General features: G+C 44.1%; 1 protein-coding gene across 1 annotated transcript; it reads left to right on the top strand.

Annotated features, from left to right (window-relative positions):
- Positions 1-10,206: 10,206 nt before the first annotated feature.
- LOC311240717 (uncharacterized protein) lies at positions 10,207-73,776 on the top strand (the record flags this gene model as incomplete). The annotated part of the gene is made up of 15 exons (XM_084329291.1): positions 10,207-10,322; positions 15,930-16,556; positions 52,022-52,175; positions 56,603-56,726; positions 61,535-61,639; positions 68,964-69,047; positions 69,587-69,662; positions 69,749-69,964; positions 70,072-70,187; positions 70,283-70,549; positions 70,668-70,857; positions 72,285-72,760; positions 72,966-73,293; positions 73,391-73,610; positions 73,718-73,776. Exons 2-15 carry the CDS (start codon positions 15,969-15,971, stop codon positions 73,774-73,776), a joined length of 3,003 nt encoding a protein of 1,000 aa, XP_084185417.1. The 5' UTR covers positions 10,207-10,322; positions 15,930-15,968.
- Between the last annotated feature and the right edge of the window lie 57,547 nt (positions 73,777-131,323).

Here is a 131,323-nt window from a genome sequence, read left to right on the forward strand (position 1 = left end):
AGCATCTCGTTTTCACTCTCCAGCACCCACACATAATGATGCTTCATGCCCCGCCATCAGCTCTCCAGCACCCACACATAATGATGCTTCATGCCCCGCCATCAGCTCTCCAGCACCCACACATAATGATGCTTCATGCCCCGCCATCAGCTCTCCAGCACCCACACATAATGATGCTTCATGCCCCGCCATCAGCTCTCCAGCACCCACACATAATGATGCTTCATGCCCCATCATCAGCTCTCCAGCACCCACACATAATGATGCTTCATGCCCCGCCATCAGCTCTCCAGCACCCACACATAATGATGCTTCATGCCCCGCCATCAGCTCTCCAGCACCCACACATAATGATGCTTCATGCCCCGCCATCAGCTCTCCAGCACCCACACATAATGATGCTTCATGCCCCATCATCAGCTCTCCAGCACCCACACATAATGATGCTTCATGCCCCGCCATCAGCTCTCCAGCACCCACACATAATGATGCTTCATGCCCCCATCATCAGCTCTCCAGCACCCACACATAATGATGCTTCATGCCCCGCCATCAGCTCTCCAGCACCCACACATAATGATGCTTCATGCCCCGCCATCAGCTCTCCAGCACCCACACATAATGATGCTTCATGCCCCGCCATCAGCTCTCCAGCACCCACACATAATGATGCTTCATGCCCCGCCATCAGCTCTCCAGCACCCACACATAATGATGCTTCATGCCCCATCATCAGCTCTCCAGCACCCACACATAATGATGCTTCATGCCCCGCCATCAGCTCTCCAGCACCCACACATAATGATGCTTCATGCCCCGCCATCAGCTCTCCAGCACCCACACATAATGATGCTTCATGCCCCGCCATCAGCTCTCCAGCACCCACACATAATGATGCTTCATGCCCCGCCATCAGCTCTCCAGCACCCACACATAATGATGCTTCATGCCCCGCCATCAGCTCTCCAGCACCCACACATAATGATGCTTCATGCCCCGCCATCAGCTCTCCAGCACCCACACATAATGATGCTTCATGCCCCCATCATCAGCTCTCCAGCACCCACACATAATGATGCTTCATGCCCCATCATCAGCTCTCCAGCACCCACACATAATGATGCTTCATGCCCCCATCATCAGCTCTCCAGCACCCACACATAATGATGCTTCATGCCCCATCATCAGCTCTCCAGCACCCACACATAATGATGCTTCATGCCCCGCCATCAGCTCTCCAGCACCCACACATAATGATGCTTCATGCCCCCATCATCAGCTCTCCAGCACCCACACATAATGATGCTTCATGCCCCCATCATCAGCTCTCCAGCACCCACACATAATGATGCTTCATGCCCCATCATCAGCTCTCCAGCACCCACACATAATGATGCTTCATGCCCCGCCATCAGCTCTCCAGCACCCACACATAATGATGCTTCATGCCCCATCATCAGCTCTCCAGCACCCACACATAATGATGCTTCATGCCCCATCATCAGCTCTCCAGCACCCACACATAATGATGCTTCATGCCCCGCCATCAGCTCTCCAGCACCCACACATAATGATGCTTCATGCCCCATCATCAGCTCTCCAGCACCCACACATAATGATGCTTCATGCCCCATCATCAGCTCTCCAGCACCCACACATAATGAATTATAATAATAAATAAACATTAGACATCGAAACAGAATCTACAACAAAATCAACTAAGAAATAAAATAAGTAAACCAAAATACGAGATCACAAAATAAACAAAATATATGAAAATGTTTAAGAGTATTACTTTAGAAACAACAATTTAAAAATTGTAATTCAGGGGTTAGATTTCTCATATTGTGAGTGTAAGATCAAGCTCATTTAACCCCTTAATCGTACCGCACATTTTGCATAAACACTGATTGACGATTGCATACCCAAAGTAATTAGCTATTTATTATTATTATTATTATTATTATTATTATTATTATTATTATTATTATTATTATTATTAATATTAATATTAATATTAATATTAATATTATTATTATTATTATTATTATTATTATTATTATTATTATTATTATTATTATTATTATTATTATTATTATTATTATTATTATTATTATTATTATTATTATTATTATTATTATTATTATTATTATTAGTGTGGGTGACCTGGCGAAGCCAGGTTGCCACCCACACTATAGTTCTTGTCACTCTTCTTATTCTTTATTCCACCGATTTTGCAAACACCGCTCGTGCCAGAGCGTTCGCGCCCCATACACGTGAAAGGTATCAAAACGAGCGGCTTGCCTATGGCAACAGCGGTCTCCGAACTCGTAAAGTTTCACCGCACCGTCTGGCTACGAATCGACTTTAAAGGCCAACCTCTAGGTTAAACCCTACTGATCAATTATGGGTAGTTTACATCATTGGTATATAATTTCATTATTTATTTATTTCCATTTGACACCGGAAATGCCACTCTGAAAGAGTTAAAAAGGTCCACGCACGAATAACATGCACGCGCGAATCAAAAAAGCTTATCAAAACGCCGACGTCACAACAGGTGTGGCTTGCATATTAATGAGCCGAATCTAATGTTGCTTTTCCACTAAAATAAAGTACTCAGTTTGTCTCCATGTGGGGAGGCGGGGCTGCTGGTGATCAGCATGAGAGCTCCAGAAATGACACGTGAAAAACTGCAGACCACTGATTGGTCAGAAGAGAGACGCGTGACGTCACTGTTTGGGGAGTCTGAACGAAAACAGAATGTCCGCGCCGCCATCTTTAATGTCTCGCGTAGGATATCTTTTGTATGTTTGCAGCAAGAAACGAGTGCAATAAAAAAGGATACAGTCACTGTGTATTCTGCCTCATTTATTGATGAAACAAAACCGACATCAACACAATTTGCCACCGAGCGGAGAGTTTAGTCTGACAAAAAGATTGCTGATTAGTTACGCTTGTTGTTGGGGGTTAGGGACGTAACGTTAGTTAGCCTAATGCTAACGTTAGCAGATAGACACGAGAGGCTATCTGTGTAGAATAGACACAATGAGGTAACGTTAGCGTTAGCATAATAGACACAACGAGAGTCTGGTTAATGTTGTTATTGATTGATTGAATGAAAACTGTGTTTTACTCTGGCTTGCCAAGCTCATCATAGCCCCTTTCGTGACTGATGCACCGAGTGAAGCTTGTGGACTCGACAACAGCGGCGGCCGCAGGGCGCCGGAGCCCGCAGCGCTAGTTAGCTCATAGCTATCGTGTAACACTAGCCTTTGCGGGCTCGGGCGCCCTGCGGCTGCCGCCGCCGTCGCGTCCATGGGCCCCCCGGCAGGGCACCCGTGGGGTCGGGTCGGGGTGTACAGAGAGGAGAGAACCATTTTGGGTCGGCCGTTCATGCCGACCAGCGAGCCGGATGTCGGGATATGTTGTTAGCACAATAGCTACCAAGCTAAGCTATGTTATCTACTAACGTTATAAACACAATGTGTACAACGACACAATGATTTACATTATTACAAATATGGTAACGTGGTTAGCTTTAGAGATGGATGGATGGCTATAATCACGGAGCAATAGTGAGGTGAAACAGATACATTTCCATTCGGCTAGTAGTAGCAAGCATATATCTATGGTAGCAAGGCTCTCTGCCTGCCACTAGCTGTGTGACTCTCAGCGCCCCCTGGTGATACCCCTGGTGACCAATACCTGTTGTGACGACATTACACGTGCACGTTATAAACCATTGATTAAAATATGCAAGTGCATGTTGATTGTGTTGGGCAGACAAAATGTTTTGATAAAAACGCTAAAACTGGGTCAATTTCAATACTTTTTTTTACAATTCTTCATGAAAGTCACTGTTGGCCTAGTCCACATTGTTTATTGAACAAAAATACAACGTGGAGGTTGACCTTTAAACGGTAACATTTCAGAAATGCATTGCAATTTAGAGTGCGAGATCCACCGATTTTGCAAACACCGCTCGTGCCAGAGCGTTCGCGCCCCATACACGTGAAAGGTATCAAAACGAGCGGCTTGCCTATGGCAACAGCGGTCTCCGAACTCGTAAGGTTTCACCGCACCGTCTGGCTACGAATCGACTTTAAACAGTAAAATTTCGGAAATGCATTGCAATTTAGAGTGCGAGATCCACCGAATTTTTCAAACACCGCTCGTGCCAGAGCGTTTGCGCACCATACACGTGAAAGGTATCAAAACGAGCGGCTTGCCTATGGCAACAGCGGTCTCCGAACTCGTAAAGTTTCACCGCACCGTCTGGCTACGAATCGACTTTAAACGGTAAAATTTCGGTCCCATTGGAAATGCATTGCAATTTAGAGTGTAGCAGCTGAAATAATCTTTTTTCCCCTACCTTGGGTGAATTGCGAGTGTGATCTCAATTTTGGACGTAGAAATAAAAGAAACACATCAAAACGATGACACAAAAGAAAAATAAATGGAATTGGACATTTCTATCTCAACTGACGACCATTTGTTTGAAGGTTCTCCTCCCCATTGACCGCCATGCAATCGCACTCTAGAAATCACGTTTTTCACACTATTTTTTAGCCTTCTGTTCCGATCGCCGAAGGAGTGCCACAATATCGCACGAATGCCACAATACCGCACACAACCCTTCGCCTACTCATTGTAGTGCTTCTGTGCGCGTCACAACGCTTCATCTCTTATAGTTTTCTTTTAATCAACGTGACAATGCAGTCATGTAAAGAAAATTCAGAATATGCAAGTCATTGTGCTCATGGCTGATTGGTTCAGGCTTAACAGCTGTGAGGCTCAGGGCTCATGGCTCAGCTGACCTGCCAATGACATCATCCACTTAACCCATCATTGCCCATCACTGCGTTGCAGTACTGAATTGCTGGACAGCGCCCTCTGTCTTGCGGGTTGTGTCTTGCGGGTTGTGTCATTGTACTCAGTAGGGATATCCTCTTTCATTTTTCATTGGTTGATGTTGACCACCTTTCATTGGTCGATGTTGACCACTCCCCCGATCCTTAGACCACGCCCCCTTAGGCCACACCCCCTCAGTGTATCTCTTGAACCGTTTGTCGTAGAGACTTGCGGATTGTGCCATTGGTCGATGTTGACCACCTTTCATTGGTCGATGTTGACCACTCCCCCGATCCTTAGACCACGCCCCCTTAGGCCACACCCCCTCAGTGTATCTCTTGAACCGTTTGTCGTAGAGACTTGCGGATTGTGCCATTGTACTCGGTGTAATAGTGTAATAGTGTGTAATAGTGTAATAGTGTAATAGTGTGTAATAGTGTAATAGTGTAATAGTGTAATAGTGTGTAATAGTGTAATAGTGTAATATTGTGTAATAGTGTAATAGTGTGTAATAGTGTAATAGTGTGTAATAGTGTAATAGTGTAATCGTGTAATAGTGTAATAGTGTAATAGTGTGTAATAGTGTAATAGTGTGTAATAGTGTAATAGTGTAATAGTGTGTAATAGTGTAATATTGTGTAATAGTGTGTAATAGTGTGTAATAGTGTAATAGTGTGTAATAGTGTGTAATAGTGTAATATTGTGTAATAGTGTAATATTGTAATAGTGTAATAGTGTAATAGTGTGTAATAGTGTAATAGTGTGTAATAGTGTAATAGTGTAATATTGTGTAATAGTGTGTAATAGTGTAATAGTGTGTAATAGTGTAATAGTGTGTAATAGTGTAATAGTGTAATAGTGTGTAATAGTGTAATAGTGTAATAGTGTGTAATAGTGTAATAGTGTGTAATAGTGTGTAATAGTGTAATAGTGTGTAATAGTGTAATAGTGTAATAGTGTGTAATAGTGTAATAGTGTAATAGTGTGTAATAGTGTGTAATAGTGTAATAGTGTAATAGTGTGTAATAGTGTAATAGTGTGTAATAGTGTAATAGTGTGTAATAGTGTGTAATAATGTAATAGTGTGTAATAGTGTAATAGTGTGTAATAGTGTAATAGTGTGTAATTGTGTAATAGTGTGTAATAGTGTAATAGTGTAATAGTGTGTAATAGTGTATTAGTGTGTAATAGTGTGTAATAGTGTAATAGTGTGTAATAGTGTAATAGAGTGTAATAGTGTAATAGTGTGTAATAGTGTAATAGTGTAATAGTGTGTAATAGTGTAATAGTGTGTAATAGTGTAATAGTGTAATAGTGTGTAATAGTGTGCAATAGTGTAATAGTGTGTAATAGTGTAATAGTGTGTAATAGTGTATAATAGTGTAATAGTGTAATAGTGTGTAATAGTGTGTAATAGTGTGTAATAGTGTAATAGTGTGTAATAGTGTAATAGTGTGTAATAGTGTAATAGTGTAATAGTGTGTAATAGTGTAATAGTGTGTAATAGTGTGTAATAGTGTAATAGTGTGTAATAGTGTGTAATAGTGTAATAGTGTGTAATAGTGTAATAGTGTAATAGTGTTATAGTGTGTAATAGTGTAATAGTGTAATAGTGTAATAGTGTGTAATAGTATGTAATAGTGTAATAGTGTGTAATAGTGTAATAGTGTGTAATAGTGTAATAGTGTGTAATAGTGTAATAGTGTGTAATAGTGTGTAATAGTGTGTACTAGTGTAATAGTGTGTAATAGTGTAATAGTGTAATAGTGTAATAGTGTGTAATAGTGTATTAGTGTGTAATAGTGTGTAATAGTGTAATAGTGTGTAATAGTGTAATAGTGTGTAATAGTGTAATAGTGTAATAGTGTGTAATAGTGTAATAGTGTGTAATAGTGTAATAGTGCTATGCGACTTGCGGGTTGTGTCATTGCACTCAGTAGGGATATCCTCTTTCATTGGTCTATGTTGACCACTCCCCCGATCCTTAGGCCGCGCCCCCTTTTTGTATCCTTTGAACCGTTTGTCATAGAGACTCGCGAGAGACCCTCTCCCCCATTGGCCGGCGGTGCACAGGCGTCACCCACACTTTCACAATTTCCCCCGTGCGGAATTGTCTAGTTATTATTATTATTATTATACTTTATACTTATAGCACATGCATGAGTATGGTCTCTTTTGAAAGGTAACATTCTGACGTTTCTTACACAATAAAATAAAAAAATCACTTGAATGCTAATGTATTAGAGAAACAGAGGTTTGAACTAGGGCTGACCTCGACCTAAGGATTTGTCTAGTCGACTTTGATTGGCCGAAATTTGCAGATAGTCGACTAAATGCCAAAAAAGACATTACAAAAATATCATTCCATTTGGGCTGTGGGACGAGGTGTTTAATGTCTGAAGGAGTCGACTGAAGGCTTCTTGTCCTCTGCGAAAGCAAGCAATTGGTCCACTGATGGATACATCTTGATATTTGTCTAGGGCGTTCATTAGATGGGTGAAATCCTCTTTCAGTGCCTCTGTGCCCATTTCTTAGGCAGTTAGCCTCTCTGGTATGGGCACCATTAGTGTTAGCCACGCATATAGACCTCTTTGCTTTTGGAAAAAAATAAAGTAAAGAAATAAAGAAAATAAATATATATAAATATTTTAATTTTAATTTTAATTTTTGCATTCGACTAAGAGGTTGGCAGTCGACTACGGCTCCTTTCGATCGATTAGTAGACTATTAGACTAATCGGGGTCAGCCCTAGTTTGAACACACTGAAATAAATATTTGCTCCTTACTTTTGTGTTGATTTGTTGCCAGATGCCTGTTTTTGGGTTCCAGCTGAGAGGTAGAAGCTGGAAAACATAACGGTTCAATAGCCTAAAGTCTTGTGTAGTAGAGGTCCAAAGTTTATAAAAATCCTGTGGAAAGTTTTGTGTTTAACAAAGGTCTGTAATGTGTGTACCGCAATAATTCAGCGTGATTATCCAAAATGGCCATCCACTTCCATTCATTCAGACGCACGAGTCAAAACAAAGAACTTGTTCGTCTTCTTCTGCCCCTTTCTCGTTGCAATCAGCGCTCGTCTGGGATCGCTTTCAGAGCAGATGCTCCTTGGCTACAACGGTGGTCAATCATTTTCGCCATCAGCGGTGACTGGTCAGTTCAGGACCGTTTACAACCGGACGTGGTCACTCGTCGGAACGGCTTGTCAAATGGCACTCATTGGATATTTCGTCTTGTAACTCGAGACCCGAAGCACGCAATAGGTTGAGTGTGGTGACGATCGAAAGGCGGCAAATTCAACTTTCCAACAATGTATTGGTTGATCTGCAAAAAATGCAGCCCGGAGCCAACAGACGAGGGCAGAGTACGCCGAACGTAAAAAGACTGTTTTTACACATTTCCATAGGGTGCCAAACATTCTTGAGGGCTCTATATATTCTGGTTCTCCATCTTGAATAATGGTGAATAGTCTAAACAGTGGGTTTTGCTATAAAAAAGAGGACTAGTGACTGAAATCTGTTGTGAACAGAGGATGGTTCCATGACATACAGTATAGCTCCATTTTCATCATATTTGTCAACACAAATTTTATGAATTGATGATTAAATGTTACATTTTCTGTTGAGTAGTTGTTGATTTGAATGTCGTAGGGTTTGGATATTTATACTTTCCACAACTTTTCATGGCCTGGGACACAACTTTATATGGTTTTTCGAGGTTTTCCATGACCCTAATAATCACAATTCATATTACAGGGATAATACAAAAGAAGATTTGGACTAGAATGTTTGGGCCAGAGGAATTCTTCGGTTGGTAATTTCCATGAATTTTTTTATTTGATAAAAATTTGCATAATGTTAAATGGGATTTCACTCCACACATCAACCATTGCTGCTGTTCTCTAATCAATGCAGCCATCAGGTTTAAATACTGTATAGAGGTTTGATGCAACTCAGGGATTGTATCTGGTTTTCTGTGTGAGAATTGAGTCGACACAAGCTGAATGTTTTGTGGAACTTGGCGACATCAGAGAGAAAGACATGTGAAGACAGACAGGCAGGCAGACAGACAGGGAGAGAGACAGACAGAGAGAGAGACAGGCAGACAGACAGACAAAGACAGACAGACAGAAAGAGAGATGGGCAGGCAGACAGACAGAGAGAGAGATGGGCAGGCAGACAGACGCTACTCACCAGAGACAGGTGGACAAAAGTGATGGAGAGGGAGTGGAGACAGACAGACAGTTAGGCAGACAGACAGAAATCATGTAGATTAAAAATAAAATGCTATCCGTATTGCGATCCATATCTCTATTTTATTCATCTACATAATTTCATTAAGCTGTATTTACCACAACACAAGGACTCATTGTCCTCTGATGGCATCACTGTTAGCCATATTCAAACTCATTAACTCTCATTATTACATGGCGTTTTCACATTCGCCGAAATGCTTGCTTGTGATTGGTCAATAGCGCTCGTCAGAGGTCCGATATTACTCGATAACGGACCTCTGTGGAACAATAATGACCGCTGTGCGCAGCTGTTCGCAATCAAGCCCCACTGACACACACTGTTTCAGTGCAATTAGACACACCTGCCGGGCTGCCGGCGATAATAATATTCACTTTATTTGGGCTGACAGAGCCACAGAACAACTGCTGTCTGCAATTGATCTCGTCTTGTCGATTTTGTAAAATGAATTAGGTATATTGTTAGTAAGTTAGCCATGTAATAAGCGGGATAATGTATAGCTATACTCGGTCATCATCGCAAAATAATTGACCTTCACTGACGTTTAAAACACCTCGCCGAGGCGGCTCGGTATTTTAAACTCTGTGTCGGTCAATTATTTTGCGACAATGACCTCGTAGCTATACATTATCCCTTACATAACTGTCTAACCAAATGAATATGTGCAACAAAACAGTTTAGATCCTTGTGAGATTATGTGCAAAATAAATCGGGTTGTTTTTCAGTCATGTGTCCCTTTAATTAATGGAGAAATATTATGCTTTGAACTTAATCGTGGAATTTAAACTTGCAGGGCGTTTGTTGTTGTTTTTGTTTTGTTTTTTAATTAGGGAGTATTTTGCGAATTAAGGCAACTGAGACTTCTATGTTATGTGTATCTGTATGTCATGTATGTCATATATGTTATGATGAATTGAATTCAATCAATCAATCAATCAATACTTTCATTGAGCGTTACAAGGGTGTTTATCAACCGGTGGGTGGCAGCAATGAGCACTCAGCCGTGCTGGTCTGCCGGATATTAAACAAAGAAGAATACCGGACGTGACGTAGCCTTTAGCCGCGAGAGGCGTCTATTCTTATCGCAGAACGCGAACGCGGAAGCATTGAAGCAAACATGCGTTAGATGAATAGAGGCCCCCGGCAGCGCGCTGAAGGTCCGCTTTTGAAACAACGTCAGTTCCGAAGAGATTCTGTCGACAACGCTGCGGTTTTCTCCTGGTAACTATGTCTTTTATATTATATCTACGGTATTCTCCTGATATGAATTGAAATGGGGGACCCTGATGTAAACAAGACAAACGTCTTTCTCAGGTCTGCATTCCCTTAACAATTGTGTGTATTTAGCCGTACTGTGTTGTACCCATTCTGCAATCTGTTAAATAAAGTTTTTCATTCATTCATTCAACATGTCTTTTATATTATCCAAATGGTTCTTCTTTGCGTAGATGTCGTAGTAGCCACCGTGTATAATCGAACAATTAGTGTCACGTTGCTGCGACGTCAAGCAGTGGTTTTGGTTCAACTTGTTTTGGTTAAGCTGGGCAAGCTACACTTCTTCTTCTTCTTCTTCGTGTGCTTTCCGGCAGACTGGACACCTTTCGGCGTATTGCTGCCTAACAGATTTATCTGCTCACAAGGTCTCTTCTCCTTCTACTCTACCGCCATCTACTGGAATCCTTCCTCCCCCACATTGTCCAATGACGTGCAGCTAACACTGCTTCCTCCTGACTGATTCCCCCTCTGTGATACATGCTTCGCCCCCCGTGGCCTGACTCTGACCTACTCGCTCACTCACACCCCCCTTCTCTAACGCTACCTGATCAGCCACCCTGTTTAACTCCGTCAAAACATCCTCCACTGTCAACCCCTCCATACCCAAGTGTCCCACTGCTGCTAAAACTATCAACCTAGTCCTCTCTGTCCTACTACTAACCGTCGCTGTCGTATTCACTACTCCTGCCACAAAGGCCACCATACCTAACTTCTCCCTAAACACCCTCTCTTTCTTCGCCTGAACTTCCTCTACCACCCGATGCCCTATCCTAAAACCCTGCCCCCTAACTTGCTTTCCCTGATCCTCCTGCACTATCCTTACTGCCAACTGCCCTTCCCTAAACCCCTGTCCCTTGTCTTGCTGTCCCTGTCCTACCTTCCTAGCTGCCTCCGCATATGAAATTCTACCTTCCCTTCGCACCTGCTGGACCATTACCTCTAGCTTCATCGCCTCACAACCCCAATACGCTACACTATGCTTCCCACCACAACTACAACACTTCGGCTCCACTCCCAGTTCACACTCCCCATACTTATGCTCCCCACTACACCTACCACATCTCTGTCCCTTCCTACACCACTTAACTACATGTCCAAACTCCTGGCACCTATAACACCTCAACGGATTTGGCACAAACTCCCTAACCCTATATGCCAAATACCCTAAAAATACCACTCTCGGACTAACCTCACCCTCAAACTGAACAACTATGGTCCCTGTCTCCTCCTTCTCTGCCCCTCTCTTCATCCTCTCTACACTCTTAACTTTCCCATTGCGTTCGTCACTCCTCAAATCCCCTAACAGCTGATCCATACTAACCTTAATTGGAATTCCCCCAATCACCCCCTTACACCCACTATCCCTTTTCTCCCCTACTATCCCTACTTCACAGACCTTCACTTTCCCAATGCTCTTCATTTCCCTTGCCCTCTCTACCTGCACTACACTTACACACGCTATAAACAAGTTCCCATCCCCCAACACCTTCCCGTACCTTACCTCACCTAACTGCGCTTTAATGAGCTTCGACAGCTGATTCGGCTCTATATCCCCAACTCCATTTCCTCCCTCAAAACGCACCACTACATTCAACCCTCCAAAACCCTTTCCTCTACCCTCATCCTCTGACCCACTCAAGCTATCTCCCCTCTCTTTCTTCCTCTTACTCCCCTTCCCCTCCCTTTCCCTACTCTTCTTCCCCACCTCTTTCCACTCTTCTCCCCCACTCTCTTCCCCACTACACTCCATACTGGCCCCACCCGTCCCCTTCCCGTCGTCATGGCCATTCTCATCCCTACCGCTATCTCCCTCGCCCTTCTCACACCACTTACTACCATCACTATCCTCCCAATACCCTGGATAGCCGATCACAGGCCGGGGCCACCAATCGATTTTCTGATTCCTCACAGCCTCATCCTGCGCCCCCCACCACCGCATACTACTACTCTCACACAAGTCTTCGCTGCACAGCTCCGACGGACGCAGACGCCGCCACTCGGCGCACCTCTCAACATCCACCCTCCCACATGAACAAACTTCACTACTGTCTCCCTCTCCAAACATCCGCCGTCCCTCATGAACACGCGGCATGGCCTGCCACTCTCTCTCGCACACTCCAGCGAAAAAAAAGGAGATTGTTTAGCGCGCAGGTGCAATTGATCAGGGGGCAAGCTACACTACAAGTTACTCTCGATTAAATATAGCTCAACTACAATGGAAGCTATCCCCAGAGAAATGTAGCAAGCTACACTACAAGAACATGGCAAAAATAGCTAACTACATCGGCACTACTTTTTTTTTTATATACTTCATGATCAAGTTTCCAAACAAATAGGCAGGCAAAAAAAAGGTTCAGTTTGATTGTTTATTATAAAACTGAAACAAGCCCTCGTCTGGCTTTTTGTTCTCAAGTTAGTGCTGGGCGTGTGGGAAGTTGAGAGCAGCTTCTTTTTTGGCTGACACAATAAACACCTAAACACATATGTTTTAGGTGTTTTTTCAGTCAAACTCATACATTTTTCCAGATAGGGCCATGGAGAGGCATTGTTGTTATTGACATCATCTTCATCAATGCCATCAGCCCTGGAAACATCGAATCCCTCTGCCATTTCGCGCGGACTGGTTCATGTAATCTGTTAAATAAATGTTTCATTCATCAGTGGTCTGTGTTTTGATTTTCACTTCCTGATTTGCGGAGCTGGATCGGCATGTCCCGCCCTATCCTGCCTCTGATTGGTCTACCCGTAAGGTTTTGGCCTAACCTTACCCAATCGTGAGTTGTCATACTCATATCTAAACCAACCAACCAATCATAGTGGGTTTTCTCCTGGAGTCCCCCCCCCCCCCCCCCCCCACAAATATTTATTTAGTCTGTTTCTCCATTCAGTAAGGGAGGTGGTAGCTGGTAGCCTAATGGTGGTAGCTGAGCAGGTGAAGCCTGGGCCTGGCCTGATGGTGGTAGCTGAGCAGGTGAAGCCTGGCCTGATGGTGGTAGCTGAGCAGGTGAAGCCTGGGCCTGGCCTGGTGGTGGTAGCTGAGCAGGTGAAGCCTGGGCCTGGCCTGATGGTGGTAGCTGAGCAGGTGAAGCCTGGGCCTGGCCTGGTGGTGGTAGCTGAGCAGGTGAAGCCTGGGCCTGGCCTGATGGTGGTAGCTGAGCAGGTGAAGCCTGGGCCTGGCCGCCTCTATACTTTAGGCAAGTCGCTTGTCCTTCCGCGTTCCCGTTTTGCGCTCTGATTGGCCACGCACGTTTCTGGTCATGTGATATGTGCGCCAATTGTGGGACGGCAAGTTTTTGGACTGTTAAGCTTAGGCGTTCTTTCGAAGTTGGTTAAGGTTATAGTTTGTCTTAGAGCAGGGCGATAGAATGCCTGGCCTGATTCCAAACTCTAACCTTAACCAACTGTGAAAGAGTTGCCTAAGCTTAACCAGTGATAAACTAGGCGTTAGGTAGTTTGCAGGCTGTTAGACCCGGGTATATGGTAGCTGAGCAGGTGACGCCTGGGCCTGGCCTGGTGGTGGTAGCTGAGCAGGTGAAGCCTGGGCCTGGCCTGGTGGTGGTAGCTGAGCAGGTGAAGCCTGGGCCTGGCCTGATGGTGGTAGCTGAGCAGGTGAAGCCTGGGCCTGGCCTGGTGGTGGTAGCTGAGCAGGTGAAGCCTGGGCCTGGCCTGATGGTGGTAGCTGAGCAGGTGAAGCCTGGGCCTGGCCTGATGGTGGTAGCTGAGGCTGCTGGAGCCAAGTAGTTTTCACATACAATGAATTTGCTTTGGTCATTTTTGGTGCCACATTAGATAATAAAATAAGAAGGTGAGTAAAATAAAATGAAATATGAACTAAGATAATTATGATAGAAGCACAATATAATATCATTCTGAAATAAAATAAAAAAAAATAGGCCAGGGCTGTTCAACTGTAAAATAAAGAGGTGGAATACTCTTGTCAGGACCGCTCCATTATCATTCAAAGCGGCAGTAGAACTCATTCAGGTCGTTGGCTAGACTTGATTGATTGATTTGAAAAATGTACTTCCTCGTGTGATGTCACTTCAAATACGGCTACCAAGACGCTCAAAAAGCAAAAGAGTCGAGTCGAGTAGGTAGTGGTACCATGCAGACTTGCAGTGGAAAAGCAGCATAAGAGAATACTTCATAATGTTTCATGCAATTAAAAATGTTATATTATAGGGCTGGACGGTATGGTCTAAAATTTATATCATGGTATAATTTGAAGCATAGACGGTAACGGTATATATCACGGTATATTAACTTATCTTAGCTTGCTGAGGCTAATACATCGACAGGCTGTTACAGTAGGAGTGGAGCGAGCTAACGTTAGCTTGCTGAGGCTAATACATCGACAGGCTGCTACAGTAGGAGTGGAGCGAGCTAACGTTACCTTGCTGAGGCTAATATCAACAGGCTGCTCCAGTAGGAGTGGAGCGAGCTAACGTTAGCTTGCTGAGGCTAATACATCAACAGGCTGCTCCAGTAGGAGTGGAGCGAGCTAACGTTAGCTTGCTGAGGCTAATACATCGACAGGCTGCTCCAGTAGGAGTGGAGCGAGCTAACGTTAGCTTGCTGAGGCTAATACACCGACAGGCTGCTCCAGTAGGAGTGGAGCGAGCTAACGTTAGCTTGCTGAGGCTAATACATCAACAGGCTGCTACAGTAGGAGTGGAGCGAGCTAACGTTAGCTTTCTGAGGCTAATACATCAACAGGCTGCTACAGTAGGAGTGGACTAACGTGGAGCGAGCTAACGTTAGCTTGCTGAGACTACATCGACAGTTAACATTACATAAGGTTTTAGCGCGATGTGGGAATTACAGAATGGCGAGGATGCAAAGCATGTTAGACCATTGGACTCGTCGCAGAGTTTACATTACACATAGAAACTGCGCGACTCGCGAGAAAAGTTGTCACACAGCCTTCAAACGCAGCGCGGAAGAGCTTGTTTGCTTCTGTGTTTATTATGAAATGACAATTGCATGTTGACACGCCCACTGCGCGAAGCCTCTGTGCTCCTAAATAACTTTTTACAGTTCGCATATATCTATCTATGACTAATTCTATCTATTCTTAGGGGCAAATACTAGTGAAATAGTCGCGCTGTGGTTACATGACGTCATTGCTATTTTAGAGCTGCTCTACCGGTTACAAGGTATAGTCAAAATCCATACCGTAGAGCAAATTCATACTTTATACCGTTCACCCCTAATATATATATATTTAGTACACATGATTTATTTATTTTAAATAACACAGTGACACTTTTCTTTTTTGATAAGAAATCCAGCCATATTCCTTTCATTGTATTTCAAATACTGCACTTTAATTTCAAGTGGAGAACTAATCTTTCCATTAAGAACTGACAATCAGGGAATTTAAACATTGTTGACATTGTTTTTTTGTTTATTTTATTCCTGATCTTTGAGATCTTTAAATGTTCCCCAATAAATATGACGTAGTTATCTTTTTAGGTGTCTTGCGTTGAAGTAAGATCTTGAAGAAACCTCAGTGTGTGATTCCTTTTATATCTCTGCTTCGTCATCTTCCAGGCCCCACATCTGCTCGTCGCAAGGCCACCTCAGGTCACGATGAGCTCCCAGCGAAGACCCGTCCTGCACCCCAAGCCTCCCACCCTCGCCGCGGCCAGCGCCATCCCCGTGCTCCTCGTGGTCAGCCCCACCACGTCTAACGTTGGACACCCGCCTGACACACTCCTGGTGAAACCGCCCGTCCGCGGTCCTCCCCACACGACCCCTCAGCGGAGGAAGATGCACCGGCCGGCGTCTCACAGCCTCGCCGGAGGGAAGGGCGCCGCGGCCTCGCCGGGTAAGAACGGGCCCGACGGTCGACTGCTGCTGGTGGAGAACCAACAGGCGCCCGGCTCCAGGGTTCGAAAGTGGACGGTGCGGATGCAGGAGAGCAGGATGCAGGAGAGCCTGGACTTGGACGCGTCGTCGACATCGCTCCCGACTCTCACCCCTCCGGCCAACCTGCTGTCCAACATCAAGCTGCTGCCTGTGAAGCTGCGGCCCGTGAAGCTGGTCCCCATCAGGGTGGTCCCCTGGAGGGTGAAGAAGACTATGAAGGTCAAGGAGCTGACCCAGAGGAGATCCTCAAACAACTGGAGGCCCATTCGACCCGCCGTCCAGGACCAGCTCCAGGGCATGGAGACACAGGTACAGGGGACTGGGACTGGTCTAGGACCAGCTCCAGGGCATGGAGACACAGGTACAGGGACTGGGACTGGTCTAGGACCAGCTCCAGGGCATGGAGACACAGGTACAGGGGACTGGGACTGGTCTAGGACCAGCTCCAGGGCATGGAGACACAGGTACAGGGGACTGGGACTGGTCTAGGACCAGCTCCAGGGCATGGAGACACAGGTACAGGGGACTGGGACTGGTCTAGGACCAGCTCCAGGGCATGGATTGAATTACTGAAATAAAATAACTTTTCCACGATATTCTAATTTATCGAGCTGCACCTGTAGACGATGGACGTTGGCGCTAGCTGTCTTAACTTACCTAATTAATACTCCAGTCTGCAAAAATACGACACTTGGTGCTAATTCACGGAGCTGTGTAAACACGGGTAGCCTAGCCAAGCTCTAGTGTGCTCTAGTAGCCTGTAAGCTTGCCGCTGTTTAACGTTAGCGAACGTTACATACAGCTTGTTGGTGGACACGCAGCCTCAACAACATATTAACTGAAATAGCGTTCGCTTAGCAAGCATTATCCATGAGTTTTCCAACATGTAAGCTAAAACTTACCCATGATCCGAGTAGCTGTCATCACGGTTCTTCCAGGGTGCTTGCTCGTGCATCACTGCTTTCTTCTTCTTTGTCGTTAGTACACAGAATGCAGTCATGGCAGACAAGGGAAATGATACTGCCCCAGCACTTCCTGTAGTGCATTTGCAAATTTTTTAATGAATGTTACCGGCTCTCTGTTTTTTTTTATACAACGCATCAACACTAAAATTCCGCACAGATGAATTTTTATGATTGACATCGTCGATTATGTCGACTAATCGTTGCAGCCCTACCTGACACCAGGCCACAAGTGTCATATCTCAGCTCCTGTTAGTACTAGATCCTTGTATAATATAACTTCTATTTTATTTGCAACAGTGTATTTATTCAAACATTTCAAATTAATTATTTCACAATAACATATTTCTCTCTCTCTCTGTCTACACAGACACCCGTTATGAAGTGATGCAAAGTACACATAGATTACTACAAAGTGTCCAGAGAGATAGAAAGAGATGAAGAGGGAGGAGGTAACGGGATCACAAGTCAGGCAGGACTTACGACCTTCACCTACAGACCAGGCTCACAAGACTCCAGCTAGCAGCAGCTACTGGGTAAAAAAAAAAAAGGAAACAGTACTGACTGAGGCCCCTCCAGCACCAGTCTCTCAGTTAGTTACAGACTGAGGCCCCTCCAGCACCAGTCTCTCAGTTAGTTACAGACTGAGGCCCCTCCAGCACCAGTCTCTCAGTTAGTTGGTACAGACTGAGGCCCCTCCAGCACCAGTCTCTCAGTTAGTTACAGACTGAGGCCCCTCCAGCACCAGTCTCTCAGTTAGTTACAGACTGAGGCCCCTCCAGCACCAGTCTCTCAGTTAGTTACAGACTGAGGCCCCTCCAGCACCAGTCTCTCAGTTAGTTGGTACAGACTGAGGCCCCTCCAGCACCAGTCTCTCAGTTAGTTGGTACAGACTGAGGCCCCTCCAGCACCAGTCTCTCAGTTAGTTGTTACAGACTGAGGCCCCTCCAGCACCAGTCTCTCAGTTAGTTACAGACTGAGGCCCCTCCAGCACCAGTCTCTCAGTTAGTTACAGACTGAGGCCCCTCCAGCACCAGTCTCTCAGTTAGTTGGTACAGACTGAGGCCCCTCCAGCACCAGTCTCTCAGTTAGTTGGTACAGACTGAGGCCCCTCCAGCACCAGTCTCTCAGTTAGTTGTTACAGACTGAGGCCCCTCCAGCACCAGTCTCTCAGTTAGTTACAGACTGAGGCCCCTCCAGCACCAGTCTCTCAGTTAGTTGCTGTGCCACAAGCAACAAGCCACCACTACCAAGCCAGCAACCATCAGAATCAGAAAGGTGTTTATTGCCAAGTTTATGTTTATTAGGATCCTCATTAGTCATCACCAATGTGTTGACTATTCTTCCTGGGGTCCACACAGATATACACATACAAATATGAAACGTTCAGTATAAATCAGTCATATATCACATACATAATCAATAAAACAAAAGAAGGTCATAGGTGAATCCATTTCACCATACCTTTAAAACAAAAACAAAGTATACAGAAGTTTGGATAACATGGCTGCAGCTACACTCATGCATGACATATATTGATTTCCTTCTGGATTATGGCTCCTTTAAGTTAATTTTGGAAACTGTCCTTGTTTTCCGTCCATATGATATGTAACCGGATCCTATTTCAAATTTTCAATATGTTATGGCTCTATACAGTACATTGCAGTTTACTGAGCTTGTCATGCCTCAGAAAGGCAATCTCACCCCTCTCCCGGGCTTCCCTCAATTTAGGGAGTAGCTCTTTCCTTTTCATTCTGACTGCGTCAGTGTAATCTTCATGTAGATGTTCGTCCCTCTTAGATTTTTGGCTCTCTCCAAAACCGCTGATCTGTCCTTGAACCTCAAGAACTTCACCACTATGGGTCTGGGTCTGGTGTTGTGAGCGGCTGGCTTCCCAGTGAGCTTGCTCAATCTCAATGCCTCATTGAAGCTGGTAGCCTGGGGCTGGCCTGATTTTGGTGGCTGGTAGGTGCCGGTGGTGGCCTGGTGGCGTGTTGCTTTTTAACATGTCATGAGTGCAAGAATGTGACAATTTGACCATGTGACCGCGGCAACGCGGGAGAGCGGCAGTGCGGAAATAGGCTGTCTCTAAGACAAACTCTAACCTTAACCAGCTCCTTAACAGCGCCTAAACTTAACCGTTCTAACCTTAACCAACTCCGAAACAATGCCTAACCTTAACATTAACCTTAACCATGCCTAACCTTAACCATAGAAAGAATATTGCCATTCTCTAAGACAAACTCTAACCTTAACCAGCTCCTTAACAGCGCCTAAACTTAACCGTTCTAACCTTAACCAACTCCGAAACAATGCCTAACCTTAACCTTAACCATGCCTAACCTAAACCGGCGAAAGAATACATGTTAAAAAAAAATCACGTTAAAAAAAAAAATTCATGGGATTCGAACTCGTCAACAACGAACCACAGGACCGCTGCTCTGCCAGGTGAGCTGAAGCGCCGAATGAAAATCATGGCGGATTACTAGGGCGGTTACATAATTCCTCTCGCGCTCTGCCGCTCCGCTCGCTCTGCCGCTCTGCTCTGCGGTTGCCGCGCCTGCCGCGGGGCATGGCACAGCCAATCAGGGAAAACGCGGAAGCAAAAGCAGCACTCATGACATGTTATTAAGCAATAGGCGGCCTGGTGGTGGTAATAATAATAATAATAATAATAATAATAATAATAATAATAATAATAATAATAATAATAATGCAAGTAGGGGTGGACGGTATGGTCTAAAATTTATATCACGGTATAATTTGAAGCATAGGCGGTAACGGTATATATCACGGTATCAGTGTTTCCGTTAGAATAATTTTTTTTGCCTGATAGGCAGGCTATATAAAGAATGACATCCTCAAGGCATGTAGATTTATAATATTTTAACTTAAAACTAGGCTACTTTTGCGTATACAGTCATTATATTCCAAATAAAATAAGTCCCGAGTCGAGACTCCGTGCTGCTCCCAACGAATCCCAATAGTATGCAACTGCAGAGCCGCAGAGTAGGGGCGCTTTCAGGTCCGGTCACAGGCCCGCTCAACAGCGCCCCCCACCCAACGGCTGAATTGCCAATGGCTGAATTGGAGTATTGCACTGTGCAAGCACAGCGGCCCCGCTCTGCGGCTCTGCAGCTGCATATGCTTCTCGCAAAATCCAGCATCCAGCTTGCGCTGCCCAGCCGTCAGAACACTACACACATATCATAATGTTCACAGCAAACTGTAGTTGATCACCAGGTATGTTTTATTAACGTAGAATAATTCATATAAGAAAAACGATAGGGAAATCTCTTACCTTTCTCCACTGGTTAAAAATGCCAGGAACTGAAATTGAAACTTGCTCTGCGCCGCGGTGATATGTGTTAATTATGAAATGACAATTGCGTGTTGACACGCCGTCGCCCACTGCGCGAAGCCTTCTAAATAACTTTTTCCAGTTTGCACATATCTATTATCTATGACCAGGGAGCGAAATTAACTTTTTTACTCACCGGCCAGTGGCGGGTAGATGGGAAGAATCTACCCACCAAGCATATTTCTTACCTGCCAATTTTTTTTTGATTAAATTTTTTTTTATATATATTTTATATAAAAAATATTTTTTTAAATAAAATATATATTATATAATCATATATATAATCATAAATGCTCGCTATCTGCAAACGGCTCCACTGTCTGTGTGTATACTTGAGTAGCCTCCAGCTCCAGCAAGGATTCTCCGGCGATGCAGCTAGACCCTATACTAATACTCTACATTCAGCATGCAAGGATTCTCCGGTGCTGCAGCTGGACCCTATTGGTATAATGTTACGGTTCTTTGGTCAAATCACATTCATCAAGCCCTCAGCTAGAATATGCATTGAATCAATGTTATAAGACATTGATATCAGGAGCTATCTGTAGCTACTGCTAGCCCGCTAGATAACGTTAAGACAATTTAGTTTACTGGGACATAGGGCTGGGCGATATGACCAAAAACGTTATCGCGATAAAATTATAAAATTATTCTCATATAACTCGATATCGATAATTATCGTCGATATAATGTCTGTCAAGTTTAATTAACTTATTATGCCCGGCGCCGATACGCGGGCTGACTTGTTTTGCTGCTGTGAATGTCTCGAGAGTCGAGTTGATGTCGTCATCAGTCCGCGCACGTTAGGAGTTAGCCAAAGCAAGCGGAGTATTTCATGACAATGTACTAAAAAATGACCCTAAAATACTCTGTTCCGCCCAATTCATTGCAACGACGTCCACCGTATACCCCACACTACTATAACAGTTACCCTCAGAATTCAAAACACACACCAACTCGGCAGGTAACCTGTGAAATAGCGCAGTGCAAGCTAATTAGCCATAGCCAGCCTCGTTTCCGAGCGGAGTATTTCATGACAATGTACTAAAAAATGACCCTAAAATACTCTGTTCCGCCCAATTCATTGCAACGGCGTCCACCGTATACCCCACACTACTATAACAGTTACCCTCAGAATTCAAAACACACACCAACTCGGCAGGTAACCTGTGAAATAGCGGCGTGCAAGCTAATTAGCCATAGCCAGCCTTGTTTACTGCGTCCTACCTCCGTGCCTCCTTCCGGGTCTCCTTCCGCTATCGGCCATCTCCTTCACTGATTGGTTGTTAGTGCGTGTGTTCATATCCAAGCTTGGAAAATCGATATATCGAAACTTTGCGACCACGTTTCATGTTTATTTCGAGGAAATAATTTATCGCGATAGTTATCGTTATCGTTTTATCGCCCAGCCCTACTGGGACATATAGATCTAACGTGAGATAGCTAACGTGAGATAGCTAACGTGAGCTAGCTAACGAGGGAACGGAGGTATTATGCACTCGAGTCGACTATTGCTGGAGCATTTGTTGATATCAGCAGCTATCAGTAGCTAGCCAGCTAGATACCGTTAGACAATGCCTCGTCATGTATTAAACTAAAAGTGAATAGTTGACTGGGTCATTGTTTAAACAGTAACGGTAGCTGATGGAGGTCCGATCTAGACTAGAGCAGACTGCCTCCGTGTTGATACGAGCAGAAGCCAATAGTATCCCGCTGCAGGGCTGGGCGGATATGACTCGTTGCCACGTTTTTTTTCAAAATAAGAGTATCATACGAACCGAATGTTGCCAACTGCCGGAGCCAGCGAAATGTATGACTGGAGCTGCGCTTGGGGCGGAAATGAGACCCGCACAGATTTTCAAAATAAGAGTATCGTTATGAACTACACGTCTACACGCCACACGGCGGGCAGACCTCTCAGTGGCAAGCGCCAAATGTAAAAACTGAGCGCCCCTGGCGGGTGGCGGGCTTAAATTTCGCCCCCTGTCTATGACTAATTCTATCTATTTTTAGGGGCAAATGCGAGTGAAATAGTCGCGCTGTGGTTACATGACGTCATTGCTATTTTAGAGCTGCTCTACCGGTTACAAGGTATAGTCAAAATCCATACCGTAGAGCAAATTCATACCGTTTATACCGTATACCGTTTATACCGTCCACCCCTACACCCAAAAACAAACATACAATTACACACCAGTAAAAACATAATATTACAGAGTTACACATAGGGGAGCAGTTATAATAAACTTAAAATGAAAGTGAATATGCCAGGATGAACAGATGATTCCCGTTTTGAGGCGGGAAAAAAGGTGGGGAGGTTGTCTATTGCACGGATGTCTTGTGGTAGGGAATTCCAGAGGCGGGGGGCACAGCGGGAGAAGGCTCTGGATCCCATGGTAGTAGTCAGACGGGAAGGGGGAGTGATACGTTGGAAGGAAGAGGAGGATCCGAGTGACCGAGAGGGAGTGTAGGACTGGAGAAGTTCTGTGAGATAAGGAGGGGCTAGGTTATGGAGGGCCTTGAAGGTGAGTAGTAATACTTTGTAGTCAGTGCGTGACTTAACAGGCAGCCAGTGGAGTTGGTGGAGAACAGGAGTGATGTGGTTGGTGGAGGGAGTTCTAGTGATGATGCAGGCGGCTGAGTTTTGGACTAGTTGGAGTTTATAGGGGTACTTGTGTGGGAGACCAATAAGGAGGAGTTACAGTAATCCAGGCGGGATGTGACCAAGGCGTGAACAAGAGTAGCGGTGCTGGTAGGTGTAAAGTGGTCTGCACACGGCGGGCGACAGACGTCGCCTGGCGATGCGATCGCCTGTTGCTCAACGACAATCGCTTGTCCCCCCACACCAGAGGCGACCGTCGCTCTGTCTAGCTGGGGGTGTGGTTACTTGTTTCCCCCCGGGAGATATAGGAGGACGGACCGCCGGGACCGGACGTCATGTTGTTGTGAAGTGAGCATATTAGCAGCTCTTCACTAGCACTAGCAGGTAGCTGTGTTGCGCGTTACGAGGGAATATTAACCTGTAAAACCCATATTGAGCTGGAATTAAACCACCATATACGAATACAACCTCTCATTCTTCCTGACATTACTGCATGACTGATCGCTACAATACGTTCACTAGGCACCGATTGGACAAGTATTATTATGCAGCTGAGAGAGAATGTTTTTTCACTGAAGACGCTGTTCTGTTCTCAACCATCATTTCTTTGGACAATAAACCGTATAAACCACATCAGCTGCAGCCTGGACATTAAACTCTGTCAACATCCACAACTTATTTTGTTACCCGAGTACAAAAACATCTAGTAGGTGCATCGTGGCGCATTGTCAGTTAGCTAATGACAAGCGGCCACTAAACCTTAAGTTCTCCAACTAACGTTATTTATTTTTATTGTTCCTGTTAATAATAATTAACATAAGTAGCATGGTAATAATATGTAGGTTATTGGTCAATGAATGTATTGATACATTAATGGTGTACAAATGATACACCAATAGAAGTCATGTTATTTCCTCATTGTCCTTTCAGTGTCGCCTCAAAAAATAGGATCAAGGCGATTTTTAGCCAGGTGACAGAAATAGCTGCGCGACCGTCGCTTCAAAATCTCCTGCCGTGTGGGTTCTCCCATTCATAACAATGAAGGCGATACAATTCTGTCGGTCGCCTCGCTAAAAAAATCGGTCGCCTGGCTAAAATCGGTCGCCGTGTGGGGACCCCTTAAGTGAGGGGTGGAGACGATTGATGTTGCATAGGTGGAAGTAAGCAGACTGTGATGTTATTTATGTGAGATTTGAATGACTGTGTGCTATCGAGGATGACACCCAGACTCTTAACCTGAGGGGAAGGGAAGACTGTAGAGTTGTCAATAGTGTAAGATTCTGATCAAACTGGCCAGTATCACGTCTTCGTCTGTTTGGCCCTCCATCCAATTCCTCTGCGTTGTGTACTTTTAATGGTCCTGACGTCTCCGATACTGGTAGATAAGATCCTTATCTCCCCCCCGTTAGTGCAATCCATAAACCATAATACTTCTCCACCTCCGTAAGAATTCGACACTTCGACACCGTGAGATACCTTATGAGGAAAAGCGTTGTTTATTGCTATAAACAGAACCTCATAATCAGATGTTATCAGATGTTATCAAATTGTATCGTCCTTGAAGAGTCTATTCTAATGATCTCTCGGTGTGTTCAGATTGTCCTTTTGTTATTCAGTCCAATAGTGGTCAGGCCTAGTCGTTAGCCTGAACCCTCCTCGTGTTAGCCGAAGCTAATGATGTCGTGGCATTCTTCCCCCCCCCCCCCCCCCCCCCCCTCTCTCGTGATAAGAGGAGAGAGAGTCCTCTGTGTGATCTCAGTCCTACTCGCTCTCGGTCAGATTCTAGTCTGCTCAACACCCGGAAACACCGTTCGACTTATAGATGTTCGTCGTCGCAACGACGGCCCCGCCTTCTGGTTGTCATGCGACGTGTTGTCATGACAACTGCGTTTAACCTTTACACACACTTCAAAACGTTTCTCTACTGTTGCATTAAAGAGGTCACCCCTCTCCCTCTCTGGGCCTCCAGTACACTTGCTCTTATCTGTGTTCTTCCAAGGAATGCAAAACAAAACACCCTCGCTGGCAGTGTATTCAATCCACTGGTCACCGTTCTATCACCGTCTCCTGCTTCCATGCACATTTCGATCTACCATTTTAGCTGTGGTCCCCCCAATCTATACATCACATACATTGAATAAACCCCGTTTTCTCTCATTCCCCCCTTTGATTCTCAATCAACTTTCAGAATCAACAGACTACTTGGTTTTTCAATTAATTATACCCAAAAATGGACTCATAACAATGAGGGCCCCGCCGTCTGCTGTTTGCCTTGTTGTTTTCCATTACCCGCATCACACCCAAACCAGAAAGGATAAACAACGGTCAGGGAGGAGAGAGAGAGAGAGAGAGAGAGACAGAGAAAAACACAGATTGCAACTTTTCAGACGACACACCTAAAACCCTTCGGCCCCCCCTATCAGGTACCCCACGTCCAAATCAGAGCGCTCCCTTCCCTCTTACAGTACACCTCCCATCTTGGGCCGGTCCCGTCTTCTAGGGCAAGGGCCCCTTTCAGTGACGGCTCCTTTCCTGAGCTGGTCCCCCCTCCAGGGCGCGGTCCCCTAGGCAAAAATGTCTCCCCTGGTCTGCTACTGCTCAGTGTCTCTGGCTGTCCTCTCCACATCTGCTCCTCCACCGCCGCCGTCTCCTCTCTCTCGTCGCGGATGATCTGTGTACCAGGCTGCGGTGCCTGGCCCCTGCGGCTTCCTCCTCCTCCAGTCTGTCCTCCTGGTCATCTCCATCGCTGTCGGTGTCATTCCCCCCTTGAAAGCAGAAACACAACACCGGCAGGCGTCTGTCCATTCGACTTCCCTTGTTTTGCTATTAGTCTACCACCTTCTCCACACCCATATCTAATCCTACAGGGCTGTTCCCTGTTTTGTTGTCTTCCGGCGTGACACCAGCAGCTAAACGATACCCACTCGGCGCTCTACGTTTGTCCCACGGGTGACCCCCAGCGCGCGCCAGTTCTTTCTGGTGACGTGTCCCCTCAAGACTCTGCCTATTTATTAGGTGTGAGAAGGCCCCACTGGAATTCAAACTCCCTCTTTAATTCCATAATTAACCCATTCAAATAACTGCACCATCTTTCTGTGCAATTCTCATTTAATCCATTGTATAATTAAACTCTATATCTAATATTATTATTATAATAGATCCACTCTCTGTGCTCATTAGATTCACTATTGAATCACTCCCCCACTCCGCAAATTGTAGTACAGGCCTATATCTAAATATTCCCCTATGGGTAATGAAAACTCCCCAGCACTACCCCCCCCCCCCCCCTCCGCCACTAGGTGGCAACCTACTCCTCCTCCATGGTGTTTTAGTTGACGTGTCACTTCCTGGTTCTTTATCTGTTATCTCCTCGTGGTCCCTTTTGCGGCCATCTTTTCTCGCTCATAATGGCTACTCTCTCACAAACAAACGAACGCTGCCCTTCCTTCCAAGGCCTAAAAAACACTGCTGTTTTCCTCCATATCAGGGGACGCTTCTCCCGGACTAAACTCTTGCTTATCGGACATAATACACAGTTTAAGGTAAACACCCAATCGACTTTCCTCCCGCTACGACAAATTCCGGCCGTCTTGAGACCACAGCGACCAGTTTAAGGTGGGCCGTCTCAGGCGACAGTCTCGTCATAACAATCCCGCCATAACAGATTTCAGTCTGGTTCAGCACCCCCCCCCCCTTTCTCCTCCTGCATTTACACTCCCAACACCAGAAACCGTGCAGCCTGCCCCGTTTGTTTTTCATTCTATCCTGTTGATAACACCCTCGATTTCCAAAACACCATGGCTCTCTGTTCATATTATTACAGCTGGCTTCTCTGTCGCTCCTTATTGAGACCACAGCGACCAGTTTAAGGTGGGCCGTCTCAGGCGACAGTCTCGTCATAACAATCCCGCCATAACAGATTTCAGTCTGGTTCAGCACCCCCCCCCCTTTCTCCTCCTGCATTTACACTCCCAACACCAGAAACCGTGCAGCCTGCCCCGTTTGTTTTTCATTCTATCCTGTTGATAACACCCTCGATTTCCAAAACACCATGGCTCTCTGTTCATATTATTACAGCTGGCTTCTCTGTCGCTCCTTATTTACGGATGCACTATCTGTTCGTTTTTATTTGGCTTAAAAGATCAAAACAACCGTGTGCACAGTGAACTCACATTTTTGATCGGAGCGCTGTTTCCCCTACAGCGCTGGTTTGCCTCCTGACCGCTCGACTCGCCGCTCTCTCCCAGGGCTGGCCGGCCTTGCTTCGATCATGATTCTCCCACACATTGATGACTGTTGTCCACTGTCGCCCCATTATTGAAAAAGTCTTTATCCGTTGTTCTTATCTCTTGCAAATCCGGCTGTCATCAACAACCAACTGTTCCCGTTTTTTTTTTTTTTTTTTTGTCTTTTTTCCCCCTCCATTTTCCTCCGATTTTCTCCCATCCCAATGTTAGTCGTATGCCAATTCCCAGTCCCTTCCTGATCGCTGCGCACTTACCCCCCACAGTCAGATCATCTGGGAGAGTGGAGGCTACCACGTGCTTCCTCCGACACACGTCCAGCCAATCACCGCTTCTTTTCACCTGGCAGCGCGGATTCTCATTGAGAGGGCGTAGCGTGTGGGAGGACCACACTATCCCCCTCACATCCAATCCGCGCTTAGCAGGCGCCCCGACCGAACTGTAGGAGTCGCTGTTTACAACGACCCGGACCCACCCCGCCAGCTTCTCCCACCCTCTGATACAGCCAATTGTATCAGTGCAGACGGCCAGCCAAGCTGGTGACAACCCCGGAGCTGTGAGCTGGATTCGAACAGGCGAATCGAGCTCACAGCTCCGGGGCTGGTGACGAACGCAATCTCCGCTCGGCCACCTAACCGCCTCTGTTCCCGTTGTTTTAATCTCTTGCAAATCCGGGTCACGGCACCAACTGTAAGATTCTGATCAAACTGGCCAGTATCACGTCTTCGTCTGTTTGGCCCTCCATCCAATTCCTCTGCGTTGTGTACTTTTAATGGTCCTGACGTCTCCGATACTGGTAGATAAGATCCTTATCTCCCCCCGTTAGTGCAATCCATAAACCATAATACTTCTCCACCTCCGTAAGAATTCGACACTTCGACACCGTGAGATACCTTATGAGGAAAAGCGTTGTTTATTGCTATAAACAGAACCTCATAATCAGATGTTATCAGATGTTATCAAATTGTATCGTCCTTGAAGAGTCTATTCTAATGATCTCTCGGTGTGTTCAGATTGTCCTTTTGTTATTCAGTCCAATAGTGGTCAGGCCTAGTCGTTAGCCTGAAGTGTTAGCCGAAGCTAATGATGTTGTGGCATTCTTCCCCCCCCCCTCCCCCCTCTCTCGTGATAAGAGGAGAGAGAGTCCTCTGTGTGATCTCAGTCCTACTCGCTCTCGGTCAGATTCTAGTCTGCTCAACACCCGGAAACACCGTTCGACTTATAGATGTTCGTCGTCGCAACGACGGCCCCGCCTTCTGGTTGTCATGCGACGTGTTGTCATGACAACTGCGTTTAACCTTTACACACACTTCAAAACGTTTCTCTACTGTTGCATTAAAGAGGTCACCCCTCTCCCTCTCTGGGCCTCCAGTACACTTGCTCTTATCTGTGTTCTTCCAAGGAATGCAAAACAAAACACCCTCGCTGGCAGTGTATTCAATCCACTGGTCACCGTTCTATCACCGTCTCCTGCTTCCATGCACATTTCGATCTACCATTTTAGCTGTGGTCCCCCCAATCTATACATCACATACATTGAATAAACCCCGTTTTCTCTCAATAGGGATGGGTACCGAATTTGGTACTTTTGAGGTACCGAACCGAAACACGTCGGTACTACCGAGTATCAAATCAAGTGAGATACAGAGGATTTTTTTTTTTTTTTTTTACTTTTTTTTTTTCATGTCAACGTTCACACGCACAATATATGCTTACCTAGGATTTGACTTGATTCAACAACAAAGCAGTCGGAGCAATGGCAAGCCGAAAACTGTCGAAATTGTAGTTATTTGAAGTTTGGATTATTTTTTTTCACGACTCAGGTAGGTAAATTAAATTTCTTGAGACTAAAGTACCGAAAAAAGGTACCGTTGGGTACCGGTATCGATTCACAGGTACCGGTATCGGTTCAAATGTGAAAGGTACCCATCCCTAGTTGTCAATGGTGAGGGGAAAACTGTGGGATGGTAGATTTTGAACCAATGAGTTTATCACTGTTTAGTTTTAGGTAGTTGACTGTGAACCATACATTTATTTCTTGTAAACATTCAGTAAGGGAAGTGGTAGCTGGTAGCCTGATGGTGGTAACTGAGCAGGTGAAGCCTGGGCCTGGCCTGATGGTGGTAGCTGAGCAGATGAAGCCTGGGCCTGGCCTGATGGTGGTAGCTGAGCAGGTGAAGCCTGGGCCTGGCCTGATGGTGGTAGCTGAGCAGGTGAAGCCTGGGCCTGGCCTGATGGTGGTAGCTGAGCAGGTGAAGCCTGGGCCTGGCCTGATCGTGGTAGCTGAGCAGGTGAAGCCTGGACTGGTAGCTGAGGCTGCTGGAGCCAAGTCGTTTTCACATACAAGGAATTTGCTTTGGTCATTTTTGGTGCCACATTAGATAATAAAATAAACTTCCGGTTTAGCATCAGCATGTAACGGTCGCATTGGTTACAGCTCCTCACCAGTTTTTTTTTTAAATTTTGCTTAAAAAACCACTTTCTACAACACCATTGTGTCTAAACCTCGACGTATATATTAACTGAGATCTTCAACTAACTATCGACTGAAAGAATCAAGATGACAACAAGGAGAGAAACAGAAAAGAAACGTGCAACCAAACTAACTCCAGAGGATCCGCCGGTGGATAAGAGCTCCGTGCGGGAATTGGCAGGAGAGATTGAGAGAAAAACAGCTGATATTGCCACTTCTTCCATCGTCCCAGCCACCTCATCCGATATAGAGTCTCTTGCTAAGCTAATAAAGATCTTAACCGATAAGGTTGATATGATCGGCGCTAAGGTTGAGAAGGTTGATGCTAAGGTTGACGCCATCAAAGAATCTATCGAATCCAAAATCGAAGATTTAAAAGCAGCAGCTGCAGTACAAACCGAACGCACTACTGTAGTTGAAGCCACCTTGGTTGAACATACACTGAGATTCATTAGGGGCGATGAGGCTTTACATGACGGCATCGGGGAACTAACGGAGAAGATGGATGAGGTCAACGGGAAGCTAACGGATACGATAGTTGACAACAACGAGAAGCTAACAGCTAAGATATTCGAAATGGAACGTCATTCCCGTAGATTTAATATCCATATAGTAGGACTGGATGAATCAGTTGACTGCACAAACGACTCGTTTGCGACAGTGTTAGCTCAAATTCTAGGACCAGATATCCTCTCTACAACACCTATAGTGTAGGGGTTCCCAAACTTTTCAGGCCGGGGCCCAGAAAATAAGGCGTCAGAGAGCCGCGGCCCAATGCACATCGTCTGGCTTTTTTTTTTTTTTTTTTGCCAAATATCACTTCAATCCTATTAAGTTAGTTCAAGTTAGTTATTCATTTATATGTGCTATTTATGAGAGGGCTAACTTGTTGCAAAATAATAATGATAATAATAATAGCCTCATTAAAATACTATTGTTGCTTCGGTTGTTTTCAGCGTTTTATGTGCATAATCTGTTATTTAGTTTGAAATGTTCGTTGAAATAAGTAGATTTTTCGTTTTTGTTTATTTATTAAGTTAATATAAAACCATATAGTCACATTTTAGAATACAATAGAATAGAATTTTAGAATACAACTAGAAACACTGTCCTGGCCTGCTTCTAAGTTCAGTGACCTGACAAAAAAAAATTAAATAAAAAAAGAAAAAAGAAAAAAAATGTTTTTTTTTATTTTTATTTTTTTTTAATTATTTTTTTTAAATCATCTCGCGGCCCATCCGTGGCTGCTCGCGGCCCACCTTTGGGTCGCGACCCCGACTTTGGGAACCACTGCTATAGTGGATCAGCGCTACAGAATTGGCATCCGAGACAACACCAACAATAAAGCGAGAGTGATTATTGCTAGCCTACGTCAAACTGGAATAAGAGATACGATTATCCGGGCGGCACGAAAGAAGAGGGGAAATCTGCAATACAACGAGAAACCAGTGTATTTCTATGAGGATTTCTGCCGCGATGTAGTATTCCTACAAGCCTGTTACAAGACCGTGATGTCTCGTCTTTTTGAGAAGAGGTTCCCACCTACACTCTACGCTACCCTGCGAGTCTTTCCATCATGGATAAAAATGGAATAAGGGTAAAGCTTTCCTCGCCTGAAGACGCCGAGGAGTACATGAGGGACCCACTACGCGGAGGAGGCTAAGTCTTATTATTCTTTTTTATTTTCTTGATTACTTCGTTATAACTTGGACACCAAAAGCGGCATCAAACAAGCTTTGATGTCATTGATGTAGAGATAGGTTAATATGTGACGCTAGATTCTATATTATTGTAAAGGTTCGCTGTTTGGGCCCGCTAGATTTATGGGTTTTATGCAAGTCATGCTATGTTGTTGACATTTTGGAATACTCTGGACTTTTTCAACGCTCGGTGTCATATCGGAATATTCTGGAATAATATCACCCGATGGCATGCAGAAAGCCCTGGAACATAAACAACAATTTGTGACCATACACAAGAATCATATCTGGAAGAACAACAACCTTTACAACGGAATACTGCCCACCCCTGTTTGGGGGACGAACTGCATACACGTATTTAAAACCTTCATTTTCATCTAGGTGTTTAAGTTTGGCAAAGTTAGATTAAGATTTAAACAAATGTTCTCTATTTTTTGAGGTTTCTATAATTTAGTTCTATACATCTTTCTTATTCTTCGGTGTGTTTTAACTTATACATGTTAGTATAAGGTTTAAGTGAATATACTATGATATTTGAGGCATATTTTTTATTTTTATTTTATTATTTTAACGGGAGAGTGGCTAAGCCACGGGTGGCATTCTATTAAGGTAGAATTAAGAGTTTTAGATCCTATGGCAATTTGCATAGGAAAGTTAAGGATAAATGGCTCATTCTGGGCTGACCGGTCGTGTAAGGGAGGGAGGGGGGGGGGGGGGGGGCGGATAGGGGATTATATGTATATATTAGTGCTGTCAAACGATTAAGTGATGCACAAAATAACTTAAAAGAAAATAATAATTTAAAACAATGAATAAAGTGTGCATGAAATAATAGGGGAAAGAAAACGATAGGAACTTGTTACATTCACACACACAAGGGCTGATTAATCACACACACCCCTCTCTCCCTCACACACACTCTCCCAGCTCTCTTTCTCTCTTGCCCCTTCCTCATCTCTCTCACCCCCCTCTCTCTCTATATCTCTCACACACACACAATCGGGAGTTAACACGTTAATATCGCGTTAACTTTGACAGCCTTAGTATGTGTGTTTTCAGGCTCGGCTCTCAACAGGATCTCAATAATTGGATATATATCTATTGTGAATTGGTACTCTATATGAATTATACACAAGAATACAACAACATGTTTAGATTATGGCTAGTTTGAATATAATTATTTGGAATACTGGGGGACTAAACAAACAACATAAACGCAAAAGCGTGCTTACACTGATGAAAAACAAACTGGTTGATATGGCTTTTTTTAAACACACTTATTAGTGGATGACAATGTAATGCTAGCAGACAAAATATATCATAACATTAGCTACTCCTCTTTTGGAACGAGATCCTGTGGGGTTGCTATAGTCGCGAAACGGAAGTTGAATATTGAATTGTTGGACGTATGGTCTGATGTGGATGGTCGAGTAACCATAGCTAAAATAAAATACAGTAACAGGAAAATCGCGTTGGTAGCGGCATATGCCCCAAATCTTTATGACGCCAACTTCTACGCTACACTAACTAGAGCAATGTTGAACCTTCCCGAGTATTCATTTATGATTGGCGCGGATTTTAATGCTATTTGGGATCCCGTGATGGATAAATCTAATCCCACCATTTCTAATGATCAGAAACATGCATCTAATGCACTAAAGGATTGTGCCAAGAATACAGGTGTAAATGACCTATGGCGATTACTCAACCCAACGGCCCGAGAGTACTCTTTTCGCTCTGCAAGACACAAGACATTTTCCAGAATAGATTATGTTTTTGCATCCCCAAGACTATTTGATAATTATGATGTGGAAATGGTGCCCAATGCACTATCAGATCACAGCTATTTACTCCTGAAAGGTTCATTTGGTAGACTGTCATCCCGAGCCCCTAGATGGCGATTTAACTCGACACTGCTGAAAAACAATGAATACATTATACAATTCAAAGTTGAACTTATTAAATTCCTGCAGAGTAATGCGGATTCGGTACAGGACCCCAGAACGTTATGGATGACGGTAAAGGGTTTTATCAAGGATTACACAACGGGCTTTGCCTCCAACCTACGCAAGAATCGTTGTTCAAAATTGGTAGAGCTGGAAACGCTTTACTCGTCGTTATTCTCCTCTTTACAATACAACTACTCGGTTCAATTGGAGTCTCAAAACAATGTGTTAAAAAAAGAGATTAACTCTATTTTAAGACAACAATCTGAATTTCAAATACGTAGCACAAGACAACATTATTACTTTCATGGTTCTAAACCAAGTCACCTACTAGCTATGAAGATACGACCCAACGCAAAATTTGCAGATATCCCTACTATTAAGGACCACCAAGGACTTGTTACAGACCCCAAAAAAATTAACGAGACTTTCAAAGAGTTTTACTCCAACTTGTATCAGAAATAGTTTTCGATCAAAATAAACTGGATACATTTCTTAATCAAATTAACCTACCTAAACTCTCAATGGAAGACGCTAAACAGTTAGATACACCTATTACATTAGAGGAACTTAGGGAGGCTATATCTGAAATGCAAATAACCCGTGTTACCAAGTAAACAAATCACGGAGATGGCCAGTTCGCTAGCTCTCAGAATGGTAGCAGTTCGCCCGCAGCATCCTAGTGCTAACGTTAGCTCTCAGAATGGTAGCAGTTCGCCCGCAGCATCCTAGTGCTAACGCTAGCTCTCAGAATGGTAGCAGTTCTACCGCAGCATCCTAATGCTAACGTTAGCTCTCAGAATGGTAGCAGTTTGCCCGCAGCATCCTAGTGCTAACGTTAGCTCTCAGAATGGTAGCAGTTCGCCCGCAGCATCCTAGTGCTAACGTTAGCTCTCAGAATGGTAGCAGTTCGCCCGCAGCATCCTACACACAACAACAACACACACACTCGTTACCACAACGCTTTACGGTATTTTCACAGCACTGTTGCAACATTATCGTAAAGCCTGAACACTGTTGTGATCATACACAACAGTTAGCTCTCAAAATAGCCAGTTAGCCAGCAGCACCAGCAACGGTAAGCGTGTCTCATTATAAATTTCCACCACCTGTGTGTAGACAACCAGCTCTGCGTGGCTCGCTCCACTAGTGAGGACTGGTCTCGCCCTCTGCTGGCGCGTGTGTGCACTACAACAAAACTCCGTTTTGACGGTATTGATTTTCAATACCGTCTGGATTTCTAAATACCCTGGTATACCGTAATACCGTCATACCGCCCAAGCCTACCGAGTATCAATAGTTAAGATGGATGTTTTACCTAGAATCGACTTCTTTAGTTCAATGTTACCGTTACCTCCCCCTGCTGGTTACTGGAAAAAATTACACTCCACCGCATAATATAAATTTATTTGGAACAACAAACCTCCACGAATAAAAAGATCCACCGCACAGAGAAACAAAGCCGACGGAGGTTTAGCATTTCCAGACTTCTACCACTATTTTAAAGCGTTCTCTTTAAGACCACTGATCACCTGGTTTGATTCTCAAGCATCTGTATCCTGGAGAACATTAGAAGAAAACATAGTGGCATCACATAGACTGCAGGATATAGTATACACCAAATTATCAATTAAGCAATGCGACTTGAAATTTGGTCCTCTTATTACACATGTAATTCGGATATGGCGTGACACACAGAAATGTACTAACCAACATAAATGGCATAGCCATACTCTCCTATTCAATAACAATGCACTCCTTATTGCACAACGACCTATCGGATATCCCAAATGGGAAAAGCAAGGCATACATACACTGGGAGATATCTTCAACAAACAGGATTTCTGTAGCTATCATGAAATTTATAACAAATGTAACCTCACTAGCTCCACTTATTATTTCTATATACAGTTATTAGCAACTTTGAAGGCTCATGGAGTCCCATTAAAGATACCACTTGAGCACCACAGATATCACAAATTCTTCTATGAAAGGGAGACATCGAGAGGCTTCGTATCAGACTTTTATCATCACTTACTTACGTCTTCGTATGGAATCCTCCCCCTAGACTCAGTCTGGAGGAGGGATATACCAGACTTGGAAGTAGATTTTGATTGGCAAGAAGTCTGGGCAAACGTTCGACTAGCGTCACGCAACCCGGATCATCAACAGATTAATCTTAATTACATTCATAGGACTTACCTGACTCATAAGATTGAACCGAATGGGGCTTAAACAAGACTCTCTATGCTCCTTGTGTTCAAGGGGTGATATCGGTATATTTATACATATGTACTGGGAATGCCCCCCTGTTAAGATATTCTGGGAAGAAGTAACCACGCAATTATCAGAATTTTTATTTCTGACCATACCTGTACTGCCTTCCGTATTGTTGTTGAATGATGTTTCTCAATTAGCAGCCACCATACAGCTAAAGACTAGAGACTAATTTTGTCCGGTCTTACGGCTGCTAAAAAGCTGATGGCATCACGCTGGATTCAACCGGATAAAATGTGCCTGAAGGTATGGGTTCTTACTTATCTCGATGTGATTTATCTAGAGATATCTACAGCAAGAATTTTAGGTGTCAATGAAGCCAGCATTGCAATCTGGTTAGAAGTGGTGGAGAAAATAAAGGTTAGCATATGAATTGTAATCCTTGGTTAGAAACGAAATAATGGATGGATTATCCAAGGGGGGTCCTGAGGGGGGGGAAGACGAACGAGTAAGAGCATATGTATGTATTGTATTGCAAGTAGGGATGCTCGATATTGGCTTTTTTACCGATACCGATATTCCGATATTGTCCAACTCTTAATTTCGATACCGATACCGATACCGATATCAACCGATACCGATATATGCAGGGTTTCCCCCCAAAAAAACGGAATAATTTCAGGTAATTAATAATTTCACTGGATGCATTCAAAAGGCTTTCTAAATGTAAGCATTATCTGTGCAAAATATGATAATTAAAAAAGTAAAAATTAACATTACATATCTCTTGTTGTTGAATTAAACCAACATGCATACTTTTGACAATAAATAAAATAAGAATTGTTTCTTACTTGCTTGCCTGGGTAAAAAAAAATATTGTTTTTTTTTGTTTTTTTCCGATACCGATATTTTCCGATATCACATTTTACTGCCGATATCGGCCGATAATATCGGTCGGCCGATAATATCGGACATCCCTAATTGCAAGTATTATGTATATATCTCGTAAACTATATCTATATTGATTCAAATATTGGAATGTATAATCCTGTGATTTATTGTGGATATTTACTGTTAATGCTTGTGTGTCTAGTTTTATGTCATGTCAAAAAAAACAACACATTGCGTTCTGTCATATTGCGTGATATCAATCTAAATGCGGTGTATTGGTTAGTTTTGACGTGTGTAGCGTCTTCAGGGTTTGCACAAGGTCCTTGAAGTGCTTAAAGTGCTTGATTTCTTTTACCAAAAAAAGTCGAGGCATGTAATTCCTTAAACGGCAATTTTCTTTAACAAGGTGCTTAAAGTCATTGAAAAATGAAATTCAAGGACTTCCGGTTTGACCGCGGAAGAGCATGGCAGCCTAACTCACGAGCTCCCCGACAGCAAAATGATATAGCCCCGGAAAACATTTATTAACAACACCAGGGTATATATTTAATAGGGATGAAAGAAGGGGCTATCACAAGACGTAGGGCGAACACGATTACAACTGAAAAAGACGACGGAATAGCAGAGAATGGCAATACAACGGGAGGAAAAGATGGCGACGATGACTCTGAACGAGAGGCCACACTGATGAACGTCTACAAGGAGCTCAAAGAGTTCAGAAGAGATAATGAGCGTCAATTTCGGGAAATAAAAAATGAGATGAACAAAATGAACAGACTCGGTGAAGCGGAGGGGAGAATCGGAGATAATGAAAATGTGCTTGATGCGGCAACGGTTTTAATCAAGAAGCTAATGCAGAGGCAGGCTGACATGGAGGCTAAACTGCTCGACCAGGAGGGCAGAACGAGGAGGGAGAACCTACGGGTCTACGGTATCCCAGAGGAGAAAGAGGGAAAAGACATGCACGGATTTCTAGACGGCCTGTTTAAGGACGCACTTGGCCTGCCTCATGACATGGACCTTCGTATCGAACGAGCACACCGGGCGTTAGCCCCAAGGCCTAACAACCCGCAGCTGAAGCCACGGTCAATCGTATTAAGTTTGGGAGCTACAAAATGAAGGAAGAGATAATACGCCGGACGTGGCAGAAGAAAAACGTCTCATGTGACAATGAACGCTTCTATGTCGACCATGATTTCCCCACTGAAATACTAAAGAAGCGAGGAGAATATGCCGAAGCCAAGAGAATAATGGAGAAGAATCTCAAGTTCCAGACACCGTATCCTGCGAAAATGAGGGTATCGAAGATGGCACCCGCCTATACCAGAACGCAGCGGAGGCGACGGCGGATATAGCAAGACGTCCACTGGATACCAGATCACCGTGGTGAACCCTACTGCCGACCCAGATCGAGAGGAGATACTGCGGCTGTCTACCTGGCAGACAGTGGGAAGACAACGGGACCTACATATAGACTACAGTGTGAGCCATACGTTACATTAGGGTATACAAAATAGTAGGGGCACAGTTTTGGGCAACCTGCCTTGTGCCAATTGCACTCCTCTGTTAGACGAGGGGGACCAAAGTTCACGGGTGAGTATCGATCTCACCCTCGGTACAATTGTTCTATCTGGGGTCCTATCGAACGTAGCTTGGGTAAATGTGGGGGGGGGGGGAATGTATTTGTTATATGTTCCTTTTTATTTCATCATATACTATGTTGTTGTATATATATCATCACAGTCTCAGGTCCTAGATATGGAAATATGGGATATAGCGCCCCAGACATAGAAGCATTACGTGCTGGATTGCACAGGGGAGATACATTACAAGGGATATGGGGCTGATTAAAATAGTATCGTGGAATATAGACGGATGTCATCATCCCATTAAGAGAAAAAAAAGTACTGACGTTCTTGAAACAAAAAAAGACGGATATTGCACTAATTCAAGAATCACACCTGAATGAGGAAGAGTCGGCCAAGCTTAAGAGGGTCTGGGTGGGACAAATATTCTATAGTACGTTCTCTTCTAGGAAGAGGGGGGTGGCAATATTAGTGAGAAAAAACATAGACGTTAAGGTGCACAACAGTTTCTCGCATGATGGGGGGAGATGGGTTATATTGGATGCAGATTTGGAGGGACAGAGAACTACATTAGCTAATATATATGCGCCCAACGTGTAGTCCTCAGACTTTTTTCATGAAGTATGTGAGGTGATTAGGAAGATAGGGAATAGCAATGTAATCATAGGGGGGGACTTCAACCTGGTTGGAAACACCTTGCTGGACAAATCATCTCAACCCAGGACCGCTGACAACGCAGGGAGACTGGCGGTCGGTCGGTGTACTGGTAGATGAATTGGGTCTAGTGGATATCTGGAGGGTTCTGAACCCACAGGAAAGAGACTACACGTTTTACTCTCACCCACATGCCTCATACTCTAGAATAGACTATTTCCTGATCTCTAACACGCTGGTAGAACAAGTAGCAGATAGTAGGATAGGGAACATTGTAATATCTGATCATGCTCCAGTTGAGTTGGTAATCACATCCATAGAGGAGGGGCAGCGGTCCCTGAGATGGCGATTCAATAACCTAATGTTGAATGATGAAGTGTCATGTGCATACATTAGAACTATATTTAAGGAATTCTGGGAACTTAATGAAGGGTCAATAGATGATAGTGGCATAATGTGGGACACATGTAAATAGGGCTGGGCGATATGGCCTAAATATGATATCACGATATTTTCTGACCTTTCGGCGATACACGATACACATCACGATGTTTTTCCTTTTTTCCCCAAACAATTCATTATGAGGCTTACCAAGACAGTATTTGAGTTTGCAAGCGAACATTAAAGACAAAAGACTCATGCATTTAGCATTTTTATATTATATATTAGATTTAGATTATTGGATTCTTGGATTATATATTTAGCATTTTAGCCTTTCGTTTTTTAGATTATATATTAGATTAGATTTAGATGAATAGATTACATATTGTAACTATTTATTTATTTACATGTATGTATACATTTATTATTTGAACGGCTTAAGGCTATATCTGTACTTGGTGTTTGTTTGTTGTGTTGCATACTTGAAATAAACTTCAATCAAATCAAACCCCCCCTCCCTTAAAAACAAAAACCTGTGTTTAACCTAGCCATCTATAAAACATCATGCTAAAACTGTGAAACAAATGTCCTACTCCCCTAAAGAAAGAAATACATAGCAATTAGCAAACATGACTCAGTTATCCAATAGTGCTGCTGCTTTTTATTTTGTTAAAATATTTTAGTTAATAAGACTAAAAGACTACAATATATATGACTACAAGGGCCAGAAGCCGACTTCATGACGGCTTCCTGTCCTCTCATTCCATTTCCGGTTTTCCGGTTAACGTTACATTTTCAACAACAGATTGCTGCTAATTAAACACTTCATGGAAACGGAGTAACGTTAACGTTATGTCGAGTTCATACGTGTAGTGTAGTGTAGTATGAACTCGACATAACGTTAACATTACTCTGTGTCCACTGTTGCTGCCACTGTTGCGTCGCAGATGGATGGTACACTCTGTTAGCTCCGTAGCTAATCCGCTCATAGACTAATTTACCGATAGCAGTACCGTTAACGTCGGAGCTTACTCCTGGGTTTCAGGGGGCATCCCTAGCACCGAGCCACCGCCTCTCTGTCTCTGGCTAGGTGTGTGCGCTTGCGTGCGTGTATGTGTGTGTAGATGACGTAATTTGGGCAAGTGTGTGTGTGACTGACTTATTTTTTCTGCGAGAGGGAGAGGCGAGAGGGAGAGGAAAGCATTTAGCACTGCGCTTGTAAGTCTCATCTCAGCCGCGGCGGCCTCTAACGCGAGGGCAAAACATCACGATATCCATGATACGTTTAAAAAGTGTATCGTTAATGAACTGTACCCGATATTTATATAATATCGTCATATCGCCCAGCCCTACATGTAAAGCATACATGAGAGGACGACTCATACAATACAGTGCAATACTAAAAAGGGCAGAGAAACAGAAAATGACAGCATTGGACAAAGAAATTAAAGCACTCTCGAAACAGCACAGTCAGAGACCAGACCCAGAAACGTGGAGAAATCTGAACAAATCCAAATATGAATTGAACAACATATACCAAAAAAAGGCTGAATATGCTTTATTTAGGACCAACCAAAGATATTATGAACAAGGGGAGAGAGCGGGTAAAATACTAGCGAATCGGGTTAAACAAATGCAAAATCAAAATATTATATCCTCAACAGTGTTGTGCTAGTTACTGAAAAATAGTAACTCAGTTACTTTACTAGTTACTTCATTTCAAAGTAACTTCGTTACTTTACTAGTTACTTACACCCAAAAGTAATGAGTTACTGTGAAAAGTAACTATTTAGTTATTTAAAAAAAGACAAAAAAAAGATTGCTCCCGAGTCCCATGCCCCAGATACTCAAAATCGGTTGATCAACTTGACAGTTTCCATTCACATCACTGAACTCTGCTAAGCAATGTGGTCTAGATACAAACACAAATCTGACACAAACAAATGTTGTCCCGAGTCGATATAATAAGAAGTGCGCCGGTTGAAGGAACAGCCTTGATGTCGCCGGAGCGTTTCATTGCAACGTTGTTTAAGATATCAATCAAAGCATTGCAACGTTAGAATAGTTAGGATATCAATTGTGCATGAAAGGACTATATTTATATTGTTTGATTAGTATTATGAGATTCCCTGGCAGATTTCGTACAGTCAAAATCCGTTGATCAACTTGAGTTTCAGTGAACACATTGCACTCACCAAAGTCTGCGGTGGTCGAGATGTAACGTTAGTCCAGCTGACTCCAGCAGCCCCTCAAACATGTTCTTTATCTCGTTTCCATGTTGTATATTAATTATCTCTCCAAGTAGTTGCTAAATGGTTTGTTAGTTCGTTACTGCGTTCTTTTTATGTAGATTCATAGCGAGCGTCCTCCTGACTCCGTTTGATTTCGCCTGCGTTTGTTTTGTTTACTATAGAGAGCGTCTATTACTTTCCGTAGCCGCATTTCTGGTTTCCGCATTTCTGATTGGCCAGTGGCCACTGACTGACGCTCTCTGGTCAGAGAACGTCAGTCAGTGGCCAATCAGAAATGCGGAAACCAGAAATGCGGCTACGGAAAGTAATAGACGCTCTCTATAGTAAACAAAACAAACGCAGGCGAAATCAAACAGGAGTCAGGAGGACGCTCGCTATGAATCTACATAAAAAGAACGCAGTAACGAACTAACAAACCATTTAGTAACGGTAACAGCGTTACTGAATTTAAAAAGTAATGCGTTAGAGTACTAGTTACGGCAAAAAGTAACTTCGTTACTGTAACGCGTTAGTCCCAACACTGATCCTCAATTTATAATAAGGATGACAAAATTATTACAGACAAAAAGGAAATTAACAATGTTTTCAGGTGCTTTTACCAGGATTTATATACCCCACAGGCGGCGGTGGATCAGGTAAAAATGGACGCGTTCTTCAACAAGATTGAATTACGATCGTTATCGAAACGACAAATAAAGTCAATGGAGGGGGATGTCTCGATAGAGGAAATACACGCGGCAATCAATAGCCTTAAATTAGGTAAAGCGCCAGGAGACAATGGGTTTACTCCCGATTTCTACAAACAATTCAGTGATATAATCTCTCCAAGACTATTGAAAGTATATCAAGATTCACTGTTAAAAGGGAGCTTGCCCACTAGCTTGAGATCGGCCACTATTACGTTACTACAGAAAAAGGGCAAAGACCCTCAATACTGTGGGAACTATAGGCCTATATCCCTAAGCAATTTGGAAGAAAAAGTATTAGCAAAAATACTAGCAAATAGAATAGAAGATGTACTACCAAGTTTGGTACACTCAGACCAAGTGGGTTTCGTGAAGGGGAGAAACTCGGCTGATAATATTCGCAGACTCCTACACATAATGTGGAAGGTTAGGAATGATGTAGAGCCTACAGTGGCCTTCTCATTGGACGCCGAAAAGGCCTTTGATAAGGTGGAATTTGCATTCTTATTTCACACGCTAGAGCGCTTCGGATTCGGACTATCGTTTACTGGGTGGGTAAAGCTGTTGTACACAAATCCGATGGCTTCTGTCTTGACTAACGGGATCGTATCCTCCAGTGGCGGCTCTACCACTAGGGGCGCTAGGGCGCCGACCCACCTGCTGGCCAGCTGCTGTTAAATCGGAGAAGAAGACAATAAAACTTTTTCGTTTTTGTGTTTTATAGCCCTATAAATAATATAAACATGTTTAAAATTAATAATATTTACTCATTTTAAGTGTTTGTATTTCCAATGCACAATATAACGTTATTATCTAAATTAAAAAAACATCGTTTTCCAGAGCAGGAAGTGACATCACGTTTTTTTTTTTTTTTTTTTTTTTCTTTTTTTTTTTTTTCTTCGGCCCGGGCTATACGCGATAGCGCTCTGAGTGCGCGTCACAGTTTGATCGCTGTCTCCGTCACAGCCAATCAGTGCATACGGCGTTGTGCGTTGAAATATGACTATTATGTTGGAATCCGAGCGCGATTTGAAGCGGTCTAGAAAGCAGCGTGAACTTCCGTGAGAATTTCCATAGCCGCATTTCGCGGAGACGCTCTCTGATTGGCCGACGCCAGTATTTTTTTCCTTGGCAGAATTTCACAGAGACGATCTCTGATTGGCCGAATCCAATTTCTAATGTTCCAATTCTAGCTTCTAGCTTGGTTCCTGGTACTAGGACTGTTGTTTGTCTTAGAGCGTGCCGTGCCGTGACTGCAAGTTCTTTAGACTGTTAAGCTTAGGCACTCTTTCAAAGTTGGTTAAGGTTAGAGTTTGTCTTAGAGCATGGCGATAGAACGCCAGGTAGTTTGCAGTCTGTTCGAGCGGAAATGGACAAAGGAATGTACTTGTTGAGTGTTGTGCTAACGTCGACGAGCTCAGCTGAGCTAACACTTGGCTAACAAGCTATATGGCGGATTATACACGTTTCCTGCCCTGGACGTTTCAACTAAACAGTGAGTCTCTCTCTCTCTCTCTCTAACGTTAGTAGTACTAGGCTGGTGCGGGCTAACTGGCTATCGTTCTGGCAGCTAACGTTAGTAGTACTAGACTGGTGCGGGCTAACTGGCTATCGTTCTGGGAGCTAACGTTAGTAGTACTACTAGACTGGTGCGGGCTAACTGGCTATCGTTCTGGGAGCTAACGTTAGTAGTACTACTAGACTGGTGCGGGCTAACTGGCTATCGTTCTGGGAGCTAACATTAGTAGTACTACTAGGCTGGTGCGGGCTAACTGGCTATCGTTCTGGGAGCTAACGTTAGTAGTACTAGGCTGGTGCGGGCTAACTGGCTATCGTTCTGGCAGCTAACGTTAGTAGTACTAGACTGGTGCGGGCTAACTGGCTATCGTTCTGGGAGCTAACGTTAGTAGTACTAGGCTATCGTTCCGTGATTTGTTTACTTGGTAACACGGGTTGCTAAGGAATTTAGGTTCGAGGTTGAAGAAATCTCTCTCTCTCTCTCTCTCTCTCTCTCTCTCTGCTTAACGTTAACGTTTGTAAATAGTTTTTTTAGGAGCAGTACTACTGCTGGCCATTCATGAAGCGAGACATTGCTGATTGTTTATTTATCGATGGCTCATTGATTTAACTACTGCAGCTCTCTCGGATTGAAAATACGTGGATTATGGCTTGTTCAATATCGTCTATGTTTGAATGAATGAATGAATGAGAACTTTATTAACAGATTGCAGAATGGGTACAATACAGTAGGGCTCAATACACACAATTGTTAAGGGGATGCAGACCAGAGAAAGACGTTTGTCTTGTTTACATCAGGGTCCCAGATTTTCGATTCATATCGATAGTTTAATAGCTAGCCTTGGCTCGTTTAACAATATGCAAAATATGTGTACAGCCCTGTACTCATACTGAAGTTATTCTTGGTATATAATAGGTCTGATTGTGTAACGAATCGATTCCACGTCGCGCTGTGTGTGAGAGAGAGAAGGAGAGAGGGAGAGATCTGCCTGTGTTTGTAGACGGGCGAGTTTTGGTTCTAACTTTTCTATTTATATATTGTGTTTCAAGTTGTGAATTAGAGTCTAGACTATACTTTATTTGACTGGTTGTGTGTTGTTGTAGTAACAGCTGAGCGACTCGTTCATAAGAGCCGATTCATTGCCGTGAGCGTGAGTCGAATCGCTCACGTCTTGCCATGAGTGTTGCGTGGTACTGTACTGTACATGTTTGCATTTTGCAAAATGTTTGGTATAGCGCCCCTAGTGGCGAAGTACCCACCGGCCGCCACTGGTATCCTCGCCCTTTAACCTAGGACGGGGGACGAGGCAAGGTTCTCCGCTTTCTCCCCAAATGTTCGCGCTTTTCCTCGAACCACTTGCTATCGCACTAAGGACTAACCAAGACATCAAAGGGGTAATAGCGGGACAGGTGGAACATAAACTGTTTTTATATGCGGATGATATCTTATTGGTATCCAGCAATCCCCAAACAGCAGCTGGGGTCATTGGAACTGTTATCGAGTCCTTCTCGGAAATATCTGGATACACAATCAACTGGAGCAAGTCAGAAGCAATGCCTCTCTCTAAGTGCTGTCCCCCTGCTATTAGGAGGGGATGGCAGTACAGGTGGATGCCGCCAGGGTTGATATATCTAGGAATAAAGCTGATCCCAGGTCTGAAAGAGATAGTACAAGCCAATATTGCCCCTATAATCGAACACGTTAGTGCTCTGACCCAGAATTGGGCCAAGATGAATATGTCCCTCCTTGGGAAGGTAAACTTAGTAAAAATGATATTGGCTCCCAAATTAAATTATATCTTATATATGCTGCCGCTGACCCTCCCGACTCAGTTACTCAAACAGTATGACAAGGTAATTAATGTATATTTGTGGGGGGGGCAAAAGGCCGCTATTTGGTCGGGCCAAAATGTATGCAGCAAAGGAAGATGGCGGCTTATCCCTGCCTAAGCTAGACTGGTATCACTACGCGTTCTCACTCTCCCAGCTCTCCAAATTGAATCACTCGACTGAGGAGGCACCTGCTTGGGTCAAGATGGAGGAGGAAATGGTATATCCCTCATCTCTGGAATCCTTCCTGACACAATCAGACAGACTTATACCTTTTAAGAACCCTCTAATGGCGTTTGCCAGGGAAACTTGGAATCAGTCGCACAGGCTGACTAGTGATAGCCCATATCTAACTACAAGAGCCTCTATATGGTATAATAAAAAACTAAAGACTGGTAAGAAATCAGTCATATGGGACGACTGGATTAAAAGGGGGATACATGTACTAGGTGATATAGCCGGGGAAGATGGGATATTACCTTTTGAGGATATTAGAAAGGACTTTGGTATAGATAATAAAAACTTCTATAAATTCCTACAGATTAGACATTGTATATCGTCATCAATGGGAGGGCCAAAATGTGGCCCGATTACTGCAATTCAAGAAATATTTTATAAAGGATGGCGTAGGAAAGGCGGTGCGTCAAGATTCTATGATGTTATAAGGGAACACAATCCACCCAAGTTGGCGGGTCTGAGGTTGAGCTGGGAGAACGATGTACGTGAGGATATTACTGAGGAAATATGAGAGAAGCTGGTGTCCAAATGGGGTAAATTCTCGCGGGAAGCACAATCACAATGTATCTTTTACAACGTTTTAAACAGAAGCTATTGGACGCCTAGTAAACTGGCCAAACTAAAATTAAAGGAAAACTCAAACATTTTGGGAAATTAGCTTATTTAACATCTTCCCTGGAGTTAGACAAGAAGATACATAACTTTTTTGTCTCTGTGCGTGCATTTAGCTTAGGGAACAGTCCGTTAGCATAGCTTAGCTTCATCACTGGAAGTGAGGCAGATCCGGAGCCTTACAGTGTATAGTTTGATTGATTGATTGAAAAGTGTATTAACAGATTGCAGAATACACTCCAAATACAACTCCAAAACGTTCATGTAAACATGTTGTGACCTGTGTATTCACCACGTGGAGAAATAAAAAATAATTGAATTAGACAATTACGTTTTATAAGCAAATATACTCGGAACAATTTTTTTGCCCAACCACTGCTCTCTGAGCGCAGCCAGTGATTTCAACGTGACGCTGTTGATTGTTACATTCTCATTCATTCAAAAGATCCGAACCGATTGAAGTTTATGGATACCATGACTTGAAATCCTCTTACCTTGACGATTTAAAAGCCTCCCCAATTTAGAAAACAGTAATCCAAGCTCTGGTATATTGTTATACCGGACGCTCTGAGCTAACCGGAGCTAACACAGATCAGGATCGTAAAGCATATGTGACCAGGTATGGACTTCAGGGTCATGTTGAGGGATCTTAATTTTTTTTTTTTTACATATTATGAAAGTACAGATTCATACCTTCGAAATAAGCCATCACTTGAACATTTTGGTGGGATACTTTGCAAGCTACTTCCTATGATTCATGGTGATTATCACAAAACGTATTCAGAGATAATAACCTTCAAGAGACGAGCAGGCTATTCTGTGACAATAGTGAAACAACTACAACACTACCCAGAAGTCATTGTAATCCATGGCCCCCCTCTTTCTAGGGCAATTAACACCTGGCAGCTTTCCAGTCTGAGGCTCTTTGTTATTACAATGAGTCTGGTGACTGGTAGTGGTAGTGAAAGGGACCCTGATAATAAACAAGAGATTAATCAAGTTTCAAGATTTTATTAGCATTTAAAATAACACGATATAAAAATAGACATGCTAAAGTCAATGTTCAATGTTCTGATGGCCTCTCCAGAAGCATTTAGATGTAAATACATGTAGTGTGGTAGTGAAAGGGTTAACCTTCTGTAGTGTGGTAGTGAAAGGTTAACCTTCTGTAGTGTGGTAGTGAAAGGGTTAACCTTCTGTAGTGTGGTAGTGAAAGGTTAACCTTCTGTAGTGTGGTAGTGAAAGGTTAACCGTCTGTTGTGTGGTAGTGAAAGGGTTAACCTTCTGTAGTGTGGTAGTGAAAGGTTAACCTTCTGTAGTGTGGTAGTGAAAGGTTAACCTTCTGTGGTGTTGTAGTGAAAGGTTAACCTTCTGTAGTGTGGTAGTGAAAGGGTTAACCTTCTGTAGTGTGGTAGTGAAAGGTTAACCTTCTGTAGTGTGGTAGTGAAAGGGTTAACCTTCTGTAGTGTGGTAGTGAAAGGGTTAACCTTCTGTAGTGTGGTAGTGAAAGGTTAACCTTCTGTAGTGTGGTAGTGAAAGGTTAACCTTCTGTGGTGTTGTAGTGAAAGGTTAACCTTCTGTAGTGTGGTAGTGAAAGGTTAACCTTCTGTGGTGTTGTAGTGAAAGGTTAACCTTCTGTTGTGTGGTAGTGAAAGGGTTAACCTTCTGTAGTGTGGTAGTGAAAGGTTAACCTTCTGTAGTGTGGTAGTGAAAGGTTAACCTTCTGTAGTGTGGTAGTGAAAGGTTAACCTTCTGTGGTGTTGTAGTGAAAGGGTTACAACATCTCTCTTGCGTGCTGCAACAGCAGCAGCTCTTCAGCGTTCAGATTTTTATTCTGCACAAAGAAATCCGCGGTACTAAGCGCTTCTGTGTGTGGCAGTGAAAGGGTTACAACATCTCTCTTGCGTGCTGCAACAGCAGCAGCTCTTCAGCGTTCAGATTTTTATTCTGCACAAAGAAATCCGCGGTACTAAGCGCTTCTGTGTGTGGCAGTGAAAGGGTTACAACATCTCTCTTGCGTGCTGCAACAGCAGCAGCTCTTCAGCGTTCAGATTTTTATTCTGCACAAAGAAATCCGCGGTACTAAGCGCTTCTGTGTGTGGCAGTGAAAGGGTTACAACATCTCTCCAGCAGTCCAGCCTCGCGCTGCAGCTGCTGAGCACCAAGCCGCGCGATTGTACCATTTGTAACGTCGACACATCCAAGCTTTCAACAGTGTTATTTAGATGTATTTACCCATTAGGTTGGAAAAAATGCACCCTAACGAAATTCGTTCGCTCATAAAATTCTAACTGTGTTTTAATGGTTTTTAATTAAGTTAAAACATACGTTTTATAAGGGTCAAGGCCTATTTTTTTTTAATCTTTTTTTTAGACACTGCGTTACGTTGCTTATAACTTATAACATTAAGATAGTGTATTAATAGTGTGTTATTCTCTCTCTGAGAAAGGAAAGCTAAATAATGATGTCTGTGTGTTAACACCTATTAAGTACAGTACTTGGCCCCTGTGGACAGGCCCAAGCCCGCTCGTGTAGTTTTTTATCCTCAATTGAAAGAAAAATTTTGGAACTATTATAGCAATAATTACCTCATTTACAAGTTGTATTTAAGTTTGCAACTAAGGGCAAATAATGGAACAGATTAATGACAATTCAAATATGTAAAAAAAATCAACATTTCGATTTTTGGGATTTTCTGGACAGCAAGACATTAAGTCATTTCAGAGCACCTCCCCCTTTGCGGATCAAATCGGGTTTGGTCACGGCGAGTCACATATATAATGACTTCCTTTCTGGGGTGTCAAAATAAAAGTGCGACGTTTATAGCAGCGGAAAACGTTTATTTTGTACATTATCTAACGTTAACATGAACCTAAACTAAAGTTAAAACGTTTTATTTCTCCACGTGGTGAATACACAGGTCACAACATGTTTACATGAACGTTTTGGAGTTGTATTTGGAGTGTGTTCTGCAATCTGTTAATAAACTTTTCAATCAATCAATCAAACTATACACTGTAAGGCTCCGGATCCACCTCACTTCCAGTGATGAAGCTAAGCTAAGCTGTTCCCTAAGCTAAATGCACGCACAGAGACAAAAAAGGTATGTATCTTCTTGTCTAACTCCAGGGAAGATGTTAAATAAGCTAATTTCCCAAAATGTTGGAGTTTTCCTTTAAGGGACAGTGACATCTGCTGGAGATGTGAGAAGGAGACAGGCACTTTACTACATATGTTATACGAATGTGAGAAAGTCCGGAAAATGTGGGATCAAATTGTGATATTCCTAAGTAAAGTTTTGAATGTAAAGGTGAATAACTCCCCAATGGCATGTGTTTTGGGTATAGTTCCGAAAGAGATTAAACTGCCTAAATACCAGGGAATGTGGTATAGAATGGCCATGATATCAGGGTGTAGAATTGCCTTACGACATTGGAAATCACCCATTGATATTACTTTTAAAGAATGGATGGAACTAATGTTCCGGACAGCATCATATGAAAGGGTAACATATAGAGTCGCAGGGAGAGAGGATATCTTTGCTGAGGTGTGGGACAGTTTTCTACACCTGACTGAACGGTCTGGGGACGAATGATTAAGGTGGGGTTTCAGTATTATCAAAGATTAATGTGAAAAATGGGATTTGACCTGATGGTACCTATACTTTATATTGTATTATGTATGTATATGCATTAGGGTGCATCAAATTGCAATGCAAAAATTTAATCTCAACATATCAATCTGTGTGGGGTTGCATTCTGTTCGGACAAACATAAAAATGATTTGTGCAAAGTTTGGGAAAGATTCGTTGAGATTTAGAGGTAGCACACAGCATGTGAAATATATGAAAATTGGCCTTTTTGGGCGTTTTACTAGATAACATGACAAGGCAATTTCAAAAACGGCAAGAAATAGTTTTTGAGAACAACATTTATTAACCCTAACATTTAAGAACAAAATGTTTGATAACAACATTGAAATAGTCTTTCAAACATGTCTCAAGCATCCTAGAGTCCTAGACCTGGTCCAGCTTGCGCTTGCAGCAGCGAAGATGTGGCCGTGTTGAGCGGTCATGCTCAACTGCCTGTAGCACATTCTGCAGGTGCTCCTCGCTCCTGGCTGCTGCCACAAAGTCTGACGTCAGTTTGACGCCACGCTCGGCACAGTCATTCACAACATTGATGGCGCGTACATTCACTGCACCCATCTGAAATGCTGTACTGGTAACCCAATCCTCTACATCCAGTGAAAGAAACGCGGGGTCGATGTGCAGCAGGTGCATGCCGAACCAGCAGTCTCGGTTGGCAAGGTCAGCCAAGCTGGTGGTCGGCGAGAGGGTTGGAAACTTTGGCTTGCCGAAGCCAGTGCCAAAGCGGAGCTGTGGGGCTTGCATGGATATATCAGCCGGCTTGTGCTCCAATATAGCATTTGCAAGTGCGCGCCGCTCGCCAACTGGCACCTTGGTGCTGAAGAGTGCCAGGGGCAGCATCTCGCCTGACAGGTACCATAGGTGCCGCTTCAGCGCCTTAATCGCTGATGCTGCGATGCCCTCGTCAACAGACTTGTATGCGTACAGGTTGTGGTAGAGTGTAAGGTCATTCCATGCCACATCTACGGCCGCGTCGCAGGTCAACCACCACGTTGCGTAGATGTGTGTGATGAAGTTGGCAAACGCCCGAATCTTCAGCACCTGCTGCTGCGTAGTGATGGTCCCCTGAGGAAGCAAGGCAATGTGCTGCTCCATCAAGGCCAGCTTGAGAGTGTAGAGCAGCTTAGCCATCCACCGTGCCTTGTGCAGTGCTCCCGGTCGTTGGAAGTTAACTGGAGTGTGCTCTGCACTGTCTGCACTCAGATACACAAGACATAGCTGCACGAACTCGCGATAGTCTCCTCGCTTGTAGTCGAGCACTCCTGCAGCGCACACAATTAGTTCAGCACGCAACTTGCCCAGGAACGGTGTTTCGGCATCGCCAGGAATGTAGCGGGCCAATGGGCCGCTGTCCTTGTGTGGCAACAGGTTCCAGTTGTATGTATAGTAATGTTTTTTTTTTTGTAAGTGCTTTTTTAATTTCCATGTCAGTTGTTAATGTGTTTGTATGAGTCTTTTGTATGTTTTGTATGTTACGAAAAAGAAAAAGACAAATCTTGGATGTTGCATATTATGCTGTGGAAAGATGTCTTGTGAATATTGGAAAGATTTGTGCAAAAATATCAATAAAAAAAAATGAAATTCAAATCAACCATTCGCATTGAAAGTTTTTGTTCATCCATGATAAAATTGTTCTGAATCAAGAAATATAATTTTTTTTATCTAAAGTTATAACTAATTGTCGGAAATTGGTTTTAAGCCATAAATATTGGATCCAAATTCTATATAAAAAAATGCATTTAAAAGTGCTTTTAACCCTTTCACTGCGACAATACACAGAAGGTTAACCCTTTCACTGCCACACGACAGCAGGTTAAAACCGTCGGTAGTGTGATGGTAAAGGGTTAACCTTCTGTGGTGTGGCAGTGAAAGGGTTCAAATGAAAAATAATACTTGGAAAAGTACTTGAAAGTCCTTGAATTTCATTTTGCAATGTCTGACTGTGGGAACCCTGCGTCTTGTTGTCCGTGTAGCGGTCCTCTTCGTCCACCATGGCTCAACCTCAACACAACGACTTCATCCTGGGCAGCAAGGCTGACCATACAATCAGCCAAATGAGAGACGACACGCAGGCCTACATTGAGCGACCCGTGGAAACAAAGATGGCTGCCAACGAGATTTTAACAGGCAAGTAATACACAGGGTTCACACAAGGTCCTTTAAGTGCTTGAAATTCAAATCAACCATTCGCATTGAACGTTTTGTTCATCCATTCCATGATAACATTTATCTGAATCAAGAAATATAATTTTTTTAATCTAAAGTGTAACTAATTGTCGGAAATATACATATTGGATCTGACAGGGTGTCCGCGGATCCTTAAAAAGTCTTAAAAGGTCTTAAATTCGTTTATCAATAATTAAGGCCTTAGTTTGTCTTAAAATGTCTTAAATCCATTTTCAGAGGTCTTAAAAATGCCATAGAAAGGAAAGATAAAATGCCATGTCATCTTATGTTTTATTATGAAATCTGGGGGAAAGCGGTTAACGGGAGATAAAGTTTGACTTTTCATTGATCGTGTTGTAGAATCACGCAGACCGGAATGGGGCGGAACCAACAAAACTCCTTGTGTTGGCCGGGGAACCATTTCAGCAACGGAGTCTAGCTAACGTTAGCAAGGCGAAGCGATACCGCTAACGTTACGTTTAGTTTAGTTTAGCATTTGCACTCGTTAATATGGGAAAGTGCCAATTTAACGAGAACTGGCTCGACAATCCACTGTTTGCGCGATGGTTGGTCCCAGTCAAAGACCATTACGAGGCTTGCTGCAACAACAAAAAAAGAGCAGTCGCGTCGCACATGCTGAGCGCTAAGCATGTTACCTCTGCAAAAACCCGCCTGCAAACTACTGTTTCGAATTTATTTTCGGCCCCGCCTGCCTCCACACCAGCTGCGCCATCAGGTAGGACTATAACATTTGCACCAACAGAAGTCCGGATAACATTCGGCTCCACGCCAAAGCTTGAAGCTGAGGTCTTAAGTTGAAAATAATCTATTCACGGATGTAAACAAGGACACGTTTGTGTTTATGTTCGATGAGAGCTTCACCCACTATGTATTTTTTCCTCCCACCCACCCCCTCCTAATGACGTACAGTATCCTCCCATGTATGTTAGGATCTATGGGTAACAGTACTGTATATTTGCATATCGTATATGTCACAAATGTAACAGTACAGTACTATATACCTGTATGTCCCTATGGCCTATGCCATAAATGTCATTTATGTTGAGTGTCATAAATGTCACTATGAATTGAAAATGGGGGACCCTGATGTAAACAAGACAAACGTCTTTCTCTGGTCTGCATCCCCTTAACAATTGTGTGTATTGAGCCGTACTGTATTGTACCCATTCTGCAATCTGTTAAACAAAGTATTCATTCATTCAACCAAACCACAAAAACAAAACAACTGGATGAATGAATGAAAACTTTATTTAACAGATTGCAGAATGGGTACAATACAGTACGGCTCAATACACACAATTGTTAAGGGGATGCAGACCAGAGAAAGACATGTGTCTTGTTTACATCAGGGTCCCCCATTTTCAATTCATAGTGACATGACATTTATGACATACACAACATACATGACATTTATGGCATAGGGACATACATGACATACAGGTATATAGTACTGTAGTGTTACAATTGTGACATATACGATATGCAAATATACAGTACTGTTACCCAGAGATCCTAACAGAAAATATATACATATGATGGGGAGGAGACTGTACATTAGGGGGGGGGGGGGGGGGGGGGGGGTTTGGACATTTACGGTGCCCAGTTTCTAATTGCAGCCTCCCGTAGGTGCTCTTTAAGAGCGGTTTTGAATGTGGGCAGGGGTAAAGTGGGTTTTAGGAGTGAGGTTAAGCAGTAGTCTGACCAGTTTGTTTTGTGATGCTTGTAATCTTGTTTTTAGGGCCTTTGAGGTGCTTTGGTACCATGAGGTGCAAGCATAGTCGAGTCGTAGTACCCTTGAATGAGTGCTCCTGTTAGAGTCTTCAGGGTATTCTTGTTTACCAGAGAGGAGATCTGGGCCCTGTTCCCCGTACCTGGCTAACTGAGTTAGCCGGATAATTTCCAGTCTAGCCTGACTTAAGCCAGACCTTTCCATTCCCCGACGCTCGATTGTCTAAATCACCATGACAACAGATCAAAAAGTTTGAGCCTGGTCGAGAGCAGGGTTAACTTTAGTTAGCCGGATGAAACATGGCCACGCCCCCGCAAATAAATGACAGCTCGCTTCCTGAAATGATTCTCACAGTCTAGAGATCCCATTTATACCATTCTGAATTATGTTTCTGTGCTTCGTTTTCCTAGAGGGGGCTTTTGAAATGTATAATAATAGAACTAAATGCTGATAATAAATCATATTCAGCCTATAGATTTACTTTGTCCTAAATAAAATAATGCACGTCATATACGGCGCTCGGAGTGCGATACACGCTGCAGGCGCATTGCAAATGTGAATCCCGCGGGGATATTTTTAATGAATGAAACCTATCGGCCGTTTGGCTCTGATTAGTTTCATATATTCTCCGCTGTAGATTTGCTTAACGAAGCGCCCGGATTGTGTTTCATTCAAGCATAAAATTGAAGTGTCTATGCGTGGATTGTGGTTTTTGTGTGATATTGTAACTGGGATTAAAATGTCTGAGATGCGCTGTTTGACGGATTTGAGAAATTGAATGAGCCGTTGACGTCACATTAATGCATTTGAGAATAAAGAGATAAAACTTCATTCAAAAGAAAAATATTCGAAACACGGGTCTTTGTCCATTGATGGATAAACAATGTATATATCCCGTCTAGCACATTGGTCCAACGGCAAGTGCGCAAACCTGTCAACCCGACGGCCCGGTTCGAAACCCCGTGTTTCCAATATAATTTTTTTGGAATATAATATTAATGATTATACGCAAAAGTAGCCTAGTTTTAAGTTAAAATATTATAAATCTACATGCATTGAGGATGTCATTCTTTATATAGCTCTAAACGTGCACCAAAGTATTTACATTGCAAAAAGAAGAAAAAGACTAGAAGGAGGGGGATTCGAACACGGGCCGTCTGCGTGGAAGTCAAAAGCACAAACCGTCACACCACAGTGCAGATAAGTAAAAGATCCACCATACATCAATCAATGGATAAGAGAGCCGTATCCTTATTCTGAAACAGTTGAACTAATTATTTTCGCTAGCAAGATCTCATTTGATTATCCAATGCATAAACCTACTGCCAGCAGGCAAGTTTAAAGAAATATAATCTGATTGTTTGGGGTAATGAGGGACTTAAAATTAGCCTATAGATTATGCATTTAACTTGTCGGCGAGGCTATTGAGCCGTACTGCAATCTGTTAATAAAGTTTTTAATCAATTAATCAATCAATGCCGTTAGAAAATCAGGATTTCTGCTATCGATACGTGCTGGCTTTTCAACTGAAGCGGCCGCGCGCACTTATCCTGGGTCTCAAGTCTGGTTCGAGTTAACGAGACTGAATCCACCTTCGAGGAACAGGAAAATCCCGGCTTCAAACATCGGGTTAATTGAATCTGGATAATGGGACTCTTGATCGACTTAGTTGAACCAGGTACGGGGAATAGGGCCCTGGCACAAGAATCTTGTTTGTTGGTTGACTTTTTTGATACCCTGGGGAGGGTGGTAATAGTTATGTGTTCTGACAGTGGCTGTTGCACTTGCTGCTTGGCCCCTGGTATATTTTGTATAGCTATATTTGCTATTTATGTTTGGTCACCCCTTTGTTGAAATTCATCCAATCCAGTTACTCCTTTTAAGTTCAAGATTTTTAAGTTTCCAAGTTATGTTTTAATAAACATCTTTGGACCAATGTGTCCCTAAACTTAAACTAATTGGTGTCGTTGCATGATTTTTGTTATTGTGAAATTGGTATTAAATTTAATTCTGAGTGGCATTAAAAAGTCTTAAAAAGCATTAAATCTGACTGGGCTAAACCTGCAGATACCCTGTCTGAGTTTAAAATGAAAAATAATGCTTGGAAAGTACTTGAAAGTCCTTAAATTTTATTTTGCAATGTGTGGGAACCCTGAATACAGTACTGTATTCAATAGATTTTTATTTATATAAAAATGTATAGTTCTTTTTTTTGTTAAAATTTCTTTTTAAATGTTTAATCACAATGCAGACACTGTCTTGTCTTTCTCTAGGATAAGATATTATTTAGTTGATCCCCTTGTTGGGCATCATAACGGGGGAAGGGAGGTACAGGTATGGGCAGGGTAATAGAAGAAAGAGATAAATATAGGCAAATATAAAACTTGATCTGAAAATAAACGGGGTGTAATCAATCAAATTAAATCTAAATACAACAAAATGACTCAAATTAACGATGTAAACAAAGGTGCAGCTGCTGAGGTATGCCCTTTTTTAACCCTTTCACTGCCACACGACTGAAGGTTAACCCTTTACTATCGCATCGTCGTCGGTTGTGTGATAGTAAAGGGCTAACCTTCTGTATTGTCACAGTGAAAGGGTTTAACACCGGTCCTTGTGCTCTCTCCTCCTCTCTCAGGTTTTGCCCAGAACGAGGAGAAGGTGAGCCAGGGCCTGCTGGACCTCCAGGAGGAGGTGGGGAGGCTGGAGGAGCAGATCCAGAAGGACACCGCCAGTAACCACACCCTGGACGCAGAACACCAGTATCCTGTGTGCATGATGCGCTTGTGCTAGGGCTGACCTTCGAATTATTTCGCTTCGGGGGAATTCGAAGCTTCGGGCCGAGATTCTATTTTAATTCGAAGCTTCGAGATAAAAAAAAATATTATTATAAATAAAACTTTTTAATTATTATTATTATATATTTTTTTATGTTGTGCGACTTGTACAGCACTTCGTCAGTGCTGTAAAGTTTAAATCTTAGACAAACGAAACACTTTGCTTTCATGAAATATTGTAAGCCGTCATTTGAGGCTTTATAAAAGCGGCACAATGAACACAAATCTGTCAGTGCCGAGTCCGACCTCATCTTAAATAACAAACAGCATTGCTTGTTGTAGTTAACAAAGAGAGGCGGAGTTGATTTTGCACACAAACATTTTTCATATTCGAATCCCATGCCCATCGAACGAAGTATTTAAGACGGCACTAGCTTGTGCCACGTGTATTTTCACCAGGGGTGATGGGTGTTTTTCACCAGGTGTATGGCGACTGTCCAAACATTTATGTAGTCACCGAGAGACTAAATCGGGGAAATAATTATACCTGCCAGTCATGAAATCACAAGGATACCGTGTTTGGTTATTTTATTGATGTTAAAACAGTTCATATAGTAGTATCATAATAAAAAGTGAATCACGGGTTGATTTACCTTGTGTAGCGTCCAGTCAGCAAAATATGACTCCCCCCCCCCCCCCCCTTCACCGTTCCATACCTGAAACCCGCTGGTGAACAGCTGACTTTTACTACTACACCACGTGACCCCTTTGTGAATGGCGTAACCATAACAACGCATGTTGTTTGGTGTTATTGACCAGAGTTGATGGTGTTTTTATCCAGGGTTGATGGTGTTTTTCACCAGGGTTGGGTATGGTTAAAATTTTATTTATTCATATATATTTCTTTTACAAATCTCTGCCCCAATTCTAATAAATTCATACTGTGCTCGTAAAATAAATGTCCAGGTTTGCACACATCTATTTTTTAGCTCGCACTGTCGAGCCCTGTCTTTGTTTACTGTCGGAGACATGTCAGTGGATGAGCCTGGTATGTATTCATGTTGATAGTTGATGTCAGTGGATGAGCCTGGTATGTATTCATGTTGATAGTTGATGTCAGTGGATGAGCCTGGTATGTATTCATGTTGATAGTTGATGTCAGTGGATGAGCCTGGTATGTATTCATGTTGATAGTTGATGTCAGTGGATGAGCCTGGTATGTATTCATGTTGATAGTTGATGTCAGTGGATGAGCCTGGTATGTATTCATGTTGATAGTTGATGTCAGTGGCAGGGGTGTAGCTCCAGATTCTGGGCCCCATGAAAGAATGTATTTGTAGGCCCCCAGTGAATGCGAACGCGCGAGTAGAATTTTTTTTTGCCATTTTTTTATTGATGAAAACGCATAATATGGTTTTTACCTATACATTCGGATCAGCAGTTCAGCACCTGCACTGTTGGTGGGTGAGCCTAGTAAAGGATGTCGCATTGCGTTCATCTCCAATGAATGGACCAATGCAATAAAGCCCCCCCTCTCTCTATATATATCTCACACACACACACACACACACTTCAGAAACAAACATAGTATCAATGAGAGCATCAATAATACACCTGAGTGATGTCTAGTAAAGAAAAGAAAAAAAAACGTTTTTTTGCCCCCCCCCCCCCCCCCCCAGTGCTGGGCCCTTGGAATCATCCTAAACTACCCCCCCCCCCCCCCCCCAGCTACGCCCCTGGTCAGTGGATGAGCCTGGTATGTATTCATGTTGATAGTTGATGTCAGTGGATGAGCCTGGTATGTATTCATGTTGATAGTGGATGAGCCTGGTATGTATTCATGTTGATAGTTGATGTCAGTGGATGAGCCTGGTATGTATTCATGTTGATAGTGGATGTAGGTGGATGAGCCTGGTATGTATTCATGTTGATAGTTGATGTCAGTGGATGAGCCTGGTATGTATTCATGTTGATAGTGGATGTCAGTGGATGAGCCTGGTATGTATTCATGTTGATAGTTGATGTCAGTGGATGAGCCTGGTATGTATTCATGTTGATAGTGGATGTCAGTGGATGAGCCTGGTATGTATTCATGTTGATAGTTGATGTCAGTGGATGAGCCTGGTATGTATTCATGTTGATAGTGGATGTCAGTGGATGAGCCTGGTATGTATTCATGTTGATAGTTGATGTCAGTGGATGAGCCTGGTATGTATTCATGTTGATAGTTGATGTCAGTGGATGAGCCTGGTATGTATTCATGTTGATAGTTGATGTCAGTGGATGAGCCTGGTATGTATTCATGTTGATAGTGGATGTCAGTGGATGAGCCTGGTATGTATTCATGTTGATAGTTGATGTCAGTGGATGAGCCTGGTATGTATTCATGTTGATAGTTGATGTCAGTGGATGAGCCTGGTATGTATTCATGTTGATAGTTGATGTCAGTGGCAGGGGTGTAGCTCCAGATTCTGGGCCCCATGAAAGAATGTATTTGTAGGCCCCCAGTGAATGCGAACGCGCGAGTAGAATTTTTTTTTGCCATTTTTTTATTGATGAAAACGCATAATATGGTTTTTACCTATACATTCGGATCAGCAGTTCAGCACCTGCACTGTTGGTGGGTGAGCCTAGTAAAGGATGTCGCATTGCGTTCATCTTCAATGAATGGACCAATGCAATAAAGCCCCCCCTCTCTCTATATATATCTCACACACACACACACACACACTTCAGAAACAAACATAGTATCAATGAGAGCATCAATAATACACCTGAGTGATGTCTAGTAAAGAAAAGAAAAAAAAACGTTTTTTTGGCCCCCCCCCCCCCCCCCAGTGCTGGGCCCTTGGAATCATCCTAAACTACCCCCCCCCCCCCCCCCCCCCCCCCCCAGCTACGCCCCTGGTCAGTGGATGAGCCTGGTATGTATTCATGTTGATAGTTGATGTCAGTGGATGAGCCTGGTATGTATTCATGTTGATAGTTGATGTCAGTGGATGAGCCTGGTATGTATTCATGTTGATAGTGGATGAGCCTGGTATGTATTCATGTTGATAGTTGATGTCAGTGGATGAGCCTGGTATGTATTCATGTTGATAGTGGATGTAGGTGGATGAGCCTGGTATGTATTCATGTTGATAGTTGATGTCAGTGGATGAGCCTGGTATGTATTCATGTTGATAGTGGATGTCAGTGGATGAGCCTGGTATGTATTCATGTTGATAGTTGATGTCAGTGGATGAGCCTGGTATGTATTCATGTTGATAGTGGATGTCAGTGGATGAGCCTGGTATGTATTCATGTTGATAGTTGATGTCAGTGGATGAGCCTGGTATGTATTCATGTTGATAGTGGATGTCAGTGGATGAGCCTGGTATGTATTCATGTTGATAGTTGATGTCAGTGGATGAGCCTGGTATGTATTCATGTTGATAGTTGATGTCAGTGGATGAGCCTGGTATGTATTCATGTTGATAGTTGATGTCAGTGGATGAGCCTGGTATGTATTCATGTTGATGAGTCTGGGCCCTATTCCCCGTACCTGGTTCAACTAAGTCGATCAAAAGTCCCATTATCCAGATTCAATTAACGGGATGTTTGAATCCAGGCGTTCCCTGTTCCTCGAACGCTGATTCAGTCTTGTTCATTCGAACCAGACTTGATGCTCAGGATAATTGCGCGCGGCCGCCTCACCTGAAAAGACAGCAAGTGTCGATCGCAGAAATCCTCATTGATTGATTGATTTAAAACTTTATTAACAGATTGCAGAATGGGTACAATGCAGTACGGCTCAATAGCCTCACAGACAAGTTAAATGCATAATCTATAGGCTAATTTTAAATCCCTTATTACCCCAATCAATCAGATTATATTTTTTTTAAATGTGCCTGCTGGCAGTAGGCTTAATGGAATGAATAATCGAATGAGATCTTGCTAGCGAAAATAATTAGTTAAACTCTTTCAGAATAAGTAGTATAAGTAATAAGTAAGTATAATGTGCTTAGGTATCATGTAGCCTACTATATAAATACATGGTTCCCAAAGTTTTCAAGGCGCGACTCCCGAAATAACGTGTCAGAGAGGGAGTTGGAGGCTATATACAGTTTCACTATTAATCAGGTTTTAATCTGTTTTGGACATCATCCATACATGCATTGAATTGATTAACCTTTGGTTTATACCAGTCATGTTCATCACCCTCTTGTTCATCATCAGATAACACTAACAGTGCTTGAACAGATAAATGCATTTTCTCAAATTCATTCTACAAAACGTCAAAGGCTTGCAATTGCTCATTCATTTGATCAAGTCACGTCACGTCATCAAATCTGTAAAACAGCGCATCTCATCAGACATTTTAAACCCAGTTACAATATCACAATAACGTGTGAGTGACAGTGATGCAATTCAACAATCCACTAGGGCTGACCTTTTTTTCTTTTTTTTGGAATTCGAAGCTTCTGGGCCGAGATTCGGTTTTAATTCGAAGCTTGTATTCATGTTGATAGTTGATGTCAGTGGATGAGCCTGGTATGTATTCATGTTGATAGTTGATGTAGGTGTGTATGGCTCAGTTTAGTTTTTGCATACATCTTTTTTTGTTTAATAATTATAGATTGTTTTGGGTAACTGCAGAGAGAATGTGAGAAAGGGATGCATGTGAGAGAGGGAGAGAAAATGCAATTTTGAGTTTATGTGGATGTTTGGCTGAAATCCCCATCTCTCCAGACTACAGAGGGTGCAAGGGTTCTGAGTAGGAAGAGCGTTTGCGTCCTTAACTGTACCCCCAGGTTCCTGAAGGGGGAGCTAGAGAGCCTGAGGAACTCCAAGCAGAAGCTTGTGTCTCTGCAGCAGGAGGTGGATGAGGACACCACAGAAATCATCCCTTCAGCCATGTGAGTCACACACACACATTTGGACTTAAAGCCCCAATCTGGTATTTTACTATATAAATGTGTATGTTATTATACTTTTTTGTATTATTTATTCTTGTTAGGGAAAGTAAGCGTTTTGGAACATCAGAATATGTGTCTGTTTTAGTCTAGTGTTTACGGTCAGGGGTGCAGTGGTGGTCCCATGCGGTACCACGCCGTCCCAGCAGTTTTCTGAGCAGAAGTACGTGCACGGATGTGCACGCGCGCGCACACAAAAATGCATTCACAACTTTAACTCGACTCGTCGCGCCGTGCACCAAGTACCGGCACTTATCTATCACCTAGACTTTGCATAATAATAGGATACCAATAACATAACAAAGAACGAGACGTGCAAAACCATAATACAAGCGCTGTGGGGGTTTGCTTGATCTGTGGAGCTCTCACTATGTGACAAATGGTCCCGACTGGAAGGATGAGGCATTAAGTTGTGCTTTAGAAGGAAACTGTCCTTCTGTAAACTAAGTTACATTGTTAATTTAGTTTGTATTTACTTTTCTAGTTTAAGTTAATTCAATTAAAGAAATTGTAACTACAATTACATTTAAAACATTGTTTGTTTTTCAACCATATCTGTTGACAATATAATTTCTTTATATATTGAAGGCTACATCCTGCTTCCTTTTTCAGCTTCTCTATTTCAAGGCAATATTTACAAAAACTAAACTAAAACTAGTAATTTCCTATACAAACATGTTTCCTTCCTCCTAAGTGGTGGAACCTTCTGGGGTGTGGTAGTGAAAGGTTAACCTTCTGGAGTGTGGTAGTGAAAGGGTTAACATTCTGGAGTGTGGTAGTGAAAGGTTAACCTTCTGGAGTGTGGTAGTGAAAGGTTATCCTTTTGTAGTGTGGTAGTGAAAGGGTTAACCTTCTGTAGTGTTGTAGTGAAAGGGTTAACCTTCTGTAGTGTGGTAGTGAAAGGTTTAACCTTCTGTAGTGAAAGGGTCAGCAGATAAGATACCCTTTTCTTCTCTGTGCATGCATTATGTTTAGGGAACAGCCACACCTTTAGCCTAGCTTAGCGTCATTCACTGGAAGTAGGTGTGCCAGTGTAGCCTAGTTCCCAACAGTCACGACATACACTCCAAATACAACTCCAAAACGTTCCTGTAAACATGTTGTGACTGTATTTACCACGTGGAGAAAAAATAAATAAAAAATTCTACATTTTCGTTTTCTAAGCAGATATATACTTGGATTTTTTTTTGCTGCACCACTGCTGCCTGGGCGCAGTGATTTCACCACCTGTTTTTTTTGTTTTTTTTGAACTGGGCTTTTGAGGTGATGAAATCACTTGAGTTGTATTTGGAGTGTATTTCGTGACTGTTGGGAACTAGGCTACACTGGCACACCTACTTCCAGTGAATGACGTGAATGAACTCCAGGGTAGATGGCAAATAAGCTAATTTCCCCAAAAGTTGGCGTGTTCCTTTAACACTTATTTTAACAAAAGAAAAACCACTTACAGCATATATATTTTTTTTTTTACTTAAACTTTTATTTGCAGTTTTTTGATAAACAACAAACAGTACATTTCGACATACACAATTATAAAGACATATCAAAAAATAAATAAAAGATTGACACAATAATGAGAAATGAAAAAAGGGTGACATGGGTTCTTTGGTCCATTCTATTTTTACATTGTTTATTTACATTCAATTTATTTTCTTGTTTCCTTTTCATTCTTCTGTGATGTTTCTTTTATATATATATATTTTTGCCCGCTACCCATGCACCCAGCACCCAGCACCCCACGGCCGACGACCCCACAACATCCAAGACCCTACTCTCCCGGGGCAAACCGCGGAAACGATGGTCCCCCCTCCCCCTACGCCCCCCCCCCCCCCCCCCCTGAGCTAAGCCCATAGGAGCCCCCCATATCCCAGGCCGATGCGCGCGCCGCCGGGCCCCCGGCGACACGGGTCCCTTGAATCAATTGGGCCAGCCCAGTAGAGGAAAGGATAGGGGACCCTCCCACCGAGCCAAGCCCGCTATTTCCCATGTCACCGAGAGCCCCGACCCCCCAACACACAGGACCCCGCCGGGCAGAGCCCAGCCGCTCTGATCCCCCTGAGAGAAACCCCTCCCTCCCGCCCTCCTCCCCGAGAAACAGAACACCCCCATATCCTGGTCCACCATGCGCGGAGCCGAGCACCTTGAGCTCCCACCCGCCCCCACCAGGCCCCCGGCCCACGAGGACCCCAAGCCCAGACCCGCAGAAGGCCAAAGTACCACGCCTCAATGATCCCCCGCGACCCCAAGCCCGGTGACCAGACCGCCCAGGCCACGGCGTCCGAGGGCCCCAGGAAACCCCACCCCCCCCCACACCAATCCCACAACACGCAAGGCCCCCCTCCCCCGGGTAGAACCGCCGGAACGATGGCCCCTCCCCTCGACTAATCGAATGACAAAAATAATCGTTAGATTAGTCGACTAATTGAAAAAATAATCGACAGATTAGTCGATTACCAAAATAATTATTAGTTGCAGCCCTAGTCTACATTTAAAGCAACTGCTATTCTAACATAACTCAGAAGAAAATAATACTAATGACAATTGGCACTTCCCAGGTAATTCTTTTAACCCAGTTTAACCCCTGTTGGCGGGCTGGAGGGATAAGGCTCTCCTGGAGAGGCCCCTCCTATAACGACGTAGATATCCCCAATGGGGATTCTCCAATGTCCCTATTATTGTCCAACATTTTATTTGAATTTTTATCTTTCATATGTTAGTACATTTCCAGAGCTCCCAGTCCGGTCTCCGAATGTGATTCCCCATGTTCCCTGTCATCCCATTTGTGTGTCCTGTGTGCTAGTATCTACAGTTTAGTCTAGTGCGTGTTATTTGTACTATATGTCCCATCAAGTTCCAACCTCCCCAACTAATGCGTTTACCTTGTCTGTATTCCCAGCGGTCTGTGTGTTATCTGCATTGTGTCTCGAGCCATAACCTCTAATTAACTATCAAATAATATGCTTAGTTGTGCGTCATGTGTGTTAGTTTCTACAGTTTAGTCTAGTACGTGTTATTTGTATTATATGTCCCCCAGTGGTCTGTGTGTTGTCTGCAGTGTGTCTCGAATCCATTCACTATCACATTATATGCATATGGTATTGAATCTTGGTCGGTGTGTATGACTTCAGTGCTCGAGTCCTGCTTGGTGTGTGAAACCTCGTTATTCAAGTTCTGGCTGGTCCCGGTTGGTCTCGGATCTCGGTTGGTGTGTGTAGCCTCCGTGTTTGTATCTTGGCCGGCCCGGGCGACCTCCGCGCCTGCATCTCGTGAGAGCCTTGCTACTACTAGTACTAGCCGAATGAAAATGTATCTGTTTCACCTAACAACATTATCGCTCCGTGATCATAGCCATCCATCTCTAAAGCTAACCACTATTTGTAAAAGCCACAACCACGTTACCATATTTGTAATAATGTAAATCATTGTGTCGTTGTACATATTGTGTTTGTGTATACACCATTAGAAGCTAACATAGCTTTTGTGCTAACAACATATCCCGACATCCGGCTCGCTGGCCGGCATGAACGGCCGACCCAAAATGGTTCTCTCCTCTCTGTACACCCCCGTCCCCACGGGTACCCCGCCGGGGAGCCCACGGACGCGACAACGGCGGCAGCCGCAGGGTGCTCGAGCCCGCAAAGGCTAGTGGTACACGATAGCTATGAGCTAACTAACGCTACAGGCTCAAACACCCTACGGCCGCCGCCACCGTCGCGTCCACAAGCTCCCCGGCAGGACACCCGCGAGGACGGGGGCACACAAGGAGAGAACCACCACACAGGTCTGAGAAGAGGACCTGCACATGATTTTACTCGTTCCCCAAACTCCTCTACATGCCCCGATCTCAAATGGTTCACGACAGTAGACATAATGCTAACGTTAGCCAGCGCCATATATCGAGTAGTACTATGACCCGGACGGGCAAGGCATACGTTTCCTGAAGTGACGTCACGGCCGTGCTAGCGTCTGATAAGCTTTTAGATTCGGCTCATTAATATGCACCTGTAGTGACGTCGGCGTTTGATAAGCTTTTTTGATTCGCGTGTGCATGTTATTCGTGCGTGGACCTTTTTAACTCTTTCGGAGTGGCATTTCCGGTGTCAAATGGAAAAAAATAAATAATGAAATTATATACCAATGATGTAAACTACCCATAATTGATCAGTAGGGTTTAACCTGGAGGTTGGGCTTTAAGTGTTCACGCGACCTGCGTGCCCGAGTCCTGGTTGATCCGGTTGTATCCAGCGCCTCCCCGTCCCTCCCCTGGGGGCCGTCCGTTTCACCTCTCCCGAACGCGCAAAGATTTTGCCCAACCCACTTTCAGTTCCGCGTTCGGGATCCGCAATCTGATTGGCCATTGGCGTTTCTCTCAGCGCCCAATGTAAACAAGATGCGGTAGGCAGCTCTCTACGCGTCTCTGCTCTCGAGCGAACCCCAACTCCGCCAATGACTTTATGTGCTAGCTACGCTACGTTTAGAAATGCTGGTTCATTCATGCTTTGAGGCACAATTCCTGACAGGATTTCAGAGGGATGGAAATGTCATTCGATGCCGATTGTATCAGATTCATCTGGTGAAATGTAACTAGAATGTTAACTTTAATAATATTGTAGCTTGACAATTTTTTATATGATGACACGATCACAACAAGAAACAACGCTCTCAGCTGAGTCGGTCAGTAGTAGCTAGCTGGTAGAGAGCGAGTGATAAGGTGAAGTGGGGGTGGACGGTATAAACGGTTTACGGTATAAACGGTATTAATTTGCTCTACGGTATGGATTTTGACTATACCGTGTAACCGGTAGAGTAGCTCTAAAATAGCAATGACGTCGTGTAACCACAGCGCGACTATTTCAATCGCATTTGCCCCTAAAAATAGATAGAATTAGTCATAGATAATAGATATGTGCAAACTGGAAAAGGTTATTTAGGAGGCTTCGCGCAGTGGGCGTGTCAACACGCAATTGTCATTTCATAATAAACACATATCACCGCGGCACACAGCAAGTTTCAATTTCAGTTCCTGGCATTTTTAACCAGTGGAGAAAGGTAAGAGATGTCCCTATCGTTTTTCTTATATGAATTATTCTACGTTAATAAAACATACCTGGTGATCAACTACAGTTTGCTGTAAACATTATGATATGCGTGTAGTGTTATGATAACGACGGCTGCAGCGGGAGCCGGGAGGACGGCCGCAGCAGTGGATTTGCGAATAGCATGCAGCTGCAGAGCCGCAGAGCCAGCGGCGCTTTCAGGTCAGGTCCGCTCAACAGCGCCCCCCCACCCAACGGCTGAAAGCTGTGACCAGACCTGAAAGCGCCACTGGCTCTGTGGCTCTGCAGCTACATATGCTTCTAGCAAAATCCAGCATCCAGCCCGGCTGTTTGCAATGGGAGCAGCACGGACTCTGGACTTAATTTATTTGGAATATAATGACTTTATACGCAAAAGTAGCCTAGTTTTAAAGGTCAACCTCCACGTTGTATTTTTGTTCAATAAACAATGTGGACTAGGCCAACAGTGACTTTCATGAAGAATTGGAAAAAAAAGTATTGAAATTGACCCAGTTTTAGCGTTTTTATCAAAACATTTTGTCTGCCCAACACAATCACCACGCACGTGCATATTTTAATCAATGGTTCATAACGTGCGCGTGTAATGTCGTCACAACAGGTGCAGGGCACCAGGGGGCTCACCAGGGGGCGCTGAGAGTCACACAGCTAGTGGCAGGCCGAGAGCCTTGCTACCATAGATATATGCTTGCTACTACTAGCCGAATGAAATGTATCTGTTTCACCTCACTATTGCTCCGTGATTATAGCCATCCATCCATCTCTAAAGCTAACCACTATTTGTAAAAGCCACAACCACGTTACCATATTTGTAATAATGTAAATCATTGTGTCGTTGTACACATATTGTGTTTATAACGTTAGTAGATAACATAGCTTAGCTTGGTAGCTATTGTGCTAACAACATATCCCGACATCCGGCTCGCTGGCCGGCATGAACGGCCGACCCAAAATGGTTCTCTCCTCTCTGTACACCCCGACCCGTCCCCACGGGTGCCCTGCCGGACGTTACACGATAGCTATGAGCTAACTAGCGCTGCGGGCTCCGGCGCCCCGCCGCCGCCGTCGAGTCCACAAGCTCCTCCGCGGGGACGGGGGCACACAAAGAGGAGAGAACCACCCGCAGGGACGGCGGGCTATAGGCTAACGTCAGTGAGTGTAGTGGTCCCGACTGCGTGTAGCAGGGACGGCGGAGATATAGGCTAACTGTGATGCACCGAGTGAGCCACCATTGATCTAGTACTATGACCCGGACGGACATAAGGCATACGTTTCCTGAAGTGACGTCACGGCCGTGCTAGGTGCTAGCGTCTGATAAGCTTTTAGATTCGGCTCATTAATATGCACCTGTTGTCCTGTTGACCTGTTGTGACGTCGGCGTTTGATAAGCTTTTTTGATTCGCGCGTGCATGTTATTCGTGCGTGGACCTTTTTAACTCTTTCAGAGTGGCATTTCCGGTGTCAAATGGAAAAAAATAAATAATGAAATTATATACCAATGATGTAAACTACCCATAATTGATCAGTAGGGTTTAACCTGGAGGTTGGGCTTTAAGTTAAAATATTATAAATCTACATGCCTTGAGGATGGCATTCTTTATATAGCCTGCCTATCGGGCAAAAAAAAATATTCTAACGGAAACACTGATACCGTGATATATACCGTTACCGTCTATGCTTCAAATTATACCGTGATATAAATTGTAGACCATACCGTCCACCCCTAAGGTGAAGCACCTCTGTATTCATGGATTTCATCTGTAGTAGAGTCTAGAGGACTATGAATGCCATGTTGAGGACCAACACAGGTGATCCAATTTGTCTGATTGGCTCTACTGAATTGAATCATGGGCAGTACAATTAATGAATTCATTTGAATCACCTGTGTTGGTCCTCAACATGGCAGGTAGAGGACTACAGTTGAAACTTATGAATAGTTTGTAGATAGAACAGCTGATTGACTTTTCATCTGGTCGAATAGGCTATAGGCCCCCCTATAGATGGATCAACAATGGCAAAATAGACGGGGTCTGAATACGGCAGTGTGATTGGCTAGAAAGGGTCACATGATGCTTTCCAAGAGAGGTTTATAGTCCTATACTCCACTCCATGGAAGTTAGGCCCTGCTAATTGACAACACCTGGGGCCTGTCCGAATACTCATCCTTGAATCCTTCCTTCCTTCGTTTCAAGGAAGGACACACGCTTTTACACGTCCTACGTCCACCCACCCTTGTGCTGGAATATGGAGGATCACTGCTATTCAGCCAAGCAGAGGTAAATTTTAGTACATAGTTATTCCGTGGTTTATGGTGGTTTTTATAACAGCTAAGGGGTGTTGTTACCCTAGCAATCAGAGTAATGCATTTCATTCATGAGGCACATTTCTAAAACCTGGTGTGCTGTAGGCTACATCATAAGCAGGGCTGAAAATTAACACCTGCCACCGGCCAAATGCAGGTAAAACTTCCATTTGGCGACTAGATTTCAGAAGGCTACCTGCCACTCTGGCAGGTAAATGTGTGTACCAGTCACACAGAAACTAATTGTTTGACAGACTAGTGGAGCAAAGATTTCAGTAGGCTATGTAATTGAACGCATATAATGCTAAAAAAAGATTGCCTACTAAAACGGATATTTGTGACAAATACATTATTTGGCTGGTAAAAAATATACTTGGCTGGTGGATTTTTTTCATCTACCAGTCCCCCTGGCGGGTGAGCCAAAAAGTTAATTTTCACCCCTGATCATAAGATATACAGTATTTGTATACCTAAATAGCTAGCCTGCTGTTTTTGTGTTCATTTGGACTTTAGACTTGGTGGTGGGGTTTGTGAGGACTACCCAGCGAGAGCGCAAAACAAGAATATAGAGGACTACCCACGGTTAAAGGTAATCCCTTTCGTGGATTATGATCATTCCTGATCTTTATGTGGGGGTCTTAAATTACCAGTAGACTAATTGTATGTCTCCTGTAGGGTTGGCTGCCTGACAAGTTTCCGCTTCATGTGTGCGGGTATGAAGAAGAGGTGGCCCCATTAGGAGACCACACTGGTTTCGTGTCTATAGTACGTGTGGATGTCCGCACTGTGGAACAGGCCAAGGAGTGGGTGAGGTTGGTGAAGGAGTCATCTGGGGTGACATGGAGAGTGGAGGTTACCCAACCAAGGGTGGGGATCTGTGTCCTATTCAAGGTAAGAATTGTGTTGTCAAAACGTCTTACTGTCATTTGTTAGACTACCATTTCTGTCTTTCACCCATACTGCTAACCCATACTGCATTCAATCAAAATGTTTCGCAGAAACGTTACAGGTGCCAGCATAAGGTGATGGGGAAGAGACAAGGCAAGCAGAAATCTAAAAACACCGGCTGCCAAGCTACCATGGCTGTTACACTAAAAAATAGAGGAATGTTCGAGTGAGTTTGAACTATACAATACTTATAATTCAATTGTTTTTATGGACATAACAGTTGGGGCCTAGTTTTTATTGTTATTTTGATTTGTTTTACAGGAGCAAAGACCCACACATCCCTCATTTCCCATTGCGCGTTCGCATTGTGAATAGGCACAATCATGATCTCCATGTTGGAGATGCCATCCGCTATAGAGATGTTGGACAAAAGGCCATAGACACATTGACAGGGTTATTTGCGATTGGCCACACCCCTCCTTCTGCTTTGGCTGTGCTAAAGCACGATATCAAAATTGAACAAGGAGACAACTACGTCTATGCTGCAGGCAACAGAGAGATCTGCCCAGACATGGCCTATGTGCAAAGGTAGACGTTCAATTATAAACTACAGTACTGCCAAAATATTCATAACCATGTAGATGTTCATTGAATTGGAATTGTATGCAGTTACAATTCCACCAACTAAATTAGTGTTCTATGCCAGATTATTCAAAAAGGTGTCCAAGGACCAACTTGGCACCCAGAGTGGCCCAAGTATGGTGGAAGCCCTCCGGAAACACGTGGAAACCTACAACGAGAAGTGCCAGGACAGCTGTGCCGTAATGGGAACCTCTTCTCAGGGAGCCCCATTAATTGCAGTGTGCTCTCCCCTGATGAAAAAAGTGCACCACCAGGTATTTTGGCTATTTGTATCTGTATACTGTGATTTTGTCATGGTGTTCCATTCACAGTGGTGCTGAGGTGGCAACTAAGTAACACACTAAGTGTAACTGAGGGGTACAATTCCCTGACTGTATTGATAAGTATGGTATCATTAAACCACTACCGCTTTATGTACTTTAATTACTGGCCATACAGTACATGATATATAAATATAATGAACACTTCCCACAATGAATCGGTTCCACACCAAATGGTAATTAAGTATTTATTGCAGCAAAAGGTACATAATATACTTCTATTATACTTTGGATGCGCTTATAAGGCAAAGGAATGTGCGTAGGCAAATCAATAATGAATGTCCATTCTCTGGTTACGCAGGAGGTAATTATACAACCTGAATCTTAGGGAATTATATCTATGGTACACTAGTAATATATAGTGGGTGATACTGGAAGGGTCCCCCCGGTTGTAAGCCAGCAGGGGTAGAGGATCTGTCGGTAGTAGAGAGTCTGGTCAACGATGACTAAGGAGACTCCAAGTACAGGAGACGGTGCAATAGTATCTTGATCCACAGACGAATACAGCTGTTCTCCGTAGACTGTAGCTCCACAGTGAAGAAAGCTAGCCGGCCTCAGGCTCTCTGAGGCGCCGACTCGACTTGGCTCCTCACAGGGTAAATCCCACACGTGTAGGCGTCGGCGATTCTCCGCTCCATAAATCACAGGACCAAACCAAATATAATCCAGGTCTCCTCGGGTGAAAGCGCCATGAAAGCAGCCCAGCCTGGATAAGCACTCTAGCTGATACGAGGAAGCGTTGGTGATGCTGGTCACTGTAGAACTTTAGCCGCACGATACACTATACACAAATAGACTATTACTGACTTAATAGAAATATGTCGCACTCGACGGTATAGCGCCAAACTCTGACAATTCAGTTATTAATTCGCACGCGGTCTCAATGCTCTATTTTGGGGCCAAACAGGCCATACTTCACCGCACGGAGTATCGTGGGTGAGGCTTCAACTTATTGGGTAACTCTAAGACTAAGTGCTTCTGTATTCGCCTGCGCCATATTTATATGCACGGCGAACAATCTAGTGCCAGCCTCATTTCTGTCTCGTAGCCCTGGGCAAGGCCGGGCATGTTCAGACATGTCTTGACGGTGACTTTGAACCTGACTCCGGAGGCATGGCTCTGGCGCCTGTGGACCGCTGTCCAATAGGAGAATGAAATATTATGGTCTGGGCTAAAGGGATATTCCGTGTATATGTACAAGGAATATACAAGGGATATCAAACGATATACAAATACTATGCAATATATATCAATCAATAAATATATATATTCGGTTTAATCTGATCCTTTGTAACACTAAGTAACACTAACTATGCCTGCCTCTGTGTCCGTCTGTCCGTCTGTGTTTGTCGGTCTGTCAGCTGAAGCACAGTGGCGAACTCTGCTTCATAGACTCTTCAGGAAACATGGATAGGAAGAACATGCATGTTTTTTTGTTGCTGACACACAGCCCTGCCGGAGGTCTACCATTGGGGATCTTCTTCTGCCAGTCTGAGGATGAGGAGACTATTTTTGAAGGGTTACAGCTGCTGAAGAATTTGATTGGAGAGAGGGCCTTTGCTGGCAGGGGAGCAGCAGGGCCACAGGTATTCATCACGGATGACTGCACGGCAGAGAGGGGAGCCTTAGGGAGGGCATTCCCACTAGCCACTCCTCTCCTGTGCTCCTTTCATCTGCTACAAGCAGTATGGAGATGGCTGTGGAGCAAGGAGAGTCTGGTGGAGTGCAGAGACAGGCCAACTCTGTTCACTGTGGTTAAAGAGATGCTCTACTCCAAGGAGATAGCAGAGGTGGACAGGCTGTACTTGGAGGCGAGAGAGCACCCTGTTGCAGTCAGGTTAGTGCTTAGACAAGTTTGCTTATGTTCAGCTGTACACAGACATTCCCACAATCACACAGCAGTCTTGCAAATTCGGTGCAAGAAAGTCAGGAGGCTTGTGTTTGCATACTTCATATGTGTGTCGACCTCTTCATGAGCCTGCTGTCATTACATCCATGTATGTGCATTTTCTGTGTTTGTTTCCTTATTTGATCAATTGCAGGTATGAAAAGTACCTGCGGTACATTGAGCGCCTGTACAGTCGCAGGGAGTGTTGGGCACTCAGTTACCGGGACAGCTGCGGTCTCCTCACCCGGGGAATTAACACCAACAATTTTGCTGAAGCAGCGATGCGGGTGGTCCTCAAGGACAAGATCCTCCAGAAGACGAAAGCCTTCAATCCAGGCCAAGTGTTTGACCTCCTGACCTCGAGGCTGGATGTCTACTATGAGGCCCGCATTGTGGATGTTGCCCTCGGACGCTGGGAGGCGTACCAGAAGAGGAGATTCCTTCCCCAGGATTGCAACCACACTGCATCTCAGATTCAGCAGGTACTATATCAAATGCATACTTTTAGAGATTACTGCAGTAACCAGAGCAGATTTAGCCATTGTATAATGTCCCTTGTATGACTTATGATTTGTATAGCTTGAGGACAACACGTATGAGGTGAAGGGGTCGGTGAAGGCCCAGGGGACATACATCGTGGACATGGAGATGGAGCTGTGCTCATGCCCGGTAGGACAAACTGGGGCCCCATGTAAACACCTGGCAGCAGTGGTCAAGTTTTACAGTGTGGATATGTCCAGCACTTTCCTCCCCACAAGTCCGGAGATGAGAGCAGAAATGCTCAAATTAACATCAGGAGGTAAAGCTAATGCCTTTCTTTTCACAATAAACTGTACACAAACACACACACACCATAAGATGTGAAATACTATAGTTGTTGATATGTGGATGTCTTTGTGTCAACAGAAGCAACCCCCCCTGGACCAAGCAGTACGCCCATGGAACAGCTGCAAGAAACCGGTTAGTTATGAACTGTCTGTCTCCGTCATTCTCTCTCACACACACACACACACACACACACACACCATAAGATGTGAAATACTGGGGGCGGCTACGTGGCGTAGTGGGCAAGGCGCTCGCCACGAATGCAGAGACGCTGGGCCCAGCGCTCCACATTGCTTTCAGTTTAGCTGGTCGTTCATACTAATACACATTGGCCGTATTAGGGGGTGGGAAACTGATGGGTGGGGATCGGGCGTTGTGGACAGCGACTCCTACAGGTCGGTTGGTGCGCCTGCGCAGTAGAATCAGGAAGTGTCGGGGGCAGCGTGAGCCTCCCACGCGTTACTCCTCGCCACTGAGAGATCGAGCTGCGCAGGTGAAAAGATGCGACTGCTGTTACCGCAAGTACCGGAGGGGACTTGTGCTATGTATGACTTAGTCCACATTGCAGCCGGCTTGTGGGAGGCAAGAAACGGCGTTCGTGACAGGGGAGGGTTGAATTGGATGATACGAAATTGGGATGGGAGAAAATATAGAAAAATGGGAGAAAAAGTGGATCAAAAAAAGATGTGAAATACTATAGTTGTTGATATGTGGATGTCTTTGTGTCAACAGAAGCAACCCCCCCTGGACCAAGCAGTACGCCCATGGAACAGCTGCAAGAAACCGGTTAGTTATGAACTGTCTGTCTCCGTCATTCTCTCTCGCACACACACACACACACACACATACACACACACACACACACACACCATAAGATGTGAGATACTGTAGTTGTTGATATGTGGATGTCTTTGTGTCAACAGAAGCCACCCCTGGACCAAGCAGTACGCCCATGGAACGGCTGCAAGAAACCGGTTAGTTATGAACTGTCTGTTTGTGTCACTTTCTCACACACACACACACACACACACACACACACACACACACACACACACACACACACACACACACAGTGGCATAGGGGAGGCCCCCGTGGTGCGGGGGAGCCCCGGAGCTTAGGGGCCCCCTCCTCCCTGCTATGTTGCTAGGCACCCCGTCCCGTCATGTGTACGCTGTAGTACAACAGTGTATCATTATAATTATTTGCTCACCTGCGATGGGGCTAGCCGGCTGATAACTAATGTTCATTGGCAGGCTGGGCAGCGTTCAAAACAAAGCGGGAAGCGCCGGTAAAAATGAAGCGCAAATACCCAAGCGGTGCTCAGAAAAACAAGATGAGAGCGAAAGCCGAACAGGAGACGGCAAAGCTACCAAAAAGAACATCATTGGTCCAGCAGGCAGCAAAGGTAGACTGACTCTAACGTTACTGAAGATGCATCGGCAGTAAGCTCTTCACCCAGCCCCGCCACCACTAGCAACCCCCCGGTCAGCTCCGAGTCCAGGCAGACAGCAGACACACAGCCCAGCCAGGCCCCCACCACGCTGTCGCTACAGCCGCCGAGACAGGTTAGAATAATAGAACGTTTTATTCGCCATAACCAGTACGAGTAGGCTACAGGTTACATTGGAATTGGAATCTAATCCGTAAATTTTTTAGTACATGGTTTAAATTGTGCGCATAACGTGCCATAAGTTCTATAGATAAGAAATTACCATTATCTATATCACCTATTTTCTCTCACTGACTCCGGAAAGCAGAGTTGCGAGAGGCCAGTGTTGGTGTACTAACATCAGTTATTCTGGTTAGGACCTCGGCCCAAAACCCCAACTCTCTCGTAAAACGATCAGATGATATTTGCGCGTCAATGGTCAGATTATGTTTCCGCCGCAGCGTATCATAAACGACACATGCTGCCAAATGAGAGCGAGAGAATTCTTGTTCTTTAATCTTTTTAGAGAGACCCTGCCAATAATTTATTCCTATTCTCCACGCTTGGTGGAGGTGATGGGCAGACACCGAACAGCCAGCACAAAATTATGTTGTGTCTGTCCACTGTTTGTTACTTTTGTTATTTTCCCCCCTATGTAAAGCGACCTTGGGTCTTTTGAAAGGCGCTATATAAAATGAAGCTATTATTATTATTATTATTAACGTTTCTAGTATTGAGAGCCGACACTAGATTTAAAGAATGTTGGACTTTGCGCAGAAGAATGCCAGGAGACGTGCTCGTATAAAATAATAGGCCTACTACAATAGAAAGCAGCTCCTGACTGCATCCTCTACTATGTAGCCTATAGGATTACATTTTTTTTTTATAGACTACTTTTCTTTTATACAGAATTATGTTATGTGAACCGTTCCGTTGTGAACTAAAATTATGATATGGCTATAACGTTCTACAATACCTTTATGTTACAAAAAATACAAAGCCACTTGTATTTGTCAATGAATGATGCCTGAAAAAATAAACATTTAAAAAAAAAAGCTTAAAAGCTTTAAGTGGCCGCGATGTCTATCCCATGTCACTTTATTATTGATTTAGGGGAGTGGGCGGGGCCCCATGGTCCGACCTGCGTGGGAGCCCCGAAATATTGTGTAACGCCACTGTGCACACACACACACACACACACACACACACACTAGTTTAACTATGTAGGATTCCCTACTCCAGCCACAAGTGTTAAATAGGATATAATAATATGAAGGATGTACATCCTTGAAGTTGTTCAAACCCTGTGACTACCATACAGACAGACCATTCTAGTTCTCCTTGGTTCAGCAGAGAGAAATGTGCATAATGGTAATTATTACCTATACTATACTGCATGTACAATACCAGCATACACATTCAAAATAAACCTATTCCCTTCTTATTGTCACACATTCAGATGATGACGACTCTGATCTTGCGGAGGTGATCTCAGACATGAGGCGACGCAGCCGGGACCCCCTCTTCACTGCTGGACTCAAGGCCATGTCAAAACAGTATCTGCTGCTGAAGAGAAACCCTTCCGCAATGTTGTCAGCCCTCCACACATACGGCAAGTCCGAAGTTGCCAGCCGGCTCAAGGAGGCGAGTTCCAGCTGAGCGACCTGGGAAGCAACACAACCTGAGCTTGTCGGTGGCTTTGAACACTAGTGGGGCAAAAAAACATTGAAGCTCATAGTTTTTCATTGTTCAAGAGTGGATATATGTTGCAGAACATGCCTGTTAATTACCTTTTAAATATCTGTTATGTGGTTACCTATTGCTAAACCTACCTACGTAGGCTGCTTAAGCATTAGATCACGAGGAGGAGTGGGTTAGACTCTTTAGATCACGCCTAGGGGTGGTTGTTAGAGACCCCCCTAGGCGTGGTCTAAAGAGTCTAACCCACGACTTTAAGTGGTCTAATGCTTTTCTACAATGGCCCAAGCCACCCAACCCTATTGCTATAAAATAAACAGGGTAATCAAAGAAATGCGGTTGTGGGAGGGTTAGACTCAAGGGTGGACTGTTTAGACTCTAGTTGCTCGACAGGTTTCAGCCAATCAGAATCAATACATTTGCATGCCATTGTAGAAATCTCTAGGCCTAGGCCTATATGAAGTTACCTGTTGCTAAAATGACATGTTAATTACCTCTTGGTACCAGTGGCGAAGCTTCCTGGAAGCCAAGGGAAGCCATGCTTCCCCAGAAAAATATGAACAGTACAAAATAAAAATAATATTTTTTTTATATATAGTTTACAATAATAATAAAAAATCATTATTTTTCATCTCTGTGTTATAATTTATAATTTTCTCCCTCTTCTCTTTCTCACTCTCTCTAACACTGTCAGACTCACTGAGGCAGGCTGCCAGTCACTCTGCTCACTGCAGCTTCAGTCACTGCAGCTCAGGCAGAATAGAGAGCAGAGGGGAGGGGGGAGGTGTCTTTTTCAAGCGTCCACCATGTGATTCATGGTTATGGACTCCAGAACCAATTATTAGCAAATAAGATTCCAGCTTAATAAAGGGGTTCCCACTAGGGCTGGGCGATAAAACGACAACGATAACTATCGCGATAAATTATTTCCTCGAAATAAACATGAAACGTGGTCGCAAAGTTTCGATATATCGATTTTCCAAGCTTGGCTATGAGCACACGCACTAACAACCAATCAGTGAAGGAGATGGCCGAGAGCGAAGGAGACCCGCGCTGCACCTCTGGGTAGAGAGGTAGGACTCCAGTAGTAAACAAGGCTGGCTAGGATAATTAGCTTGCACGCCGCTATTTTATAGTTTACGTGCCGAGTGGGTGTGTGGCGTGAATTCTGAGGCCACGGTTAGAGTAGTGTGGGGTATGCGGTGGACGTCGTTGCAATGTATTGGGGCGGAACAGAGTATTTTAGGGTGATATTTAGTACATTGGAAACAAGGCTGGCTAGGATAATTAGCTTGCACGCCGCTATTTTATAGTTTACGTGCCGAGTGGGTGTGTCGCGTGAATTCTGAGGCCACGGTTAGAGTAGTGTGGGGTATGCGGTGGACGTTGTTGCAATGTATTGGGGCTGAATGGAGTATTTTAGGGTGATAGTTAGTACATTGTCATCGGATACACCGCTTGCTCTGGCTAACTGCTAACGTGCGCGGACTGATGACGACATCAACTCGAGACATTCGCAGCAGCAAAACAAGTCTATTAACACTTTCAGTGCCAGGCCTTGTTTTCCTTTTTACCCCGTTGATGCCACGGTCCACGGCCCATGTAACGTTAATATCGCCTAATCTATGTTTTAAATTATGCTATGTGTCTAATCTGCCCATCGCTTATCAAAGAATCATTTTCCAGTCAACATTGGCGAAGCAGATTGTGTATTTATTGCTTCATTTCCCTTTTATAGCATTTTGAAAACCACTCTGTTTCGAAGAAAAAACACATTCCCTGATAATCACCTTTTACAGGAATATTCCAGAACGTTATCATTTGTCTGTCTATTTATGAATAGTTTTCAAATAAACGCTAGATGGTCGATAGTATATGTGTGCGCACGCTCGTGCCGTGCGCTGATAATCGCTGCTATTATTTCCTCATGGCTTTTACAGTGAAACAGCCATATCACATATAGTGGAAACGCTTATATCTCGATGAAAACGAGTGATTATCCTAACACTGATAACATAGATTCCTTACCTGACATCAGATGGTATCCAAATGGTATATTCCAATTCCTGATCACCATTCGAAAAAATCGATAAGTGTATTGATCCAACGTGTGTACAGTATAACCCATGCTCGCCGCGGCTCAGAGGCTCCAGAATGAACTCTGGTAACTCCGGCTGCATCAGTGGACTGGAAAATGTGGACTGGAATATTTTTTTTCCCCCATCCATTTTCATTGAGTCCATTCCAAAAGGGTGATTTACCATCTGGGAGACGATAGGGGGCGCTTTTTTCACATCTGATCGCCGGCGGCCCCTGGATCTCCAACGGTAGGCTCGGGTGATGCAATATGATTTCAGATCGCTAATAAAAAAAAAATAAAAAAATCCGAGAAAAGCCGTGACGTGGCTTTCAACGTCACAATCGTAAACCCGAGATTAGCCGTGAGTGGCGCTCAAAGTGTTAATAGCCCGTCCATCGGCGCCGGGCATAAGAAGTTAATTAAACTTGACAGAAATTATATCGACGATAATTATCGATATAGAGTTATATGAAAATCATTTTATAATTTTATCGCGATAACGTTTTTGGCCATATCGCCCAGCCCTAGTTCCCACACCTTAACACAGGGCCGTTTGACAGCGAAGTAGTCTAGCGTCTTCAAATTTGCCACTCTGGAGGTGGGCCAGTCCAGAACGTTTCCACCGATTGACCAATCAAAGCTAAACGTGACGACGTCATCGCCTCGGTGAAACTGCGTTGGGGAAAATATACACGCATCGCGGCCACGTTCGAATCAAAACAACAATACGAGGGAACAACGGAGATAGCTAGCTAACGTTATGTGAGTCTTAACACTTTAATCGCCATGGGTTAAATTCATAATTTACCATCCCTCGCCAGCTCTATTTGTCTATGGAGAAGTTCCCCTTCTTTGCAGGGCTATAACTTTTTAAATTCTATTGCTAAATTGCCATTATTATGGCCCATTCAATGTCCTATATGTATTTTTCAGGGTGTAGCAACGTTAAACTTTTTCATTCACATATTCATACTAAAATATGGTCTAAAATATGGTCTAAAGTATAAGTATGTTTTTATCGTTTTCTGCAGCTTTCTTCAGAACGTGATTTATAGCCCTAAATGCATTATATTGATGATCAAATACAGTTTGGTAGGAATCTGTGCGAGATAAAAAGTTTCAACTGGATGTGCTTCTAGAAGTTTCTACGCATCATCTGATGATGACCGGATGGGCGGGGGATCGTTTATAATTCCGTGGGCAGCGTTAGATGATTCATCCAGAGTGGGTCATATGTTCATCAGATCAGTTAGTATAGAATACGTTAGAAAATAACGCTGATTCTTACCGTGGCTTCCTCGCGCCGCTGGCAGATGAGCGTGGAACAGATTTTTTTCTATTATGGGATGTAGAAATGCCCAATCCATTTCCAGGTTGTATAATAGTATATACGTCCAAATAACGTTGTTTATTGAGTTAGGGCGAGCAATCTATTATCCAGTGTTTCAAGATGGAGTCGCGGGAGCTATAGCGAGTGGCCGGACCACATATGGATGAGCACTACCGGTTCAAAGGTTAATATCCGGTTGGCCATCGGCCACCAGATGGCGCTCTTGAACCGCTAGAGAGTTGAGAGGAGATCAGCCGTGTGTCTCAGGGCTCCGGAAAGGAAATATGATTTAGATGACAGATTTTTGAAATATTGACATCAAAGACGAGTTACGGCGTCTTCGGCAGAATGAGCATGGCTCGGAATGACGTCTTAACTCGTCCGCGGCGATCATAGTGTTAATTAGGGATGTCCCGATCCGATCACGTGAGATCGGGATCGACAAAAAATAAAAATAATTTTTTTTTTTTTACTTTAGGATACTTTATTCAACAAACATGACCATGTTCACGTCGTAAACTCATACTGAGGCCTTAGTTTTGGTTTTAAATTGCATATCATCATTCATTTATTTATTGTCACACAGAGCAGAAGAATTTTGCCAAAACAAACCAATAGTATCCAGCTGCAGAACGGCAGACCAGCCACACTCTCGGACTCAAATTTTTTTAAATATTTTTTTTATCCCAATTTCTCACGTTACATTCACCCTGAATGTTGATGTTATCCAGGTGAAAAGTTAACTTCATTCAAGCAAGGCATTGCAATCATTGACATAAATCATTTGATGTATAATTAAATCAAAGGAAATGCGTTTGGGTCCGAGTGTGGCTGGTCTGCCGTTCTGCAGCTGGATACTATTTGTTTGTGAAGTGTCTTTCTTAGCTTCATTTATCTCTATCTAAATGATCGTATAGTTTTCTATTACACCCTTCTCTCTGCATTGGTTTAGGTATTTTCAGATGTTCGGTTCAAGTGAGGGGAGACGGACAACGTGGTCAAAATCAACGGGCGGCGGTGTTTATTAATAAAACCACAGCTTTAGGAATCAACAAGTACATCGTCTCTTTGGTTCAATCTAATTGTCTCTTTCATTCAATCTAATCGTCTCTCGGTGCTGTTCGCTGTCTCAGGTTGTCCATGGCAACAACGCGTCCTCTCTTAGTGGTTTGCTGGTCTGGTTGTTAACGGCAACCTTGCTTTCGGATCCTGGGAGGTTTGGGAGCGCTTGGTTTTCATCTACCCTCGGTGGAGTCTGCTATGAGCCTCGGCTCGGTCATCTGGTCTCAATTGGCTCTCTGTGTCATCGGCTCTTCAGTAGCCTGAGTGGCGAGTCTCCCTCTGTCGGTGGAGGTTTTCAGCGCTCCAGCTGCGATGCGATCTCTGTCATCGTCTGTGTCTCCCTCTCGCTGTGTCAAGGCTCTGCTCTCGAGTTCTGTGTGTCTCTCCAGGTCCTTTCTGGTGTGTCTGTCTCCAGTCTCCAGGTTTCCTTCTGGTCTCCTCCTCCCGTCACCGGGTGTGTGTCTGTCCTTGTCCGTCGCCATCAGCCCTTTTTATCAGAGAGAGAGAGAGAGAGAGAGGGAGGGGGAGAGAGAGAGAGGGGAGAGAGAGCGAGTCCCTGCCTGCCTTATTTTGGTCCCATTCCAGCAGAAACTTGTCTGATGGTGTCCTGTGACCACATGTTTCGCTGACACAACCGTTTGGGTCTTCTGACAACGGTTTTCACAGTTTGAATCTGCTGACACTTTACTTGAGGGGATCCGTTTCACTGAATAATACATCCTCATGCTTGTGACAAAATGTTTACATAGTGTAACTAGGAACCTTTAATAGAATACTTTGTTTCCTGATTAAATCATGTGACCAATATTTGTATAGTTTTACCTTCTAGTATTCAAGAGTTTCTATTCTTTATTGTGACTGTTATTCTAATAGTTTCTAAGAGTTTATGCCTACATGTAACCTATGAAATTGCTAAATCTTTTAGTATATCATTGCTTTGCATTGTTTTTTCAACTAGTGGCAGTTCTCTGTGTAAGGGGAGATTTCCAAATAGCCTGTGTCACCTTTCTGACCTCTGGGTTAGTCAGCAGCAGCCGTGTTGTAACCTGAAGTTCCTTCCGTAGGGTAAATATGACCTTTTTGATCTCCACGGTTATTCTCAGTTTGTTTTAGTTCTCAACGATAGCCAAAGTGCATACCCCTCCTTTCGGCCCGTCTTACTATAGTCCTGAGGGGTCAGTTTTATTGTCTTAAGGTCAGCCATCTGTTTCTGGGGAGTCAACCTGCCTCAAGCCTAGGGTCTCAGAAATAACTTCACATGGTGTACTCTAAATGGCCCTTCTCTCAATCAGCATTTTGTCTTTCTAATCATTACCTTGTACATTTCAGTTGGCTATGTTCATGTTTTCATTTAGAAATATACGACAATCCACCCTTAGGGGGTTTAATAACCTCCTATACAACATTAATATTCCAAATTAAAACATGCTAAAAATCATAATCATAATTTTTGCTAATATTTTTCAAAATTTCAAAAAAATCCAAAATTGACCCAAATCGAACTACAAAACCCCTTTCCATCTGTACAGTTACAAAATCATCATTTTACCTACCTTTTCCTCCTTTCACAGTTTATACACATTATCAGTTATTATTATGACATCCAGTCTAAGAAAGCTGTTCCTGTTTTTACAAGAAACACTCTTTCAATAATAGCTTTGTTGTTTAGACTATTTTATCCATGTAATTAGCTTAAATGTCTATTTTGTGTAATGGACTCTGCAAGAAAAGATTAATACATCACACCACTAAAAGATTAACTCTCTAAACATTTGAGGGAAATTCAAACAAGCAACATAAATTATTTCTTCTCCTTGAAAAGACCACTGAGGCCTCAGTTATCCCTGTTTAAACCTCCTGAGGCCTTTACTGCTAACTCGTTTTTGACCGTTTTCTTCTTGTTGTATCTTGTGCTAATCACCGCCTCTTCTTCGTTGTATGCAGGTCTCTGGTACTGCTCCGATTTTCCACAGAAGGAAACGATTTTCCCTCTGTCCTTTTTGCATTTTGGATTATTATTTACAAAACACAATAGATTGGAAACTTTTATTTTCGCAGATACATCTTTACTGTTCTGCATTTTGACAATACATTTTTCTCCAATTAATTATCTATGTATTTCACAGCTTCTTACGTTAGCATTCAATCAAATCACCTTCGTCTCATTTCTTTTTGTGCTGTACTGTTTTGCTAGATCAAATATCTTAAGATCAACACAACTACCACTTACACCCTTGACAGTGGAATAACCATTATTTCACTTTCAAATACCTTGTTTCCCGACAGCTCCTCGGTCCGGACAGTCAGAGGCCAATCACCAACAGAACCTATGTGCATGGTCAACAAACCACAGTCCCTTTAAACACACATCACACACACTCCGCCAGCTTTCAACAAGCCGGTGCAGAGCCTCCCATAAGTCAATCATCAAATTCACATGTCTGCACTCTACATGAACACTGTCTGGTCAATTTGCGACCAAACCTACAGAGCTTCCTATAGACAGAGAAATATGTTCCCCCAACACTTATCATAACCCAAAAAGTGACACAACCCTCCAGATTCTACATCTGGAGCCTTAATGAGCGGAAAACAAACCATGAACCAGCTCCCGTCCATTCTCAGTTTCCAGCTCATTATATCAGACTTCCTACCAGCCTCGCTGTGTCACCACCACCTGCTATCCCCGACCGGCGAGAGACTCCCCCAGCCAGCCAGTTCCTATAACTATCAGAGTACCAAACAAAAACAAACAAATCAACAAAAAATTGTGAGTGCCCACATGCTACACACCCATCAAACAGAACTTAACTATCATCTAGAGGCATAAATACCCCCGCAAAAACTAAGACAGCAAAATTAAAAATCCAAAAAGAAATAAAATAAGTAATGAAATAATAATATTGTTGTTGTTCTTTTTTTTTTTTTTTTTTTTTTTTAATTCCTTAATTCAACTTTGACCACCCTTTGATCAAGTATTGTAATCACTACTATAAATAGTCCTTTGTTTCTAACTCTGTCTAATATCATATGTTCCATTGTTCCTGTCTAAAACCATAAATTTTGTTAGTTTAGATTAACCCATGCAATTTTCCCAGTTACTTCATCCCATCAACAGCCCCAACTTACCCTGGTTAGTCTTCCAAACCATTTTAGTAACTTGCACACCTAATCAAACCTTATCTATGTATCCTCATCTCTATCCTTATTCTAATCAGTCTCATTATCCATTTTAATTTATCAATAACTCTATTTACTCGAGCACCCATAAGGCTTTGTTTGTGCATTTCCGCTTTGCTCTTAATTAACCTATGACCTATGCAGACACCTCCTCTGAAAATGTCCCAACTCTCCACATTCCCAGCAACCCTGTTTGGACTCTCGCTTTTTACTGGACGTTCGCTGAGTCCGCCACCCTTTGTAACATGACCGAGCGAAATGGCCAACCTCCCCACAATTCCAGCACACAGCCGACGCCGGCCATCCCAGGGGTTCCAGTTTACCCAGTTTACCACGACTCCCACAGTCTCTCGGCTGGCCTCCCACAGTCCTCGCCAGGTCCACCCCTCTCCTGTCCTCTGGTCGCATATCCTGTTGCCTGGAGGAGAGAGGGGCATACCTGTCCTTTTCTGCTGCCTCTCCCCGGGCCTTCTCTTGTTGGGAGGGGCCTAGAAACTCACCCCTCCTGCGGTTCTGTTCACCCTGTCGCGGCCCAGTTCCCTGTCCGGGCAACGGGGCACAGGGCACTCTTTGATCACGGCGGCCTAGGTCAGACGCCCGAAGCATGATCTCAACAGCTGTCGCTTCTAGCAGCGCAGCCTTTCTTGCCAGTTCTCGTTCCAATCTCTGAGTCTCGTGTGCGGCTTGACCGATCTCCAGCTGTGTCTTCATCAGATCTCGATGAACTGCCTCGTGTTGTTCGAACGCTGTCACAAACGCTCTCCGTCGTCTATAGGATGCTGCCTCTTCCCCCATCTCAGCACTGGCGGTTTGACTTCCCATCGTTGGGCTCCGCCCCTCATCTTGGCTTTGGTGCTGAGGGCAGGGTGGACATGGGAAACGGGTGGGCTGTAGAAACTGTTCGTGTATTCCATACCTGCTGTCGGTCTCAGTTCCAGCCCTCCGGCCAGAGTGGACTTCGTGGGACTGCTGTAACCTCAGTCTCTTTTCCTGCCCCTTGGTTAAACCGCAGTCGCCTGCAATGGACACTCCAGCTTGAATCGGTTCTGGTTGGAGTAACACCGTTGTCACTGGTTCACTCCCCTGTATCGGAACCAAAGTCAACATTTCAAGTCCTTCTGTCGTACTGGTCACATGAGAGAAGTCCCAATTAATCAGATCATCACTGGTAAAGTCTATCTGGGAAATGTCTGCAGAGGCTCTCGGCGTTCTCCCCCCAATGGCCCGATCACTAAGGCCCTTTTCCATATTGTCGTTGTTGTTATTCTATTATTATTGCATCTATCGCTTCAGTTATTCCTATTAATGTTCCACTAAGGTGAACTTCCTATGTTACTGTCATTCACTTCACTCTTTCAAACACTCCTGTAACACTGTTTGAAAAAACAAGTTCCTCTGTCTTTCACTATTACCACTTACTTGAGTTAAAACACTCACACTGTCAAATTTTTACTGTGCAGACAAGGATTGATAACTGGCTTATCATTCATACTTATACCAAGGCTCATTACAGCCGTTCCCCTAGTTGGTTATGGAAATCGTTAGAGCTCCTGTCCGGCCGAGCACCTGTACAGAAAGAAAGCAGAAACATCCAGACTTAATACAGTGGCATTTCCCTTATTATTTCCACTCTTCGTTATGCATTGGAAATGTCGGGCAACACTATACTAAAATATTCAGAGAGACACAGTGTGATTTGTTTGAATAATAACGATACAACTTATCTTGTTTTTTGTCCGTTCCTTCAACAGGAACACTGGAGGTTTCCAATCCCCTGTGTGCTCTCTCCACCTGATTTCCTGGGAAATATAATCATTAATCCCCTTCCTATCCATTGTCTAATAATCCTTTGTAAACCTGGTCTTCCATCCGTTCCAACCTCTCTTTGCTTGATGAATCTGTTCATCCTAACCTTATTTCTTACTTTTAAATGCCCGATTAGCGTATCGACTAAATGTATTATTCGCTTTTGCTTCACTCCTCATACACACAACCATTACCCCCCACAACACCTAATAAAAAACTAATTAGTGTTGCTACTGCTACCAACCACCAATCAGGGAAAACAATAAACTTTCAGCAACTTAGATCACTAAAACCCTGACCGACACATAGTACAGCTGGCCACGTTAATAAATTCACGGACACCTGCACTATGCCACCTGCAATATCCACCCAGTTCCCTGAATACACAAAGAACCGTCAACTCACAGCCCAAAGCGTCCTCCCTTCAGTTTCGAACCTGAACGGAAACACCCCAAGCCTTCCTTCCAAGGAATATCACAACTCAACCTACCACCACCTGCACCTAGACAGGCCAGCGCCCATCCGGTACCTACCTCACATACACAATAACAACGTAGTTCAAATAAACCTACAACCAAATGCCCCCAACACACCGCAATCTAGGGATGGAGAACTACAAGGAGAGACAGGGAAGGGAAAAGAAAAAAGGAGGGAGGGATACAGGGATCCAGGGACTGAGGGGAGGAAAGGGGGGGGGGGGGGGCACACAATGCAACATTAACCATTACCAAAACCGTCTACACTCAATCAGCAGATTACCCCGTATTGCCTGGTCCCGCTTACCCCCAGGACTCCAAACACTATCACCATCATCCGCTGCCAACTTTAACTTAAATCAACCTTAACTCCAATCAGACCAAAAGAATGACCATGAATATTCTATTTATCCTTATGTAATCCTATTTTAGCAAGTAACATTATTCTAATATAACCAATATAACCAATTTTAATATAACCAATACTCCACGCCCATGATGAATTGAAAATGGGGGACCCTGATGTAAACAAGACGAAAGTCTTTCTCCGGTCTGCATCCCCTTAATAATTGTGTGTATTGAGCTGTACCGTATTGTACCCATTCTACAATCTGTTAATAAAATTTCTCAATCAATCAATCAATCAGGCAATCTATCCTAAACAAAACTCCCTTCGTGCACCCGCCATCTCACAAAGTTAAGCTGGGAGACAGGGATGGAGCGGAGGGGGGCGGGGGTGGAGGAGGGAGGGAGGGAGGGAGGGAAGGAGAGAGAGAGGGAGGGAGGGAGGGAGGGAAGGAGGAAGGGGAGAGTGTGAACGAGGGAGGAAGAGACAGGGGAAAAAAGGGGGGGGGGGGTTTCTCACGCAACCAAAGTCACAAACAAACTCACACATCTATCCCATACTATCCCACCAGCGCCATTACCCCTGGCCCATAACAAATACAGACCTACAATCAAACCAGTAAACACACCCATCATCAACAACAGAAAAAAACGATAAAAAGAACTCACAAATTCCCACAGATTGCCGCACTCCAAAACCTATAATAATCACAACTGATCTCTATTGTTTACTGCACCTCGTTCCACCTGTAAAGGTGAAACTATAAAAGAGGCAACAGCGCCCTCCGCTGGAACGTCTTGTCCATCACCACCATTGCACTACAGCACTCACCACTTCCTGTAGGAGGCTCCCACGCCTCCCCCGCAAGTGCGTCATTACGTAAACCACCCCAAGACGGGAACTCGACGTTCCACCTCAACCATAAAACAACAACTCCCAGAATCCTCTACACCGGAAGTCCCTGTCCTCCGCCTCTCTAAGATCCCGCTGCCAGCAACAGTAGCAACACGCGAGATTCCCAGAGAGTTCAACCATGCTATATTGTTAGCACAGGTAGCTTAGCATCTTAGCTTCGTTAGCTCAGTGCCGCTAGCTCCCATTAGCTTAGCTTAGTACCCAACATCACTCCTCCTAAACGGCCCAGCCTCCTGTTGATCCGAGCGGCACAACACATCGCAACGTTTACACAACCCCTGCTTTCCCCCATAACATAACTTTAATCCTATTAAACCCCCGTTCACAGAACATATATCATTATCCTTATTCTAGCACGCTCGCCCGATTGGCCCCGCCTGACCGAAATACACAGTATATCAAACGCACCCCCAGCTCCGACGCTCCCAATGACGCCACCAGCTCTAAAATCCCCGTTTTCTTTGATCTTTACTACATTACTTTTAGACTTCCACACCACCGTTATGAAAAATTTCAACGCACACTTCACATCCTCTCGGTCCCATCACACATGCCATTCATTCAATTCACTCGACAACGCAACACAGCGACCACACGCTAGTCCCGTCGCGCCAGCTAATGCTGGCAGGACAGGGGTGTGGTTTCTCCCCGCTGCAGCCTTGGCCACCTGGTTCATAATAATACAAAAAATACCTTGACATTCACTCAGAGCTCCTAACATTCATCCATTTAAACACATATACTCAGCAAAACAATGTCTCATTCATAAGCATACCATTCATTAGCACACATCGCTTCCAAACGCATTTTCTCGCTTTTCTCACACAATATTCTCCTATGTTCTAATCCCCTGTACAGTATCTACTTCCAAAGTGCTTCATATATCTACTGAGTCCGCGTTGCTATACCCCTGAGAAACCCACTCCATTCATGTATAGTGGCCCGTGAAGAGTTTCAGCATTCCTCCACGCGGCTGATGTTCTTCAGATATCGACCTTAGCCAATCTGAGCCTAAATGACGTCGGACTAGAAGTGGTAATTCGCTTATGGAACGTCTTCCAAAGTCCATTACTCCGTCGCACCGATTCTAAGTGTGGTTTCTACAGCATTCTAGCCCGAACCCTAATCTCTTCTCATCTCCCTGTTCTCTGTTTCTCTTCGCGGAACCAGGCTACTCCTGTACTTCACCACGGTTATCTTTTTCTACTCTTTAAGATCTGACTACTCCGCTTTACCCTCTAATGAACCACTACGTCACGCACAGTCCCACTTCCCGCTATCTGTGACTAATCTCCGTTCTACTGCTCCTACGCCGGTCCCCTCAAATATTTTACCTAATCCCTAGCCTATCCCCTAAGCTGATATAACTAAATACAGACATCTATTTCCTCTCCTCACTTGGCCTTGTACCAACTATAGGCATCCTAGACGGGACATCCCCTAACCCCTACGCTTTCTAAGTGCAGCGCTGGTGTGTGGCTGAGACCAGAGCCAGGTTGTGAACCCTGGACCCCGGTACTCCTCCAACACCAACATAACCTGATCCATCTCATTTCTACCTAATGCAATAGCAACCCCAAAATGCGAGACTGCTTCGCCCATTACCAATCTTAAACACATTAGTACTACTTACCTATTCCCACTGGCCTCGGTCGAAATGGTGACGATCCTTCAGTTTTCAGTCGTAGAGAGCTTCGATGAGGGGGAGAGAACCTCTCCGTGTCCTTGAGAAGTGGCTGCTGTCGTCTTCAACCGGTACTGGCCGAATGCAGCACGGGTCACGGACCAATTGAAGTGTCTTTCTTAGCTTCATTTATCTCTATCTAAATGATCGTATAGTTTTCTATTACACCCTTCTCTCTGCATTGGTTTAGGTATTTTCAGATGTTCGGTTCAAGTGAGGGGAGACGGACAACGTGGTCAAAATCAACGGGCGGCGGTGTTTATTAATAAAACCACAGCTTTAGGAATCAACAAGTACATCGTCTCTTTGGTTCAATCTAATTGTCTCTTTCATTCAATCTAATCGTCTCTCGGTGCTGTTCGCTGTCTCAGGTTGTCCATGGCAACAACGCGTCCTCTCTTAGTGGTTTGCTGGTCTGGTTGTTAACGGCAACCTTGCTTTCGGATCCTGGGAGGTTTGGGAGCGCTTGGTTTTCATCTACCCTCGGTGGAGTCTGCTATGAGCCTCGGCTCGGTCATCTGGTCTCAATTGGCTCTCTGTGTCATCGGCTCTTCAGTAGCCTGAGTGGCGAGTCTCCCTCTGTCGGTGGAGGTTTTCAGCGCTCCAGCTGCGATGCGATCTCTGTCATCGTCTGTGTCTCCCTCTCGCTGTGTCAAGGCTCTGCTCTCGAGTTCTGTGTGTCTCTCCAGGTCCTTTCTGGTGTGTCTGTCTCCAGTCTCCAGGTTTCCTTCTGGTCTCCTCCTCCCGTCACCGGGTGTGTGTCTGTCCTTGTCCGTCGCCATCAGCCCTTTTTATCAGAGAGAGAGAGAGAGAGAGAGAGAGGGAGGGGGAGAGAGAGAGAGGGGAGAGAGAGCGAGTCCCTGCCTGCCTTATTTTGGTCCCATTCCAGCAGAAACTTGTCTGATGGTGTCCTGTGACCACATGTTTTGCTGACACAACCGTTTGGGTCTTCTGACAACGGTTTTCACAGTTTGAATCTGCTGACACTTTACTTGAGGGGATCCGTTTCACTGAATAATACATCCTCATGCTTGTGACAAAATGTTTACATAGTGTAACTAGGAACCTTTAATAGAATACTTTGTTTCCTGATTAAATCATGTGACCAATATTTGTATAGTTTTACCTTCTAGTATTCAAGAGTTTCTATTCTTTATTGTGACTAAGTTATTCTAATAGTTTCTAAGAGTTTATGCCTACATGTAACCTATGAAATTGCTAAATCTTTTAGTATATCATTGCTTTGCATTGTTTTTTCAACTAGTGGCAGTTCTCTGTGTAAGGGGAGATTTCCAAATAGCCTGTGTCACCTTTCTGACCTCTGGGTTAGTCAGCAGCAGCCGTGTTGTAACCTGAAGTTCCTTCCGTAGGGTAAATATGACCTTTTTGATCTCCACGGTTATTCTCAGTTTGTTTTAGTTCTCAACGATAGCCAAAGTGCATACCCCTCCTTTCGGCCCGTCTTACTATAGTCCTGAGGGGTCAGTTTTATTGTCTTAAGGTCAGCCATCTGTTTCTGGGGAGTCAACCTGCCTCAAGCCTAGGGTCTCAGAAATAACTTCACATGGTGTACTCTAAATGGCCCTTCTCTCAATCAGCATTTTGTCTTTCTAATCATTACCTTGTACATTTCAGTTGGCTATGTTCATGTTTTCATTTAGAAATATACGACATTTGTTTTGGCAAAATTCTTCTGCTCTGTGTGACAATAAATAAATAAATGATGATATGCAATTTAACACCAAAACTAAGGCCTCAGTATGAGTTTAAGACATGAACATGGTCATGTTTGTTGAATAAAAAAAAGTACTTTTTATTTATTGTTTTATTTATTTTTTTGATCTGATCGGGAAAGATCGGTATCGGTAGATACTCAAAATCACATGATCGGGATCGGATCGGGAGCAAAAAAACGTGATCGGGACATCCCTAGTCTTAATGTCTAAACAAACAGCATTGTTTGATTGAAATTCGGATTCCTCTCTCGGATTAATTCATTGAGGAGACCTGAAATTCGCTCAGCTGCAGAAAAGTTTAGGAGAATACCTGAATACCCACAGGACTTGGAGAACTTTGTGGACGTTGCTTTACTTTACTTAATTTGGACCAAGGCGCGTCACCTGCTACAATGGTGAGTACCTAATAACCTAATAACTTTTCATAAGTGATGCCGGTGTGTGTGTGGGGAGCCATACTGTATATTCTGCCGTGTCATATACTGTGTTGATGGGGCGGTGCCGACTCGCCAAGTCATACTGTACTGGTCTGCTTGTGTTTGATGGGCCGAGCCACATGCTACTGTATACATGTATGTTCTGCCATGTCAGCAATATCTTGCAAGACGCTGAGAACCGCTCCGACGGCAACATCGGGCCATTCATTCATTTCAACCTAGAACCTAAATGATCTCTCTCTCTCTCTCTCTCTCTCTCTCTCTCTCTCTCTGATTCATAATCAAACCAGACCTCCTGCAGACAACCACTGTGTGTGTATATTTGTGTTGTGTGTCTGTAATATTCAGAAAGAGGGAGAGCGAGGGAGGGAGAAATATATTATATATATTATTTGGCTTAAATATGAAAAGAATTTATTAAAAAGAAATTATTAATAAATTATCTTTTTTGGCATCCTCTGTTATTTTACCCACGCGACGCCACTGCTTGGTACTGGTTCTGGATTGAATGAATATATGTTGCTTGATTGATTGATTGATTGAAAATTTTATTAACAGATTGCAGAATGGGTACAGTACAGCTCAATACATACAATTGTTAAGGGGATGCAGACCAGAGAAAGACTTTCGTCTTGTTTACATCAGGGTCCCCCGAACGTACCCAATAGGCCTACTTACCTTCAACTCTCTGTTCTGAAGTCAGATCTGTTGATGTATGTGTGTAGACTTATATGCTATTAGTTATTCAATGTATGCACATACAGAACAGGTATGTGGCATTTCACATACAGTTAAAGAATGACATAGGAGTATAGCCATGCATAAGACTCCCATGGCCAATGCGGTTGTTGTGTTTGTTGATGATCGTCTGTTCTTTCATGTTCTGCATGTATGTTTTTTAAATAAATGCCCAGTCTCGTGCTTTGTCGCCACCTGTCAATCTGTTCTGTTATTAGCCTACACCAAGGTCCATGATGGAAATAAGTTGATATAGACTTTATTCTGTCAACCTTGACAATGTATGGTTAATACTATTGATGTAGACTCATCAAAGTATTTTTAAATGCTTTATGTCTAATAAACTAGACTAAATATAGCCTATAGAACAGATTTTTACGACTACCGGACTAGCCCCACCCAATGTTCCCTCTAATTTTTTTTCGCTCTGAGCAAACACTCAAACAATCCTTAGAATGATTGTATCATAAGCATCTTATCAAACCAAAACATAATTTTGAGGCATCAAAATAGTTTTAAATTATTTTCTTTCTCTCTCTGTATAGCTGCATTCTTCAATAAATTCGGTCAACTTTGCCATCAAACTCTCGCCTCGCACTGCTTTGTTTGTAATGTTTTGCTGTGTCCATGTGAGCTTTGAGATCGCCAGCACCTTTATTAGACACATAAACATATGGTCAAGCTTTGCACGCGTTGCACTCCGCTTCCAATTAGTCTCGACCGGGATGATAAATTGGAAGTTTTCTCTGCAGTTCATCTGTAATGTACATTTTCGCGTTTGCATTGTAAGGAGCCAGCAATGCTGGTCGGATCTGTCCACTTCCTCATCTGTTGTGTGTGTCTGTGTGAGCATGCAGTAGCGCTGCCCACAAAGCACTGAAAGCGGGGCTTCTCTTGGTAACGTCACACGCAACAGGGTTAGGGATGTCCCGATCACATTTTTTTGCTCCCGATCCGATCCCGATCATGTGATTTTGAGTATACCGATACCGATCTTTCCCGATCCGATCAAAAAAATCAAATTACAAAAAAATAATATATATATATATATATTTTTTTTTTTTATCCCAATTTCTCACATTACATTCACCCTGAATGTTGACGTTATCCAGGTGAAAAGTTAACTTCATTCAAGCGAGGCATTGCAATCCTTGACATAAATCATTTGATGTATAATTAAATCAAAGGAAATGCGTTTGGGTCTGAGAGTGTGGCTGGTCTGCCGTTCTGATGCTGGATACTATTGGTTTGTTTTGGCAAAATTCGTCTGCTGTGTGACAATAAATAAATTAATGATGATATGCAATTTAAAACCAAAACTAAAGCCTCAGTATGAGTTTAAGACGTGAACATGGTCATGTTTGTTGAATAAAAAAAAAATCCAGATTTCTTTTCTTTTCTTTTTTGCGCGACCGATTTCAGATGTGCGTGGGAGCGTTTTGCCATGTGCGCGCGCGCGCGCACGGGCGCACCTTAGGGGGAACATTGACTAGTCTCATGTGACACAGCTGCTCACCCGTTTTTTTTTATTTTCGCTTTAAAAACATTTATATACCACCAATGCGTTTAAACCTTGACGCATATATCAACTGAGATTATCAACTAAATATATTGACTGAAATAATCGAGATGCCAGCAAAGAAAGAGAGAACGATTGCAAAACCAAGTTCAGAGGACCCGTCTAAGGGTTCGGGTTTCGTGCGTAAACTAGCAGAGGAAATTGACGAGATTGCCTCCTCCCCAACCGCTACTACCACCTCCGCAGATACAGATTTTATCGTCCGGGAAACCACTAGACTAGTAAAATCGATGGAGAAGACAATATCCGACAAAGTAGATGCTATCAAAGAATCTATCGAATCCAATATCGAAGCGCTAAGGGTAGCTGCTGATGCACATATCGAACGCACCATAGCAGTGGAAACTTGTTTGGAAGAACACCAACGTAAATTCGAACTGATCTACAGAGACATAGCTGATATCAACGATAAGCTAACGGATAAGATAAAGAGAAACAACGAAGAACACAAGCAGGAACTCGAAATGATGGACGCATCCATAACGGATCTCAACGATAAGCTAACGGCTGAGCTTAAGCGAAACAACGAGGAACAAAAGGCTAAAATATTCTAGCTGGAATATCAATCTCGCAAGCTGAATATCCGTATAGTTGGGCTGGATGAGTCGGTGAGCTGCACACATCCCGAAGCGTTTGCGACAGAATTACATAAAATAGGGGCGCCCTCGTGGCGCATACCATAGTGCCTCGCGCACCTACGCGGCCGACCCGGGTTCGATCCCAGCTCCTGTCGTTATTTGTCGCATGTCCTCTCCACTTCTCCTCCCGTTCGCCCTCTCCTTTGTCGGTCCTGCGTGACCAATAAAGCTGTAAAAATGCTAAAAGATCATTTAAAAAAAAAAAAATTACATAAAATCCTGGGAACAGCTATCCTTCCTATGGTACCTGAGGTGGATCAGTGTTACAGATTGGGGACCCGAAAATACGACAACAACGCCAAACCGAGAGTGATTATGGCTGTCCTACGTCAGGTCAGAATAAAATAATTGATCATTCGGGAGACGTGCAGGGCGAAAGGCAGCCTGAAATACAAGGATGTATCAATATACTTCTTTGAAGATTATTGTTGGGATGTGGTGCTCTTGCGGGCCAAGTACAAGACGGTGATGTCTCAAACTTTTTGTGGGAAAATACAGTCCCACACTACTGTACCCTGCACAGGGTGTCCGCGGGACCTTAAAAAGTCTTAAAAAGTCTTAAATTCAACTATCAACTATTAAGGCCTTAATTTGTCTTAAAATGTCTTAAATACGACTTTCGGAGGTCTTAAAAACATGCCATGTCATCTTATGTTTCATTGTGAAATCTGGGGGGAAACTATTATTAACGGGAGATAAAGTCAGGCTTTTTTTTTTCTTTCACGCAAACGGTACGCAGTGGGGCGGAACCAATTTATGGTCCTTAATGTGTGTCGCCGTCGGGAGCTATTTCAGAACACCGGAGCATAGGTAACACGTTATTCAAGCCGTAGCGATAACGCTGACGTTTAGTTTCGTTTAATTGATTTGTATTTATTTGCACTCGTTAATTTAACATGGGAAAGTGCAAATTTAATGAGAACTGGCTCGAAAACCCTCTGTTTGCACCGTGGTTGGTCCCAGTGAAAGTACGAGGCCCGCTGCAAACTCTGCAAAAAGGATTTTAACGATGGGAATAAAAGCAGTCGAGTCACACATGCACAGCGCTAAGCATGTTACCTCTGCAAAAACCCGCCTGCAGACAACTTCAATATCAAATTTCTTTTCGACGCCGTCCACATCAACTGCTCAGGGACAGGTAGGTCTACCACCAATTACATCTGCACCTGTCCGGGTAACGTTCGGCTCCACGCCAACCCTTGAAGCTGAGGTACTGTGGGTTCTAAATACGGTCGCAAAGCATCAGTCCTACAATGGAAATGAGGGACTAGGAGAGGTGTTTCAAGCGATGTTCCCTGACTCTGTTAGGATCTATGCGTAACAGTACTGTATATTTGCATATCATGTATGTCACAAATGTAACGGTAATATATACCTGTATGTCATGTATATCCCTATGCCATAAATGTCATGTATGTTGTGCATGTCATAAATGTCACTATGAATTGAAAATGGGGGACCCTGATGTAAACAAGACAAACTTCTTTCTCTGGTCTGCATCCCCTTATTATTGTGTGTATTGAGCTGTACTGTATTGTACCCATTCTGAAATCTGTTAAATAAAGTATTCATTCAACCAAACCACAAAAACAAAACAACTGGATGAATGAAAACTTTATTTAACAGATTGCAGAATGTGTACAATACAGTACAGCTCAATACACACAATAATAAGGGGATGCAGACCAGAGAAAGACGTTTGTCTTGTTTACATCAGGGTCCCCCATTTTCAATTCATATTGACATACACAACATAGAATAGATAGAATAGAAATACTTTTATTATCCCGTGGGAAATTTGACACTGCAAATCGCTCAACATTTAAACATTTAGACAGGACAGGTCACGAATTAGAATAATAACACAAATCAATCAAGTTGCCTAGGATAAGAGTAGAGTAAAATAGAATAAAAATGAAATAAAATATACAGAAATAAATACAGTAAAAACATACATGACATCATGACATACAGGTATATACTGTAGTACTGTTACATTTGTGACATACGATATGCAAATAATATACAGTACTGTTACCCAGAGATCATAACAGAAAATATTATATATATATGATGGGGATGAGACTGTACATTAGGAGGAGGGGGGGGGGGGGTTGGACATTTACGGTGGCCAGTTTCGAATTGCAGCCTCCCGTAGGTGCTCTTTAAGAGCGGTTTTGAATGTGGGCAGGGGTAAAGTGGGTTTTAGGAGTGAGGTTAAGCAGTAGTCTGACCAGTTTGTTTTGTGATGTTTGTAATCTTGTTTTTAGTGCCTTTGAGGTGCTTTGGTACCATGAGGTGCAGGCATAGTCGTAGTACCCTTGAATGAGTGTACTGAGAGTACCCATGATTTTTGCCATTTTGTTATCGTGAAATTGGTATTAAATTTAATTCTGAGTGGCATTAAAAAGTCTTAAAAAGCCTTAAATCTGACTGGGCTAAACCTGCAGATACCCTGCTGCAAGACTTCGCATCATCGATAAACATGGAGACAGGATTTTCCTCGACTCGCCTGAAGATGCCTGCAAATACATGGCAGCACAACGTGCAGGATAGTTTATATACGGCCTTTTAATCTTTGTTAAGCATAACAGATGGCGACGAGGTGTTACAGTTACATTAGGGTGTCAAGATAGACCAGACAGCGGGAGTTCAGAGCGGTGCATTGCCGACGAGCAATCCAGGGGAATACTAATTATCCCCTGCCCTAAGCCTCCGGGAAAAGGATCAAGGAGAAGGGGGGACACCTGGAAACCGACTGTTTTGTCATCTCTGGCAGGTAAACCCATATGGATGCGTGCGGGAGTTGGAAGTTATTTTGAGGCTCTGAGTCCAGATGTTGTCTAGGACTGGAACATAGTATTGTTTTTTTTGGGGTACCCTTTTTTATGGTTTTCCTCTGGACACTTGAAATTAAGAGGTATGTTCCGATAATTAGGCGGGAATTACATTTGTATCCGAAAATAACAGGCGTGTGCAAAGGGGTACTGTGTGTATAGTGGAGAGGGGAGTTCATGCAAATAGTTTTAGGCACTGATTCTGGTTTTTGGTTGTTGTTTTCCCACAGAGAGGCGGGAAGTTGGACCGTGCGTGGGATGCCAAGAGATGGGGGACAGGGGCTTATGTCGTGTGATTAGTTTTCCACTACCTTATCTGGTCATACTGCAGTTTTTCTGAATAGAAATAAGATAGGGGCATTGTTAGTACGCTACTTCACAGAGCTTTTTTCTCGAAAGTGTTCAGAGGAAACGATTAGTCTGCCACATATTTTATTGTGGGTTTTTATTTTTTGTCTTTTACTTTTTGTTTTGTTTTGTTTGTTTAGTTTGTTTTTGTTCGATTTTGTTATCTTTATTTGATTTGCGCTATGGGTAGAGGCAGGAGCAAGTTGGCGGGGCCACAGGGTGAGGAAAGTGGAAGAGTGAAGTATACGAGAAGCACTTATGGTTTAGATTCGGTGGCCTACGTCGACAAGTGGGTAAAGGAAAACGGGTTTCCGATAGGGGGTTCTTTCTCATTGACTAAGCTGAAAGAGCTAGAGGAAGCATTGAGGGAAGTGAGAAGTCGGTTGAGGAAAAAGAAGCGTGTTAAAATAGAAGTTGTGGAGGATTTAGAGAAGCAGGAGGCTTGTTTAGGTCTATGGAAGAGGGAGGCAGAGAGGAGAGAGGGAAAAAGAGCGATGAAGCTTTTGCCTGCAGACGATGTAGAGGATAACATTTTGCTGTCTGTCTCTTCCCCCACGGCGGTGGTGTCGCTGCTTTGTCTGGACCCTGACCTCGATGCCCTTCCGTGTGTGAGGCCTCCCCTACGTCAACCACCTGGACTACCGGCGGCTGCGACTGGGTCTCCCCTGCATCAACCACCTGGACTACCGGCGGCGGCGACTGGGTCTCCCCTGCGTCAATCACCTGGACGACCGGCGACTGAGCCTCCCCTGTGGCAACCACCTGGACTACCGGCGCCTCTCCTGCCACACTTTGATCCCTCCTGCCCTGGAGAGCTACCTCCCCCTCCGCCAGCGCCGTGGCAGCCTCCGACGCCACCTAAGCCGTTCACACCAAAGGCTGGATTGACAACAACGGATGACCTTTTCCTCATTTTCAAGCAGCTGAGGGAGCTCCAGCTGACCGTGGAACGAAATACACGGGCTACGTCAAAAGTCATAATGGGGGCGAGGTCCACTTCAGGGGACCCTTCCTCTTTGGTGTTGTCTTCGGATGAAAATCCACAAAAGAGGAGCAGGGGGGAGGGTATGAGGGAACAGGAGAGAATTGACTATAGTAGCCAGCTGATGAAACATGCCATGGCCCCTTCTGAGGTAGATCCGCTACTCGTCAGTAACCAATTTCCTATGGTTCAGGTAGCGGGCCCTGAGGGGGTGATTCTCGTTCACCGCCCATGGAATTATGAGGACGGAGAAAAGGCTATGGGGCATTTACCGGACATAACTGCATCAGGCCAGCGTTTTGCGGACCAGCTGTTGAGTTTCTGCCAGGAATTCATGCCCACTAACACAGAACTGCGACGGCTGCTAATGAAGAGGCTGGGACCAAGTCATTACGCAAAGATTAAGTCAGCTTTGGGTGGCGGAGATGTGAGAATGGGCCACAGGGATTGGACGCATGAGAGCAATGGACCTTATGTTGTTGTCATACAGGCAGTAAGGGACAGAATAATTGAGGCTTTCCCACTCAAAGTGGACATGAAAAAATCACAGCTTGCAAACAGATTGTGAGTGAAAGCACAGAGGACTATTACACTAGATTGTATGGGGTTTTCACTGTCAACAGCGGATTACAGGAAGCGCGTAATCTGCCGGACGAGCCTGATGTGTGGGAGAGTCACATGAGCAGAACATTTTTGGATGGACTGATTCCGCCTATCGCAGAAAAAGTGAAGAACTCTTGTGTGTGTGTCGTGGATGCCAGGCTGGCAGATGTGAGAAAACATGCAAAGCACGCTGAGCAAAGATACAGAGAAGAAATGGAGGAGAAAGGGAAAAAGGCCAGCAAGTTACATGAGCAATCGCAGTTGACTTTGGTTAGAGCTGTTACACAGCTTTCGAGGGAGGACGCAGCTGGCCAGACCGTTCCGAGAGGATATCAGAGGGGAAATGCCTATAAAAAACAGGGACAGCGTCAACGCCCTGGGGTGTGCTTCATTTGTGGCAAAAATGATCATTGGCACCGCGATTGCGATCAGAGGGACCAATTTGAGAGGAAAAAGGAGCAGTGGCGTGCTGAGGTTCAACAACATACAAGAGGACGAGGTGGAACGGGGGACAAAGAGAGAGAGGGACATGCAGCAGAGCCATCGCATTGACTAGGAGGGGGATCACAGCGGATGGGTGTTGAGGCGAGGAGGGCCGGGCAGAGCAACAACCGCAGGCAGAGTATAAACGCACACACACACACACACTCTCAACCGACTTCACACACATGCAATGTGCAATGAAAAACAAAGTGAAGGAATGCACACACTGATAGCGGAAGCCATTTCGCATATTGAAAGTAGAGTGCCTGTTTTAGCTGTAGAAACATATTTAAAGTTTGAGAATACAACTTACTTAAAGATGCCAGTTATGACTTTGTATATTTCAAATGCACCGGTGACATTCATTGTTGACTCAGGGGCAACACATAGCGTGCTTACGGAAAAAAGTTGTCCAGGGGCAAAGATAAGCGGGCGCTATGCTTTTTCCAGGGGGGCATCTGGGACTGTAATCAGAGAAAACTATACATTGCCGATATCTTGCGTTATACAGGATGGAGGGAAGGCGGACTTGAGTTTTAAACATGCATTCTTATATTCATCTGCCTGTCCGTTTATTCTCTTGGGGAGAGATTTAATGATTTTGCTGGGTATTCAATTAATATCAACGCCGGGGGGGGGTGGAAGTGACAAAACCAGAGAACACACTTCTGAAATCATATTTCCCTTTTACATTTTTGTATCAATGGTGGGCAGAAATTGAGATGGCTCGCTCAGTTGTTCCGCCAGACGCAGATTTTATAGGGGCACACCAGATACATATGACTGCGCAGGTATCACAAGACCCTGAATTTAGTGATCGTTTCTTTTCCAAGATGGATGATGAAATCCTTTGTTCTGCTCTGTATTGGGATAATCAGAGATGTATAATGGGGGTGGAGCTGAATCGGGAACAGGGGGAAATCTATAGCATGCCAGACTCAAGGCTTCACATGTGCTTGTCAAAACATGTGACGGACAGATGGGAGGACTTGAGCTCTTTAGCCGCAAGGTGTAACAACGTGTCTGATTGGGGGCCGACTGAGCGACCCGGGGTGATGTATTCTGCCATGTGGGGTATTTACAAAATGCAGATGGCACCGTTTATTTGCAAAGCGATAAGAAGTGTGTACATTCTCCCTGACTCGGAGGACACTCAAGTCGGCCAACAGTACAGTGATGAGTTCTTGGTAGATACAGGGGTGCCTAATGAGCTTGTGGGAGTGAACCCTGCTCTATGGGCATGTGGCAAGTATGACGTGGGGCTCATTAAAAATGCAGAGCCTGTTGTCATAGTGCCTAAAAGTGACTATAGGCCTGTAACAGTATGCGCTGAAAAAAGAGGCTGTGGAGGGGATCCGACCGGTGTTTGAATCTTTACTTGAGAAAGGAATAATAGTACCATGCTCAAATTCCTCAGTCAGAACGCCTATATTTCCAGTTAAGAAAGTGAGAGGAGAAGGCCAGGCTACAGAATGGAGATTTGTTCAGGATCTCCAGGCCGTCAATCAGGCTGTCCATAGTAGAGCCCCGGATGTGCCGAATCCTCACACCATCATGAGCCAGATTCCAGCCAATGCTAATTGGTTTTCAGTGGTGGATTTATCGAATGCGTTTTTTAGTGTTCCGGTACACAAGGACAGTCCGTTTTGGTTCGCTTTCATGTTCAATGGTAAATCATACACATTTACTAGACTCTGTCAGGGGTTTTGCGATAGTCCTACGATTTATCATCAGGCGCTAAGGCTGAGTTTAGACCCTTTGATTCTTACGGAGGGAACGGTTCTTTTGCAGTATTGTGATGATTTATTAATAGCAGCTCCTACTAGCGAGCAGTGCAGGGAGGACACGATTGCTCTATTGAATCACTTGGCAGAGGAGGGTCACAAAGCTAGTATAACAAAGCTACAGTTTGTCAAACAGTGTGTCACTTTTCTGGGTCATATTCTCACTCCAGAGGGAAAGGAGTTATCACCTAACAGAATAGAGGCAATTGTCAGACTACCGAGACCAATAACAAAAAGGCAGGTCATGGCTTTTATGGGCACCTGTGGGTTTTGCAGATCGTTCATTCCAAATTATTCAGAGTTGGAGAGCCCTCTAAGCGATATGATTCATGGAAAGGGTCTGGTGTCGACCGGCAAGGTCACGTGGACATCAGAGGCAGAGGCGGCGTTTGTAACATTAAAAAAGGCATTACAGACCACTCCTTCTCTGGGAATCCCAGATCCTACACAGCCTTTCACACAGACAGTAGATGAAAAAAACGGTCATATGACATCTGTCCTCTTGCAGGCACATGGAGACAGGCTCCGCCCTGTAGCATACTACTCAGCCAGGCTCGACCCAGTAGGGGCGGGGCTCCCTCCTTGCCTGAGGGCCGTGGCAGCAGCTGAGAAGGCTGTCACAGCCTCACGTGATATAGTGGGCTACAATGACCTCACACTTTTGGTACCCCATTCAGTCGCTCACATCTTGTTAGAGTATAAAACGACACACTTATCGGCGGCTAGGTATCTCAGATATCATACGACGTTGCTTGATTTGCCCAATATTACTGTGAAACGATGCACAGTACTTAATCCAGCAACTCTGCTGCCATCTCCTGACGATGGAGAGCGGCAGAGTTAAATGAGATTTGCACACCCAGGGCTGACCTGTCGTCCGTCCCACAAAGTAATCCTGATTTTGTTTTCTATACAGATGGGTCGGCCTCTAGGGATCCGGAGACAGGCAGGGCTAGGGCAGGCTATGCTGTAGTATCTGATTGGGAAACAGTGATATCTGGTCCTCTCCCCTCACACTATTCCGCGCAGGTTGCTGAACTTGTTGCATTGACTCAGGCTTGCATAAGTGGGAAGGGCAAGGTGATAACAATCTGGACAGACTCAAGGTACGCGTTCGGGCTAATTCATGACTACGGGGCGTTGTGGAAGCACAGGACGTTTCTCACATCCTCTGGGAAGTTGATTATGCATCATGAAAAAATTCTGGCTCTTTTGTTACCCGCATCAGTTTCAGTGTGCAAATGCACAGCGCATAGGAACACACGGGACCCGGTGGCGTTGGGAAATAGCAGAGCAGATGCTGCGGCAAAACTGGCAGCAACTCTACCTTTTTTATCAGAGGGGGACCCCCATATTCTAGTATCAGTTCCCTCTCCTTCCCCATTGGTTGAGGTACAGGATGCCTCCACTTCAGAGGAGAGAGCAGCATGGCATAAAGCGGGGGCAGTATTTGAGGGCGGAATTTGGGTGGGGTCAAATGGTAATCCATGTCTTCCGTCTGCACTGTTTCCAGCGTATGCAAAACTGACGCACGGCCTAGACCATGTGTCGAAGGGGGGTATGCAGGCATTGATTGACACAGAGTGGTACACGAGGGGTTTCTCAGCGTATGCCCAGAAATATTGTCAGGCTTGTGTTATTTGTGTCACCCACAATGTAGGGAGGGGCACAAACATTCCACCTGCAGCACATCCGCCCTCCACTAGAGCATTTGAACATGTGATGATGGATTTCATTGAATTGACTCCATCAGAGGGAAAACAAATTTGTTTGGTGATGGTAGACATGTGGTCAAAGTGGATTGAAGTGTTCCCCTCTTCGAAGGCGACCTCTGCTACAGTAGCAAAGGCACTACTCACTGAAATCGTCCCACGGTGGGGGTGTCCCCGAACTCTCAGTGGGGACAACGGAAGACACTTTTACAATCAGGCTATACGACAGGTTAGCGCGTTTCTTGGGATCAATTTACGGTTTCACTGTAGTTATCACCCGCAGAGTGGGGGGGGCGATAGAGAGGGAGAACGGAACCCTCAAGAACAAATTAGCAAAAATATGTGCACAAACTAATTTGCCATGGACGAAAGCATTGCCTATAGCACTGATGTACATGAGGATGCGACAGAGATCAAGAACTGGGCTTTCTCCTTATGAGATACTGTTTGCCACGCCCCCATGTGTGGGAAGTAGTAACCCAAGGGAACCTCTTCCTTCAACAGCATTGTGTGAAGACGCGTTACTAACGTATTGTATGTCTTTATCACAGGCATTGGAGAAAATCAGGAAAAGGGTGAAAGCAGCACTCCCGGTTCCAGCCTCTCAACCCCTCCACAAAATACGACCAGGGGATTTTGTGGCCATTAAAGATTTTAGGAGGAAGAACTGGCGATCCAAACGGTGGTTAGGTCCGTTTCAAGTTCTTTTAACCACCCATACGGCTATCCGTGTTGCAGAGAGACCATCCTGGGTTCACGCAGCCCACTGTAAAATCTGTCCGAGCCACACAGAGGCCTCTGATAACGCTGAGGGAACAAATTAATTAGCAGTTAACGTGACTTGTAGTCTTAGCGGGATGGGGTACTCAGCCACACTGACTGTGCGTGTTACAAAGGTCACCTGTTTTTATTTCTCATTTCTTACATCCATCATACTTTTGTCACTCATGACATGCAGGAGGGCAATAGCTGGCCTCAGACTAGGGCCTGTGTTTTTCCCCTTAGTGATCATGTGTATTTTCTCAATTTCAAGCGCGACCACAGCCACTCTTCCGGTAGTGACCTTGATAGAGGGGGAGACGGCCACGTTTAGCTTACCATTGGATGACATGCCGGTGGATATGCGAGATTTTCTTGATGAGGAGTAGGGAGGATGCGTCCTCTGAGGATATATTTGGCAAATACATTTGCATAAGCCCTTGCTCCACTAGGTCTCACATAATCGCTCACTCCTTACTTGCACGGTATGTTAATGTTGACACTCCTTTTGGTACTAGGTGGACCATCTCTGACTCTGATATGATCAATGATAAGGAGGTTCCCGACTGCCATTCTTCGAAAGGGAGAGGCTCATGTATTAGCCTGGCTATAACAGTAAGATCTGTGGAGAAAATAGATGACGGTTATTGGGTATTAGGCATAGAACGTGCTGGCAAGGATATCATGGTTGTTTTCAGAGTCCTGGTGGCAGGGGGCTCAAACACCCTAGACCAACGTCCGAGGACCACCCCACTTCCCCCCCAACCAGGCGACCACCCCACTCCCCGTGTTGGTGATATGCAGGGACCGGAGTTCCACGCGAACGACAATTATTGGCTCAGTTGGGCAAAGTATACGGCTCAGTATCACTTACAAGATGACTGCTATGTTTGTGCAGCAGCCAGACCAGCGCTGGCTACGGCTCCTTTTCCACTAAATGGAACCAACTCACGTGATGCATCTGAGTGCATGTTAATGTCCGCCACGGCCACTGTAACAGATAGGTTCTGTCCCGGGCTCAACCTTCTTTTTCCCATTCCAAAGGCCATTTCATCACCACTACCCTCTACATTTGCACAGGGGGATTATGAGTGTTTCACAGCAATAAGGTCTGGGAAGAGTAGCCCTAGAGGTAGATTCCCTTATTGCACTTCCACTTGGGTGATGGAGGAGAATGACATTTCCTCATATTCCACTTCGGAGGGGGCTCCCTCTCGGTTGTCACAGCATGTTCCTACACTGTCTAACTTCGCGCCCCGAGCTAGGTCTGATGTGTGGTGGGCTTGTGGCGCTGCAAAAGGTTTGATACAAGTTCTCCCCGCTGATTGGTCAGGCACGTGTAGTCCAGTGATGTTAACGATGCCCGTGTTCATAGGTAAACTTGCGTCCATCGAACCCCTCACAGCTAATCATGTGAAGAGGCGTGCTCTCTCTCCGCCAGGGGTCCCTGCTTCTCCCGTTTGGTTTGATTCCATTATGGTACCTAGGGGGGTCCCTGATGAGTTTAAGGCCAGGAGTGAGATAGCAGCGGGATTTGAATCCATTTTTGTTTGGCCTACTATTAATAAGAACGTAGCCTGGATTAATCTAATATTTTTTAATCAACAGCGGTACCTGAATTTGACTCACTCTGCAATTGAGGGGGTGGCCGAGCAACTCAGTGCGGTTTCTCTTATGACGTGGCAAAATCGTATGGCGTTGGACATGCTGCTGGCTGAAAGGGGAGGGGTCTGCGTGATGATAGGGGTCACCTGCTGCACCTGGATTCCTTCTAATACAGCGGAGAACGGGTCTGTGCACAGGGCTTTGGAGGGGCTACGCTCACTCAAACAGGAACTGGCTGAGAGTTCGGGTGTTAGTGATCCTTTTTCAGGATATTTTGAGAATCTATTCGGTAAATGGAAGAGGTTGGCTGCCACAATAACCACTGCGGTTTTGGTCGTTGTGATTTTATTTGTGTTTGTTGGCTGTTGTGTGGTACCTTGTGTCAAGGGCCTTATCAAACGAGTAATAGACAGGGCAGTGGCAAATACCATGGTTAGAGCTCAGATTTCTCTTTCTCCTTCCGCTCGTTGTGACACAGGAGAGGGGGAGGTTTCAGATTCATCTGAGGGTCCTTCCGCTCGTTGTGACACAGGAGAGGGGGAGGTTTCAGATTCATCTGAGGATGAAGACAGTGTGTGATGTCTATTTTCCTTTATGTGACAACTTTAGGCGAAGCACTCTGCAAAATTTGAAGTAGAGCCGCACATTCAGAGAAACTGACAGACACATAGCCGACACATTCTGGTATATTATTTCTTAATATTTGGCATGTTGAATCGTTTGATGCTGGAATTAGTGTGTGATGTATTTTCTCTTTTTGTTTTCCGAGGGAGAGATGGGGCGTGTCCTGCTGTTCCATTCCCACCCGTGGTTGGCTTACGCGGGGAGCATACCGGGCCGGCTGTGGACGCTTTCCCAGCCCATGACTGCCAGACCACGAACAATAGGATGGTGGGTGGGGGGGTGATAGGTCGCGTCCGTGGGTGGAGACAGGCTTTCTAGCCCTCTCGGGAGCATGATTTTTTGGCACGGCGGGGCACCTGTATAACAGGGATCTTTTGCTGCCCATTAAAGTTACAATGCATCAAAACCCCCCACTGCGACAAGAAGATGAGGGGTAGCTAGCATAGTGTTGTTCGTGGTTGTCAAGCTCTGGTTTGTCTACCTGTGAGATGTCCCATCGGCGCGGGTTTTTTTTTTTTGGAATGGTGTGGACGTGCCCTGTTTCATCTCCGGATTCTGCAATGTCAAGAGGCAAGTTGTGGTTAATAGTGCACATTGGAGATTGTATTGTCCTTAGAGTTCCAGAATGTTTTTGTGTCTGTCAGTTTTGTTTTTTTTAAATTTCCCTTTCTTATTATTCTTCTTATTATTGTTATTTCTTGTTATTTTTTATTATTATTATTCTTATTTTTATTATTATTATGGCTATTGTTATTGTTATTATTTTATGTGTATATGTTCTCTGGTCTTCGCTATTTTAAGAGTTTTCTTTGGTTGATGAAATTGGTGGAAGGTTATTTTTCTGCAAAATACTTTTCCTGGGGTTTTTATTGTTCTTTCCAGCCTGGTGGTTCGTGATGTCTGTAAGAACCTGGACCTGTGTTGTGTTGTGACCAGCGCCGGGATGCTGTGCTGTGTTCACGACTTGGACATTCTATCACCTGACAGGATGGAGACCACTGCAGAGTCTATTGCTCATCAGCCTGGTCACTCATCCTGGCCACCGTTATATGTAGGCTACTGTCTCCCTCTAGGGGTTGGTTGTGGTAGTTTTGTTTAAAATTATAAATATTTTTGTTGTCTTTATATGGTGATAATGATTGATTATATTATCAGAGGAGGGTTTGTCATGGAAATATATTATCATACCATTGTGGAGTTGTATTGAGAGGGCGCTTTCATCATATATCAGCGTAATGTGTGCGTCTCTTTAACAATATTGTTATGAACTATGGTTGCCATCCCAGTATCCTTGTAAGTGTATTAAACCCTGAATGCTATAAGGCCATAAGTCACATTATTATGGGAACCGCTTTGTTTTCCTTGTAAGGCAGCCATAATAGTCATTTTAGCCAGCCATCATGGTAATTTTCCAGCCTCTCCTACGTCATGTGTTTATATCAATTGTGTATCAAATGTGGTTTCAACCAGGACGTCGGTCTGACTTTGTGATCAGACATTTGTTTACATGGTCTGATTTCCAACTGTGCATTTCCTTATCAATTGATCAATGTGAGGAATTAAATCTATCTTCTATTTCTTATTTCAACTTTGGACTTTTGAACAGTTATTGCTCATATTATATTATAAATCTCCCATAACAGCATGGACACCATATCGTATAAACTTTAACACTTTGATCGCCAGGGTTAAATTCATAATTTACCATCCTTCGCCAGCCCTATTTAACATGGAGAAGTTCCCCTTCTTTGCAGGGCTATAACTTTTTAAATTGTATTGCTAAATTGACATTACTATGGCCCATTCAACGTCCTATATCTATTGTTCAGGGTGTATCAACGTTATACTTTTTCATTCACATATTCATACTAAAATACGGTCTAAAGTATAAATGTTTTTATCGTTTTCTGCAGCTTTCTCCAGAACGTGATTTATAGCCCCAAATGCATTATATTGATGATGAAATACAGTTTGATAGGAATCTGCGCGAGATAAAAAATTTCAAATGGACGTGCTTCTAGAAGTTACTAAGTATGATCTGATGATGACCGGATGGGGGGGGGGTTGTTTATAATTCCGTGGCCAACGTTATATGATTAATCTAGTGTGGGTGATATGATCATTAGAGCAGTTAGTATCGAACACGTTTAAAAATAACGCTGAATCTTACCGTAGCTTCCTCGCGCTGTTGGGCGATGAGCATGGAACAGACATTTTCCTATTATGGGATGTAGAAATATCCGATCCATTTCCAGGTTGTATTTAAGCATTACATCACGCGCAGGAGTGGTTTGTGAACAATAAACCATGCCTAGGGGTGGTCGTTAGACCCCCCTAGGCATGGTTTATTGTTCACAAATCACGACTGCAAGTGGTGTAAAGCTTTTATACAACTGCCACATTCATCCAACCTTATTTCTATACAATAAACACACATTAATCGAAGATTTATTGAAAAAACCATCCGCCAGAAAAAGTAGTTCCCACAACTACAAAAAAGACAATTTGCCTCCATGTGGAAGCAGATCGGAAGTGCATCCAACCAACTAACACATCCAACTGTGTATTATTGGAATGATTGAGAGAAGTTGCCTCATGTGGAAGCAGCTTGAAGTGCATCCAACCAACTAACACATCCAACTGTGTATTATTGGAATGATTGATTGAAAATTGTATTACCAGATGCAGAATGGGTACAATACAGTACGGCTCAATACACACAATTGTTAAGGGAATGCAGACCTACTTTCCATAGAACTTCATTCTTAGATGCTTCTATAGAAAGTAGGTAAAACAAATTAAAAAGTTTTCTTTGCCCTATAGGAAAAAAACGTTTTCTTCGCCCTATTCTTTTATTTATTTTTTTAAACCTACTGTAGAGGGCCTAAACTTAACCAGTTGGAAACCAAGCGTACAGTAATAAAATTAGCAATCAATCAATCAATCAACTCAATAGGCCATGCTCACTTAGAACAGCGCAGCACCCAGCTCTCTCTCAGTCTGACTATCCCCCGCATTGCAGGCAGAGTGTGTGTGTGTGTGCGTGTGTGTGTGTGGGGGGGGGTGTGTGGCGGTGGGTGGAGACTAGAGCGAGCGCTGACAGTCGAAAGGAAAAAGAAATTGAGAAAAAAAATTGAAAATTAATCAATCAATCCGCGATTTTTCTTTTGTTACAGAATGATTCAAGACCCATCAATTACATCATCCAACATTGTTTAAACGACTAAGACATTCGCTGTGACAGAATCGCTTGATATTTAGTCGTTTAGTCGCTATCAACATATCCATTTGTAAAGATTATTGTCCACCTTCTTGTGATCCGGCGGATTGATGTGATGTGATTCGGTTGTGGGCGGGTCCTGGGCCAGAAAGCGTGGACTGATCGCAATACATACGTGTAAATGGACTGTTTCAGCCAATCAGAATCGAGAAATTTGCATGCCGTTGTATAAAATAGTATACAGATACAGCGCTCAAACCTCTACTGCTCCTCTAACACCCCTCCACCACTGCACTCCAAACTGATTGTGTGACTCCTATTGTTCTTGACCAGGCCAGATTTCACACCTCCACTTCCTCCCACAGGCTGGGCAGATTTTCATCTTAAATTTGTATTCGTCCCAAATGTCCCAGCCCCATCGGATTTCTTAGCTTTTTTCACTGTTTACTTATCATGCATTGCAACACTAATATATGGTCAGTACCCCAAGTCAGACTGCCCATATACAAATTATTTTGGGGGTCTGAGGGCAGTAGCCCCCGACCCCCTCCCTGGGGAAGCACTTAAGTTAAGTGCTCCCTTTGTTCACCCAGCCACCAGCCCCGGAAAATTAACACCTGAGTACTAGACTTAAGTGGCACACAAGCAGCAGACAAGCAGCAGAATTGGTTTGATTTTTGAGCGCTGCGTCTGTATACGTCCAAATCATGTTGTTTATCGAGTTATTTGCAACCGATCGATGTCCAGTGTATCAAGATGGAGTCCCGCTAACGATAGCGAGTGCCCGGACGAAATATGGGCGAGCACCACTTCAGGCGCGTCACTTCCTGTTTGGGCGATCCGCCGATCGGCCACCAGATGGTGCTCTTGAACAGTTGGAGAGTTGAGAGGGGCTCAACAGTAGATCTCAGGTCTCCAGGGGAGAAATATGATTTCGGTCACAGATTTTTGAAATATTGATATCAAAGACGTGGTACGGCGTCTTTGGCAGAATGAGCATGGCGAGGAAAGACGTCGTACGGCGGTTTTGGCGACCATAGTGTTAATGAATCGCTGATTTGGGACAGATAGACCTACGAGTTCTGAATCATTGAATGTTTTCCCCGTTGGACTTTTATTATTGCTGACATATTGGACTAAAATTGGAACGATACAGAGAAGATTAGCATGGCCCCTCACGCAAATTTGTGAAGCGTTCCTTATTTTAATAGTATGGATTTCTAACAACATTCTGGAACATATTGGAACATTCTGGTACTGTAAAAACGACATATTGGAATAATCTAGAACATTAAAAACATTCTGTGATATATGAAACATTCTGGATCATAGCAATATAGGGCCATAAACACAGCCAGAAGACCTCCGGAGGAATAACATTCTTCACAACGGAACATCGCCCACCCCTGGCTAGGGGAGGAACTGCATATACGTATTTAAAAACGTCTTTTTATTAATTGGGAATAATTCCACTACTTTTCCACTTTATAATCTAGGTGTTTAAGCATAGCAAAGCTCTTTCTAGATCTAAGTAAATGTTCTCTTTCTTTGAGGTTCTCTATTCAGTTCAATACCTCTCTATTATTCTTGGGTTGTTTTAACTTACACAAGTTCGTATAAAATGTAAGTGATTATAGTATGATATTTGAAGCTTATTTTTAGTTTTATATATTTTATTTTTTTATTTTATTTTAATTTTTTTAGCGGGAGAGTGGCCAAGCCACAGTTGACATTCTACTTATGGTAGAATTTAGAATGTTAGATCCTATGGCATACATAGGAAAGTTAAGGATGAATCGCTCGGTATGGGCAGACTGGTCGTGTAAGGGGGGGAGGGTCGAAATCCTATGGGGTTTTAGGGGGATAAGGGATTATATGTATGGGTGATTTTTATGTTTGTTATTGTGCTCAAGCTCTGCTCTCAACAGGACCTCAATAATTGGATATATATCTATTGTGAATCGCTTCTCCAGACGACTTGCACACAAGAATACAGAATGTTTAGATTATGGTGTAGTAGTTTTCCAACAACTGTTTAAAAATTTACTGTACACACGGACTCAGAATGGCAAATTTGACGGAGGTAAACTGCAACATTACATTCATAGCTGACTCAAAGTAACTATCCTTATTTGAACTCCTGGAGAGGGGGCAAATGAGAATAGCAGTTGAGTGAATTACCACATACTGACATTCCTACAATAGACGGCTGTTTAGAACCTCCAAGATCAAATAGACTTCTTGGAACCAAGATTCAGAGATAATGCTGATTGTGAAGAGGAGCCAGACATTTGGTCTCAAACTACAAATAGATCAGAGGAAAGCCTTGTGTTTAGGGGAGGGTGGAGACACGGAGGTGTTTTACACCGGGCCCCTAACAACAAAGCAGGACGGAACTAGCACTGATTAGAAGCCACCCTTTTAGAAACCGTATTGGCAGCTGTTGAACACCCCAAATTTTAGAAACTGCTAGAAACAATCCTAATAAGGAATTCCGGCCTGTAGCTATTCGAGGGCGAAGGTAGCCTATGAACAGGCAGGACTACTGGTCTTCCAATAGGGAGCTCGGTAACGCTCAGAACGACCCGCCCCCATGATGTAATGTTGGGGGCGGAGACCTAGTCTTTAAGATAGTTTGCTCTGAGGAAGAGCGACACAACCCCATGAACGACAAGGAGCAAACGACATCCATTCCACATTCTTCTCCCCCTACTGGCCGGGAGGACCGCGTCGACGCATTGAGACGGCAATTCCTATCATCGAAGAAGAAGAGCCGAGAACGAGAGATGCTTATAGCTGTTTAGATATTGGACTTTTTAGACTGGATTCTGCTAAACTTCGGCCTAGTGATTTCAACTAGCAGAATCCATGGCACTAAATTTTCAAATCATTGATTTGTAACTTGCTATTGAATCCTAATAAAAACCCGGATTCTTGCTGATCAAATCTGCTCGGAACTCCTTTTTCTTCAAACGCCGCCTCTCTGTTGACGCCGCCGTTGTTTTTATAGTACTTCAGGGCTTTAAAGGTTTTGAATCACAACGCAGAGCAGATTAGATATTAGGTTCTGATTTTAATCAGAACAATAGCTCAGAAAAGTACTACAATGGCTAGTCTGAATATAATGATTTGGAATACTAGGGGACTGAACAAACAACATAAACGCAAAAACGTGCTTACATTGTTGAAAAGCAAACAGGTTGATGTGGCTCTTTTAAGCGAAACGCACCTTTTAGAGGCTGAAAATGTAAAGCTGGCGGACAAAATATATCATAACATTAGCTACTCGTCTTTTGGAACTAGATCCCGTGGGGTAGCTATAGTCGTGAAACGGAACTTGAATATTAAATTGTTGGACGTATGGTCTGATACAGACGGCCGAATAACTATTGCTAAAATAGAATACAATAACAGGAAAATCGCGTTGGTAGCGGCTTATGCCCCTAATCTTCACGACACCAACTTCTACGCAACACTCACTAATGCAATGTTGGACATCCCCGAGTACTCATTTATAATTGGTGCAGATTTTAATGCCATCTGGGATCCTTTGATTTATAAATCTAATACCACCACTACCAATGATCAGAAACATGCATCTAATGCACTAAAGGATTGGGCCAAGAATACAGGTGTAAATGATCTATGGCGATTACTCAACCCAACGGCCAGAGAGTATTCTGATAACGAGACTTTCAGAGAGTTTTACTCCAACTTGTACAAGTCTGAAGTGGTTTTCGATCATAATAAATTGGATACATAGGGCGGCTACATGGCGTAGTGGGCCAGGCGCTCGCCACGAATGCGGAGACGCTGGGCTCGCCTGTTCGAGCCCAGCGCTCCACATTGCTTTCAGTTTAGCTGGTCGTTCATACTAATACACATTGGCCGTATTAGGGGGTGGGAAACTGATGGGTGGGGATCGGGCGTTGTGGACAGCGACTCCTAGAGGTCGGTTGGTGTGCCTGCACAGTAGAATCAGGAAGTGTCGGAGGCAGCGTGAGCCACCCACGCGTTACTCCTCGCCACTGAGAGATCGAGCTGCGCAGGTGAAAAGATGCGACTGCTGTTACCTCAAGTACCGGAGGGGACTTGTGCTATGTATGACTTAGTCCACATTGCAGCCGGCTTGTGGGAGGCAAGAAACAGCGTTCGTAACAGGGGAGGGTTGAATTGGATGATACGAAATTGGGATGGGAGAAAATATAGAAAATGGGAGAAAAAGTGGATAAAAAAAAATTGGATACATTTCTTGATCAAATTAACCTACCTAAACTCTCAGAGGAAGACGCTACACAATTTTTTTTTACTAACCAACATAAATGGCATAGACCAGGGAGGGGCAACTGGCGGCCCGCGGGCCGCATGCGGCCCTCACCGACGTTCCATGCGGCCCCAGGCCAATATTAAAAAAAAAAAAAAAAAATTATATTTTTTTTATTTTTGTATTTTTTTATTTTTAAATTTTTTTGTATTGTATTCGACTAAGAAGAGTTGGCAGTCAACTATGGCTCCTTTCGATCGATTAGTCGACTATTTGACTAATAGGGGTCAGCCCTAGTGTGCACATATTCAACGCTGTTGAAAGTGCCGTGCAGCAATATGGGGGTTTTGATAAACTGTCGGCTGTTGTTACCGATGGATTCGCCGGGCTTCTAAGGCAGAGTGGCGTTGAGTGTCCAATGCTGCACTGCATTATACATCAGGTACGTTCGCTAACATAATTTCCATCTATTGTGCGTCACTATAATGACCAATGCGAGTCGAGTGTAGTCAAATTATATGCGAGAGTCGTTAAATCGTTTTTTTTTTTTTTTTATCTGATATAGGAGGCTCTCTGTGCCAAGAAGCTTGAATACAGCCATGTTATGGATTTGGTTACCAAGGTTACCAATCTAATTCGTGGAGGCAACAGGTCACTAAACCATAGAAAGTTTGTCTCCTTTTTGGAAGAGATGGACACTTATGGCGACTTGCAGCTACACACAGAAATCCGATGGCTGAGCCGTCGGAAAGTACAGGAGCGACATTGAAACACTGCAAATGCAATTCAATGATCGGTTTGAAGATTTCAACGGCATGCAGTCACGGATAGCGCTGTTTGCCGGCCCCCTCACCGCTACGGTGTCAGAGCAGCCCCCACCGTTGCAGCTTGAACTGTGCGAGCTACAGTCAGATCCTTTTTTTCAAGCAAAGAGAAATGAGAGGGGAATTTCGTTTTGGAAACTGCTACCTGAGCACCGCTTCCCACTCCTCAGGGACTTTGCCCTCTCTATGGCCAGTATGTTTGGGAGCACATACATACGTGAGAGCAATTTCTCAAACATGAAGCACATCAAGTCAAAGGAGAGAAACAGGCTGTCGGATGAAACATTATTTCATCTGATACAGATTGCATGCACAAACATTGAAGTTGACATTCCTGCTATTGTGCGCCAAATGGAGAGACCACAAGTGTCTCATTAAAGACAGGGGGGGGAGGAGATGATGAAGAGGTGTAGAGGGGGGGAAGGAGATGATGAAGAGGTGTAGAGAGGGGGGGGGGAGAGATGATGAAGAGGTGTAGAGAGGGGTGGGAGATGATGGAGAGGTGTAGAGAGGGGACCATTATTATTATTATTATTATAACCATTATTGACCCACTGTGGGGCGAGGGTGAATGTCATGCCAGTTTGATAAAGGGTCAATGGGAGGCATGTAGTATTGCACTTTACTTTACTTGCACTTTACTTGTTTACTTTTGTAGTGTTCAGATAACACTAATAACACAAACACAAAGCAGCATTCCTGCTGCATTTCACTACAACAGTAAATCAAAAGTGCAATAATAAATGATTTTGTTAAATGTATAAACTTGTATCCTGCTACTAAACAAAACATTCCTGAGTGCTTCATATCCATAACATGCATTTCAGTGTTATAATGTTTTGTTTAGTAGCAGGATAAAAGTTTATACATTTAACAAAATAATTTATTATTGCACTTTTGATTTACTGTTGTAGTGAAATGCAGCAGGAATGCTGCTTTGTGTTTGTTGAGCAGTGGGCTTTAAGTTCATACATTTATTTTATTAGAAGCCTTAATTATAATTGATCATTTTTGTATATATTTGGGGTTACAGCAATACTTTTAAATTCAGCTGTTTATAAATTCATAAAGTTGAAATTGCATTACTAAATGCATTTGAAATGGAATACAAACAAAGTTACAACAAATTATAATTGTTTATATACCTTATTTATCACATCTGTGACTATTATGGGCTATTTGAGTGATGGGGTACTACTGGCGGGACTGCCGATAAACAATGCGGCCTCCCAGATTGATTGTGGACATTTTGTGGCCCTCACCATATACAAAGTTGCCCACCCCTGGCATAGACACTCTCCCATATTTAATAACAATACACTCCTGATTGCACAACAACCTATCAGATTTCCCAAATGGGAAAAGAATGGCATACATACATTGGGAGATATCTTCAACGAACAGGGTTTCTGTAGCTATCAAGATATACCGGTACATAACAAATTTAACCTCACCAGTTCCACATACTATTTCTACAGACAGTTATTAGCATGTTTGAAGGCTCATGGAGTCCCATTAAAGGTACCACTGGAGCACCACAGATATCACATTCTTTTATGAAAGGGAGACATCGAGAGGTTTTGTCTCGGACTTTTACCGTCACTTACTTACATCTTCGTATGAAGTCCTTCCCCTAGACTCAGTTTGGAGGAGGGATATACCAGACTTGGAAGTAGATTTTGATTGGGCTGAAGTCTGGGCAAACGTTCGGCTATCGTCACGTAACCCGGATCATCAACAGATTAATCTTAATTTTATTCATAGGACTTACCTAACTCCTATTCGACTGAACCATATGGGGCTTAAACAAGACTCTCGATGTTCCTTATGTACAAACGGTGATAGTGGTACATTTATGCATATGTATTGGGAATGCCCGCCTGTTAAGATATTTTGGGAAGAAATAACCACACTATTATCAGGATTTTTGTTTTTGACAATACCTGTAATGCCTTCTGTATTGTTGCTGAATGATGTCTCTCAATTATCACACTCTGTACTTATAAAAAGGATAATCTTGTCCGGTCTTACGGCTGCCAAAAAGCTAATAGCATCACGCTGGATTCAACCTGATAAAATGTGTCTGAGGGTATGGATTCTTACCTATCTTGATGTGATTTACCTAGAGATATCTACCGCACTAATTCTAGGTGTTAATGAAGCCACCATAGCAATCTGGTTAGAAGTGGTGAAGAGGATAAAGCATTATATGAACTTTTAATCCTTGGTATCAAGCGGAATAATGGATGTATTCAAGGGGGGTCCGGTGGGGGGGGGGGAGAACGAGCAAGAGCATTTATGTGTTGTATTGTATTGTAATTAATCTGTGTATATCTTTAATCTACATCTATTTTAATTTTAAAAACCGTGATGTCATGATTGTTAGTATTATGTCGGTAATAGCCCTGTGATTTATAGTTGATTTCTACTGTAAATGTTTGTATGTCCTGTCAAAAAAATAAATAAATAAAAATTTGTTCACAGAACAGATTTTTACACATTGGTTCAAACATGATCACGGAAGGTGACAACCCTAACATGTCATGTTGTGTCACAACAGAATGAGTAGGTGAGTGTTAGGCCTACAGAAAGTGTAATCTATTGATTGACTTGCATGACCTACTCAATTCGGTAGAAGAGTCTGGTGGGCGAGATTATGCATGACCAGCCTGTGATCTAAAGACTCCTGCCTGTGGCTGAATAATGAAGCCCAAAGTCGCGTCACATGCAAGAGCATATTACCTACAAATAGAATGCTCATGCGGTTTTTAGGCTACTGGTAGGCTATTCTTATGCCGTGCTCACTCCGGCATTAGAAGGTAGCCTAATAACTGCTGGCATGTTTCAACACCTGTCGTCTGATGTGGCTGCCGTTCTTATGGAACTCCACTCCACAAGAGCTCGATATTGAATGGCTACCTGTCAGCTGCTCAAACCTAGATACAGTAGAAACAGCTCGAAAGCACACATGGCTACACTCTGTATAAACTCACTGCTCGTCCACCCAACGTAAACAGAGCAGAGATAAGCTTCAAATCACTGCAAGATCGCGCAATAATGAAGTTGTGTTTTGAACATTTATGTTGTGTTGATGGAATCACGTTAATATAGAGAGATGAAAACAATACGTTATTTCGATTGATATGAATAGCTAGTTAGTATATTGATGTGATGTCGGACTTGGATAATGCTAGCAAACGTTAGCTAGCTAGCAGGCTGTTAGAGGCAGAACTAGGCGTAACGCGATTGGCGCTGAGAGAAACGTCAGTGGCCAATCAGATCGCGGATCCCGAACGCGGAACTGGGTTGGGCAAAATCTTTACGCCTCCCGAACCAGCTTGTATCACTTGCTGCGTCATATTCCTCGTGTTAGCGTGCAGCTCCCTCTCCAGCCAGGCCCCGCTGCGGTCCAACACCACGTTAGCTTGTATCCCCCGCTGCGTCGTATTCCTCGTGTTGACTTCCATGTTAGCCTGCAGCTCCTTCTCCAGCCAGGCCCTGCTGCGGTCCAACACCACGTTAGCTTGTATCCCCCGCTGTGTCATATTCCCTGTGTTGACTTCCATGTTAGCCTGCAGCTCCTTCTCCAGCCAGGCCCTGCTGCGGTCCAACACCACGTTAGCTTGTATCCCCCGCTGCGTCATATTCCCTGTGTTGACTTCCATGTTAGCCTGCAGCTCCTTCTCCAGCCAGGCCTCGCTGCGGTCCAACACCACGTTAGCTTGTATCCCCCGCTGCGTCATATTCCCTGTGTTGACTTCCATGTTAGCTTGCACTCTGTTGACCCAGTCGGGGGGGGGGGGGGGTCTGCTTGCACTCTGTTGACCCGGTCGGGGGGGGGGGGGCTGCTTGCACTCTGTTGACCCGGTCGAGGGGGGGGGGGGGGGGCTGCTTGCACTCTGTTGACCCGGTCGGGGAGGGGGGGCTGCTCTCACTAAAGATGGCAGCCTGAGAACTGGAGTGTGAGGGGCTGTAACACTAAAGATGGCAGCCTGAGAACTGGGGTGTGAGGGGCTGTAACACTAAAGATGGCAGCCTGAGAACTGGAGTGTGAGGGGCTGTAACACTAAAGATGCAGCCTGAGAACTGGAGTGTGAGGGGCTGTAACACTAAAGATGGCAGCCTGAGAACTGGAGTGTGAGGGGCTGTAACACTAAAGATGGCAGCCTGAGAACTGGAGTGTGAGGGGCTGTAACACTAAAGATGCAGCCTGAGAACTGGAGTGTGAGGGGCTGTAACACTAAAGATGGCAGCCTGAGAACTGGAGTGTGAGGGGCTGTAACACTAAAGATGGCAGCCTGAGAACTGGAGTTTGAGGGGCTGTAACACTAAAGATGGCAGCCTGAGAACTGGAGTGTGAGGGGCTGTAACACTAAAGATGGCAGCCTGAGAACTGGAGTGTGAGGGGCTGTAACACTAAAGATGGCGGCCTGAGAACTGGAGTGTGAGGGGCTGTAACACTAAAGATGGCAGCCTGAGAACTGGAGTGTGAGGGGCTGTAACACTAAAGATGTTGGCCTGAGAACTGGAGTGTGAGGGGCTGTAACACTAAAGATGGCATTATTATTTTTTTCTTTTGTATCATTCTTTCCAAAAGCAAAGTGCCCTAGAAGCGTGGCTAGCACTAATGGTGCGCATACCAGCGAGGCTAACTGCCTAAGAAAACGGGCACAGAGGCACTGAAAGAGGATTTCACCCGTCTAATGAATACACTAGACTAGACAAATATCAAGATGTATCCATCAGTGCTTTCGCAGAGGACAAGAAGCCATCAGTCGACTCCTTCAGACATTAAGCACCGCCCACAGCCAGCCCGAATGGAATGATAAAAAAAAGAAAAGAAAATTGCATTCGGTTGGTAGTCGACTACCAGTCGACAATCTGCAAATTTTGGCCAATCAAAGTCGACTCTACAAATCCTTAGTCGGGGACAGGCCTAGTAGGATCCAGGTATCTCTGCTTGACGTGACTTAACTGTTGATTTAGTTCAGTATGTCATTACTTCTCTCCACACGCAGGCCTCACGTGACCTTTCATGTGATGAGAACGGAAACTTAACCCCCATCTTTCTGATCGGTAAAGTCACTGTTGATTGGCCTCGCTGGACCGTGGTGTCTACCACCTGACAGACTCAGTGTGCCGCGTGGTCACGACTGTGTGGTTAACGACGTGGGTAGAAGTGGCACAGGGCGCCGGGAGGTTTCACATCATTGTCATTTAGCAGAACTATAGCAGCGATGACCACTAGTGAGCCAGTGGTTTTGACACGGTCACCGTACTGTGGATGCAGGGGGCTTGTATCGGAAGCATCTCTGCAGCAGCAGCGTTTCCGTGCAAAACCACCACTGGCACGTCGCTTGTCGCGGTGGTTAGGTAGCAGGGGTGTAAAGTACTTGAGTAATTGTACTTCGTTACAATACTTAATGTTTTTGGGGATTTGTACTTTACTCTATCTTTTGGCTCAGGAGGTTGGAGAGGTTGGCTCAGGATCAGGATGCTTGGAGAACCCTTGTTGACGGCCTATGCCCCAAACGGGGTAAAAAGGCGTAAGTAAGTACTTTACTCTAGTATTATTAGGTTTGTATACTTGTACTTTTACTCAATTACATTTCAGAGAAGAAAACCATACTTTTTACTCCTTAGCTTTAAAATGCAGACCTACAAAGTACAAATCTCACAGGTCCAACCATTTTAATTAGTATATTTGTTTCTCTGGCCGAACTAACGTTAACGTTATTAATCCTGCGGCCGCGCTTTATTTAAAAACAGCCAATCAAATCCCCATCAATGGAAAATGAACCCGCCCATACCCATGCTGATTGGTCCTTGTGCAACACTAGAAAGAGGGGATCTTTGGTTAAACACCTGCTATCAGAAGAATAAGGCGTGTTCGAGATTGGCTAGGCGGACGCAGATCTGCGCAGGTTTTACTACGGCCTCGCCAAGCACGTTGCATGACGGCTGGACCTACAAAAGGCCTTCGACACTGTCAATCACACCATTTTTTTTTTTTTTTTTTTTTTATTGATCTTTTCCCCCCTCCATTTTCCTCCGATTTTCTCCCATCCCAATGTTAGTCGTATGCCAATTCCCAATCCCCTTCCTGGTCGCTGCGCACTTACCCCCCACAGTCAGATCATCTGGGAGAGTGGAGGCTATCACGTGCTTCCTCCGACACACGTCCAGCCAATCAACCGCTTCTTTTCTTTTTTTTTAAACTTTATTTTTTAGCGTTTATCGCTTTTCCGGTCAAGCACGACCGACAGTTGCAGGGTGAAACGGGAGAGAGAGCAGGGGGAGACATTCGGCAAATGACGGCGAGTCCGGGAATCGAACTCGGAGTCAACCAGATCCGTGACGCAGCACGGAGTCCCGCGACGCAGCGCGGTAACATGGTGTGCTACTGGAGCACCCAACCGCTTCTTTTCACCTGGCAGCGCGGATCCTCCCTGAGAGGGCGTAGCGTGTGGAAGGATCACACTATCCCACTCAGGTCCTATCCGCGCTTAGCAGGCGCCCCGACCGAACTGTAGGAGTCGCTGTTTACAACGACCCGGACCCACCCCGCCAGCTTCTCCCACCCTCTAATACAGCCAATTGTATTAGTGTGAACGGCCAGCCAAGCTGGTGACAACCCCGGAGCTGTGAGCTGGATGGGGTTGGTGACGAACGCAATCTCCGCTACGCCACCTAACCGCCCTGTCAATCACACCATTCTGATTGACAAGCTAAAATCAATTGGTTTTGATAGTCTATCAGTGAGCTGGATACAATCCTACCTGGAGGGGAGAGAACAGATGGTGGAGGTAAACGGTACCCTATCCCCCCCCTCACAGTGAACTGTGGTGTTCCACAAGGAAGCATACTAGGACCGCTACTGTTCCTAATTTATGCAAATGATATGTCATCAGCTTGTGACTGCAACTTGTTCCTGTTTGCGGACGACTCAGCCCTGCTGGTCTCTGACAAGAACAAGTTACAGGTTGAAAAAACCCTCAGCTCGGAACTAGGCAAAATCTGCATATGGCTCGCAGACAACAAACTATCATTACACATGGGCAAAACAGAGTCCATTCTCTTCGGTTCAAATAACAAACTCAGCAAGACCGACGGCTTCTCAGTTACAGTGGGTGACAATATTGTCACAAGGAAAGATGAAATTACCTACCTGGGTTCCATCCTAGAGGCTAATCTTTCCTGTGACAAAATGGCATCCAATGTAATAAAAAAAGTCAACCAACGAACTCGATTCTTGTACCGGATCTCCTCTCTGGTAAACAAGAATACCCTGAAGACTTTGGCAGGAGCACTCATTCAAGGGTACTACGACTATGCTTGCACCTCATGGTACCAAAGCACCTCAAAGGCACTAAAAACCAAATTAAAAACATCTCAAAACAAACTAGTCAGACTACTGCTTGACCTGACTCCTAGAACCCACCTCACCCCTGCCCACTTTGCCAACCTAGGATGGCTTAGAGTAGACGACAGAGTACAGCAACTTGCAATGGGCCTGGTCTACAAGATACACTACACGACCAAGGTACCCATGTACATGTCAAAATACTTCCCAAAGGTCAGTGAATACCACGACCACAACACCAGAGGGAGCTCCACAAATCATGTTAAACCCAGATTCTGCTCAAACAAGGGACTAAACACGTTTTGCAATTATGCCACATCAATGTGGAACACCCTACCCAAAGCTGTAAAGGAATGTGAATCACTACCCACTTTCAAAAGCACTCTCAAAGAACACCTACGGGAGACTGCAATTCGAAACTGGCCCCTACAAATGTCCTAACCCAGTCGTATAGTAAAGACCATGTATGGCTTTGTCAGTATTCCAATGTACAGGCCATGTCCCGCCTCAAAATGGTCCAGCACTCTGCAGCTAGGTTCCTTACCGGCACCAGAAAGAGAGAGCACATCACACCAGTCCTAGCCTCCCTACACTGGCTCCCAGTCCCACTTAGAATAGACTTCAAAATCCTCCTCCTCACCTTTAAGGCACTATCGGGTGCAGCACCCCTATACATCACCGAGCTCATCACCCCCTACGCAGCACCCAGGTCACTAAGATCCTCCAACCAGGCTCGGCTGGTCCCCCCCCGCACCAGACTCAAAAAGAGAGGCGATCGCTCCTTCAAGGCCGTGGCCCCCAAGCTATGGAACCAGCTTCCCCTGGAGATCCGATCTGCCCCCTCGCTGGAGACATTTAAGGCCCGTCTAAAAACCCACTTCTATTCCCTGGCCTTCAATAAACCCTGATTCTCCCACACCCTAACTCACACACTCTCATGTAATTTTATCCTGCCCCCTCCCTCTTGTATCTCTTCTTATGCTCCTCTGTCCCCATGTGTGCTACTGTACTTTGTGTTCCCCTATCCGTGTGTTGTCCTACTGTCCTATTCTCTGAATGTACTGTCTTGTCCTGCTGTGCCTTTTTGTATTTTTGTATTTGTGTATTTTATATTAGGACATTGATTTTAAGCTTTGATTGTACAGCACTTTGGTTGGCTCTTGTGCTTTTAAACGTGCTATATAAATAAATTACTTGACTTGACTTGACAGTGTACGGTGTCCCCCCCCCCCCCACCTCCAATGTACAGCCCCACCCACCCCACCTACCCAACCTCCTCCAATGTACAGTTTCTATGTCAAATGTATATACACTCTTTTTCTGGACACTTTTTGTATCACAAATAGTACTGTATTTGCAAATCTGGTATGTCATAAATGTATACATGTAGCAGTACTGTCTATCTGTATGTCGTGTGTGTCATATGATGAATTGAAAATGGGGGACCCTGATGTAAACAAGACGAAAGTCTTTCTCTGGTCTGCATCCCCTTAACAATTGTATGTATTGAGCTGTACTGTACTGTACCCATTCTGCAATCTGTTAATAAACTTTTCAATCAATCAATCAATCAGAATGTTGTCCGACGTGCTCTGAAAATCTGCCGAGACGAGGCGCGGAACTCTCGCGGGAGCGAGCCACGCACAGCCTTCAGAGCGAGGCTCCACAGTACCTCTCACGCCCAAGGCACACAGCACACGAATGAACACGGACAGACGGGCGGCTGCCGCTTCACTTCCGCTCCCATGTTAACGGACGCTACTGTGCACACTGGCCGCAAGCGGGAGCGCGCCTCGCGGGCGGCTCCCGGGCGGCAAGCTATCTTTTCCGCGTTGGTTGGATTCGAGGCGGTGCGGGAGGCGTGCGCCACGCGACTGATTGATTGATTGGACATTTTATTAACAGATTGCAGAATGGGTACTGTAACTGAGGGGTACAATTCCCTGACTGTATTAAAGAGTATGATATATTAAACCACTACTAGTTATGTACTTTAATTACTGGCCATACAGTACATGAATATATATGGTGAACACCCACACAAGAATACGGCATTGACACATAAAGTTCTATTTGGAGGGTATTTATTATTATTAAGCAACGTTAGGTTACAGATTGAGAATTAGGCTCGCGCTTGTATGGCGAAGAACATGCGTAAAGTCAGTCAAGAGCGTAAGTCAATGAGAATAGTATGAATACTAGGATGGGTCTAAGCTGACGCCACCTGTGGTATAGCAATTACATAGGGCACACTGGTACCAGCTGGAGACACTGGGGGGTTCCCTCCGGGGTGTAAGGCCGGTAGGGGTAGAGGAATGTTCGGGTACAAAGTCTCGGTCAACGAGGAATAACGAGGCTCCAGATACAGGAGCCGGTGCATGTACTCCCTTGATCAGCAGACAAAGCAACAGCTATAATCCAGTATGCTCGACAGCATGGAAGACAGCTAGCCAGCCTCTTCCTAGAGGCGGGCTCGAGTGATGATCCTCACGGGGGGTAGATCCCAAACGACAGTGGGATCGACGGTTCTCTGCTCCAGCGGTCACGGTCCCAAAGCAATATAATCCAACCAGAAATGGTTCTGCAGTCGCCGGTGTAGGTTCTCCGGTGTACATATCCAACGGTTCTCGTCTAGGACTCCTCGGGTGGGGGCACGAGTTTAGGCCGCCCAGCCTGGATAAGTGCACTAGCTATATACACGACGAACCGGTGGTAATGCTGGTCACGGAAGAACGGTAGCCGCACGATACACTATAAATGATAGACTATTACTTCACATTAGAATAAGTCGAACTCAACGTTACTGCGTTAAACTCTGACACTTTAGCAATCTATTCGCACGCGGTTCTCAATGCTCTATTTAGAGGCAAGGTTGCTAACTTCACTGCACGTTGACTCGTGGTGAAGGCATCAAGGTTTGAACTGAACAAGTGCTAAGTGCTGCTGTTTCCACCAGCGCCGTATTTATACGTAAGGTGAATTATCTAGTGCCAACCTCAGTTCTGTCTCGTATTACTGCGCAGACTCTGGACATGTTGAGCATGTTGAGACATGCCCGGAGTTGCCTTTGAACTTGCCGTTGGGGGCTTGGTCGTTGGCGCCTAGGGGTCGCTGTCCAATAGGAGAGCGAATATTACTCTGGTTTGTACCCAGGTAAAGGGATATTCCGTGTATATATACAAATAATATACAAGGGATATCAAACAATATACAAATAATATACAAGGGATATCAAGCAATAGATATATATATTCGGTTTAATCTGACCCTTTGTAACAGGTACAATACAGTACAGCTCTCTCTTTATTCTCCCTGCTTTCTTTCTTTCTTTCTTTCTTTCTTTCTTTCTTTCTTTCTTTCTTTCTTTCTTTCTTTCTTTCTTTCTTTCTTTCTTTCTTTCTTTCTTTCTTTCTTTCTTTCTTTCTTTCTTTCTTTCTTTCTTTCTTTCTTTCTTTCTTTCTCTCTCTCCAGTCTCTTTCTCCCCCTCTCTTTCTTTCTCGTTTTCTCTCTAGAGAGAGAGAGAGGGAGAGAGAGAGAGAGAGCGAGAGAGAGGGAGAGAGAGAGAGCTTGTGCTGCTGCTGGTTCTATGGAGGGCTCCGCGCTGCAGCGCGCGCTCTGCCTCTGAAGTCGGACTCTGTGTGTCTGGCCAGGTGCGCGATCCCGCTAGGAACACATGCATGAAATTCGTGTGCGAATTGCTATGGTCGCGCAAAGCGCCTATTGGCTCAGAAAAGTTGTCAGTCACCAGCCACGTGACAGCCAGGGAGTTATGAGACGTTTGTTTGATTGATTGATTGATTGATTGATTGATTGAAAACTTTATTACAGTACGGGTCCCGTCTGCTTCTACCCGTCTATCAGATATATGTATTATTATTATTATTATTGGATACAGGAGTTTGGGTACCAAGAGCTTCCTCAAATAACGTTTATTATTCAGCAGTGTGTTGTGTGTGCATGGCATGCGCACTGCGGTGGCCAGGAGGTGTCTATATTAATGCCAGTGCAAGAGTGCTTCCGCATTCGCCGGTAACCAATGCGCATTTTCTTTTTGACGCCCCACAAACGCATGCTTCCATTGTAACGTTAACACAGCCCAGCTGTCAACTGTACTTTGTAACGTTATGTTATTTCGGGCATTCATAACGTTATTTCACGCGACTGTACATTGTAACGTTAACACAGCCCAGCTGTCAACTGTACTTTGTAATGCTATGTTATTTCGGGCGTTTTATTCATAACAAACATTGACGCGATTCCGCCAACACATATGTAATATTAATAGGTTTTGCTCACAGAGAGATAGATAAATAAATAAACATAATCACGGTTATCTACCTCAACAACTGCATGTACTGTAGAAATGTATGTTTCAGTGCAGATAAAGGTACTGTACAAAATAACCTCAAACACTGCTAGAATACACAAGAGAGATAGATAAATAAATAAACATAATCACGGTTATCTACCTCAACAACTGCATGTACTATGTATGTTTCAGTGCAGATAAAGGTACTGTACAAAATAACCTCTAAAACACTGCTAGAATACACAAGCAGTTAGGGTGCGCTGTACAATGTACTGTTGCTCGAAATAACATAATAACGTAATGGCGTTATGAGTGAATCTGGTCCTCGTTTGGATAATATGTAAAGTACAGTTGACAGCTGCGTTGTGTTAACGTTACAATGTACAGCGAAATAACGTTATGGCGTAATATGTATTCCATTTCCTCGTGTGAGTGGCAAAAAAGAAAATGCGCATTGGATTGCGTTACCAATCAGGCGAATGCGGAAGCACTCTTGGGCTGGCATTAATATAGACGCAGCCAGGAGCGCACAACAAGATGGTATATACATTATGGTATATGAATAGTATATTCCACTATAGCAGTATATGGTGTGCTGTACATTTGAATCTGATCTAATTTTGCACGCGGCCCTCGCATTATAATGAGCTGGACAGGTGTGTATGGGAACGTGGACGCGTATCTGCCATGCGAGACTAGACGAGAGGCTCTCGTGAAATCTGAAGTGTCTGACGTTCTGACTCCTCCCCCAGCTGCACTCGGCTACTCGTCTATTTTCGAGGCGAGCCAAAATCAATCTCGAACACGCCTATAGACAGTCAGAGTGACGAGCTACAGAAGATGGCCACAAACGATGGTACGAGTGATGAAGAGGACGAAACGGAACATTTCATTTACATATTTGAAAAGGAGTGGGAAGAAGCATACACTTATTTAATCCCACCCCTATTTACTCATTAATTAAATCATGCAATCAACGCCTCCACCTTTTACGTAAGCTCAACAACTTTTGTGTGAGTGAGCCAATTATGGAAACTGTTTATAAGAACCTAGTGGATGGAATCTATTTTTCTTATTTATTCAATTTATTTTTGGGCTTTCTGTATTTAAATATTTTTTTTTTTAATTACCCATCCTAATTTAGTCGTTATGCCAATTCCCTTCCTGGTCGTTGCGCGCATTGCCCCACTGTCGGCCTGGGGAGGGTGTAGAACTACCACATGCCTCCTCTGTCGCCAGCCACTTACTTTCACCTGACAGCGAGGACTTTCACTGGGGGACGGAGATCTCAACATAAAAGGAAGGAATAAGTTGCAGAGGATAGTCAATTTGGCCTCTAACACCATAGGGAAGCCACAAAAACAGCTAAGCTACATCTACAACGAAGTGCTTAGGAAGAAAGCTAGGAAGATAGTGGGTGACCCCTCTCATCCACTCTATAAGGAGTTCGAGCTGTTGCCCTCTGGTAGTCGTCACAGACTACCTAGGGCAAACCGATTTTTTTTAAAACTACTTCATTCCTAATGACATTAACACATTGGTCGCCAACAACGGCGTAAATCGTTATTGCCTGCCATGCGTTGAACGCCAACAATCAACAACGGCGAAACACGTGTTTGAGTCTGTTTACCTTTTTTTTTCTCGATTTTCCCCGCCTAAACAGGCGCGCCGACCTGTCTGTAATACCTTTGGACCTCAGACTGCATTTCCTATCAAATTTCACTAGGTGGGAGTATCCCCCTATATTGTAACACTGTACCACAAGCACAAGGCTTATTTCAGACCTTGGACAACCAGAATAGATCTCAGCTATGATTGGTCAGTGCACCTGCGTGCAGGTATACATATATTGTACCGCAATTTGGGACCCAAATTGGAGCTATAAGCTTATAGCCTTTTCCGTGCTTATTTGAGAAGGGTCCAGCTGCATAACCAGAGAGCAGCGCTCTCAGGGCCAAGATAGCCACTTATACTATTTTGAGAGAGACAGCAGAGAGACAGACAGATAGACACTGTGTGTGTGTGTGCGTGTGTGTGTGACTACTAGTCTCCTAGTAGAGACTCACCCCCCCCCCCCTCTGGACCACCTCCTAGTAGAGACTCACCCCCCCCCCCCCCCCCCCCCTCTGGACCAGACAGACAGACAGACACCAATGGGCAGACAGACAGACAGACCGACAGAGAAACAGGCAGACAGACAGACCGACATGCACATAGCTCCAGTATATGCTACTCACCAGAGACAGGTGGACAAAAGCGATGGAGAGGGAGTGGAGACAGACAGACAGTTAGCTCTAATCAATGCAGCCATCAGGTTTAAATACTGTATAGAGGTTTGATGCAACTCAGGGATTGTATCTGGCTTTCTGTGTGAGAATTGAGTCGACACAAGCTGAATGTTTTGTGGAACTTGGCGACATCAGAGAGAAAGACATGTGAAGACAGACAGGCAGGCAGAGAGAGAGAGACAGACAGACAGGGAGAGAGACAGGTAGACAGACAGACAGACAGAGACAGGCAGACAGACAGACAGAGAGAGAGATGGGCAGGCAGACAGACACAGAGAGAGATGGGCAGGCAGACAGACAGAGAGAGATGGGCAGACAGACAGACAGACCGACAGAGAAACAGGCAGACAGACAGACAAGTACTCAAGTCCTGTGCCAACCAGCTGGCCCCAGTGTTCACCGCCATATTTAATCAATCCCTGGCGGAGTCAGTGGTCCCTGCCTGCTTCAAGATGTCTACCATCATCCCTGTACCGAAGAAACCCTCCCCAACATGTCCAAATGACTACAGACCGGTGGCACTCACCTCTGTGGTCATGAAATGTTTCGAGAGGCTGGTCAAGGACCACATTTGTGCCTCCCTCCCCAGTGATATGGACCCTATGCAATTTGCATACAGGACAAACAGGTCCACCGACGACGCGGTCTCCCAGGTACTGCACAGCACCCTCTCGCACCTTGACCGTCAGAAGGGGGGCTATGTGAGACTGTTGTTCATTGACTACAGCTCAGCGTTCAACACCATAGTCCCCACCAGACTGGTGGACAAGCTGATCGAGCTAGGTCTGAGCTCCGCCCTGAGCGCCTGGGTACTGGACTTTCTGAGCGAAAGACCCCAGGCAGTCAGGGTGGGGGGTCAGACCTCCAACACCATCACCCTGAGCATCGGGTCCCCCCAGGGCTGTGTTCTGAGCCCCCTGCTGTACTCACTCTACACACACGACTGTGTGGCCAAGTTAAGCTCCAACTCCATAGTGAAGTTCGCAGACGACACGGTGGTGGTGGGGCTGATCTCGGACAACGACGAGAAGGCCTACCGGGAGGAGGTTGAGGTACTGGAACGCTGGTGCCAGGAAAACAGCCTGCTCCTGAACATTGGTAAAACCAAGGAGCTGATCGTGGATTATAGGAGAGGACAGCAGGAGACGCACACACCACTGATGATTAACGGGGCTACCGTGGACAGGGTGAGCAGCTTTAAGTACCTGGGGGTCCACATCTCAGAGGACCTGACATGGTCAACACACATAGACTTAAGCATTACATCACGCCCAGGAGTGGTTTGTGACCAATAAACCATGCCTAGGGGTGGTCGTTAGGCCCGAGGCGCAGCCGAGGGTCGTTAGACCCCCCTAGGCATGGTTTATTGGTCACAAATCACGACTGCACGTGGTGTAAAGCTTTTATACAACTGCCAGATTCATCCAACCTTATTTCTATACAATAAACACACATTAATCGAAGATTTATTGAAAAAACCATCCGCCAGAAAAAGTAGTTCCCACAACTACAAAAAAGACAAGTTGCCTCCATGTGGAAGCAGCTTGAAGTGCATCCAACCAAACTAACACATCCAACTGTGTATTATTGGAATGATTGAGAGAAGTTGCCTCATGTGGAAGCAGCTTGAAGTGCATCCAACCAACTAACACATCCAACTGTGTATTATTGGAATGATTGATTGAAAATTTTATTACCAGATGCAGAATGGGTACAATACAGTACGGCTCAATACACACAATTGTTAAGGGAATGCAGACCTACTTTCCATAGAACTTCATTCTTAGATGCTTCTATATAAAGTAGGTAAAACAAATTAAAAGGTTTTCTTTGCCCTATATAGGGAAAAAAACGTTTTCTTCGCCCTATTTTTTTATTTATTTCTTTTAGCCTAAACTTAACCAGTTGGAAACCAGGGGTACAGTAATAAAATTAGCAATCAACCAATCAATCAATTCAATAGACCATGCTCACTTAAAACAGCGCTGCTTCTCTCTCTGACTCCCCCGCTGTTGCAGACAGGAGTGTGTGTGTGTGTGTGCGTGTGTGTGCGTGTGTGTGTGTGTGTGTGTGTTTGTGGGTACGCCAGCGTCGGACAGTGTGAGAGTGAACGCTGCAGTCAGTGGGAAGGAAGTAGAAATTTAAATCAATCAATTAATCTATCAATCAATCCGCGATTTTTCTTTTGTTCTAGATTGACTCAAGACCCATCAATTACATCATCCAACATTGTTTAAAGGACTAACACATTCCCCTTGACAGAATCGCTTCATATTTAGTCGTTATGGGCTTATGGCGCTATCAACATTCTGGCGCTATCAACATTCTCCCGGAGTGAGCCGGCGGAGTGATTATGTGATTCGGTTGTGGGCGGGTCCTGAGCCCAGGACCGTGGATTGTTGCCAATAAAGACGTGTAAATGGCCAATCAGAATCGAGAAATTTGCATGCCGTTGTATAAACAGTAGTAAAGAAGGCGAAACAGCGCCTCTACCACCTGAGACAGTTAAGGAAGTTCAGAGTATCGGGGAAGATACTCCAGTCCTTC

This window comes from Notolepis coatsorum, assembly GCF_963971535.1.
Source record: "Notolepis coatsorum genome assembly, chromosome: 14".
NCBI classification, from domain to species: domain Eukaryota; kingdom Metazoa; phylum Chordata; class Actinopteri; order Aulopiformes; family Paralepididae; genus Notolepis; species Notolepis coatsorum.